The sequence below is a fragment of the Cryptomeria japonica genome, chromosome 2 (assembly GCF_030272615.1).
Source record: "Cryptomeria japonica chromosome 2, Sugi_1.0, whole genome shotgun sequence".
Taxonomy (NCBI): Eukaryota; Viridiplantae; Streptophyta; class Pinopsida; order Cupressales; family Cupressaceae; genus Cryptomeria; species Cryptomeria japonica.
In genome coordinates this window covers 487390145-487534323 of record NC_081406.1, presented here as the reverse complement: position 1 = coordinate 487534323, position 144179 = coordinate 487390145, and the positions used below count along the sequence as shown (strand labels likewise).

Sequence of the window (144179 nt, the reverse complement as noted above, 5' to 3'; positions counted from 1 at the left end):
ATCTTAGGAAAGACTTGAGTCCACTTGTCCTATCATGCCTAAATTTCCTCCAACCATCCCTAGATTCTCTCAGTCAGCAACCCAGTCAAGGTGAGATGAGTGACACTTGTCTTCTCCTTCCCCCTTTCTCTCAACCTTCACCTTTTCTCATATCCATTCAAATCTGCAGATCTGATCATGACCGTTGATCTGAGCCACATCATCTTATCCTCTCAAAGTTTATAAAATCAAGAGTTTTAGTTGAGAGAGTGTCAAACTTCAAGAGACTTCAAGTGAATTTTGCAAGCTAATCATATGCATACGTGAGTTTTTGAAGCAAATAGCAATAGCAATTATCATATAGCATTTTAGCATAATCATGTAGCTTTGCATATCATACTATCAGTTAACTACAAGTTATCAATCCATTCTTCATATACCATCTTGGAAGCCAATAGTGCATTGTCTGAGAGCACACCATCTGCAACCACGAACAATGGAGTTTAGACACAATGAGACATAAGCCATGAAGGTAAAATAATGTTTTATTTTAATATGTATTTCATGCAGTTTCATTGGTTGAATTTGGATTTCCTGTAGCATTTCCATTTGTATTTTGTGATACTAACTTATTACAGGTAATATTCTAAGGATGAAATTCAAGCTCACACAGATGTAACTGACGGTGAGCTACAGGGAAAAGAATTGGACATTACTGTCAAAAAGGCTAGTGAAGAATTCCTAGCTGACAACAATTTTGTCACATCAGGAGCTTTTATGCAGTTTCTATGGAAGCAAAATATTGATCAATTCAAGATCAGATGTGAGCAAAGGGTAAATGAATAGCCTCTCAAGGATTCAGCCCAAGTGGAGGAAGAGGTTAAACAAGAAATGATGGCTGAGTTCAAAGCTATCACTCCTGAGGCTGGAAGAGAGATGGTGGATAAGGCTGGTGTGCTAATCCTCCCTAAATGGGATATAGTTGATGCATTGGTTCTTGAAGCGGTCAAAAAGGAAACTAAGCCAATAAAGGGAGTGGTATTCAGCAAAGATGATGCTTCTCTGGCTATGTGGTCCCTTAAAAGAGATTAAGGTAGAAGAAGGAAAGATACCTCACAATCTAACCTTCTAGGAGCAATGATAGTCAGAAGAGTTCAGGATACAAGGGTAGTGGAAGCAGCTAGTACTATTTTAGAGACTGCTAAGTGCAATGTAGTAGTAGCAGAGAAGGAAGCAAAAGAAAAGGCTGATCTCCAAATTAGGTTGGAAACAATTTTAAAGGCTTATAATGAAGCCAAAAAGGAGGTAGCCAACAAGGACACTATCATTGCCAAACTTCAAAGTCAGCTGATGGGACAATACCAAGGAGGTGAGTCCTCTACCTTGGCAAGTTCTTCTTCTCCAGCAAGGCCCCCACCTATTAGTCCCATCACATAATTCCCTCCTTCTCCTATGCCTTCTGGTTTTCAACCAGCTAAGACTTATCAACATGAATTGGAAAAGTTGAAACAGGCTCAGGCCTTATTTGCAAATAAGTATGAGGAGAAGATAAAGGCTACAATTTTGAGTTTTACTGATACCGTTGATGCTCCCATGGTACATATCAATATGAAGAGAATTTTTTACACTCTTTGTGAGTTAAACGAGGACAAGGCCATTCTAGAGCCTATTCTAAATAAGTGGATCCTGAGGGAAGTAGATTTAGAATTCATGTGTGTATCTTATGATGAAGCTGGATCCAATGCCACTATCAAATCCACATGTGAATTGACCAAAGGTTTGACAAAGTTGGCAGAAGGGAAAGCCAATGTGGAAAAGAAGGCTAATTTATATAGAAAAGAGTATACTGAGCACAAATTTGAACTATTTCCTGGAGGTTTTGTCAACCAAAATCAGATAAAGGACAAACAGGTATGGCTGGATGAGTTAGGAGCTAATTTGTCTCTAAGGGTAAATGAAATAATCAATAAAGATGACACCTCACTATTTGTTAAAACAATTGAGGAAATAGAAAAGATCAAATCACATTATGGTTTCCTGGAGTCAGAAGTGAGGAAAATAAGGAACTCTTGGAAAAAGCTATTAAAGTTGAAGAAAAATATTATTGGCTACTCATGGCCTACCGATGATGTTTTTCAAGAGTGGTCCAAAAAATATGCAGTGCAGGAAGAAGATGCTCCAGAGCAGTTACAAGAGGTTGCAACCGAGCAAAAAGTGCAAGAGGCCGAAGATGCTGAAAAGGACTTGTAACCGTTTCTTGGGGAGTATTTTCAGTTTGTAACAAACTCTTTTTGAAAAGGGGTCTGAAGCTTGTATGCATCCACTATTTTATAAATGGATACCAGGACTAATGAAAAGGGGGGTCGCAAGAATTTGTAAGAAAACTCTGCAGAAATATATCTGGGATTTTCTAGTCTTATGGAGAATACTCTGAGTTTTGTAATACTTTTTAAAATTAATATCAATATACAGACTATGAACTTTCGAGCCTAGATTTTGTGTTGTCTTCTTGTTTACTTTCAATAGTTTATTGGTTTCAATTTTGAGTAATTTTAACATTGCAAGCACCAATGCATTGTTAGTGTTCACCTCCCTTGCTCAACTTGTACATCCAATTCTTGAGCTCAACAAACTCACTAGTTACCAACCATCTAAACAAGTCATCTGTTTAATGTGTACTAACAATAATGGTTATTAACAACCATCATATGATAAATAGCATACACTTGAGCCAACTAACTCACTGGTTTACTAACCAACTATCTAGAGAATTGCTTAATGTCTACTAAGAATAACGGTCATAAATGACCATCATAAGATAATTAACATACACTTGAGTCAGTTGATTCATTGGTTACAAAACTTCTAGGTTTAGCTGATCCAATTCGTTACATAATAGTCTCATGTCTACTGACATTTACGGTTTACAAGGACCTTCATGGGATTGTGACATAACCTAACAAGCTAACTGCTACAAATCCCCTATCTCTAACAAGCTTCAAATGTCATCATGGAATTAAACCTAATACAACATTGGTTCCCTTATTTAGCTAAATTAACACATCATATTATGACTCAACAAAAAATGCGGTTCTAATATATTTTTTTGTCTTTCTATATTCCCAAAAGTATGCATCTAATTGATGATAAGAATCCTTCTTCAGGTCTTGCAACCATGGAGACTGATATAATCTGATTATAACCAATGTGCATTGATTCCAAGATGAACCATATTCGGTTAAACTATGAGTTAAGAGTGGAAAACAAATAAAAATAGAATAGCTGCAAAATATAGCAAGGTATTGTGACTATAAGATAGAAACCATCCTAGGAGCGTCCAATATATCAAAAGTTGAGAAAGTAGCAAGCTTACTGTACAAAGAGAGTGATCACTATAAAGTTGCAGTCAAGTTCAAAGCATTTATTTGTGGGAACAAAGGGTTTCATATGGGGATAGAGAAGTCTCATGAAATATCATGACAGTCATAATCATAATCTAAAGAGTAGTCAAATCTTCAAGATATATTGGTGATAGTGGAGTCATTCTGTTGAGCATCAAATTTGAATTAAGTAAAATATCTTGATTTGAGAAATTAAATCATAGAAGCCATCTCTCTTTGGAAGAAATCATCATTTTCATTGATACCGTAATAACCCATAAGTTATCAAACAAGTCTAAAAGAATTCTATCGAAGTATCTAAGATTCAAACAGTATCGATGAGACCCAACAATGTCTCACCGATATAAAAGGGGTATCGAAGAAAGCAAACGCCGATGAACTTCAAAAAGGACTCATTGAAGACAGTAACTCTATTGATAAAAGATATCGAGGAAAGTGGAGATGGTTCTCATCGACAAGAAAAGGTCTTCGAGGATATAACGCTATCGGTGCAAAAAGACTCACCAAAAGGGATGGTCCCACCAACAAAAGGTATCGAAGAAAGCAGAGGTGACCCCACCAATGAGAAAAGGCTTTCAAAGAAACGATATCATCGATGCAAGATAAAGAAGATTCACCGAAAGAAGCATTCTCATCGAAAAAGTGATATCGATAATACAAAAGCAAACTACATCGATGAATGATATCGATAAGGATATGAGTTTTGATGGGAGGACAAAAGAAGTCACTGAAGTCCAAAGTCTCTTCGACATGAAACCCGACAGACAACAAAAAGATTTCAATGAGAATGAGTTTCGAGGAGACTAAAAGGCATGTCTCCGATACACATGGTTTCATCGATAGAAGCCATCTCTCTTTGGAAGAAATCGTCATTTTCATTGATACTGTAATAACCCATAAGTTATCAAACAAGTCTAAAAGCATTCTATCGTCTAAGATTCAAACAGTATCAATGAGACCCAGCGATGTCTCATCGATATAAAAAGGGCATCGAAGAAAGCAAACGTCGATGAATTTCAGAAAGGACTCATCGAAGACAGTAACTCCATCGATAAAAGATATCGAAGAAAGTGGAGATGGTTCTCATCGACAAGAAAAGGTCTTCGAGGATATAACACTGTGGTGCAAAAAGACTCACCGAAAGGGATGGTCCCACCAACAAAAGGTATCGAAGAAAGCAGAGGTGGCCCCCACCCGATGAGAAAAGGCTTTTGAAGAAACAATATCATCGATGCAAGATAAAGAAGATTCATCGAAAGAAGCATTCTCATCAAAAAAGTGATATCAATAAAACAGAAGAAAACTACATCGAAAACAACTATAGAAGAAATCAGATCAAGATACTTAATCTGCTATAAAAAGAATTAGTCATTGAAAACAACTAGTGAGTAGGTATACCCGCCTAGGTCCTGCAGAGCCTAAAGTGAGAGAGTTAGTAACCAAGTAGGTTCACTCTATAAGTTGGCCAAGTCAATTGGAGGGTTTGATCATAGGAGTTGGCATTTCCTTAGAAACTATCCAATCTGTTGATTTGAGACCCAACACATTCATTAATTGTTTTGGACATTTCAAGCTATGTTTTCCTAATAGATGGTCAAGTATAGAACAACAACACTCAGAAAATACAGTCTAGAGAGATTGCAGTCTACAGTAAAGCTAGTAGGCAGTCATAACTAGTACCAAATAAAATGACAGTAATCAAGTCTACTGAGTGAAAAAGAGTAGGGTATAAGTTTCTAAAAGGTCTTTTCAAACCTTAACAACAAATAATACATTATTGTTGCAGCATTGTCAAAACTTGACAAGAACAACACCTTATTACCTCAAGAGGCATAGCAGTCATAGGGAAACTCATGTCAAATGTGCAACTCAATACAATAAATAATCTTAGTTTGTAGCCCTATAGCATCATAATGCAGTCCTTGACCAAGTATGCATACAAGAAACATTTAGTTCTATTAAGGCACAAGCATCAAAGTCAGAGGTTATGACAACTAGTCAAAAACATCAAGTACAAAAAGTTTAGTCTCAGTCACTAGAACACAATTTGCAACATGCATTAGGAGTTGTCCTCCTTACAAATAGTGCAACATTAAAAAGGTATTATCAAAGCTACAACCACAATTCAAAGAGGAAGCTTACAAAGATAGGACAAAGCTAGGTACAGTCATAAGTCAAGGCAAATACATAGTTGAAACTCAGTCCAAAATAGTGAAGAAGTGCAACAAATGACATGAGAAGTCTAAAGAAGTATTATAGCAATCATGAGTCAAGGATTAATGAAGAGATTTTTTGCATCCATGATACAATCCTTAAAAGCATCCATGATACAATCTCAAACACACTTTTTACCGTTCTCTTGGTGATTGTGCCCAACTGTGTATGTCTTGCTTATGTATGAAAATGGCATTTTGCAGCTTTCCACCAACCATGTATTTGAGATGTCTTTGATTTAGATATGGCATGAGCTTAGTCATAGAGTGAGACTAGGGAATTGGACCATCACAACCATGGTGCGCCTGCATGTGTATATAGTTTTGTGTATTCATTAAAGACTTTCATTTAATTTTAATCAACTAAAGAGCAATATTCATGACTTACAAGTAATAAAAAAACTTACAAGGATGAGGCATATTCAATACAAACAAGTAATAAAAAAACTTACAAGGATGAGGCATATTCATAACTTTTGCAGTCCCACCTTGGATATCAACACTAGAAGCAACTCATATTGTTCGTGTACAGACAAGACAATATGGGAGTTCATTATACCTAGCAACTTGTGGTGTTGTTGTTCGTGTTGGCTCTATTGGACGCTGCAATTAAGGTTCAATATACATTATTCAATAAGATTAACTATGCAACATAATGAAATATTGAAAAGTGTGTTACCTTGTTGAGCTTCGCTTGGTTTCGAGAATAGTTTAATATTCTCTACTTAACAGGGCCAACTGCGTGAAGGTGGAAGCTCATTGGGCCCCTCCCCCCCCCTAACATCACTCTAAATTCCCCGTTAACATCTTATAACATTCATTCATTCATTCTTTCTTTCTACCATTAATAAAATATAGCATTCATTCATTAATATCACATAACGTTCATTAACACATAACATTGATTAACATTAATTAACACGCAACATTCATCAATATTAATTAACACATATCATCCATAACCATCAATTAGCACATAATTACATTCACTAACACATAAAAATCGCTCATTATCAAATAAGTTAGACTACAATCATTTCTTTCTTTGTTTTTTCTTTGAAGCTATGAAAAGACTAAGTGGAACATCGGTTTCTTCATCATTTCCCCCCTCTGCAGATGTTCCGCCAACTGCTCGTGATCTCAATGTATGTCTAGTCCTATACTGAGGACGAGGACGCTGAAGCGAAGGGGGGTCCTCTGCAATAACAAAGAAAAGGGTTAAATTCAAAAAAAAAAAAATTATTGTTACAAGTATTTCATTAATTTAGAGAACATAATTGTTGTGCTCTTTACCTAATGGGGCCACATCATTTTGTGTAGCCTCAACCTCAACACGCTGAACACCCTCTAGATCTATTGGAGTTGAAATACTAAAGGTTACATTAATGTTGAACACCAATTGCAATTATATTCGTTTAAAGCAATAATAGTGGTCCTCTTTACCTGAGTGGGGAACATCACGTTCTTGATGTTGTGTACCCAGATCACGCTCCACTTGCTCACCATCGACTACATGCTCTAAAATATTAACAAAAAAGGTTACATTAATTACTACTCTAATTACAAATTAAGATGTTTAATTGTATTAATAGCTAAATAAATAAATTTGAATAGCAAATGAATACCTCCACTACTAGGATGCACATCCGGACCTTCATGTGCAGGTGGTGTTTCACAATTAGTAGGCTGCATTCCAATGACATGCACATTGTTATCATTGCTTGCTTATTTAAAACAAATATAGTCACTTTATGTTGGAACTCAACATCAATTAGATTATTGGTAAAGTATTCAATTTGAAACAACTTCCATTTAGCATATTTACCTGTGTGACGGATGCACTTGAATGTTGTGTATTCCCACTCAATTCTCGTAGCCGATCAGCCATGACTGAATAGCCTTGCTGGTAGGCAATTCTCTTGTCATCTTCTGTGGGTGCTCTATTGAATTCAGAGCCCTGCATTTTTGCTTGGTACCGTGAATTTTGCTTGCATTGTTTGATAAAAAAAAAAACGTTTGCAATTTATTAATATTTTGATGCAATATTTTGTTTACATGAGATACTTACAATTCGTGCAGCAAGTTTCATGTAACCACCAGAGCCGAGTTTGTGTTGCCCATGATTTTATTGCTTTGCCTTGGTTGCCTTTGACGTGTCACTCAGTCTATAAAATGTTTGAAATATGTTAGATTATATAAATATAAAGAGTAATTAATCAGTACATAATTACATTCTGAATAGTATCCCATACCTTCTTCTGGTGTCTAATGGTGTATTTCCTTTTTTCCTTTCAATTCTCTCCTTGGCATCCAAAATCAAGTCCTTCCACTCCCTCTCTGGAATCATGGGGGGACGCTCATACTTTAGGTTCCTCTCCAAATGGGTCCTGTATTGGTCCCTCACATACTTTAGATATGTGCCAACTTTTTCAAGGAGCTTGGTTTTGTCAAAGGTGTCATTTCCAAACCACTCAACCATTTGGTTTGTCAATTCATCTTTTAACCATTTTTCTTGGTCATTCCACCTTTTAAAGAAAAAACAAACCTGTTAGATTCAGAAATGAATTGAAGCTACATTTATTACACTTCAAGAAATGGATCAAAGGTAAACTATTCCAGCAATGATATGAAATCAAAAGTGGATTAGGGTTAGTTCACATATGATGTGCCACCTTTTACGTATGGTGGGCCCAAACATTTGCAATGCAGTGTCACTAAGATGTTTATAGAAAATATCATTGCCTACAAAAAATTCATGGGATCATTAGTCCAAAACGAGTGATCATAAAGTAAATTACAATTAGAGTATATATAATAATAAGTTTAAAGTACCTGGAACCTTTTGTATCTTTAAGGGAAGCATTTCTTCGTCACTCACCACCAATGTGGCCTGCAACATTCCCGTACTAGCAATACGAGAAGATCCAGGAAATGATGGTATGTTATCAGCAGTAGTCGCCTTTGGCACATCCTCATGTGCATCTCCTCCTGCAAAAAATGAATCCACTATGAAATGGCATAAGAATTCAAGAAAGAACGCTTGAAGGGAAATAAACACATGACATAAGATAGAGCAAAAGAGGGATCTACCAATGGTGGGCGGACCAATATGACGTGCACTAGAGGATGTTTGCATGCTACATGTTGCCGACATTGCAGTCGGCAATACAGGTGAGGGTGACCTTTGATGAGGCAGCGGCGGCATTTACACCGTAACATTGACAACACCTAAAGAATAATACATTAAATATATCAAACATTAAATATATGAAAAGTGCAAGAATTGTAAACAAGGATGAACCTTTATTTTGAAAATTGACAGTATCAAGTATGATGTGTTTTGAGTAGTCAGAGTGATAAGCCAAGCAAGTGATAATACAAGAAAATCGTCATCACCTAAAGATCCTGCAACACCCTGATCGTGGGAATGACTTTCATGAGGGCAGATAAATTGCTGTAAAAACAATACATACATATTTTAGTTAATGACATAAAAGAGAATAAAATATAAACCATTATTGAACTTTTGTTATAATTAAAACTTTCATTACTGCTTACTTGCAAGTTTTCTGTTGTCTTATACAATAATTCCACCCTCGGTCGTATCTCATCAGTGGTAGGATGCACGGTTGCCAAAGAAACAATCTCTTTTCTAATTTTTATAAGAGGCATTTTAAAGAATTTCACAAGGTCTGTGGGATCTTCAGGGTCATCATTGCTTAACCCTAATGATTCCACATCCATAGAAAGGTGCTCAGGTATTGCAACTCCCTTTCCCTTCCCCGAACATCCATCTATGTCAAGAATATCATTAACAATTACAAAATTAGTATAAATCTCTAAAAAAAAGAACATAATAATGTAACAGTTTGCTTCTATCTAATTTGTATAATTACAATGAGGTTTACCTGCTCGGTAGAAGTGTCGCAAGCTACATCTCTGTCTACGATATGTGATGGATCCATGTCGGCTTGTGACAAAGAATAAATATAAAAAACGCTAGCGAAATTACATAGTACACAACATGAACAACATGAACTTTGTAGACAAAAAGAGTATTAAATAATAAAAAGATGTTGTCATCAAAATCATTGTAAATTTTTTAATTCCTTACCTTTACTTTATGTAGACTATGCAGGATCCTCAACTAAATGGTTGACGATGTCTGTAGTCAACGACCTGTTCCCACCAAGGGTGACAGCATCACACAAGGACTATACCTGAAATCAACACCATCAATTGAGCATCATAAGCATTACTACATTTGTAAGTTGATAAACAATAAATACATACGTATCATAAGCATCAGAAGCAGCACATGATGTGTCATCATATATGTAATTGAGCATCACAATTACCATCACATATCATGTGTCATCATAAACATGTAATCCATCACATATGTATCATAAATCACCATCCATCACATAGGTAATAAACAATCCATGTTCTATAAATAAACACAAAGTTCAAAAAATGTCACATGCATCATCATAAACATGTGATCCATCACATATGTATTTTAAATCAACATCCATCACATAGCTAATAAAAATCCAATTTCCATAAATAAACACAGTTTAAAAATTGTCACATAAATAGTCACTCTCCCTATCTCCATCTCCATATTAAAAGGTGCATCATGAATTAATTATGTAATGGCATTAGAATTCAAAACATAATGAATTAATTATGTAAAAAAAATTCTATGAAGAAGTCAATATTAAATAGATAATATACTAATCGCATACCTCATACATTTCATTCTCCATCATCATGAACATCAAGGTCATCATCACCAACACCACCATCATCATCATCATCATCATCATCATCATCATCATCATCATCACCATCACCATCACCATCACCATCACCATCACCATCACCATCACCATCACCGTCGTCATCATCATCATCATCATCATCATCATCATCATCATCATCATCATCATCATCATCATCATCATCATCATCATCATCATCATCATCATCATCATCTTCTTCTTCTTCTTCTTCTTGTTCTTCTTCATCGTCATTGAGAAACTGTCGATCGTGATCATCATCCACTTCATCTTCTACTTCTTCGGTATCTTCTTCTTCCATCACATTATACTTTATCGGCCTTCCTCTTGGATCATGTCTAACAACAAATGACCAACCCGGTTTATGTGGAACCTCTGAGTAAAATACTTGCTCACATTGGCTTGGAAGAACATAGGGCTCATCCCCAACTAGTTCAAATGACCTTGTATTTAGCATTATAAAACCATTTTCATGTTCAATAATAGTTCTATCAGGATCATTTTTATTCAATCGTAGCCTGTACCATTTGACGACGAACAAAACTAATTTGAAGGAATTAAAGTCACATTCAAGTATATCATCCAAAATGCCATAGTATCAATTTTGAGACTGTTGAGGATGAATGCCATTTCTCGATGAAATATTTGTCACCTCAAAGACTGCAGTGATGCTAGAATCACAAGTTTTCTTCGTGTCATCCAACTTTTTAATGCGAAATTTATGACCATTGCAGCACATAGCGTTGTGGTGTTTGACCTGCGATATGTCAAACATGTAAAATTCATTGTATTGTGAGTTGATAAACATATGGATGGTTAATAAATTTATACGTACCTGTTATCTATTAAACCATATGCTAAATCAATTTCCCTTTGCGTAACATTGGAATCTCCATTACTATGTGCTTCTTTAACCAATGAAGCCACACCTTCCCATGTTAACGTGCGTCCAGAATGTTGACAACGTTCAATCCATATCACCATCCAATCAAGATTGTTTGCAATATACAAATGTAGTGCATCTTACTCTCGACCAACTGTACAAAAAATAAATAGACGTCTTAAAATCAATTTATTTTGAAGATTAAGAATTAATTAACTACAATAACATCTTATAATTACCTCTCACTTTCCTCAATCTACTTTTCCCCGTCAAGTACTCCCCTTCGAATTTGTTAATGGTGTTGGGATCCCAAATGCAATCCACGTGGATCTTTGCTGCAAACTTAGGAAGATATTCAGAAATGTACACCATAGTCTGGTATACCATATATCCCTCCACCATAGAACCCTCAGGATGTGCTCTTTGTCGAACCAAAGCCTTCAAAAATTTCAAGTGCCTCTCAACCATCCACATTGACCTAGTGTGTACAGGTCCACACAATTCAATCTCCTCAACTTGGTGTATGAGGTAGTGTTCTTGTGCATTGAAAAAAGCTGGAGGTAGACACTTTTGCATTTCACACATTAAATGAGGAATTTTTCTCTTCCAATATTTTATATCGTCTTTATGGATTTCTTTACATGACAACCACCTACAAGGTATTCAAGACGCAAAAAAAATATATTACATAAGAAGTAAAACAAATCGCAAATATAATATCTATACAATGAACTAAACAAATATCACTACTTACCTCATGTATTTTCCAAGATCATATATGACTTGCTTGACATTATTGTCGAATTCGTCTGGGAGAGATAGAGGTAGAACGCACTGCAACAATTATAAAATTATCTTTTCATTTTTTTGTAACATAATGAAAAGTACACATACGCGCAGTACTTAAATACATACTAAAAACACAAGAACATGAATTACCTTAATGAAGGTATGCCAATCATGCATTTTCATCCATGGCCCAAATTCACTTTTCTTTGATATGAGATTGTTTATGTTCGCAACAAATCCTGTGGGAAATCGTATTTTTCGTATGACTTCTTTTATAGCATTGCTTTGCTGGTCCGTTAATAACCAAGGAAGCTCACTTATATTAATCTGGTCTCCATGGCTATTTGATTGAATGACATTTATCATTGCATGATTGGAATCCTCAATGTCACTACATATTTTGACAATTTTTTCTTTGTCACGCCTTCCATCTAATATTTTCCATACTGTCTCTGTTATATTCTTTCCAATATGCATACTACCAAACAAATGAACAATTTGTAACTGCTCGTAGTAGGGCAACCTACTAAATTGTCGGGGATAACTTTTTATTCCCTTAGGAAGGTGGTCATTTATGCCTTCACGACCTTCATGATCATCAATCACATCATCAGTAAACAAAACAAAATAGAAAAGATGTTTTATGACAAACCAATAGATGGAATGACATTACCTTGACGATTAATTCTATTATATTCCAACTTCCACAGGTGAGGTGTCATTCTTCGTGGCTTTGATGTATTCTCTTCTTTCCCATTGAAAAGATGTTATTCAGTATTTCGATACTTATGATTTTTGTGGAGAAAGTGCCTATACTCATCAAACACCTACTTTCCTAAACTTTTTGAATGACGAGATTTCATCTTTGGACCACAAACAGGACATGCAAATTTTCCCTTTGTTTGAAGACTTACAAGATAATGTATAATTGGATTAAATATGATAATTTTTTGAATTATAATGTTCATGCACAACTTAAACACTATAACATACCACAAAAATGTGTTAGCCCCAAGGCATCGTGTATTGTCCATAGAAGCATCGCATGGAATTGAAATTGTCTTTGTCCTATTGGTCTAGAGACGTTATACATAGTGACACCATTCCATAACTCTAGCAACTCGTCGATAAGAGGCTCGATATATACATTCATATCTTTAACTTGGTACTTACCTAATCAAATGAACAAAAACATTACATAATTATTATGACCATTTTATTGCAATATTTATAATTAAATTTAGACAACTATATTTAAGTGATAAAATACCTAGAACAATCATTGCCAACATTATGTGCTCCCTCTTTATTGACATCCATGGAGGAATGTTATTGTTGATAACAAAAACAAGCCACACTGAGTAAACAAATCTCATCTCTCCAAATGGATTGACACCGTCCGTTGCCAATGAAAGCCTGAGATTACGAGGTTCTTCTTTAAAGTGTGGCCACTTTTCCTCTATTTCCATAAATGTTGAACCATCCGTAGGCATTCAAATAATGTCATCTCGACTTCTATTGCGTGCATGGTAATCCATAAATTGTGCCAAGCTAGTGCACTTGAATAATCGTTGCATACGTGGAATAATGAGAATATAGTGAAGAACCTTGCGAGGAACCCTTTTTGTTATTTGATCTGTTCGATATCTACTGATATGACATTCAGGGCATTCAATTTCAAATTCATGTTGTTTGTGATATATAATATGATCATTAGGACAAGCATTTATTGCTTGATACTCCATTCCAATATCTTTCATAACGGTTGATAATTCTCGGTATGAGCGAGGTAGAATATTTGATAGTGGTAACAAAAACTCACCTATCAATCTACAACAACAAAATATAATTTGTTATAATAAATAATATTAATGGTACAACATGATTCACAGTTTATTATGACATATATGACATGCCTTAACATACGTGACATTGTTATGTTGGATAAACCATTCATAACCTTCAAGTTCACCAACAACAATACATCAGAGAGAAGAGTTGCATGCGAGCCTTCGTAAAGGGCCTCATATGCCTTCTCAAGTAGAGGGACATCATGAACAACATCAAGGTCATCTTCATCATCATGATCAGTTGTACGAGTACTAAATGAGTCATGGATCAATGTATTTGTACCATCATCTTCAATTGTGTTTTCTGGCTCATGATCATCATCTTCCATTGGATCATTATCTTCAGCTTCGATATTCACACCTACATGTTCGTCCACTTCAAAAACCATATTCTTAGGGTTGTGTTGATCCATACCATGTGCTCCAGGGTGCTCGACCTATATAAAATTGATATACATAAATAAACCGTGATCATGATCTCATCATCACGTGATTTATTATGTATATAAATTGTCAAAACGATATAATGAAAAACTTACCAATGGATGATAATCATGTCCACCTTCAATGTGACCATGCAGCCTACAATGTTTCTTCGCTATTTTGATTAGAAGTCTTCTAGTCTTTAACCCCTTACAAATTTTGCACGGACAATAACATTTTCCATCACCTTTTCTTTTCAAGTTAGACCACAATCTAGGAATTGTCTCCTTATTTTGTTGTTCGTTGATATTGTCTGACATGGTCTTTCTTCACAAGCAAGAAAATAGAAATTATTGGCTGACATGGTCTTTCCCTCAGGAGCTGGCAGATCCTGCTTCCATACTTTAATTCTGTTTTTTCAAAGGACAATCCTAAAAATCCATGCATTGCAAACAACTTTTTACACCTTTGTTGGTTGTGGTGGCATCACAGAGAATTTACATCAATAAATGAAGAACATGCCAATGCTTTTAATGCAGCAATAAAAGTCTATCTCTTATTCAATATCTCTAGTGAAACCCCCATGATCTTTTGTTGGAGTAGAATTTGTTATATTCTAGAAAGGGTCTTGTCCTTTGTTGATGGGATATTCATCTACCTCAAGAAATAATTGTTCTTTTCTCCAACAAGAAGTGGAACTAAATGAAGATCTAGCACCATGAAATGAATCCTCAAAAGGATTACTATAGTTAGTTTTGGTAGATAATGATCTGGGTAAAATACTAATGTGGCTTTACGAAACATTATGTACTAGCTTAGCATACTCTAACAACTTTGGTGCGACATACTACATCCAATTAAGTCTCCATCGGTATCTCTATTGTGTTTATGGATTGGGATTCAATGTACTCTTTTTATACACATATTTTACTTTCAACTGAGGAGGTTTGTATGTACTTACTTGTCTTTCGATTGTATCCCTATTTCAAGAATTTCTTCTATCAACAAATCATTTGTTGTAAGTTGTACAAGTGGAAGCTTGAACATGCCTTCCATGCTAGCCTTGTTGATACGTTCAACACCATCTTGTGCAACAAATCTTTAGAACTCCATTTTTCCGAATTGAAGAGTGAGTAGTAGGGACAATCTAGGACACTTACAGAGGTTTTGCAAGAGAGATAAATAGACCTAAATATTATGGCTTAATAATGATCAATAGGTAAACAAATAAGAAACTCTCAATATCAAAATGACTTTCTCAATTGTCTTTACTAGAAATGGATAGATATGCTAATAATGGCTTTATGACTGTATGTCAACTTTAGACTCAATCCAAGAAGAGCTAGAACTAATATGCGATATCTAGATTTATGATCTCTATAATATAACAATCCTATAATTATATTTCCACGCATCTATACCACAACACAAACATCATGCTAGTGTTCAACCATAGCAATTGATATCCTAATTATAGAATGTGAAATATGCACATAACTATGAATAAAGATTAAGAAAAACAAAGAAAGATGCTTATTGCAAACATAAATGACTAATGGACAAGAATTGAATTCATTGTAGATAGTTCTGAATATCAAATTCACTTATTTGTGTGTATTTAGTAACTCATGTACTTGTGGCCAACCATTTATCTCTTTCATAAATTAAACACTTATTAATAACATTAAATGGCTGAGTAATTATGTTTTAGTTGAAATTGAAAAGAAAATATTTTATTTCAGGACAGCTCACACTATTCCCTATCATATTTTAGACTCTTGGTTTTGTTAGTAGTGGTTTGATGTCTTTGGAGTTGATCATTGCATTTCTTTAGTTACGTTTGCCAACCTACTCCCAACCTATGCCAAAATGGGAGCTTTAGAACAGGGTATGGACATCCATCAAAGCATAAAAGATAGAGGGATTTTGTCAGATGTAGTTGCAACTGCACAAAATGGATTTGTTGAGAAGGCTTTAGAAACTTTCAAGCAAATGCAATCGGTAGGTGTAAAGACAAATTCCACGACCATTGCTACTATCCTCCCTGCCTGTGCCAAAATGGGAGATTTGGAACAGGGTATGGACATTCATCGAAGCATAAAGGATAGAGAAATTTTGTCAGATGTTGTAGTTGTAACTGCCCTGGTAGACATGTATGCAAAATGTGGAAGCATAGACAAGGCACGTGAACTGTTTGATAGAATGCCTGAAAGAAATGTTGTCTCGTGGACTGCAACAATTGCTGGATATGCACAAAATGGATTTGTCGAAAAGGCTTTAGACACTTTCAAGCAAATGAAATTGGAAGGCATAAAGCCTGATTCCACAACCTTTGCCAGCATCCTCCCTGCCTGTGCAAAAATGGGAGCTTTGGAACAGGGTATGGACACCCATCAAAGCATAATGGATAGAGGAATTTTGTTAGGTGTTGTACTTGCAAATTCCCTGCTTGACATGAATGCAAAATGTGGAAACATGGACAAGGCTCGTGAATTGTTTGATACGATGCCACAAAGAGATGTGATCTCATGTGAACAATCAACACGCGTGTATACGGGAGGAAGGGATTACTAATACAAAATTGAATGCTCACTCCTCAATCACAGTTCTATGGTTTTACGAGATTAAACTAGGACAATTAACCACCACATGTATATTTTTTGCAACATGAAATAAAAAACTAGGGCAATTTGAATCTACCTCTTGTGTGGGATTGCCTTCGATGCGGGTTTGATGTTCTTGGGGGTTGAAGTCGCGACGGACGCCTACGTGGGATTGCAATTCACAAATGAATTCCCCGCCTCTTTTTTAATTTTGTAATGGCCGTTGTCGTTGGAATTACGACGAACTCGAGCACTTTTTTGAAAAAAAGAAAATTATCATTGCTAATGCCTTCTTCGTCGAAACCAAATGGGTAATTTCCGTCGGAATTACGACGAATGCAGGCATTTTTTCAAAAAAAATCAGATTTGGCCACAATATACCTTCTCCGTCAGAAACCTCAGTCAAAAATCTAGTCCAAATGTATTAGTGTTAGTAGGATCAATAATGAGGAAAGGTAGATTTTCCAAAGTTGGGGCTAGGAATTGAGACTTGTTTAAGTCTTATGATGATTTTGTAGTCCATCTAATGACCTACATAGAATTATTATTTCTCCTTACATATATTTTTTATTTATGGAAGTCCTCCTAGTTCTTCTAGGATCTTCTCCCATGTGTTTACCACCCTTGCTATCCGCATACCCAACTTGTGTGCCTATTGTTCTTTATAAACTAAGATCTTGCATAATCAATTATAGAGACACCTAAGAGACCTTGTGATAGACTGGGTGACATACCCTCCTTTCGACAGGGGTGACACTATCATCTTTTTTTGGGTGCACGAATCTCCAATTTCTGAGAGATTTTCTTCTAGTTTTTCTTTGATGGCATTATTCGTGGATCTTGATAGCATAATGCACTCCTCCTAACTTTTTATCCCATGCTCTTCACTACTTTTCATCTTCCATATAAGATTGGGTTCATATACCCATGTATACCACCTTTCTCTCATTCATCTTGGAACTAAATTGAAAGTGTTATTGTTGAATAACCAATTTGAAGCAACCATTTGAAAGAATCAAAGATAAGTGCAATGAGAAAATTTATAGAGAGAGAAAGATATAGAGTAGAAGGAATTAAGATACATCTATAGGATTTTGGTAGAGTACTTAGTTAATTTTGATTTCCATTGATAGCCAAATCCATGGTAATGTAGTCAAAATCGAGTTTGTGAAAATAGAATCATAATAATTTTAACTTTTCATTGATATAATGTATCATGTCAATTAATATGTTAATTAAATAATATGTATATAGTATTATCATAATAATTATAATACATTGTTGATAATCAAAGAGCCAAGGTGAATTTGATGAAGGTAATACAAAGAGTCAAGTCACTCCTATAAGTGATGCAAGTGTCATTGGTGCAGGATTGTTGGGACAACACATGGACTGAGACTCTTCCTCACCAAACCCTTATCTAACAACTCTTGCACTTGCTTGGCAATTTCTTCAATCTGAGAAGGGGTCATCTTGTAGGCTAGTTTATTTGGCAATGTAGACCCTAGTATGGAGTCAATCTGATGGCTTATGTCCCTAATAGGTGGAAAATTATTGGGCATTTCTTCCACCATTATGCCCTTATACTTGTCCAACAATTGCTGCACTTCCTTGGGAATTTCCTCCTTACAGTGACTAGGTTCATTAGGATTGTTTTTAGGCTTCAAAATCAAAGCATAACCAAAGGTTCCCTCCTCCTTTAGGATGTCTATGAACTCCTTTCCACTCACCACCATAACACTTGACCCAACATTCTTCTTTGTACCCCCATTTGGAAAAGGATCCATCTTATACTTCCTCCCATTTTTGGTTATGAGAAATGAGTTTTTTTTTCCATCATGTTGGGATTGGACATCGTATTTCCATGGATGCCCTAACAATAAATGACAACCATCCATGGGGATTATGTCACACAAAATTCTATCCTTGTACTCTCCTATCTCAAACTCCACCCAAGATTGTTCATCTACTAAGACTTGCTGCCCTTTGTTCAACCATGACACTTTATAGGGGTTAGCATGAGGTAATCTCTTCAATTTCAGTTTGTCTACCATCTCTAAGGAAACCAAATTTTCAGTAGAACCCGAGTCGACTATTACCTTGCATAGCTTACCATAAGACTTGCACATGGTTCTAAACAATGTCTTCCTTTGAGGGGGTTCTTTCACTTGAGGTACCTTCAACATGGTTCTCCTCATCATCAAGCTTTCTCCATCATGGGCTGGTGTTGCACTGCCAATTGGGAGAAGATCCCAGAAGAACTAGGAGGACTTCCATAAATAAAAAATATATGTAAGGAGAAATGATAATTACATGTAGGTCATGAGATGGACTACAAAATCATCATAAGACTTAAAACAAGTCTCAAGTCCTAGCCCCAACTTTGGAAAATCTACATTTCCTCATTATTGACCCTATTAACACTCAAGTAGATACTATGGGTAACTTTCTAAAGAAAAAATGTTTCTCGTCTCCTTTCTAGATTATGAAAAAGACCCCCCAACCCTTTGTTTGACCAATTGGGAAGTTGTGTACTTCTTGCCACTTACTAAATAAAATGCTTGTTGATATCTAAACTTCCTAAGTTGTTTTAAGAGAAGTATTTGAAAAATTGGAAACTAACATGCATAATATTATTGGTAATCAAGATTTTATCATGACTTCTCTCTCTTTTATCACCACATTTAGCAAGCAAATGATGCAAAATTTTACGACGCTCCTTTAGAGCTTGAGGAAACTAAAAATAGACCAGTCTTCTCCTTGTAGTAGCTTCAAAAGAAAAGCTACCCAATGACAACCTAACAAGAGTATGGATAAGGCAAGTACCACTTCTTTGATGGGTAAGGTGAAGCTAATGATGATGATTTTGAGGTGATCTCTAAACTCAAGGATATTAATTCTCTATTGGGTTGTAATTAAGGTCTACACATCTTAGTGTCTTTTGTTGGTGGTTGGGTTATTTTCTATGTTATTTTTGCTATGTTCGATATTATGTGGGTATTACCTTTTGTAAGACTCTATTTTGCTAGCCTTTTGGCATTATGTAATGGGTGGGGGCCTCTATACCCCCTCTTTACTTTACCAAAGACAAAACCTATATGAACAAAAACAATGATAATATTATATATAGAGTATAATATATTATAATTATAGCTATATTTGGTAAATTTCTATTTGTTAAACTCGCTGAGGGGAGAGCAATGCCTCCAATTAGTGGAATATCCAGGTTTTCATATGAATTTATATTCACAAATGGTGGTCATGTTTGGAAGTTACTTGATACTAATAAGCGATGGTAAATGCTAAGAAATAAGTTATAAGCTCAACCCTTTAGAATACTATGAATGTGAATTTAAACTTTAATAGGTTTTATCGATAAGATTTGAATTCCACAACATTCATAACACTATCGTAAAACTAGATTCATAAATTTGAATGTGTTAAAACTAGATAGTGATTTTATTAGGCCAATAATTTTTGAAAAAAATTTGGTATAATATATATCAATTTTAAATTTTAAAATATTATATCAAAAACAATATTTTAAAATAATTTAATAGTTACAAATTATAAACTTATTTATTATGTCGTTAGTGGCATGGTGTGATGGTTAAGTTGCAACGTTGTTGTTCTTGCCAGTTCAAACCCCATTGGGGTGCAATTGTTAAATGTTTAAATAGGGATGAGGTCCCCCATTTGTGACCTCACAGGTCCATAGCTCTAAGTCAAACATGTCTACGCCTTCTTAAACAAAAACTTATTTATTATATTAAATTAAAAAAAAAAAATTATAAACACTATAAAATTTTGAATTCTGATTAAATATGAATATTTATTTTATATTAAAAAAAATAAATAAAAAAAAATCCAACTAATAGAACAACTCTTAGATAAAATAAAGTAAATAATGCAAATAAATAGAATAATTACAACACATATACACTAACATCTACATCAAGATTAAAGGTAAGCATCTTCATATTTAATTTAATCAATTTATACAATAATCACAATAATAATATTAACACTTATATGAATAATTATAAATATCCGTAAACAAAAAATTGTTTTTGAATAAATTTGATGTGTAGATGAGAGGGAAATGCAATGTTTCCGTTTTTTTATAAGTATTATTTTATTACTCTGAATAAAATAGAAGCATTGCCACTTGTTTCTAAGTATGACAACTAACTGGCATATATACCTTAAATTTTAATTTAATCTATATAAAGTATGCCGAGAGATATCCTTCTTGAGGCGCCTATTTGACTTTAGGATGTAAAATTGTTTAAAAATAGGTGCCTTGAGAAGCATATCTCTCGGCGTACTTTATTTAGATTAAATTAAAATTTAAGGTATATATGCTAGTGGTAGTCGCGCGACACAACATGGAAAACATAAAATAAATCATTTTATTATTATATAGTATCTTTTTATTAAAATAAATCATATTATAATATTATTATCTGGAGATCTATGAAATTTTATATATCTATTTAGACTATTTTTAATAATATATATTTGTTGCAAGATCAAAGCGAATACTAAACTCTAAGATATATTAAACTTTTTTTTATGGCAAGTATTATGGTTATGGTTAGTGTTGGTGTTAAGGTTAGTGTTATGGTCGACGATAAGGTTTACATCATGGTTTGGGTTAGGGTTATGACAATGGTTAGGTCTTATATCATGGTTAGGGTTAGGGTTAGCATCAATGTTAACGTTTGGTTTTGATTTAGGATTATGGTAAGGGTTAGGGTTTAGTGTTAGAATTATAATTGGGGGTATGGTTAGGATTAGGATTTGATTTATGGTTATGTTTTGGATCAGAGTTAAGGTTAGTATTATGGTGAAGGTTAAGGTTTACATCATGGTTAAGGTTATGATTAGGGTTAGGGTTATGATAATGGTTAGGGTTTGGTTTTGGTTTAGGATTATGGTTCAGGTTAGGGTTTACGACTATGGTTAGGATTATGATTAGGGTTAGGGTCCAGTGCTAAGGTTGACTTTATTGTTAGGGATACAATTATGCTTAGGGTTAACATAAGTTAGGGTTAGAAGTATTATAATATTATATAGTATCTTTTTATTAAAATAAATTATATTATAATATTATTACATCATTATATAGGAAAGCTTGATTTTAAGGTCAAACTTAAGGTTTAATTAAGTTTATGGTTAGGATAAGGCATGGTGATTGTGAGGGTTAGTATTAAATTAGGATAATAATTCAATAAGGGTTAGGGTTCATATTAGGGTTAGATTAAGGTCGAGGTTGTAGGTAAGGTCTATTTCTATGGTTAGAGTTAACTTTAGGGTTAGGTTAGGGTTAGCATTCAATTAGAGAGATTAGAGTTAAGGGTTAAGGTTATAGTTAATTAGAGTTAGGGTTCAAATATGAGTAGGGTTTGATTATGGTAAGGGTTAGATTAAGATAAGAATTCAATTACGATTAGAGTTTAATTAGGGTTGGGATCAAGCTTAGGCTAGGATTTAGTTATGGTTAGGTTAGGGTTCAAGTTATAGTTAGAGCATAATTGTAGGGTTATATTTAAATTTAGGGTTAGGTTATGGTTAAATGAAGCCTGAAGTTTAGGATTAGGTTATGGTTTAGGGTTCAATTAAGTCTAGATTAGGGATATTGTCAAGGTTAGGGTTTGAATTAGCTTTATGATTCAATTGCATTAGGGTTACAGTTAAATTAGGATTAAAGTTTAATTAGGATTAGGGTTTGGGATAGAATTCAATTTGGACTAGGGTTCAATAATTGTTAGGGTTTGGACTAGGTTAGGGTTTAATTAGGGTTAGATCGAGGTTGAAGTTGTAGGTAGAGTTTCATTCTAGAGCTAGAGTTATACTTAGGGTTAGGTAATGGTTGGAATTCAATTAGGGTTATATTTAAGTTTAGTGTTAGGTAATGGTTTGGGTTAGGGGTTAGTGTTAGGATTATGACTATTGTTTGGGTTTACATCATGTTTAGGGTTTGGGTTAGGGGTTAGAGTTAGGATTAGGATTATGTTTTTGGTTTATGCCATGTTTAGGGTTAGAATTATGGTTAGGTTAGGGTTAGGGTTTAGTTTTATGACAAGGGTTTAAATAATGGTTAGGGTAGGTTTAGGGTATGGATTAGGGTTTAAATAATGGTTAGGTTTAGGTTTTAAATAATGGTTATGTTTAAGTTAGGCTAGGGTTAGTGTTAGGGTGTAGGGTTAGTGTTAGGATTATAGTTAGGGATACAATCAACATCATGGTTAAGGTTAGGAATAGGGTTAGGGTTAGAGATACATTTTGAGTTATGGTTAGGGATAGGTATTGGGGTTAGGACTAAGGATTATTATTAGGGTTAGGGTTTTGGGTTATGGTTAAGTAAGAGTAAGGGTTCAACTTAGTGTTTTATTATGGTAAGGGCTTAATTAGGATCAACATATGGGCTTAAATAATAGTTAGGGTTAGGTTTAGGGTTAGGGCTAGGGTTTAAATAATGGTTATGTTTAGGTTAGGCTAGGGTTAGCGTTACGATGTAGGGTTAGTGTTAAGATTATAGTTAGGGATACGTTCAACATCATGGTTAAGGTTAGGAATAGGGTTAGGGTTAGAGATACATTTTGAGTTATGGTTAGGGCTAGGTATTAGGGATAGGACTATGGATTATTATTAGGGTTAGGGTTTTGGTTAAGTAAGAGTTAGGGTTGAATTATTCTTACTATTTGATTATGGTAAGGGCTTAATTAGGATCAAGGTATGAGGTAGATTAGGGTTAGGATTTAATATGGATTAATGTCCAATTATGATTAAAGTTCAGTTAGGGTTAAGTTTAGGGCTAGATTTCAATTAGTGTTAGGTTTAAATCTAGGGCTATGCTTCAATTATTGTTAGATTATAGTTTAACTTGTAATTAGGGCTTAATTCTAGGGTTGTAGCTAAGTTTAGGGTTAGGTTAGGGTTAGGGTTCAATTGGGTCTAGTTTAGGGATATTGTCAAGGTTAGGGTTTAATTATGATAAGTGGTTGATCATAGTTATGATTAGTATTAGATTTCAATTGGGGTTAGAATTGTGATTATGATTCAATTACTTTAGGCTTAGGGTTAAAATAGGATAAGGGTTTGGGTCACTTTTAATTCTAGTGTTCAAGTAAAGTTTAGGGTTTAATTAGGGTTCACGTTTTAGGTAGTGTTTAATTCTAAGGTTAGAGTTAAGTTTCTAAGGTTTAGGTTTCATTATGGTAAGATTGAGTTTAGGGTTAATATTATGCTACAATTAGGGCTAATATTGTACTATTATGCATTCATAAAACATATTATCTATTTCTTATGAAATATTAATGAAAATATTCTATGTACATTTTTACAATACTTCTATAAAATAAATACCTTTAGACATTGTTCTAATAAAACTAAGACATTTTAAAATAGCTTAAAGTTTTTTTAAATTAAAATTATTTGCTTTAACCTTTCAAATTTTATAATTAACATAAAAATTATTTTTGACCTTTCTAAATTAATAATCGTATGTTATTTTTCAAATATTTTTATAACTCAACTAAAATAGAAAAATCACATCTAAATGATAAATTAGAAACTTTGTTTTTTTTGAATTTAGAAACATTATATTTTTATGATTTGGAATTTAGAAAAATAGATTTTTTTTTTATCTTTTTAAATTGAAAATTAAGATTCTTTCATTCCTTTTTTTTTTGGTAAAGTTATTGCTTTTATTTTCAGTATTCCAATCCTTTTTAATCTTTCTAAATTGAAAATTAGAATCTTTCCTTCCTTTTTAATCTTTCTAAATTGAAAATTAGACTCTTTCCTTCCTTTTTAATATTTTTATAGGAACATTCCATGTAGACATCAATATCTTAACAAATTAACAATAGCAACATTCAAATATAATATATTATAACATATTATATAATATTAATATTGTTATATTGATATTTATATATTTTTATTTTTATTAAAATATATTACTAATTATATAATATTTATATTCAAAGAATATATTATTATTAAATTAATATAATATTATTATATTATATTGGTCAAATGATATTATATTATTATTAGTTATTTCAACGGTACATGGCTAAGACATGAAATATCTCTATAACAAAATTATAAGACTGGATTCTTACCACTGGTCAAAATATAAGAGATAATGATTCTATGTAACAAACATCATAAGAGATGTTAACAAAATAAAATTTAATAATTCAACATTAAGAAGTAAATAATATGAACAGTTATTTATGTAGTCTAATAATGATAAATTAATATTTTAAGTAAAAGTGTGCAAAATCCAAAATACTTAATAAAATATCTTTTGACTGTATTATAAACTTTCTACAAACCACATGTTCTAATTTGTTATTAAAATCTAAATAATAAATATTTATTTATCTAAATTTATTAATATTAATTTGTTTTATTAAATAAAAATCTACAGAAAATTATTTGATTAAAACAAATGAAAAGTGAAAAAATTGTGTCTCTGAGGGCTCCATTAGCATTCATCACTGGAGTCCCATATTCTTCGACGGTTGAAGGAGACCATTGGGAGACTCCATTGGCATACCGGTTCTGTTCTTTCTTTTCCCATTCATTTCTTTCTCACAGCTCTGCATTTCATCAATTTTTTTCATCAGCTTGTTCAAGTTCATTCAAATTCCATATAAATTCTTCACAAATTAAAGGGAAACACAAATCAACAAAAAGGGAAGATCTTGCTGGAGATATAGTAGACACACATACCTGATTTTGGCTAAACTCCAAGGTGTATAGTAGACACGCAACAAATATTCTGAACAAAAAATGCAGAGGATAGAGCGGAAACCCATAACCAATAACGTAGTCTTCTTAAGCAAGATGCCGAGTTTATGGACTGTAACCTGTATTTCAATCTTTGCAAAAAAGTATTTTGAAGACAAATCACCTGTAAAAGAATGCCAAATATCTTCGAATCCAACGACTGGCAAAGAGAATGCAATTTCATTTTAAAAGACCAATAGTGAAGATGAAATAGTTAGTCTTCCACCGCCGCTACAGTTACGAATGAAACAACTGGTCTTCCATTGTTGCTACAGCTATGAAAGCTAAAACAACTGGCCTTTAGTGCCATGACTTCGCTGCAGTTACGAATCTGGCCTTTCACTACCATTGTCCTTTCTTTTTTGTTTCACGGATGTGCTGACATTATATAGGACACCTCTCGACGTAATAAACATGCAAGACAATTATGTGATATCTCATATATTTTTTTTAGAATATAAATATACTAATTGATTATTTATTTATTTAATTATCTTTTATTTTAAAAACATGATAGCTAGAATTTATTATATTTGGGCAAGACATACTAACGTCTTTGAAATCAAATATATATAATACTTGATTTAATAGGTAGGAATAATTATATATGCACCAAACAGACCATCTGCTTTAGTATTTATATTCCATTGCCATGCAAAGGTAGAAAAGGGAAGATGAAGTAATTGCGAGTATTTTAAAACAACAAAAAAATAAAATAAAAATTGCGAGTATTTTGTCGTTAAAGAACACACACACGAGTAAACAGGCGTGAATTTTAAAATGGTCCCGAAGATTTTATTCGTTCCCAAGTCAGTTAACAAAATCAATGTGAACAACAGAAAAACATTCCGCAAATTCAAAAAATAGTAAGTAGTGATCCGTCTGAATTCTAACGGAATTTAAATGAAACGATCGATACCCAACGCTTAACGCGCATCTGAATCTGACCGCCACAGCGCCGCATCTGGCGCCGTTTCTTACGCAGTTATCTGGCCAATAGAAGCGTGTCACGTGGTCAAGTCTCCGTTAATGAAGTAGAATACAGTCTCTAGTGACATACCCGCGTGTACAGTGAGGGGGGCAAGGCGTTAAATAGAAACAGTTGTAATAAAAATAGACCGAACAAGCTCTGGTTCTGTCTATTACAAAGTACTAGTTAGAGAAGTAGTAGTTTTGCAGAGATTTTTTTGTTTGTTGAGGTGTAACAATGGCGGAAGATATGGTTACAAAAGAAGATGAAGTAAGGTCTCTGGCGCTGACGCCCACGTGGTCCGTGGCTGTAGTGCTAACTGTCTTCGTCCTCGTTTCGTTGGTGGTCGAGCGTTCGATTCACCGCCTCAGCCATGTAAGCTTCTCTCTAACTGAAGCTCAATTATGGTCTTGCACTGCACCTCACACTCACTCAAGGAGGGGCAAAGGCCCGATAGGCTTAACGGGCTTTGAACCCTCAAAACAGTACAGATGTGCTTGATTGTACTTCTTGGGTACCGCACGTTAGATCGGGAAAATCATCTCTTTGTTCTTGTTAGTGATTTAGAATTTCTTCATTTTGAAACGTAGTGACTAGAAAACAGAATTTGATGGCATAAGACAAACAGATTTTGTTTTGTTTGAAGGATGACCATTTCCATTGTATGGCTTGCAGTGGGTAATGAAGTGTGTGAGAATTGTAAAACATATTTATGTAAGTGTTGAGGATTGAAGGGTATTCGTTTTATTTTTTTATGATATTAAATGTTAAATTTTTTATATATCAGCTATGAATTGAAATTAAGATCTTCCATTTGCTGTTAGGATAGTCTACCGTTGAGCTATTGTTCTTCTTGGTCATTGATCCATCTTTAATTCCCAACATTCCCCTCAAGCTATACAGCCATACTGCAGGTGCTCAGAAATCTTAGCTCGACCCTGTTGATAAGACCTCCCATTTACAGCTGAGTGCTTCACCAATGAACACCAGACCCTTGATGGCTGGTCCCTGTTGATAAGACCTCCCATTTACAGCTGAGGGCTTCACCAATGAACACCAGACCCTTGATGGCTGGTCCATTTTCAATTAAGATTGACTCATTTTCCAACATTGAACTTTTACACTTGAAAAATTCGTTCACTCTGATAAATCAATGGCCACTCACCGAGCAATTCTCTTTTAGAATAAATAATTTAAATAATAAAAGTGCCAGTTTGTATCTCCTTTAAAACCCATCAGGCATCTTGTACAATGGTCGTATTTTTTTTATTTTTATTTATTTATGCCAAATGACTAAATAACATTGTTTTCTACATCCCAGCCTGACACGCATTTTGGCGGCTTACACGAGCAGGTCTCATTCCCTACTTTTGTATTTCGCTTAGGGTTGACCTGAAAATTGCTTTTATCTTAGATATACTTAAGATATACGAGGCCTAGTATTATTTTTTTAAGCCACGTGTTTCATCATTTCTTCATCTGAGTAATGATGTCTGATCTACATAAGCTTCTTGTTGAAAAAAAGAATGTTTTTACCAATCTTTAATTTTGTTTTCAATTTTAAATGACTGAAATTTCTACATCCCTGGTTGCTCCTATGCATATTGGTGGCTTCCACATGGTCCTATACTAATTTGGCATGTCGTTTAAGAGTGACCTGAAAATGACCTTGATCTTATATACTTAGCCTAGCTGACGCCTGATATTTATTCTTATGGCTACGTGTTTCGTGGCTTCTTGATTTTAGTTATAATGTCAGCTATATAAACTTCCTTGCACAGAATTGTTATTATGACTGCAAATTTGCGTAATTGTGACAAATGTCCTAGCTAAGGTAGTTGAATTGGTGTTTGAGACTCCGGTATGCATTTCAAGGCTATGACGCAGACTGCTTTTGTTCCCTTTTAATACTCAAGCCGGCTTCACGTGATATTTATTTTTATTGCCAGGAGTGTCTCATCTCTGCATCATTTACACTTTAGGTTGCTACTAATACGTGTGCCAGATATACTTGCTGGTGCTAATGGAGTGGTTACTAGGTAGGTTAAGTATAGATCTACAGTTTTTAGTACTTCAATTATCATGAATACTTAATACTCAAATTAACCATGCAATTCGCAATATTCAATTATAACATGCAATTCTTAATACTCAAATTTACCATATATTTTGAAACATATTCTTGAACCGACATCTAAAATTTATGGAGAAGCAGGGGATTTTCAAACCATTGTCAATAATAGGGGGTCCAGCCCTCATGACATTCATTCGTTTGAAAAATTTCTCTGTATTAGACAACATAGCATGCTGAAGTTCTAACTTTCAGGTTTCTCTACTGGACCTATCTCCAGAGAAAAACTTAAAGCCAATGCTTGATTTTTACATACCATTTTGATTACAAAGTCCAGACAAAACAAACCCTGTAGCTTACTGCAGTGTAAAATGAAAATGCTTGATCTAAACTTTGCAGATTTTTTTAAAGGTTGATTTCCATAATCTGATAAGGTAAGGTCATCTATGTTTTGCTGAAGATTGAGGGATTTTAATTTCCAAGTCCTTGTTCATCTCAGCATCTACCTTTAAATTTATTTACCCTTTTTACTGTATACATGACATGAAACAATTTGTAATCAATTCCTCCACTGCTTCCATCTTGCCCTATTCCTACATTAACAGTATTCTCTTTCCCAATGGCCAATTCTACTTCAAAGAGGTTGTAAAATTGCACAATCATATTTTGATTATTCATACATCGAGTCTTTACAGGATATATTCAGCATTGAAATTTATAGGAAATTACAGTTTTTAGTTCAAGAGTATGGAGGCGTCTGATGATATTGCTTTTCTCTCAGCAAAGGACTACTAATCTCATTGTATCTGTTTTTAACACGATCAACTGGTACTGAGTGATGATTTGTTGTAATTGCAGTGGTTGCATGTTACAAAGCGCAAGCCGCTCTTTCATGCATTGGAGAATATGAAATCAGGTTTTGTAGTCTTTAAAGGGTTCAAGCAGTCAAATTACTATATATATGTGCCTCTGTGTGTGTGTATTCATTTCTTTATCTAACCTCTTCATTTTTAAAGGAATCTTGTCATAGATAGTAAGCTAAAAGGATGCAAATTTTGGTTCTATTCCACGATTTTCTGTTGATACTTAATGCTTGTGATGCAGAATTGATGTTACTGGGGTTTATTTCACTGATGTTGGCGGCCACCTCAAGCTTGATTTCAAGCATATGCATTCCATCAAAGTATTATAAAAAATTTTCTCCTTGTGATGACGAAGATACTAAGGGCGAGGCAGGTGTTAGGAAGCTCTTAGGGTTGATTCATGCAGGCAGCTCATCCAGAAGGTTCCTCTCAAGCGGAGATGCCAACAATACCTGCAAAGACGTAAGGCTCTAGAATTCCCATTTATTGTTTTGCTGTTTCTTCAACTGATGAAAAATTTAAATTTTTTTATTAGGACTTAATGGTCATAAAGGTGATCAATAATATAAGTAAACTTCTAGAAAAACCCGTTAGGAATTTTGACATCCAGCAGAATTCTGTAGTTTATAGGATAGAATACATATATGATTGTGATAGATGGGTCTATGAGAGAATTTGAAATGGAAATGGAAAATTCTCGTTATCCAAAGAAAACCTTAAAAGTGAATTTGCAGCAAAATTTAAGAGTAATTTAGAATCTGAAGGCCTCTGAGAAATTGAATTGCTATTCCTGCTAGAAACTACCCTATAGTATCTGATAAGTCTCTAAAAGCAGTGTTTTAACAGATCGCTATTCTCATCAGACACTTTGTTAAACTAAATAAATCACAAAAAATTGCCAAAGATCACTTTTAAGTTTTATAGGTATCTGTAACAGGATTCAGGGCGAATCTGCATATTAGTCCAGTATATTAATTTAATATTGGGCAGTTACAACAAAGTTTATTACATTAATGGATTGTGCTTCCATGGTGCCTTAGAGGGAGCTTTCAGAAAATGGTTTTTTGTCTAATCTGTGAAGGATTGAGTCTTGTAAGTCAAATAGAATTGACTGGTCTCTGTTGTGTAATTTTTTCATTCTACCTGCAATTTCAGACAATGTGCTTAATCATATTTCAGAAGCAAAATCAGATCCTACCAGGTCTTTTGACATATTTTTTATGAATCACTTTTTCATTGTGATTGACTTTGTGTGTAATCTGATTATTTGTTCAATTTCTTTGGTACTGCAGGATTCTGAACCTTTTGTCTCGTTTGAAGGGTTGGAGCAACTTCATCGCTTTATCTTTGTGATGGCAATCACACATGTTTTTTATAGCTGCTTAACCATGCTTCTGGCAATTGTTAAGGTCAGTATTCGTGTTGGAAGAACCCTTTATCCATATGCATTCTTTAGAATTTAAATGTAAATGTAAAAGTAAGCAATGTTTTACTGTGAGTGTGACCAACTGGTTGCATGCAGGTCAACTATTAGTGAAGGTCTTTATCAACAGTTGCATCTCTTGGTTGAGTGTATTTGTACATTTATGGAGAATTTTCATCCAGAACCTGTAGTATATCACATTCATACCTCGAAAAAATATATAATAGAAGAAATGGGTACATTTAGTAATTCATTTAGAGGATTTGAAATTTGAAATGGGCTAATTCTCATTTCTCCTATTGTGGTTGAAATTTCCTGTTAACTTTTTGCACAACTCACCTTTTTTTTTTTTGTCATTTTAACCCAATTTCTCAATTTTTTCCTCTATTCGAGCATAGAATGTTTGATTCAAGCTCGAGACATGAAGCATTGAAGTAGTGACCAAGATGCTAGGTACACAGGAATGTTAAGGAGGGGAAATGTGATGAAAGTCCATATTCATTTATATTTTAGGTCTCTACAACTTTGTATCTTTGAGCTTTCTACATTGTACCATAGCTTGTTGGCTAGGGATTCTAGGCACATTTTTTGTTGAAATTAAGTTGAGAAACATTTAAGGGTATTGTTATATATGGGAATGTATTTTTTTGAGAAGTTCATCTCCCACTCCTTGCCAAGCCATCTCCCCTCCTCTTGACCTAAATTGTGGGAGATTTGACAGTTTAGGCTAAGTTGCCAGTTTTTGTATCAAATCAGATATGGGGTTTTGGTATGCATGTATGTATATATACATATATATATATATGTATGTATGTATGTATACCAAAGAAACGGGACTTGGACTCGGCAAGGCCGACCCGGACTTAGAGTCAGACTCGACTGGACTCGGGAAAGTGAAAAACTCAAGAAATTTAGAGATTTTTAAAGATTTAAAACTTGTTTCATGCACCCTTTATTGAATACACCTTAAAGACACAATAACATAATCAAACTCGGCTCATTTGATTACATACACAAGTATACATCAATCACATAAGCATAAATGCAAATTGTAGCTGAAGGAAATAACAAACATAGATATATAAATATTGTCAAATGTATACAATATTACAAAACTCATGGAATAAAAAATCCATGTCATCATATGATCATCATCAAATGTTCCACACAAATACAACTACAAGCCTATGGCTCAGAGGAGCATGCACCCTCTCGCCTTGACCCCTTGTGAAGGCGTTTAAGGTAGGTCCTGGATGATTCGGCAGCCATAGTCGCTCCCCGTGACACCATGCCATGCTCACCAACATCAGGAACATCTGTGTCACTATCAATATCTTCCTCTGAATCTCCTGTCTCTGCTCATGCTCTCTGCTCCTCCTCTGCCATGGCTACTGACCTCTATATCTACCTGGTTGATCCAATCAGTGTCATCATCACTAAAGACAACCGCAGGATCTGTTTTAGTGGCCCACTCTGCATTAGGATCAACCACATCTAGAATGATAGGAGAGATGTCAACTAATTCATTCTTTCTCATTCTCAGGCAGAGGTTGTAGTGAACAAAGACGAGATCATTCATCTTCTCTACGAATAATCTATTGCGCCTCTTGGAGTGTATGTGCTCAAACATACTCCAATTGTGCTCACAACCAGATGTGTTGCATGGTTGGCTCAAGATGCGAATGACCAACTTCTGAATATTTGGTGTCATTGGGCCAAAAAAGCTCCACCAATTATCTGAGTTTGAAATGAGAAAAATAAATAAAATTAGTCTCACTCATAAACTCATTTAACAATATACAATAAAACTAAAATTAAGCTTTACAATTTTTTTTACTTGGCATCATAGTTGTCCTACTTTCTTTGGCGATAGGACAAGAGAATGTCTCCCCTTGTGCATTTGAGAACAACTGTAGCTCTCGAATAAGCTTTGTCTGAGTAGAACAAACAGGTGCCATCTTCTCCATGATTGAGTATAGCCCATTAAGGACCTCCACATCAGCCTTGAAAGTAGGGCTAAAATGGAATGCCGGATTTAGATAATAGGCTGCTGCATGGATGGGCCTATGAAGCTGATGATGCCATCTCCTATCAATGATCTCCCAAATGGGACCATACTTGCTCTCATCTCCTCCATAGACGGATTTGCTGCCCTCCTTTGCCCTATCCATGCCCTTATATATGTAGCCCATTGCAGGCTTTTCTCCATCCGCAACTCGCAACAAAACCACCAAGGGCTTAACAAACTGCAAAATTGAAAATATTGTGTAATTTAGAAAAATGAGCAAATAAGAGAATATATATAATAAGTTATAAAACAAAAAGTTAAATTGTAGAATTTATAAAAAAATTACCTTCACTATCTCATCACAAGGGACCCAAAAGTCTCGCTCATAAAAAATGCAGTCTGCCATATCTTTCCCTGTAGGGGTGGCAGCATAGGATGAGGAAGACCACTCCTCACCAACAATCACATGTCTCAAGGCCGACTTAGAGCGAAGCATGGACTGCAATGTGATGAAGTTTGTGGTAAATCTTGTGATTCCTGGACAAGCCAATTCCTTCTGCTCTATGTATTGTCTCACAAGAGCCAACACCCATGAATGATTATATACAAATTTGCACACATTTCTCGCCCTTTCTACACATCTCTTGACCCATGGGAGTTTTCCAATATCCTCCAACATGAGGTCAATGCAATGGGTAGCACATGGAGCCCAAACTATATATGGGTGCCTCTCCATCAATAGCCTACCCGCGACAACATAATTTGTTGCATTGTAATTAATGAAGTTACAAAATAGTAATTAATTTGCAAACAAAATTAGTTTGTAATCAAAAGTTTACCCGCATCAACATAATTTGCTGCATTGTCGGTCACCACCTGTACCACGTTCTTCTCACCCACCTCATCAATCACCTCCTCTATCTGCTCACATAGGTAGGTGGCATTGTTGCAATGGGTGGAGGCATCAATGGACTTGATGAAAACGGTGCCCCCTGAAATAAAAAAATAAAGCTAAATCAATGATCATTCAATAAACCATAAAATAAAAAATAAAAAATTAAAGACTAAATTAAACTCAAATTAATCAATCACCTGCAGAAGAAACAAGAAAATTAAGGAGAATTCTATTTCTCCTATCCGTCCAACCATCAGTCATGATGGTGCAACCTTTAGTGCTCCATATCTGGCGTTGTTCACCTAATTCTTTCTTCACATCATTCACCAATTGAGTCAAAATGGGTCCCCTCAAATCACACTCAGAAGGGGCTTTGAACCCTGCCCCGCATATGGTAAGTGCATCAACCATTTCTTGCCAATAAGGAGACCTGTCACAAATAAATTCAATGAGATAAGTTAAGTATGTACTATGTACTATGTAGTATGTATGAGAAAAAATAAAACGAAGAGAATGAAAGTATAAAAATTAAAACAATCAAACATAAAAGTTATAAAACATTCACCTGGCTGTAAAGAATGAAACACTGCCGTTGACCCAAAACTTGCCAATGGCATTTTAGTGGCATCATGGACCTCCTTGTTCCAACCCATGCCCTCAAGCGACTGTTGGGACCCAGGAGTAGTGCGAGGCACAAAGAAGGTATCCAACCTAGATTTACGAATCCTAGGTCCAATGCGAACACTCCCACTACAACTACTAGTTCTAGGAACATGAGAAGTGGCAGTGGCACTGCCACTTACAGAAGTAGAAGCAGAAGCACCAGCACCAACAGTAGCAAACTGAGTGGGACGATATGGAGGTAAGGAAGAAGGGCCTCCAACACAACCTAACTGTGTCCCTCTTCCTAAAGTTGCCTCTCTCCCAATGGCCGCTCGATCCTCCTTTTGTTTCTTTTTCCTTTCAATTTCCTCAACCATTACATAACAATCACGTACGGCCTCAGGGAGTGCTTTTAGGCATGGTTTGTCATCATGTCCACGCACACCAGAAATATGGTATTTCAGTCTATAAATACCTCCATGGAATATTGTTTTGCAAAATGTACATTTTGTTTGCCCCTTTCCTTGCCCTGGAAAATCCTCATGATATTTCCAAGCAGGGTCCTTTCTAATGGGGGGTCTAGAAGCTGAAGTAGACATTGTAGGATAGTTTTGTGAAACTTGAAGTTGAGGCAAATAATAAAGTGAAGTTTGCTGCAATAAAACATAATAAATTTACAAACATACAAAAGATTTTGGAAGAAAATGTAAAACTTTCAAAATAAATGAATAGAAAATGGAATTTTTGCATACAAGAAACAAAAAATCTTCAAAAAAACAATCTTACCTTTTACAACAAGCTTGAAATGAGCTGCAAACTCTTCCTATCCAACTCTTGATGCACCAAATCCAAACACAATGCAGCCCCAATGTGATAAATGAAAGAAATCTTGAACTTCCTCCTTGCTGGTTTTTCTTCAATGCACCCTTGTTTTTCTTCACAACTCACTTTTCTCCTCCTATTTTTCCAAATGAATGAAATGAAGTTCACTTTTAGGGTTGGAGGATAAATAACATAAAAAAAGAAATTAAAAAACTTTAAAAAATGCATTTTTTTGGTCTTTTTTGGGCCTTGCCGCCGACCGAGTCCCAGGCACGGGACTCGCTGAGTTTGGCGAGTTCGCTCCTTGGACTCGGACGTCCGAGTCCGAGTCCGAGCTCGCCAAACTTGGGGGGCATAAATCGTACTCGGATTCGTCGAGTTTGGTGAGTCCCGGGCGAACACACAGACACACACACACATATATATGTACAATTAAAAAAATAAAAATACATTATTGTAAATGTATTTGATAGTATGATACTTCATCATTGATCAATGGTAGTGATAAAGGTAAATGCAAATTGATAGTTCAAATTTTCAATAGTGTCACATTTCATATATGTCTAAGATGATTTAAATCAAAATCATTACAGTTACAAAATTTGAAATAAACAAGATGAAAAAATTGTATAATTATCTTCATTCTTCATCAAAAGGATGTAGACCAATGTCATTGTTTGGTTCAACATCATTTGAACCACAAGCAAATGGAGTGCCACTCCCACTAGGTACATCATGTGTTAGAGTCTCATCTTCATCTATATTGACTCTAGCAAGTTCTACAATAGATGCATCCAAATTGGTACACTTAGGGGCTATATCCCAATGCTTCGTTGCCCCTTCCTTGTAGTCATCTTGCTTATGTGATAGAAGAGTTGGAATGGACATAAACCAAGTCTTCTGCCTTTTTTGCAGCCAACTAGTTATGCTTCACTGAGTGAATAAAGGAGTATGTACTCCAATTCTGTTTAGTCGAAGAAGAACTTGCAACCTATTGAAATTGGAGAGAAAACCAACACAACTGAAAAATAAAAAATGCAAAAGAAATTAAAGAATGGTAAGTACTAAAGTCTACAAATATTAAAAAATAAAAAAAATAAAAAAATAAAAAATGCTTACTTGTGATAGAATCTTGATTGAAAGAGACTAGGAGAACAAATAATCTTGCCCATGGAGGTACCACCATGTATGAGCATCTTCCTTGTATTGGTCTTGAAGAGCACATATATTATGCTCTCGTCTTGAGATGAACCTTCCAAACTCTTTCTTAACATTGTCCACCACTACTAGATCAGAGAAGAGTCTTCAAAATGCCAACTTGTACCCATTAGCAACTTTACCATCTCTATATGATGCAATTTACCTTGGCAAAGAAAGTATCTCTGCAATATCTGGGGGATTATGCATATGCAAGGAGATGCAATGGTGTGTTCATCTTGTTCTAGTGGTGATGAATGATTTTTTCCACACTTCGGAAAAGTGTTTCTTCGGAGTCATTCTCTTTTTGTGCTATCATGGAGTCAATGCCATCATAGATTCCCCCCAAACATGTCCGATTTGTATGAAACTCAATAATGAAGGAAACATCCCAACCAAAACCACATATGCAAATCATTAATGATTTGACTTAAAATCTGAAAAATACGAAGTATAGAAGCCTTATAAGCTTCACTATCACTCCAAAATTTGATACAAAACTGATATAAATTAGCACATAACAAATAAGAACTACTCAGGAAAAAATACGAAGTATGGCAGCCTTATAGGCTTCATTATCACTTCAAAATCTAATACAAAACTGATATAAATCAGCACAAAATAAATAAGAACTACTCAGGAAAAATAATTTCCTTCAAGTATGCATTCTACTACAAACTAACTTCTTAACCTTCAATCTACAATTTCTTCTTCTTCTTCTTCTTCTCCATCTTCAAACCTGCAATTTCTTCAAAGACAAATTTCTTCTTCCCCTCAAACTTTCCCAAAATCTAAAAATGGGGATCCTCAAATTAATGTTGAAACTTGCCTTTTAACCACCATAGCTACCAAAAATCTGTAGTGTCCCACCCCTGGTGGAGTATTGAACTGCAACTTGCTTGTTTATTTTAGATTAAAATACTATGTTTCTTTTAAAGGTGGTCTTTCATAACTAGACAGGAGTTGCAGAAGATGTGTTTTTTAAGAGTTTGCAATGTTTTTTAAGAAACAAATATGACATCATACAAATACCGCATACATCTAGTATTGAATAGAATGATGATATTTTGTAACTATGAAAAAACTTTCAAATTTAATTTAAAGTCTGAATGTTACAATATCCCTGTAGCTTAGTACTTCAAATGACTTTACAAGTCTATTTAGGCATACCCGATTTGCTATCCTTTGAAACTTGAGGTTCGATGAATTAGAAAGGACTACCCCAAGTCTGATTTATAAGCAGTCAGCCAACCAAGTCACTCAGAAAATCTGATTTGCAGCAGCTCTAAATAAGTTCAGTTGCTTTCCAAGATAACTCAGCAGCTAGATCTGATTCTTTGATGGTGCTTACAACTATTCCCTCTTTGGATAACTTCCAAGGGTTTATTTCAGTTCCAAAATAGCTCAAGGAGGGTACGGCTTGTCAAGCAAGCTGCACACTCGGAATTTCACCTTAAAATTTTTCAAGAACTCTACTTCCAATTGATGCAAACTGTCCTAAATTGTTGGTGATGGATTTGACTTGCGTAAACCACTCAAAATCCGGAAATAAGTGATTTTCTTTGTTACAAACCAACCCAAGAGGGTTCGACCTAGCACACAAGCTGCTTGCTCAGCAAATATGTCAAAAATGCTCCAAACCCTACCAAAATTGATGTAATTTTCAACCAATATGCTGATATGAGTAAGACTTATTATCCCAATACTGAAAACGCTTAGTAATGCCTCTCCTTAGCTTCAAACAAGCCAAGAAAGGGGTCGGCCGCACTAGCAAGCACCTCACTCAGAAAGCTGATTCAAAATCTCAAAAATCTTGGAAACTCTAACCAAAATTGTCTCCATCTTTATTGATGGTGAAAAACTAAAACAACCAATACCAAACCGTGAGGGTAATGGCTTTGCCTTGCTCCATATATGCCCAATTGGGGGTTGTCCTGGCAAGAAGGCACGTCACTCAGCCACAACCAGCAAATCACCTCAAAACTGATTTCTTTGAAGCCCAAATGAAATCCCTGTAGATAGGATCTCCTTGCACACTCTTGGTTGGTCTTGTCTTTCACAACTGCAAGAGTGATTACTCGTGAAGGTTTCTGTCTTCACAAGCTCCTCAAACCTGGTACAACAAGCTCCTCTAAGGAGTCATGGTAACATAACAACGATAACATGCCAAATGATTTCCAAATAGCCTTTTTAATAGCCTCCAAGTCATGCACCCTAATTAGGGTTTCATCCCAACACCCACTTTCTGTTTTTAATTTGCGTATTGCTATTCTCACTCCTTTTTAATTTGAGATTATTTAAAACTTTTAATATCACACTCAATTCCTTTTAATAATATTTTTTCTCTCCTCAAGGGCATCCAAGATAAGTCACTTAATTTCACCCTTTTATCATTTTCAATGACTTTATTATAACTTAATAATTTTGGCTTTCCAAGACACCTTTAATATCTTTTATAATATTGCAAATAACCACAAAATGCAATAATCTTTGTTTTCTCTCTCTTGAGGCATCCATACTCTCTCTCTAGAATCATATCATAAAATATACCTTCGAGGAGACATAAATAAGTTAAATATTTATTTAACTTAGCAACGTTTTCTATTATCACAAAATAATGCCTTAAACACCTTTTGAACCACTCGGATATGCTATCTGAAACTTGAGAAATCCAACCCTAAATGGTTCCTCTGTCCATCTTGTTAGTCTTCGAGGACTTGATGACAGGATAACCTTGATTAGCTGATGTTGGCTAAGAAGGGGACATCACAAAATCCTATTTGGTAACCTTCCAAAAGGCTACGCCAAAACCAAGTGGGAAGTATTTTTTCACTTTAGAAGTTGCATTTAATGTCATTAGATGCATTTCCAACTCTACCTCCAAACCTACCAATAATATCAGTCAACTAGGCCACCCACTCTACTCAATAGGACCCTGAAATAGAAACAACTCAATAACTCATTCTTGGGCATCCATTTTTGAATTTTTGACATTAAGGAAAGTATTTTTGAGTCAAAGCAAGTTGTGACTCCTGTTTTTCACGCCCAAAAAGGGATATTCCAAATAAGAGGAAGAATATTCCAAATATAAAGAAGAATCTCATGTTCACCATGGATGCTTTTGCATGACTCAAGACATAGTCCACATGAGCCCACCAATCGTCATCTAGGATCAATGACTTGACCTTCTGGGCTCTCTTTGAATTTGATTGCTTCCAAATACTCCATTGGTGGCTAATAGTAATAACCATGGCACTAGATGTCTTGCACCTTCACAAGTTGTCTCAAAACAATTTTGTATTATGCAAATTGGGTCTCACCAACCTAATAAGTTAATAACACATTAAAATATAAAAGTAAAGATGGAAGTAGCATACCTATCTACAGAGGAACATAGATAAAGTACGTAGAAAGATACCATATTTGTTCATTATTCCACTTAAAATATAATTATTTTATTATATTCTACTTAATGTTAGATCATTATTATATTATGATATTGTAATTAATATTAAATTATTATTAAGATATGATTATATTGTTATGGTTTAATATATTCTTGTTATTGTATTTTTTATATTTCCATCAAATTCTGAATAAAAGAAAAAATCTCATAGTTCCAAATTATTATTATTATTATTATTATATTTTTGTAGTTCTATTAACTCTTGACAAAAACAAAAAATCTAATAAGATTGCATTATTATTATATTATATTTTATATTCTTGTTCTTATCCTTATCCTTGAGAAAAAAATGGATTCTATGTATAGACACTTTCAATCCCATAATTAATAATATGTAATTTTTTTTTTTTTTTTATATATATTTATTAAGAATATCAACATACGAATTTTGTAATAAAATAATAAAATGATTTTGTGATTTTCATGCATTTAAGTGTCACCAAACATGTCAAATTAAATGATTCTATTTTTTATTATCAAAGGTTTTGTATTCATATGTGAGTGTAATACGCCTTCGGTGTAGTAAATTAAAGAATTAAATTAACTTTACCTCCAACAATTCCAAATTTGAGAATGTCTTGAAAATGCCTTGTGATATATGATGGTTTGTCACAAACATTTGGATCTCCTCACCCTTAGTGTATCTAGTTTTCATCCACTCTATTAGAGTATCAATTGCTTGCATCACAAGGTAGGGTATGGTGCATGGTGTTCAAAAAATGTGTGCATACCTTTCCTCAACCAAAGCCCCTGTAGCTTGCAATTTTTTCACATTGTCCGTAATGACTTGGACAACATTTTCAAGACCCACCATTTTGATGGACTCAATGAGGATTTTAGAAATCAATTCTACATCCTTGATTTCCCCTCACAATCAGTTGCATTCAAAAACTGTCCCTTTGGGGGACACTGCAATAAAATTTATTAAAGGTCGATTTTGCAATCTTTCCATCCATTAGAAATAATAGACACTTGTTTTTCAATCCAAGAATCCCTAATTGTTTTGAGTGATGTCTCTACAATTTTTTTTGCCAATAAGGTGGTGTGCACCTTTTCATATCTAGGACTTGCAAAACTAGAAGGTGCATTATTGATTGCTGCTACCATTTCCCACCAATATGGTGATCTCACCAAGTTGAAGGGAAGACTATTGGCTTAAATGCAATTTGCAACTTTTTCCTTTGCAATGTCTCTTGTTTCATTTTGAAATACCTTAACCAATTGGTCTCTTTTGCAAGAAGAAGGAGAGGGATCTTCTTCTTGGATAGAGGGAGTCTTCAAGAAAGGATGTTGGGAGCCCATTATTGAATTTGTAGGTGTTATCATTGATGTTTTCTTGCTAAGGGATGATATTTAATTTTTCTCTTTCACTCACAACATCAACATTATTGAATTTGTAGGTGTTTTCATTGATGTTTTCTTGCTAAAGGATGATATTTAATTTTTCTCTTTCACTCACAATATCAACTTCTTCTTGTTCTTTAATGAATGCCATATTTTTTTTCTTTTGGCAACCTGTTCTTATTTCACTCTTCACATATTCTAATCCCTCACACACTTATAGCACATAAGTGAGCTTTCACTTGACTATATGAGCTGTAATGTCCCCATTTTTACGCAATATGGTTTTGTGAGCTTTTGGGCCAATTCTTGAGTTTCCCATAAGCCTCTAGGTGTTTTGGGAAGAACTCCAATGATCTTGGAGGGCTAGGGTTTTTTTTCTTGGCATTTGATGTTGGCATTGAGCTTAGGTGGTGATTTGGTGTAATGTACCCATTTTTTTTGGAGGCGGAATAATTTAATTAATTAAGTTGTCCCAATTAATGATATTTCTTAAAGGATAGCTTAATTGATTTTTTTTTTTTTGATTGATAAAAGGCCGAGGCCAAAGAATTTTATTAATTTAAAAATAGATAGATTTACATTTACACCTCCATTCAGTGTGGGCACCGGTAGGAAAGAATGGAGGGAAGAAAACCTCCGGTCTAGCCCAGATCCCTCAAGGATTAGAAAAAAAAATTAAGAATGCGATACAAAATGGAGATACAAGATCAGAAAGGGAACATGTCCAAAATAATGAAGATTGTCTGAAGCAATCCTCTGTGTAAAGTTGAGCAGCAGATTGCCCATCTCTTGGGGTGATGCTCCCATTTGTGGGCGACAGTTCTTGCTATTCCTGAAACACAGGGTTAAGCTTGCTCTGCTCCTTATGCTTCACAAAACCTTGAGAAAATCTCTCACCAGAATGTTAGGAAAAGGAAAACCGAACAGGTCAACTGCTTAATTGATTATTTTAATTAAAAGTATTAAGTTAATTATTTATAAAGTTATCAAATAAATAAAATTAAAAGGTAACTTTGTATTTAATTAATTTAATAAAGTGACTTAAATTAATATTATATCATAAAAGTCACTTAAGTGAAATAATATTATTTCTAGAATCTTCTTGAAAGGTTGGAGAAATAGTATAAAAGAAGGTCAAGTTAAGCTTCTAATCATCGAGGATTTGATATTTGATTTGGAGTTCTTCGTGGTGAAGGAACCAGTTAGGGTTTCTACCATTATTGGTCATTGGGAACGATACCTCCATTGATTAGCATAACTGAGGTGGTGAAATATTCCTCCAAAGGGTTGCAGCTGAGAGGAAGTTACTTCAATCTTCCATTGGTGCTTCATTGCTGGAAAGAACAAGGATTTCTAAAGCTTGCAATAGCTGTTGTATTATTGCAAGGGGTTTCTTGTGCAATAGCTGAGGTATTATTACACTTTGATTTTGGATACAATAGCTGATATATTATTGTATCTTATTGGAGAAAATATCATTGCAGCAGCTGAGGTATCATTGCATATAGTATTCTGAGGATTTCAAGATTGTAGCAGCTGGATTATTGTTACAATCATCATTTCATCTGAGGAGGGAGGTCGATTTACATTCATTATCAGCTTGTTGATTGCATTATCAACTTTCATTTGAGAGCAATTTGGGGAAGCTTCAGATCTGATATATTTTCAGACTTCATAACAACACTATTGGAGGAGGTCGATTTTCCTCATAGGGCCCTCACAAAGCAGTGATTTTACTTCCTAGGCTTGGGCGCTCCATTCCCAAGACCCATACTTGGGTTTGCATGCTAGAAAGAGGTTAAAGAAGTGCACATTATTTAAAATCCAACAAATACTTCAGAAAAGGGGCGACTAGTTTTGGAGGTTCGATTGGGCTCATTGAAGGCATATTGTGATCATTATTTGGTGGCTTTTCATCTTCCAAAGGGTTGGCGCTTGATTAGTCCAGGTTTTCCTTGCATTTCATATTCATTTTCAGAGCATACCAATCAGTGGTAGTTACCTGCCATTAATCTTCAGAAATTCCAGTTTGCATTTTCATATTGTAGCCAAGACTCTTGGCCAATGATATTGACATCGTAATCAGATTTTCATTTCAGTCAATAATGAAGGGGGTTATAAGGTTGCATCTAAATATATTTGGTCATTGCTTTAGTTGTTACATTGCATGACAATTGTTTGTCATAATGCCACTTGCTGTAGATGATCTTATTGCATAATTAGATTGCATTGAAAATGTTTGACTAAATGACTAGTAGCTGTAGGTGCTTTTTCAGTCAATATACTCTTTGAGTAGTCTCTTAGAATGCATGCCAAATGTTCGTAGAAATGTCTATGTTGTAGTCCACACCACAATTGACATCATTTTCCCAAGCTAGATCTTATTGCATAATACAATGTTGCAACAAGTTTATTTGTAAACACGATATTGTGTTATTTGAGAAAAATGTGGAATATCTTTCATAACTTTCTTCATGTCTCAAATCCCTTATGGGTACTATCCTCTTAAACAATTTGAATCCTTAAAAAAGGGGCCTTCAACCTCTACATTTCTTGATTCCCTCAAGAATTTGCAATCTCATTTAATTGTTTTGAGCTGAATAAACCACTACAACTTCCACCATTATATTATTTCACCCGAAGAAAATGTTCATGTTCAAAGAGCAAAGGTTTCTGTAATGAAATAAATTGCACAAAGAGGAAGATAATATGAAACATTTTGCAAATACTTGATAATAGTTGAGAATAACAAGCCACTTTGAGGTGGAAAACCTCCAATTCTCTTCAATGAAAACACAATTCACAATCTCCTAGAAATTAGCTGATTTGCAGCATTGTGGGCAAATTTTTTGGAAACCCGAATTCTTCAATAAATCACTTATGCTCCAGTTTCTTTGAAATTTGGACCGTAGATGCTTTATTGTGTTCTTGAACAATCCTCAAAAAATCAAGAAAAAAATCGCAAAATAAGAGAGATGCACTTCCAAAAGTAGTTTAGTAGAAACCCTAATTTTGCAATATGTCACTTAATTTGACTCCAATTTATCTATGGTTTGGACTATTGATGCTTCAATATGTTTTTGAAAAATCCTCCAAAAACTAGGAAAAGATTCGCCAAAATCTGAGAGATGCGCTTTCCAAAATGACCTCCAAAATTGAAAACAATGCCTTGCATTCACGATGCCAAGATTATGTGCTAATACCATTTGTAATGAAATAACTTGCACAAAATAGGAATATAATATGAAATATTTTGCAAATACTTGATAATTATATCCCACTTCGAAGGGGCAACCTAATAATTCACTTTGAGAGGAATACCTCCAATAGTCTTTCACCAAGAACTCAATACCCCACATGATGATAATAACTAGCCTATATACCTCCTATATATGCCATACTTATACCTTGAATATCACCCAGGCTGACTTATTTACCAAAATATAATACCTATGTCAATCTAATTAACTAGTATCATATGACTTAATAAAGAGTTAAGGTAGCCACAAGCCAACTAGTCATAAGTTATAACCCAATACACACCAATACACACTATAGGGTTAGGGTCATAGTGGGTTTCTCTTCCTTTAATACCAATTTTCAAGTGTTTGAATCCATTACAAGAATAGATCATCTTTGACACATAAGAATATATTACTAGCAACTTGTCTTTGATACCATTTGTAGTGTACCCTAGCACCTTAATAGATGGGAGGCATGCCTATATTGCTTATTCATCACCTACTTGTTTCCTAAAAGAAGTGGACAAATCCATATATCATAGAATTGTACTTAATCTTTAAAATTGTTGCAATGACACACTCAATGTTTCAACAAGAATGAAATAGATCCTTCTATGATTTACAATTGCCTGCAACGTAATAGAATGACTCTGGTGCTCTTCCAATTCTTCTTAGTAGAACAACAAAGAATCTTACGCTGAGAATTATTCCAAACATAAATGTCTTGACAAAATAGACAATCGTAAAAATATGAAAGCAACTTGGGAAACCCCTTTTTGAATTTTAATAAGAAAAAGAGAGCATCAAAGAAGTATAAACATGTACCATTGTACACTAAAATTCAATGTGCTTCATTACACACGTTTGTGCAACAACAATAGCAAAAATCTCATGCTTACCATATGTTTGTACACAGAAATCGAATGAGGTAATTTTTTTTTCAAACATACATGTTTAAACTGTATGAAACACATTTTTCCCTAGAGTCATTTGTGAGCAATAAGGGACTGATTTCCCTTTCAAAAAATGCTTTTACAGGCTGATAGAAGTTTCTAAGATGTAGCAGGTTTGGAATCTTGATTGTCACAACTAGGAAACATTTGAGAATGCACTCCAACTTTATTAGAAATGTCTCACCACTGATCAGACCCAAAGTATGCTCTTTCCCCAATGCACAACCCCTTTCAAAGGCAGAAATGAAAGTGAACTCATTTCTGAAACACTCCTCAATTCAAGCACCAGAAAACACAGGGTGTCAGGCTATTTGAGAATCATATTGCTCTAGACAGTCACTAAACTCCACCAAAACACCCTTCAAACACCACTAGAAAGTTACCAGCAGGTCTGCAATGAAATATCCGTCATACCCAACAACAATGGAAATTTGGAACAGGGGCGATTCCAACAAAAAAAATCCAAACTCCTCAGACAATGCCAACACAATACCTTGACACTTGCAAAATGCTCTCAAGAGCTAGACGCTTCTCTCCATGCCTCAAAACGCTTTCAAAACCCATTGCTAGGATCATCAAAAGCTCATGCCAGGACATAAATACATGTATAATTAGGAGAAACTGTATGGCTCTTCAAGAAAAATTAACCAGCAGGAAAACAACTGGAATTAATACCCCAAAATGGTCAGCCAGCAAGGATAGAAGTAACCCAAATGGAACTTTGAGTATTTTGCAACCTTGTCAAGCTCATTCAGCACAAATGATGGTACTGCTGGAAGTAGGGCAGTGGTATGGCCAATAAACTCACAGGGAAAAAGAACACACTAAACCGTAACCAAAAAGCTCTGCTAAACTCTACAAAAACATGCTCCAAATCTGCAATTCGAAAGACCATGAATATTTTCATCTTCTCTTTGAAACCCCAAAATTTGAACTCTATGATAACCAATGTGATTCCTATGTGAAATCACTCTGCTAGCTAGGGAGGATCTTTGACCACCAAAACAAGTGATTTTGATGAGGGTTTTCATCCTCAATCAAACCCTGCAAAACTCTTTGTTCACTTTGACAACATCCTGTTAAGTGTGCACTCCTAAATAATCCAAATGAGAGCCAAAATCCCCTCTATATAGAATTGGAGGGAAAAAAAAGCAATTTTAAATTAAAAAAATAATTCATTTCCCTCAAAGTGCAATATCCCTTGCTGTAATATGACTGAATATATCTAATTTTGACTTCAAGGAATATTCCTTCACCTTAAAACCCATTGTTATTAAAATCTGATTGCTTTCTTGATGTTTATGGCTCAAGGTATTATATCAAACAATTCACATACAAACATTAGACTTGCTGTTCCGAGTTTCAGACTGATAACCTTGAGTGTTATTGACACTGATACACATTTGTAAATGATGTAGAAGATATACAACAAACTAACAAGAAGAGATACACCTCAAATGCAACTTAAATATGAAATGAACATTTTAGCAAACACTTGCCATACATGCTTCAGAATAACAAACTGAATATCCAATATTGTTGTCATTAAGATCTGATTACAATTTCATACTGTTACAAATGACACAATAGCACTGATTTTCTCAGACCTAATTGACTTATGAGGTATTCACATGCTGCCCCTACTTCTCTGAACATAAGGTACTCAGAAAATTAGACATTACGTAGGCAAATAATGATAAAAAACCTGGTTATTTGATGCCACAAGGAAGAGTAGATCCCAACGACCATGTAGGAGCTGTCACATGAATTTTTGAAGGCTTCAATAGTGAAATCACCCCACTAGGAGTATGGTGCCATATAACCTTGAGTTGCAGATATAATAACAAATAAATACAGCATTCTCACCCTTCCAAGTAATGATTGAAATGATTGCCAAGGCCAACCGAGTTTAATGAACAACTGCCCACAAAATTCTGAATAACCAGCAATGAGTAATGAGTGAAAATGTGTGACTCAATAGGTCTGATCGCCCTCCATGGCAAACCACGATTTGGACTGAAAATCACCTTCAAACCCCTCCAAACCACCACCAAAAATATCTCCAAGAAATCGCCTAACTCCTAATTAAAGTGCAGATATCATTTGATCATGAATTTGAAGCATTCTCCCAATTCGATCTCCAATCTGCTATGCAAGATGACCTCAAAAAATTTGGTCTATGGCCACCATGTTGGTTGAAAATTTTGTAGAATTGGGGAAATATACAAAATTGTGGTTTCAACCACAGCGTGTAAGTAACACTCTCCTAATTAAGGGAAGGCTCCCCCTATCTAACTACAACTTTGAAAATAAAAATAGGATGGGACAACAATCTTTCTTCTTCTTTCAAGAAAGACAATATCCTTTTCTCTTCACAGAAAAAGATAGCGATTTGATATAAACAACAGTAATCACTTTCAAAATGAAATGAGAGAAAGGAATTGAAGTTTCCTGAAAGCGCAAAGACTTCCGTCACTTCCTTCGGGACGGGACAACAATATCAAGCTCAAAGACTTGATTATGTGAAGTCCTATCTACCCTTTTCTATACTAATGCTATAAAGAACAAATTATAACAGCTCAAAGATTGGAATATCTTATTCTTTTCTACTAAAAACAATGGGAAGTAGTATAAGCTCAAAGACTCACATCTATTTCTCACAAAATCTACTCCTAAATTCTCCTAAGAACAAGTGAAAGCACAAAGACTTACAACTTCTCTCAACAAAATATTTATTTTAATCTATATTAACCTCAACTACTTGCAGCACAAAGACTGCAAATCAGATGTGATTAAACTCTTTAAGAAACACTTGCAAGAAAGATAATATAGAACACAAACTCAAGTATGTAGCACAAAGATTCAAAGCTTGAGCAATTTCCTTCTATTCCTTTCAATTCTTGAATTCACACATGAAAGCTCAAAGACTTTTTTGCTGTAAATTTGGTAGAGTTTTTGCTTGCTTTCCAAAAAGATAAAAATTACAATAGACCCCTCAAGTATTTATAGAAGAGGAGTCTTGAGAAAAAGGTGGGAGGATCCTAACTAACTTGAGAGATTCTCTCAACCACCAAGACTTATTCAATAACTAACTAAGACTTCAATAACTAACTAAGACTTATTCCAACTACAGTTCTAATTGAACACAACTTGTAGTTGCTTTACATGTAATTACAAAAGTGCAAGTAATGAGTTAACTTGCATTTTACAAAAAGACTTTTACATGTAACTTGTCAAAAGAAAAACCACAACTAAAGATTACAAATGTGGAAAAATTCAACTAAGTGTTGAAAAACACTTAAGTTGTAGCACGTGAAGACACGAATCCTTCAAACTTCTGGATGATCATTTGTAGTTCATCGGGATCCGGTTCATGGGTGTTCTTGGCAACAACCATGGTCTTCACAATAGTATCATGACATCGGAGGAGCACAGAGCTTTTTTCCTCTAGGATGGACTGGATTTCATGCAAAAAGATTTGGTGTTTCATCAACATTTGAATTGAAGCGACCGAGAATTGTTCGCTCCTCCATTCATTATGAATCCTCATCTATAAATTAGCAAGAACTTCTTCTGGAATCAGCTCTCCATCCTGACTTAATATGTTGCAAGAGGCCTTTTCACAATGAGAGACAATATCTCGGAAAACTTCACCCCGTAATCTCATTGTATCACCAATCTCCTCAATGAGGGATTTAAGAACAAGGGCTTTATTTTCCAGAAGCTCTTCAAATTCCAAGTACATGACCCTGGAAGAGATGATGGCATGCTCCTGTAGAACACTCAACTGTTGTTGGGGCATGGTACGCCAGATTGTCAAACTATTTTCAACACTTTCCAGATTCTTTTTGAAAGTATCAGAAGTCTGATCTAGTTTCTCTTCTACGGTTTCCAACTTAGACATCATCTGAAAAATGTCTTTTATCACTTGTGCACATAGATCATGAAGCTGATCGACCCAGGAATCCAATGCTTGTACCTTCTGAGCAGCCCTTTCCACTCTATTCTTGGGAACCAGAAGGACCTATGGAGTTACTCCCTCCAGCAGCAGGTTTTGTGATTTTATGAACAACTGCCATAAGTTGTTGGTTTTCCTCTTCTAGCTTATCTTTCTTTGCTAGAAGTTCATCACACCGCTGTACTAGTGAAGCTACAGAAAACTAAGCATCATGTTTAATCACCTCATGCGTTTGCTTACCCAATTCTATCCTTGTAACTTTGTAATCAGCAATTGACATTTCTTCAAGTGGCTTATCTGCAATGGGTTCAACAATTTCAGCTACCTTCATCTTGTTGTTGTCAATAGTTACTCTAGAGATAGTCTTGGCCTTTTTAGCAACCTTGGATCTAGACTATTTTAGTTGCTGATAATCAAAGGCATTAGGTGAGATTTCTTGCTTCTTCCTTTTTGGAGTAGAAGAACTAAGCCATGGAGGTAAAGCCATCAACTCTCCTTCTGTAGCAGCTGTAGGCAAAGGAGAAGCAGTTTCTGTTTGAATAACCGTGGTCATCCTGGGAGGAATATTTGTTTGGATGGCGACCACGGTTTGCTCAGTAACCAATGGGCATGAAGATTGCCTCATGAATTTTTCAAAACCAGAAGTGGAGGTATCAATTTCTGACAGCTGGATACAAGTAGGAGTATCTTCAGGAACTTCCTGCACATTCTCTTGTTGATGATCAAGAGGTGGCTCGTATGTTGAAATAGGAATGGCATTCTGAGGAGATTGATCCACAAGCAAGTCAGGAGGAGAAAGGGGCGTCTCAATGGAAACTGGGGGAATAATCTCATGAGGCGAGTCCAATGCTGGAGACTTGGGAGCATCATCAGATTGCTGCCCTTCTTCTGGATTGTCCAGATCGATCACCTAAACATGAAACCGTGACTTTTTTTCCTTCCCACGAACTGTCGCTTGCTCAGGAGGAAGCACTACTGCCCGACGAACTCGCAATTTGATCCTTGTACCCGAAGATGATGCACCTTCCTTGTTGTCAACCTGAATCTCAGACTTACGTCCAAGAGGTCCTGTAGAATCATTTTCTTTTCCAATCTTGTTTTTTATGAGTCTAACAACATTACTTTTCAACCAAGCGTTGGTGTTAGCTATGATAGGTTGAAATCTCTCAAGAATGGATATGCACTCCTTGTGTGACCATTGGATTAAAGGAAGTGGAGCTTCTTCAACCCTTTGTGAAATATATTCAGAATCAAGTACGTACCCATCGTCAATCATCCCTTGTGAATATCCACCAAGTTCAAATCAACAACATGCTCAACAGTGAGCCTACAGTAATCCATCTTCAGAACCTCGACCTCTGTATGAAGATCTACCCAGATATTCTCAATGCGATGCACGTGCATGAAGGATTTTTTGATCTTCTCCTTCATACCCCGGTAATCAAAATCAGCTCTGGACTTAAACTTTTTGAGCTTAATTTCCTGCATTTCGGTTTCCATGGCCTTGGCTTTAACGGATGTGACAAGAGAATATCGACCAATTTTTAATGGGTTTGTTGTAGAGATCCCCATTCCAACCTTATGTCTGGCAGACTGATGAGTGTGGACAGCCATGATTTGTCTTCCCAAATCCATAAGAATGATCTTATCAGTTGGGTATCTAGGAAGCATGTATGGCTGCCCACTATAACATCCGATTCTCATATAGGTGAAGGTCGGGAACTGTAGAAACAAGCATCCATACTCACTCACCCTTTCCCATGCCTCATCTGATATCCTTTTGTTCTTCAGAGTTCTGTCAAACTGACACATGAAGTAACCGAAGAATGCATCTTGGACTCTTCTGAAATGCAATCTGCTGTGTCTCAAAGGCAATTGATCATAATATTCCCATACCGGTATAAGCAAGCAATCACCCTTGGTAGAAAGACTTGGAAAATGTCTAAGCGATGCTGCCAAGTACACCAAATATGAGTTCATGTAGAAAGTCATGGTGGAAGAGACTGCTGAAAGTTGTTCACACAAAGCATCGCTGATGACTTCTCCCCATGATATATGATGGGATTGCCTTATGAACATGATGAACTGGTACATCCAGGGCTCAAAAACATGAGAATGTTCAAGGCCCATTATCCTGCTGAGGAGGGTTACGATGTCTCCTATTTCCCATTTGGAGTCACAGCGGTACAACTTTGCCCACCTTGAGAAGGCGGCTCGTGGCTCATGGATCCACCTGTTGATATGTTGTTTACAGTCTTTTTCCCTTTTCACATAATACTCAGCTGCACTCTCTTTGGAGATTTCCATGTAAACAAGTGTGGGAGGTATCTGAAGACTTTCTCAATTGTGTCTGCATCAAGGCAGATTATTGCTTCGCCATCATCATTTTTAATGATTCTTGTCTCTTTGTCAAAGTGATGGGCGCAAGCAAGAACAAATTCAGGTTCTAGGGCAGCCACCGGGAAAGAAGATACGTGATGGATATGGCTGTCCAACAGCCGCTGCATATTGCTATCTTGTGGATCCTCAACCCTCTTGACAAATTCTGACATGTCTACATGCCCTATCTCTGTATCTCTGATACGATCCAAAGGAGAGGAAACTTGGGAAGGTGCAACTTCGTTTTGGTACTTGTCATATTTGTACTTCATCTTTTTTGGAATTGGTGATGACAATAAATCTGACATTGATGGACAACCTGGAATACTGTGATGAAGACTTAAAAGCATTAAGGCAACATCATATTCAACTGCAAATAACATTTTTCCTTCTTCAAATGGGAAAAAATTCAACTTTTGAACTTCACGACTTTGTGAGAGAGAGTGGAAATAAATGGAAATGGGGGAATCTTGACTTTGACCAATTTCGGATCTTGGGGAAATTTTCGCAAGTATACAAGTTGGAAAGGGCATACATGCAATCGGATTTTTAAAACCCGAATGCAAGTACACTTGTAAATTTGCAAATGGAGAAATGGATGGAAAATGAGAATTAGACTTGCGGAAAATGACAAAAATGGAAAGTAAGACTATGGGTGACATGAATGGATAAAAATGGGAAAATCTGGGAATGTCATTTTCATGAAAATGGGAAAAACTTTTCAACATGTAATTGGGTTCTTAAAACTCGATTTTGAAAGGAAGGGTATTTCACATCTTTTCAACTTGGAATTTTAACCAAAAATGGTTAAATTCTTTAACTGTAAGAGAAGAACAAAGATTTCCAGCCAACTTATAATTGGGATTTAAAATCCCAAATACAAGTAAAGAGGAAAAATGGGGAAGAACAATGCAATCAAAAAATTGTATATCAAGGGGGAAAAACTCTCTCACAAAACTGATTTTTGGGGCAAGAACAACATATTTACAAATTTACAACTAGAAAGGAAAAATAAGAAAACAAGAAAATAAGAAAATGAAACAAGAAAAGAAAATAAATCATACCTTGCTTCAAACTGAAAATGCCTCTCCAAAAGATGCAACAATCTTGGAATGAAGAAGACAATCCAATAAATAAAAACAATCCGCAATGCCAAACCCATGCCATGTTTTTACAAAAACGTCATAAACTGAAAAACGTGGCAGCAAATCCAAGGGAAATGGCGTGGAAAGTGGCAAAAACCCTTTCTAACCTCAACGTCTTAGCATACCAAGCCAAAACGATTTAGGAGATTGCTGATTCGTGGCATCCTTGAAGGAGAAAAACGTGGGTTTTGGTAAAAATGTGTTTGCATTTTTGACACCAAGAAACCAGCAATAAATCTAACTCCCAAAACCCTAGAATGGCGTGAAAGATGTTTGCAAATGCACAAGAATAGGGAAGAATCCCAAACGCCTCTCCTTCCTAAAAAATCTCCACAAAAATTTGCTTGAAATCTTCAACAAAAACGTTTCTCCTTGCTGGTCGGGTTTTTTGAAGGAAATAGCAAGTTCGAATTTGCATGTATTGTTGAAAATCGGGTTTTTTGGAGGAAATAGCAAGTTTAAAATGCACTTTATCTCATTCCTAGGCAAAATCGGGTTTTTTGGGCAACATGACAAGTTTTAAAATTGCACTTTTTCATCAATAAGGCAAAAATCGGGTTTTTAAAATGCAATTAGATGTTTAAAATCCTCAAAAATGCACTTTATAGGCAAAATCGGGTTTTTTGGAAAAATAGCAAGTTTAAAATGCACTTTATCTCATTCCTAGGCAAAATCGGGTTTTGGAGAGAGATGTGCAAGTTTTAAAATCACTTGTAAAGGGAAAATAAAATCCCTACAACAAGTTATAATTCACTTGCACACATGTAATAGGGGTTTAAAATCCCTATTACAAGCAAAAACCATTAAAGTAGGGGTTTTAGAAAAGAATTACAAGTTTACTTGTAACTTAACCAAAAAATCCCTATTTTAACTGAAAAAGCCAAAAAGCATCAAGGGGGAAATAAAAAGCAAATTACAAGTTTTTTATTTTTCAATAAAGTGCACTTGTAATTAGCTAAAAATTTCCCTACAAAGACCAAAACAATGGAAATCATTAAAACTTGCAGTTCAAGGAAAATTCTCCACCTGCAGTCAGGGAGAAAAAACCCGAAATTGAAGGAAAGACATAACAAATGAATCCAGAATGTGATGAAATTTGAAACGTAGTTCGAAGATGGACTGAGGATTAAGCCAGTCCAAGGATTAGTCGAAATTCTGCCTCAAGAAGTGTGCCATAGAGTAAAATTTTCATTTTTTCACAAAAAATTAATGTAACGGTCCTTCATTTTTGAAAACAAAAATGAGGACAACACACCAATGGAGCTCAATTAGAAAGATTGAAATGTCTTCCTCTCAGCTGCAAAACACAATAAGCTCCAAGTTGAACTCCTAAGGTAGAGCTCACAACCAATGATAATTTGGAAGATCTTTCACACCCTCAAAATCGCATTACCAATTGAGAGTTCCCGTTCCCAATGGCTGAAGATTAACTGCAAAAACCCTTGGCTCCACAAGCTATCAAACAAAGAAATATTCAACAACTGGATATCCAACAATGAAGCTGCCCCCTCTATTTATTCTTTTCCTTCAAGAGGTCGGCATCCTAGAAGAAATAAAATAATATTTAATTGAACTTTCTAGAAGTTTCCCTTTAAAATAATAATATTATTTAAGTGACTTTATTATTTAATTGCACTTTAGATAATTAAAATATCATTATAATATAAAGTACAATTGTCAACATACGTGACACCATACGTGAGAACACGTTATCTCACCAAAAAATCATATAGAAATAGAATGTGAAGTCACAAGCAATTGCCCAAGCGACCCTCTTATCAACTCCTTGGCCTACGAGGGTCAAGTAATAGGCTAAACCCCTCTGCGAACTGATCCTCATGAAAATGGGGACATTACACAAAGACCTTTTTACAATTTAAAATTAACTCATGTCCCATTCGCTTTTCCCCTAGGTGTCCAATTGAGGGGACATAACACCACTTTCTAAAAATTAAAACATTGAAGTAACTAGTATAACATTAATTTTATAATGTTAGTGTAATAATTAAATAACCTGACCACATTGTGGAAAGCATTGCCAAGGCGTTGACTACTGAAACTGATTGCACTAAGAAGCAACCAATGCTAAAGAGTGATGCCAAGTGCTAAAATGAGCACTTACTAAAAATAGCCGTGTTCTCCAAGAATTGTGGAGAACAACCCAAAAGGCCAAAAATGCTACAAAGCGTGTTGCAACAAACTAGAACATCAACTGATCACCAAAGTGCTGTCAAAAGCCAAGAAAAAATGAACCCTAGCTCCCCAAGATATTTGGAGTTCTCCCATAGAAACTTATGGAAACCGCAAAAATTGGCCAATCCACATGGAACGATATCGCATAAAAATGGGGACATTACACCAAGATACAAAATTCTAATTATAATGATGCGAGTTCTAGTGATGCCACAAGTTGAAAACTGATAGGCCCCAATTCAAGTTTACCATCTAACATTAACATCCTCCCTTACGCTTGACTTGGGGGTTGTTGACCAAAGAAAGCACATACTTTACTATTGTGCTATATTCTTTGTTAATGTTGTATTTACTTGATGTTTTCTCTGCTCTTCTTACAAGTGCTATAGAATTCACCTCCATACATTTATTCCAATACTTTTCACTGCTTGATCTTTTTCTAGATGTTTTCCTCCTCAAAGGTGGCCAATTCTCTCAATAATAAGGCTCCTTTTCAAAGTTGATTCTTTGTAATAGTCCTATTTATCTTTTTCTTCTATAATAACCCTATTAGCCTTCTCTACCACAAGATCATGTCCTCCTTTTGTGGCGAATTCCTCGCCCTCTTTTGAATCCTCCATCACTATTTTCCCCTATGAGATATTTTCTCCTCTAGTAAATATAACCACTTAATGTTTTTCTCACATGCTTTGCAATGGCTTTCTTTCATAGCTGTTCTTTTCTTTCCACATATTCCTTCTCAAACTATTCTTCTTTTGTCAAAGAATTCTCTTTCACTTCTTCCTTATCTTCCATTTCCATTCTTTGACATCTTTGCGTGTTAGGGGGTTTTCTTTAGGTTATCTCATTAAATTTTTTGTCCCTTTCATCACATTCGGCTCAAATATTTAATCACTTTTAGTTAGTACTTGGCCATTCTTGTAACTGTGTTGCCCTTGGATAGCTGAAAGAATTGTGTGTAACATCGTTGCAAAATTCATGTGCCTTATTTTCCTCTTCCTCACATTCATTTCAATAGTGCTCCGTTTCTTTGCACTTATAGCATCTTACTTCTCTTCTCCTTTGGCCTCAGTTTCTACCTTTGCCATGCCCTCTAACATCATTGCGGTGACTTTTGTTGTCATAATAATTTTTGTAACTAGTGGATGGTCTATCATGTTGAATCTGGGGTGTTGCTTGTATTTGATTTATTACTTGTGGGCTATTCCTCTATTGTGGTTGTGTATAACCATGATCTTGCATGTTATATGCTCTTTTTTCTAAACCATTGGCTTTTGTCATCCTCTATGGATGGACTCATTACCCTCACGCCCATAACTACATTGGTGCTCATGCTCAAACTCATCACCAATTTGATGACCATCTTACTCTTTGCATATTCCTTATAGAACACATTTCGACCTCCTTGGAGGTTTTGCAAAGTGTATCCTCATTGGTACAACTCCTCTTCCCTTCTAGGATTGGGCTTTTATTTCTTACATGGCCTTTGGAAAGTACTAGGTGCACCATATTTTATTTCTCTAGATGGGTGACACCGCTCTCTAGTTCTTTGCTTTAGATGAAATCTCTTGTTTCAATTGATCCAACTATAATTTCAACTTATTTGTTTCTACACTGTCTTCCCTTTCAGTTTTTCTTCTCTAGGGTTGTGCTTCAATTTTGGAAGCCAAATTCCATTGCCTTCCCATATGTATTGAAAATTCTATTATCCAAGGATGCCCTAATTCAAGGTGATAACCTAGAGACAAAGCATTTCGAAGAGCTATCTCACCACCTCTTTGAATCTTTGATCAAACTCCTCTATGGTTTCTCCTTTATTTTGTCCCATATCCCTCACTTTTCTCACACTTATTGAAGGGACTTATGGGGATTGAAAATTATTTTAAAATTCCTCTTTTCGTATGCCCACATATTATTATTTTAAGGACATACTTTCATAAATCACTTTAAGGTCTCATCCCTCAATGTTTCTACAAAATCATACAACTCAGTTTGATTCTCTTGCACTTATTTCCTCATAGATTTCAGAACAAATCTATGTTAGGAATCTTCTTTAGTGTCCTTACCAAATATTGGTAGATTGATGTGGTTTTGTTCCATTGCTTTAGTGATACACACCTCTGTTTTGTCATTGTTTGGTGAGGTTGCTTCTTCATTTTCTTTCCAACCTTTGTGGTTTGTCCTTTAAGTTTCATTTCTTTGAAATTCTTGCCATTCCTTCCATTATTTAATAACTTTCTTACTCTGACCTCTTTCCCTTGGTAGTTCAAAGTCAAAGAATTCTTTGTGCAATAACTCTTCACACAAAACTACAAAATCCTATTCTCTTTTCCTCTTCCTTGCTTTAGAATAATATATCCTTAGATGAAACTCTTCCGGACTAAATGATATGGGGGATGACTCTTGGTCCAAGGGATCATCTCTTCAAGGTGTCACTTCATTTTAGGAGACATGCTCTCTTTGGTCTTATATTAAGGTCAATAGGAGTGAAAATAACCTGCCCACATTTATACCAAGTCCACCTCATGTATGGCCCATCTGCTGAAATAATTTTGAATGCTCCTCTATCTTTATACAAATGTGACTATGAATAATTGGGCCATAGAAACCAATCTTATATCTTGGATATTGGATTTCATTCCTCACTTTGTTAGGCAACATCAAATTTGAGTAGAGGTACAAGTGAAACCTAAAATTGGGGAGAACCATGGTTTTGGAATAGCTTCAAACTCCAAGCTATTGATTTAGATCTTTACTTCTGTTCAATGGTAGGAGGAGTTGAGCCTAAGAAGTAATAAGACAACTTGTTACTTTGTAAAGTTATTTGTATTAGATCCTCATATTGAAGAAGATTGTTTTTTTTTAAGAGTAGGTGCCTTTGTCTTGAATCTTGTAATACATTATACTTAGAAATATAAATTTTAATATTCTTCCATCCTTCAATGAATAAAATTTATATTCTAATTGTTGAAGAATTGATGGCCATAGTGTGTATTTGGAAGAGAAAAGTATAATTGGTCTCAGTGGGCTTGCAGCATATGGAGTCAGTTGCGTTGAAGGTATCCATGGTGATGGAGGATGAAGCCTGTCCTAAATTCAGTATAGAAAGGATAGTTGAGTTATAAGTACCTTAAGTAGCTTAGTAGAGTGATCTATGTGGCACCTGTTTGTCTTGACATCCTCTATAATTATGCATTAGTCATCTTCCTCATTGGAAGGAGATTGGGCAGAGTGTTTAAAGAGAGTTTGAGTTGGGATAGCCTATCCAGAATGATAGTCAAAGCCCTCCAAACCATATGAGGATCAAATTGAAAGATAAGGTTACTAGTCTCTGCCTATATTTGGATCAACCTTTTAACGGATATTGGATATATGTTGGTAGGACGTTAACTTTGAACATTTTGTTCCAGAAATTTTTGTACATCAAACTTAACCTGTGCAATGCACTATAAAAAGAGAAAATGTGACAGAGGCACTGATTATTGTTTATATTCTTCTCAAGATGATATCTCTTGATTGGAATAGGTTTCCTTTATGAAGATAATCTTGTATCTTCGGATAGAGAATGCTTAGTATAAAATTCCACCATCCAAAGCCCTTGTTTTACTGTCCCCTTCCTAATTTGACCTAGAATCGCAATTGCAACAAATTAGGGTTAGGATTACATCTTACCAAGTAAAATATCTCTTTAAATAATGCGATTTTGAATTTGAATCCCGCAATCACAACATGACAACATATGCATATATGCACTTAATTGTTAGGGTTAGGCAAATCAATCCTAATCATAGATTACTAATAATACTATTAAGCTGTTATGTCCCCATTTTCATGAGGATCAATTCGTAGAGGGTTTAGCCTATTCCTAGCTCTCCTAGGCTAATACGGTTTGTTTAGAGGGTCGCTTGGGCAATTGCTTGTGGCTTCACATTCTATTTTTATATGAATTTTTGTGAGATAATGTATTCTCACGTATGAAGTCAATTGTACTTTATATTTTAATGATAGTTTAATATTATTTAAAGTGCAATTAAATATTATTTTATAAAAGAGAATTTTCTAGAAGGAGGCCGACCCATGTGAGGAAAAGAATAAATAGAGGGTGAGGCTCATTATTTTGGCAACGATTACTTGACATCTATATTGTGTTATTGAGTTGTGGAGCCTAAGGTTTCTGTAGTTGATCTACTTGTCTTTGGGAACGATAACTCCCATAGATAGCATAACTGAGGGAGTGAAACATCTCTTGAAGGGTTGCATTTGTGGAGGTGATGATTCAGTCATCTAATTGGTGCCTTATTTGTTGCCCAAGGCCAATTTGCTTAAGTTCGATTTTGAGAAGTTGATAGAGACATTGTGAATGCTTGAGGATTTTCAAGGAGCTGTTAGCATCTGCTTATTCCTGAGTTTAATCTCAAACATCTTCAGATTACCATCAGCCTGGGAAATACCACGATTTTTGCTCATAAGGGCCAAATGGTGCATCGATTCTACCCTTTGACTGAAGCGCTCTCATCTTGAGGAGAAATCGATGGTCTTTAGTGTGGAAAGGAGATCGTGGCTGCTGCTGTTATTTAATTGAGGACTGAGACACTTCAGAAACATGGGCGATTTTGGGAAAAGCCACGATTTGGTCTCGAGAAGGACTCCATCTTCCAGATATTGCTTTCTTCTTCAGCTACCATTTGGAGTGATCATATAACAGGTTCTTTTCTTAGTTTCCATGTCAATTCGGGGTCAGTAATGTTGTTGTAGATGATACGATTTGAGTAGATATATATATAAAATTCAAATCTGAGTTTGTATAAAGAATTGCATTCAATAGGGAGTCGGTTTGGAGTCACATCTTGTTGCATATTTAATGAAAAATAAGTTGCAGGTCTCTATTTAGTATTATGTCTATAATGATATCAGTTGTATGTCAAGTGTTTGTAGAAATGTCTCTTGGCCATAAGTACACATTGTCATTTGAAAATTCATAATTATGCATTGGAAATAGAAAAAGAATCATTATGCATTGAGTTTGTAATGTTAGATATCATTGGAATCTTTTGCAAATACATTCCATGTGTATCAGTGTCAATAACACGCAATGTTATGCAAAGCCTTTTCTTGTGTCAATAACATGCAAGGTTATCAGACTGAAACTCAGACCAACAAGCTAAATGTTTGTATGATAATATTCCTTGGGCTATAAACATCAAGAGAGCAATCAGATTTTAGTAATAACAGTAGGTTAAAGGGTTGAAGGACAACTGTTTGACAAAATTCCTTGAGTCCAAATTCAACATATTCAGTCATACAACAGCAAGGGATATTACATAAGCACATTAAAGTTTGGAGGAAGAGACATGATGGGTCTGCCCGAAGCCATTTCTATACCAAGCCCAAGGGGATGTCTACCACAACCCTCTTGCTTGCTTGGCGGCCTGTACCTGCTTTCCCCATTTATGTCTCATCTTCCTGAAGATACGTGCCCTCTTGCAGGACTGGGGGGAGGTTGTAAGGGGGTTACTTGACTTTGTAAGTGCCCTCTTTTTCCTAGGCCGCAATGGTCCTACTAGGATGGCCTCCTTACGAGCCTGCTCGCCACCCACATCTTCCTCCTCAGGCTTTCTCCCACAAGAGGGATTTCAGACAATCAAGCATATCTTATATTCTATCATATAATCATACACTTAAGCATTATCTATTATGCATAAACAACATGTATATATATACCACCGGTGGCTGTGAGAGTATATAGTGCTGAGAAGGGCAGATCTGAAAATAATATCAGACTGCTGTTTTAAACCTGATCTGAAGATTAATTCCTTTGATGTATTTTCAATTATATGACTAGAGGTTTGATCTAAAATTCCTTTATTTCCTTTATCAGAATTATTTCTTCTTTGATCTTCTTTGGTGTGATTGTACTTTTGTGTTTTTTTGTACCTTCATATCTCATTGAGGAGACACATCTCTTTGGAAAGAGATATCCATTAAAATGGGTCATGTCTCCTCATTGCCGTCTTATTATTCAAATCAGATCTTCACTTTTGATTTATTCATTACAATGCTTATTTTCTATCCCCCAAGTTGATCTCCCATGGATGTATTCCTCAGATGAAATCTTCTCCCCTTTATATCTTCCCATGTGAGGGAGAGTCACGCCTCTTCATCATATCTTCCCTTTGCAAGGGTCACAACCTTTAATAATTATCACCCTTTGAATGAGTTACAACCCTTCATAAGTTTTGCCCATTCCTTTCTACTTCCATTAATCCCTTTTTGTTTCACATGCTCCCTTCTTTCTTCTTCCAGCCCTCTACCCCCTTTCAAATGAGGTTCTCTTCTCCCTTTTCTATCTCATGTTTTAGGGAGTCACAACTTTTCATTTCTTGCCTTTTGACCATTCATTAAACCTAATTAAATTTTAATTTTATTCCTTTATATTTTAATTTTAATCTTATTTTTATTCTTTTGTATTTTAATTTTATTATTATTATAAATAATAAAATCCCATTCAAAGAGGGGACATTACACTTGTACTCATGCAGTCTTAATTATTATGACCTATTTGAATAAGATATGCATAAGTATTCTTAAATGAACTTTGTTGCACAGACTCAATGTTTCCACACTTTTTTTATATGAGCTAGATGTATGATGACTATGATGTTCCCAAATTGATATAGCTTCTCCAATAGAAAGCTTAAACAGATTGCCTCTTTCTACATAGATAATTAGAACAAGTACAAAAAATCATGGAATAAAGTGCCTGTACAGGTGTTGTCACCATTATTACTAATAATTTTGTTAATGCATTCCTAATTAGTAATTATCAATACACACTCTTCTATAATCTGTGGGTAATAGGACAAGTACAACACATACACAATTTAATACAACTTCCCATGTAACATATATCTTAGATTGTTTTATATCACTATAAAACCTATTCAGCGAATGCCTGGATGTACTTTATAATCCCTTCAAAAACAGAAGTACAGTATTGAGGTTGGAATATATGTCTGATACGTGCCTAATTAGTATTTATCAATAAACACTGTTCTATAATCAGTGGATAATATGATGGCATGTACACGATTTAAGACAACTGCCCATACTACATATATCTTAGATTGTTTGTTATCATTATAGCCGTATTCACTGGATAGCTGGATGTATTTTATAATCTCTTCAAAAACAGAAGTACAGTATTGAGGTTGGAATTTATGGCTGATGTTATACTTTGATAGTTTTGCAACTATTGATGTGTAGTAACTGGTCAAAGAGTCCAGTAGTTGTAGCTTGTATTTAGAATATTTTTAAGGTATGGCTTTCTGTTTCTCAGTTTTAATGTAGGTTTTTGGTACGTGACATAGATAATATTCTCTTTAGGGGAGTTGGGATGTTCATGTGAACTATTGTCTTAAAGGAACAAAGATTAATAGTAGATATTTCTGCCATATCATTTCATTGTAAGTTTTAGCCAAGCTCAAAGGAAGGATCATTTGACTCATATATGTAACTTAAATACAATAAAATCATATGCATAGTATTATAAAGTAAAACTCAATTCTGGAAAGATGATTCATATAACTGGAAGGTACCAGATGTTCTACCTTTGCAAATCTCAATCCAAGTACTTGAACTGCAAATCTTATCCTTGGCTATTGTGAGTGTTCAAAGCCCTTGAAGTAACAGTAGATAAAACCTTTTAAGTGATCATTTATCTTGTTCACTGTTAATTTACATCAATTGTTGAATATGCCACATTAAGTATAAAATGGAATTAACTTATGCAGAAAGATTTTGACAATGAATCATATATTTATCTAAAAATATGTTTATAATTTATGACTGGTTTACAGCTAAATTGTACACCTGTAAGGGGATTGACATTATCCAGATTCTATATTCAGGGCTCGATCTTTCAAAGACAATGTTCTTTTAGGGTACTAATATGTGATATAATTATTTTTTGCAGATTTATACATGGAGCAAATGGGAAACTCAGGCACAGTCAGATACTCATGAAAATATAACAGGCAAGATTGATCGGAAGAGTTGGCTTTGCATATTTCTAGCAATTAATGTGTCATAAAAATATGTGCATTTTGTTAATGATAACTGAAAATATATATTTCTCCCTGCTTATACTACAAAGATGTCTGCATGTCATGTGTGTGTGAGTGATTGGCACAAAGGCAAGACTCTAGTTAAATTAGAAGTGCATCTGTTTGTTTGCTTTCTTTTGTATGTACAATATTTGTTAATACTCAAAAGGTAACACCTCTTCCATTTGGTATTGACGTAATCATTCTAGTAACTATGAGGAATAGTTATTTTTTGAGAGTTCTAAACTCCTGAAGCTATTTGACATTGTTTCACTCAACTACACCTTAGTAGTATCTTAAAGGCATCGAAAAGTAAAAGTTCAAACAAAATGGATCTGAATTTGAAATCTTTATCCCAAACATCATGATCAAAATAGTCAACTTATTATCATTGGTTGACTTACTACCATTAACATCATACAATCAGATGAAACATGATGAGAAGAAAACATATTTTTCTCCATGCCTTCCCTGCTCTAATTCTTCATCACCGAAACTCCTTTAAACCCATAAATTTTAAGCAAAATATAGTTACAAAATGTATCAAATGGTTCGCATTTTGAACATAAATGAATAGCATTAGTAATTGAAGCAAAATAATACACTTTTGATTTTTCAAATAATATCATGGAGAATGTTTTGTCATGCATGGCAAAGGAAAGAGCTTGCACAATCAAAGGATTCCGGGTGTGGCAAGGAGAGTGCTTCCATAACCGATGGAATACCGATACTTGCACAACAAAGACATTTACTTTGCACAACAAATTGGTCTCTTACACAGCCACTTGAAACCCTTGCATAGCAGCAAAGAATATCTTGAATAGCGGCTAGGATCTCTTGTGCATCAATAGGAATGTCTAGTGAAACCTCTAGGAATGTCTTGTACAACAACTAGGATCTCATAGTGTGTAATGTCCCCCTTTCTAACCAGTCGACATGGTGAACCATTAGCCTAGTCAATTGAGTTCCTTCAGGTTAATAATTTAGTGAATAAGGAACTCTGGGGTGTTCTACTTGGGTGTAATTTTTTATTTTATGTGGTCTAGGACTTTATAATTAAATAACATAAGGTCTTAAGTGAAAATTAAAATATTTGACCTATGTTATTTAGCTATTATAAAGTTAAATCATTTGGGGGTCCCATCATCATAAGTTGTTTTTAAAAGGGGAACACACCTAGGGAGTCATAAGGTGACTTAATAAATTAAAAATAAAAAGGACGTAGGTTGGCATCCAACTTAGGGATACATAAGGTGATTTTAAAAATTAAATTAAAAGGTTGCACAAACCTAATTAGGGCGTTGATTTTGAGTTTATAAAAAGACTTTTGGAGCCCTTGTTCATTCATTCATGTTATTATCTGTTTGGAGCTTTGGCTGTAGCTTCTTCTGGAGGCAATCTTCTAGTTAATGAGGATGAAACCCCTCATTGATGATATTTCCTATATTGTTGAAAGATATAGTATGGGAGATTTGTGACTATTACCCTACAGGCAATAGGTGGACCATCAGATAAAATATTTCAGTCATTACAGGGCTGTTGCAGACTTGTGGAGACTGATTATACAGGTTTTGAAAGGTTTTATCAGACCAAATTGGGCAGTTAGAGGCTGCATGCAACCTTTCATCACTTCATTGGCATTTGGCTCTCAAAATTGAAGGTGTGACGCCCAGATTTGAAGAATTGCAGGTCTGATTTTATGACAGCAGTAGTTACTAGCCAGCCACTTTTTTTGGGTATGTTTAGTTTCGATTTGTAAGGGTTTATTATGAATTGGGTTGTTGTTACATTGTCAAAAAATTCAATAATTTGATCAGCTTTTAGATCTAGAAATTTTGGCTCCTAAATTGCATGTTCATGGTATTATTTTCAGAATTATTATTTGCTGCTATTTATCGTTGTACTCAGCAGATTTATCAAAGACAAGAAAATACAAAAAACAAAACAACAAACCCTTCTGCATCCTCTGTGTGAATTTTTTGCCCTAGATCAGTAATCAGGTTGATGTCTTTTCATTATGCCCTTGGTTTGTTAATCAGATTTGTGATATTTTAATACACCATAATTCAGTAAACTCAGAAATGAAACAAGTAAACAAGAGACAAACACAAATACCCTGGGAAAACCTCCAAGGAGGAAAAACCCAACATTAAAGACCCACAGGTCAGATTATATATTCTCTCTTAATTGCACAAATACAATACTTAGCTGAACTCTTCAGATCTGATCCCTTTTATCATATCAGATTTGCCCTTCTAAATACATCAAGTCTTCATCAAGGGATACTAAATGCCTTCTATCTTCTTGAACAGGTTCGCCCAATCTTCTCCTTTATTTCGCACCTTCAATTGTAGAGCTATTTCGCTGATTGCATGAATTGATTGATATTGAATTGCATGGTGTCTTATCTTTATATGCATCTTTAACTTTGTTTTATTGCAAGTCGGCCTCCTTTAATTTGGGCGCCAATATTTGTTGTAGCGTGGGGTATTTAGGATAGGGCTGGGCTTATCCTTGGGGCACGTTGCCTTATGGATAGGACCCAGTCCTATGTGGGGGGTACGTTGCCTTATGGATAGGACCCAGTCCTATGAGGGTTCGGATGTTGCCTTGAGGCAATCCGAACCCTCTTACCTAGTTATAAACAACACTCCCTCTTAACTAGGGAAGAAGAGAATACATAATTTGAACCTTTAGAGTTCCATCTAGCACACAAGCATAGAATGGATCTAGCACACAAGCATAGAATTACATCTTCCACCTAGCACATGAGCATAGGATGTTTCTAGCACACAAGCATAGAAAGTGTAATACACAAGTGGGTCTTTACATAATTACAATTTTCCATCTAGCATACAAGCATAGACTGGATACTTCTCATTCTTGCACACAAGCAAAGAATGATCAAAACGCTGCAGGTAGAGTCACTGAGATTGAAACTCCCTCTCAACCAGGGTTTCACTTTCCACAATACCAAGTCTGTCTCTTGAAGTATTCGAACTTCATTCTGGATAAGGGTTTGGTAAGAATATCTGCAACCTGTTCATCTGTGCTAATATAATTTAGCTGAATGGTGCCTCTTTGCACCATATCCCGAATGAAGTGATAATCTTACAACCAGGTTACAAGATTAGGGCCCAGCCCTAAGTAATACATACAATGTTTAAGTTGTAATCCGAACTTAGCTGACAACTTCAAATACTCCTGAGAGAGTATCAGAGCAAGTGTTCCATAATATCCACCTTGTACTGCCTTAGTCTTCTCTCAAAGAAGAATCTAACACCATAATCTTCCATCTTGCATAAAACAATGCGAGACACGCAATGGATTTCAAAGAATTGATGTTGTTCGATTAATCAAGGAGACAAAGCTCCTTTAAATAGAGTTACAAAGACGATGTTTCTAAAAGAAACAATCGTTCACTAGAGGCGAAATTAGAAACAACTTAAATGACCATTAATAACACAAAGAGAAAGATATTATTCTAATACCCTCCCTTAATGGTCATCATTCTAATTACCAAGAGAAATAACAGAGAAGGCTGCCCCCTTCTTCTCAGAACATGCTGCAACAGAAGACAAGAGCCTGCCACTAACTCTGCCACTTGAGATGAGTTTGCCACCAACCCTCCCAGAAATTGCAGAACTTCTAGAGATACCCAAAACAACACCAACCGTCCAACCTGATGTTGGAGAACTGTTCCTCCCTGTAACTAGAGACACACTAAGAACAGTTGTCACGATTTTGAGGAAAAAATCGGCAAACCCTCCAAACTATTGCAGATGAGCAAGATGCCCGAAAAATAGACTGCAAACAAGAGACTAGTGTAGATGTTCGCACAACAACTCCAGGTGCGACTAAAAACAGACTGCAGCAAAGTACAATTTTTGAGGAAAAAATCATAAACCCTCATGATTTTTTTTTTACAGGGACAAAAAATATTTAAAAACCCACAGATAATTTTTAGGACAAAATTATTAAAACCCACAGATTTTTTAAGGGAAAAAATATTGAAACCCATCAGAATTTTTTTTTTAGGTAAAAAAGTATTAAAAACTGAAACAAACATCGATGCCCATAAGCCATCTTCACATTTTTCGAGGCACGAAAAACGAGGTACTGAGAAGATGCTAAGCGCACAAAACCTGACTGCTTGATGGTCAATGATGCCATCTTGCACGTTTCCCAATGCACAGAAAACGAAAAAACTGAGAAGAGGCGTTGGCACAGAATTCAATAAATTCGAATCCCAATGCAGAAACAGAGGCAGATGCAGGTACAGACTTCAAAAAAAATGAAGTACGACAGGCACGAATTTCAAGAAAATTTTTTTGGCTGACCCAGAAAAATCCGAAGACAACCCAAAAATCCTTGCGAAAAACCCAAAACGAATCTGTTGTCGGAATCTGGATCCGCTGGCTCGAAAATCGAGGCACCCAAAAAATTCTGATGACGACCCAGTTGAGGTCTCGAAAAACCCACCACGAATCTGTACTCAGAAATTTTTTTTCGACCGAATCTGGAGGGTCAAAACCCTAGCCGAAAATGCAGATTTCCGTACAAAAATGGCAGAAAAAAATCTGCAGGCGGGAAAAAAATGTGTCGCGTGGTTGCGTGAAATGCAGGAGAGACGGGTCGCGGGAGAGGGCAGAAAATAGCCAGAAAACCCTTGTAGCAATTTCGAATAAACAAATAAATTTTTCAAAAAAACTGTTAAAAATTCATGACGAATTTTTAATTGAAAAATTATTTCAAAAATAACCAAGGCACTGATACCATAAAACAATGCGAGACACGCAATGGATTTCAAAGAATTGATGTTGTTCGATTAATCAAGGAGACAAAGCTCCTTTAAATAGAGTTACAAAGACGATGTTTCTAAAAGAAACAATCGTTCACTAGAGGCGAAATTAGAAACAACTTAAATGACCATTAATAACACAAAGAGAAAGATATTATTCTAATATTGCACACAAGCAAGAAATGGAATAGACATAATCAGAATATTGTAGTCTTCCATCTTGCACACAAGCATAGAATGGAACTACATAACATAGTCTTCCAGCTCGCACACAAGTATAGACTGGATCCACTTTTCATCACTCGCAGAGGATGATACAACACAATGTATCACAGAGGTTGAGACTCCCTCTCAACCAAGGCGGTGTTCTTCACAACTCCAAGTCTATCTCAAGCTTCAAGAGAACATCTGCAACACAGGATTGACCTGCCATAAAACATTGAATTGTCAGGTATCAATATATAACCCTGATAATAAATCAAAATAGCACAACAAGAATTTTGAGAAACCACACTGCTTCTCTTGATGCAACACTTGCAACAATGTATTTATCTACTTAATGCCATTGAAGACTGTCCCTGTAGGTCCAAGAGGTCACAGTGGGTGAATGCTTGAAGAGTTTTCCTTGTCCGTAACACTTCTTGACTAATCTGAACTTAAGCAGCTTCAGTCCATAATCAACTGTGCCTTGCAAGTATCTTGGGATGTGCTTGGCTGCAACACGATAAACATGTTTGGGCAAGCTCATAAACTGACTGAGAGCATTCATTGCAAGACATATGACTGGTTTAGTGTTAACTAGATACATCAGTGATCCAATCAACTGCCTGTACTCTGATGGATCTGCAAAATCAAAGTTAGCTGCAAAAACACTTAACTTCTTTAAGTTAGATTCCATAGGAGTAGACATGGGTTTACAATCCATCATTCTAAATCTTTTCAAAATATCAATAGTATACTTTCCTTGACTTAGAAATTTCGTTAGACCTTTGCCATACTTCTAGACCTAGAAAATAATGCATTCAACCTAAGTCCTTCATTTCAAATTCTGAAGCTAGTTCTTTCTTACATCTAATGATAAGTTCATCTTTACACATATCGAACTATAATTAGCATTTCATCATTGGATGACTTAAGGTAGAGTCAACATCATTTTACAAAATTCTAAACTTAACCAGTATTCTTTCATACCAAGCACGAGAGTCCTGTTAGAGGCCATACATGGCCTTCTTCAATCTGCACACCTGAATCTCATAACCCCTTAAGATATACCAAAATAGCTGGAACCCCCTCTCAGCAGCAGCTGTGTCTAATCACAACTTCCATGGTACTTGAACTTCCTTTGAGTGTATGCTCATCCCAATAATTTCTCTTGAAGATTTAGTATGCCTTGTTTCAGAAGCATTCCAAGCCATTGAAAGATCCAATTAATTTCCTGTACTCCCGGATAGGAAATCATACTCTATGATGAAATTGAAAATGCTTGATTCAAGAACCGAATTACATGCTCAAACTCATAATAAAAGGTAATCAATCAACATGGGTTAGAGTATACCATCACAGAAGGAGGTGCTCCTCCTGCACAATCAATCTTTCATATTAATCTCAAGGATCCTGTCCATCTATCTTTCAATAAGGTGGACCCATAGCACAATTGTTGAGATAAGATGGGGATAAATTCCATCAAGAGATTATACAACAAGATTGCCAATAAATGTTATCGAAAATCCTAGGAAATCAACAATACATTCTAACTTTTACTATGTAGGAAAGAGCATCATCATAACCATTTAACTGAAAGAAACTTGTCATGCAGTTATTTTAACAGATAACTGACACTGCATTTGTCACAACATTTAATGAGCTTAAATGCAACAGGGATGATATAAGGATGCTAACTCGGGATAACATAGGCAAAAACTTGCTTGCAGACCTACAAGGATAAACACCTGTCACAGGGAACCTCAAGACATGATTGGCCCAACACGGGTTAATTCAAAGAGAATATCATTTTCCTTTCACACAAACCAACAAGGGTTTTACAAAACTAAGTAAACACAAACCCAAATGAAACCCTTATTATTACTGTTAAATTTATGGATCAGAATTAACATCTATCTTGTTTTATATATTACTGATTAAAATATAAATCTGACTATCTTCTTTTGTATGGCAGGTGAGAGGGGCATTTATTATATTTCTATATGGGAACATTTGTTCATTGCATATATTGTCTGTCATAGACCTCCTTCAAATGTTCTTGTTGTCTTTTTCCTCTCATGCTCATGGTCAAAGACAACAACCTCATCAACTTGCTGTTGATTTTGTGATCAGACGGAGGAATATAGTTTTCTTTAATTTTATCAGTGGAGTATACAGTTTATGCTGTTTTACTATTCCAACGTTCCCACGAAAGTGACTAGAAAGCAAGCAGAGAATAGTCAATGTTCACTTTCCCTTGAATGTATACCACCGATGATGAATGTGGTTCAATCTATCATGGATGTATGCGCAAATAATTATTTGATTTATTTATCCTTCCGTGTGTTACAGACTCTCTTAATCCTAGACGTATTCTGATTGAACTGCAGATTTGGTTGAACCACGACTCTATCTTTATTGCTGTAGGAACTTGATTGAATTCCTATTACATTCGCTGCATCTATTAATTAATGATCAATCTTTGTTCAAATGACATCGTATCATATTGATATATAATACTAAACGACTTCCTGAGAAGTTGTGACTCTTTACTCTCAAGAATCCAGATAGTTTCTAATAAACCGATTCACTTATAATCGGTTTATGACTTAACTAATATATAATTAAATGTTGAAGACCTTAAGGCCAATTTAACATTTAATTTTATCAACAATTACAACTTGACAAAGAAACCCCATGCAAACAAATTGATAAAGTTATAAAGTCTCTCATCACAAAGTTAATAAAGAATTAAGGAAAATGCACCTGTTGACGTTTAGATAACTTTGACACTAGAACCGAAGGCTTCCCAAAAAGAAACTATCTTTGCAATCTCCTCTTGATGTGCCTTAGCACAGTCAGCAATCTAGGGTTTAGACCAATTCTGAAAGTCAACAACTCTGAAGGTCTGAATAAGGTAATAACTCCACAGTATGCACTAGAGATCTGAAAATCTGAAAGGAGGTTCTTCACTCGAATCTCCACAATGAATTAAAGAATGTCTCCTTGATGAGAACCCGATGATGTCCTCTAACTTCTTCCCTGTCATTTAATAAAGGATGAACAGAAACTTGAAGGTAAGAGCTTACTGAAATCTGAGGGTTAGTATAACCTAGCTCTGATACCATGTGAATTTTGTGCCCTAGATCAGTAATCAGGTTGATGTCTTTTCATTATGCCCTTGGTTTGTTAATCAGATTTGTGATATTTTATTACACCATAATTCAGTAAACTCAGAAATGAAACAAGTAAACAAGAGACAAACACAAATACCTTGGGAAAACCTCCAAGGAGGAAAAACCCAGCATTAAAGACCCACAGGTCAGATTATATATTCTCTCTTAATTGCACAAATGCAATACTTAGCTAGACTCTTCAGATCTGATCCCTTTTATCATATCAGATTTGCCCTTCTAAATACATCAAGTCTTCATCAAGGGATACTAAATGCCTTCTATCTTCTTGAACAGGTTCGCCCAATCTTCTTCTTTATTTCGCACCTTCAATTGCAGAGCTATTTCGCTGATTGCATGAATTGATTGATATTGAATTGCAAGGTGTCTTATCTTTATATGCATCTTTAACTTTGTTTTATTGCAAGTCGGCCTCCTTTAATTTGGGCGCCAATATTTGTTGTAGCGTGGGGTATTTAGGATAGGGCTGGGCTTATCCTTGGGGCACGTTACCTTTTAGGATAGGACCCAGTCCTATGTGGGGGGGCACGTTGCCTTATGGATAGGACCCAGTCCTATGTGGGGGGCACATTGCCTTATGGATAGGACCCAGTCCTATGAGGGTTCGGATGTTGCCTTGAGGCAATCCGAACCCTCTTACCTAGTTATAAACAACACTTTGTCTAGTGACTCTAGTCTGAAAGAACACAAAAAAAAATAATATAGTATTTTTAATTTAAAAAGAACAGCATGGATAAGACAATACATAGTGTCATGTGATTATAAATTTCATATCCATATTATACAAATTTGATCCGTGGAAAACACTGGCCCAAACCGATTTCTATTTGTATTCGAGACCACATGGACCTTCATGGTGCATTCCATTTTTCAAATGTAGCTAAAAAAACTTTAGAATTGCGCAAATACGATTGCATCGGTCTGATTTATATTAAAAAACAAAAAATGTATTTTACTGCATTTTTGTCATGTTTTCATGTTTACTTGTGGGTTTGACAAGTTTGCATGGATGGATTGATGAGATTCAGTCCTAAAAATTCTCACTTTATGCAAGCACTTGTGAGTTAAATCCATGGATAGAATGTCTCCTTCTTGTCCCCATTCTACAAAAAATGGAGCATGTCCTCAATACACCTCTGAATTTACTTATACAACTCTCCTTTGTAGTAGGGTTTTGGGGACATCATATCACCCTCAATTCCATAGTTGTTGTTACAATCCTCAATGCCACAAGTAATGACAAAGCAATTGAATTTTTATTCAAATCATATTTTCCTCGGAAATATTGAAAATCCTTAGTTCACCATACTCATTTTTACTCTAGGTCTTTTTACAAAGATTGTGAAAAATTAAAAATGATAGCTGTCATGAAACCCAAGCTAAGGAAAACAATGATTTTAAAAATAATTGAGATGAAGAAACAAGAATGTATCTTGTTAACTCAAAGGAAACAACAAAGAGGAGAGAGAAACTAGAATAGTTTTGTGGAGGACTATATAGAGAATTGAGTTAACGGCATAAGGAGTAATTTTAATATCGTAGAGGATTTGGGAACAAGAACACACAAGTAAACAAATCTTAAAAACTTTGTGAAAGAGATTGTTAGGGATTCTAGTATTCTTAGTAATTCTTAATAAGCTCATTGAAGAATTTACTTCTTATCTTTGGGGACTTGTTAGGAAGGTTTCTATGATCAAAATTACTAAATGGACAAGCCCAATGATGAGAGGAGATCTTCTTTCATACACTTTGAGTTCTGCAAGGGTCTTGAGGCTATTCCTATAAGGCCTCATAGTGATAGTTACAATTAATGCCCATAATGCGATGGTTGAATCGAGTTGTTTTTAGAAGAAACTATCAACTAAGTTTAAGAAGAAACTAGAAAAATTTAAGGAACCAAGAAATATTTGCTTCAACTTCAAGAAATATCTATTGATGAACTAAGTCTTTCAAGAAACAAAGCAATCACAATTTGTCTATCACTAACTCTCAATTTGTTGTTGGTCCATAGAATTATTGATGAGATCTTGAAATGTGTAGAGAAATTTTCATGGATAGTTGAGTTGAGGTTTACAGAATAAGATCATCACACATAGTTCCCTTGCACCTTAAGTCATAGACAAATAAACAATACAAATTACACATCAAGGATATTTCATTTAAGATGTAGATTTAGTGGTTACAAAAAATAATAGATCGGTGCCTTTGTCCTATGCAATAGAGTAAAAAAGCACAACTCATCAAAGCAAATGCACATGTAACTTATAGTTTTAGAAAAGCTTGATATATAAGTTTAGATGGCACCCCCATTCATCAAAATTCAAATCATACTGTGTTATCCTCTTTTCATACTAATTATCCCAAATATTGCATTTAAAAATATTTACAATAGTCCTTGATGGCAGACTAATGAAATTCCAACACAAGCACAATAATTGTGCACGTAGAAGTCAAAGAACACTTCCTAAGATAACCAACCATACAATGGAGACAATTTACAATAAGAATTATAGAAGCATGTCTTTATATTGATTTACTAAAGAAAGCTTACATGTCCACTTATAATGAATTGCCCACAAAATAACTTTGATTGCTGCTTTCATGGGGAATGTCTTTTGGATTTCTTGCACTACAATGGATATACAATTGTTTCAATCCCTATCACATTGCCAATAATATTTGTTTATAGCTAAATGAAAAGGCTCATCTCATGTAGAGGATTGACATTTCTCATTTACATTATAGAATGAAAGAACAACAGCTTATGTCAACATGTGGGTTGTGAGTTTCAAAATAACCTTTTGCTTTTTCATCAACGAGGCTGATTGCCTTGTGAAGACCAAGTCCCCATCTATCTTTGTCTACCATGCTATCAAAAATATTTCTATCAGACCACATAGAGACAATTTGTGATTAGTTGGAACTAGTCACTTGCCAAATATTTGTTTTCTCTAGACTAATAATTGTTCTCAGTGAGACTCTTGCACCTGTATTGGCTGATCCATGAGACATCTTTCAAAATGCTCCCTGAAGTTGAATCCATTGTATTTTGGTAACCACATCCTTTAAATTGAATGATCCTCCGAGGTCTAATTTTTAGATAGGCTTACACAAATTGATCCTGAATGAAACTTGGTCACATGCCTACAAGAAAATCCAAAACTTCACATCCATATATAACATAGGAATACCCATTGACAACCTTATATTATACTCTCCGCATGATTTACCCTACAACATTTATACATAGCCAATTCAATCCTGCCACATTATTTGAATTGATAGTACCTGAACATCCATGTGATACTATTCGATATATATCAGAGTGTTGTTATATATGCCTTCGTTTTTCATTGTTGTAAAGTTTTATTCAATTGCAATAAAAGAACAAATTATATATGTGAGAATTTTATATGATTATATTGTCTGATAATCTGATTGTTTTGTTGCAGGCTGAAGGAGAGAGATCATTAATATTTTTATATGTCTTCTCCAAATGATTCATGTCGGGCTTTATATGTTTTAGAAGACCAGTCAATAGATGTCTTGACCGGTCATGTCTTTTAGACATGACCGATCAAGGCACCTATTGATCGGTGTCTTTCCATATTGCACATCCCAATTTCGGTTATGTTTGGTAACTAACATTTAATACTTAAACACTCGGTTGAAACAGTGTTAATTATGATGCTTTGTTAATGGCTCGATTATAAATGTTTATCAGTATGAACTAAACCCGATAGCAAATAGCATTACATATGCTATTGGGTTAATACCCTGATAGCATATTAATGCCGATTCATAAATGAATCGACATTAATATGCTATCGGGTTATTAGCCCGATAGCATTTAGATCGACGCTTAGACATGACCGATCAAGGCACCTATTGATCGGTGTCTTTCCATATTGCACATCCCAATTTCGGTTATGTTTGGTAACTAACATTTAATACTTAAACACTCGGTTGAAACAGTGTTAATTATGATGCTTTGTTAATGGCTCGATTATAAATGTTTATCGGTATGAACTAAACCCGATAACAAATAGCATTACATATGCTATTGGGTTAATACCCTGATAGCATATTAATGCCGATTCATAAATGAATCGACATTAATATGCTATCGGGTTATTAGCCCGATAGCATTTAGATCAACGCTTAACTATGTTAAGCAAGTCGTCGATCTAATCCATCTTTATCCAATGCCAATATCATAATCATGATCAATGTTACAATCTGATAAACATATTCAGTTCAGAAAGCATAAATCAGATAATCTAATATCATAGATGAATAAACCATAACAAAATAAAGGAGATTAACGGGTTAGAGAAGTCTTATCTTGCAGAAGCTACTAATGCATTAACACTCCCTCTTAGCTTTGGAAGATAGATAAAGTAACCTGCATCACATTTCTCTTTCATAACCAGAATAATGTCAGTCTCCAAGAATATATATCATCTATACATATGATATGAAGTACCATCAGGACACAAGATACAAATATAAAACATCACTCTAAGTATGTGACATAGAGTATCACCTAACCATGTGATATAGAAGATTCATCATTTCATTATGACAAGATATCACCTGAACACGTGATATCAGTATTGCCTAAACACGCAATACTACGGATAAACATATGAGGATGGTTAAATTCTCATCTTATCCAGGTTGTGATATGTGCACAAACATTTTATACAAATGTTTTACCACAACACCATCATGGCATATCCATGACATACCAGAGATCCAACATGATAACTGGTTTAGAGAATCATAAGATCGTCACCTTATGATGTCTGCATACAAGTGTTCATAATTTGAGAGATCGTTACCTCTTAGATATGAACACAGGGGGTGAAACCCAAAATGTCCCAACATGACAAAAGAAGTTTACACATTAAACATCCTATTTACAAAGCAGATTACCTTTCTATCATACCTAAACCTTTTCTGAAGTGATCAATCTTCACTCTGGAAAGAGGTTTGGTCAGAATGTCTGCAGTTTGATCTCCTGTACAAACATATTCTAATTGAATTACATTCCTGTCAAACATATCTCGTACATAGTGGTATGGGATCTCAATATGTTTGGACCTGTCATGGAATACTGGATTTACTGAAAGTTTTATGCAGCTCTGATTGTCACAATGAATAATAGTAGGTTTCATAAGTTCTCCAAACAATCCCACAAGCAACTTCCTAAGCCATACTGCCTCTCGGGCAGCCATAGAAGCTGCAATATATTCAGCCTCGGTGGAACTTTGAGCTACAGAAGACTGCTTTCTACTGATCCAAGATATCATGGTTGAACCTAAACTGAAACAACACCCTGAAGTGCTTTTTTCTGTCAGTCACGTTGCTAGCCCAATCTGAATCTGTAAATCCGTGTAGATCTATATCAACTTTCTCATATTTAAGACCAAGGTTTAGTGTACCTTGTAAGTATCTCATAATATGTTTTACTGCCACCAGGTGTATCTCCTTAGGTTCACACATAAACTGACTTAGAGCATTAACAACATAACAGATATCTGGCCTTGTATTTAATAGATACATTAGGGACCCAATCATCTGCCTGTACTGAGTAGGATCAGTGGATTGTGATTCTGCTGCTGCTTCTTTAAGTTTATGTAAGTTGGTTTCCATAGGAGAGGTCATGGGCCTACAGTTTAGCATTCCGAATCTCGTCAAAATGTCCAAGGTGTACTTTCCTTGGTTTAGTACAATATTATTGGAATTCTACCATACTTCTAACCCTAGGAAGTAATGAAGTAGTCCCAAGTCCTTCATATCAAATTCTGTGGATAGATCTTTCTTGCATTGATCTATAAGGTGATCATCTCCTGTGATTAATAGGTCATCAACATATAAAATCAATATTAGCATATCACCTTTATTTCTTTTGTAGTAGAGATTAGGATCTGCATCATTTTTAGTGAAACCTAGTTTTGAGAGATAGGTGTCAATTCTTTCATGCCAAGCCCTGGGAGCCTGTTTGAGCCCATAGAGAGCTTTCTTAAGTCTACATACATGAGACTCTGCATTATGAATTTCAAAATCTTCAGGTTGCTCTAGGTAGACTTCTTCTGAGATCTCACCATTTAAAAATGCTGTCTTAACATCCATCTGGTGTACCTTCCATCCCTTTGCTACTGTAATGGCTAGTACAACTCTTACCGATGTATATCTGGCAACAGGTGCAAATGTTTTTTCATAATCTATTCCTTCCCTTTGTGAGAACCCTCTAGCTACAAATCTGGCCTTGTGTTTTTCAATACTGCCATCTGCAGCATGTTTGATCTTGAAAAGCCATTTAGATGAAACAACAGATTTCTTAGTTGGCCTAGGAACAATCTCCCAAACATCATTCTTCATAATGGATTGATACTCTTCAGACATGGCATCCTTCCATACTTGATGTTCAAGTGCATCTGATACATTATTTGGTTCAACTTTAGAGAGATCATTCATAAGGGCAACATAGCTAGTGAATTTATTAGGCCTTTTACTTTCCCTGAAGGTTCTTGAAGGAGCAACAAAGTTCTGAGCTTCTGTTACAGTCTTTGTCGTGTCCCCTCTTTAGCTCTGTCTAGCAGAGACATGTGAGTTAGCCTATTATGGAGTCTTGTAGGTTGGCAATGGTGGATAGAGACTCAGTCATGATATTCAGTGTTTGGATTTGGTGTTTCTGGCAGTAGTAGACCAGTTTGGAGCAGTTCCTTGATTTTAGGAGGCAGTTCCTACATTTTAGGAGGTAGTTCCTACTTTTTAGGAGGTTGTGACAGTGTCCAGGGTTGGGGTTCCATGAGACCATTCCTTGGTTTCAGTTTTAGGAGATTTGGGTGTGTTTCCTAGTTTCTAGGAGTATCCCTAGATTTTAGGGATGAGACTGCCAGTTGATCCATGATTTCCGACATCAATCACAGACAAGTGACAGGTTCCGTTTCAGACTTTTGGAGTCATTTGAGCCTTCTGCAGCTATTTGGGTTATATTTTTAATATATTTAAATATTTCCTAAGTTAGCGTTTAATTAATTAAATAAGGCTATGTTTATAGCCATTTTGGAGTAATAAGGGGTTTTTGGCTTCATCTGGATGCATATGCCCATGTGTTATAGCTCGTTGGAAAGGTCTTGAACTTTTCTAAATGTTTCCCATTTGTTAGGGACACTTTTGATGAACGGAATTCTTTTATATTAAAAAAGTGGCATTTTCTCTATACTTGGCGACTAAAAATGAGAAATAAGACTTTATAAGCCTAAGCGCACTTTTCATACACTTTTAGAGTTCGAGCTAGAGGGAAGGAGTTATAAGGAGATGGTAACCTAATTATCAAGTATCTTTTACACATTTCATCTTTGATTTGGAGAATTTGCTCTGGAGAGCGATTCAGCATCTGGGACGAAAACCCCAGGGTCTTGCCTGTCTGGGACGTAGCCCCTAGCACAGTGGTTATTTGGTTCTTGCATTCAGTTTTCAGTGCCTTAGAGTTGGTACGACATCTTTTCTGGAGGATTCAGTGAACAGAGTTAGGGTTCAGCGTGGAGATTGGGGTTTTTAGCTTGGCATCACCTAACAACCGTACGGCTGTACTTTGCAGTCATTTCTCTTCCCACGTGGAGCTATGTAAGAGCTTTGGATGTTTGCCGCAGCTTCCTTCTTGATTTCAGTATTCACTCTTCATTCAGGTTGGACTCATTGCTTATTGTAATCTTCCTGGAATTGTTTGGAATCACTATCTGGACAATTATTTGATTTAAATAAATCAGAAATCTGCTTGGTACGATTCCGATTTGGCTGTGTATGAACATTTATTTCTAGTACTCTTTTCATGTACATGTTCTTCAATTATTACTTGCTGAAAAACTATCAAAAACACAAAAATAAACAAACCTTCTGCAACTTCTGTCTATTCTCTAAAACCATCAAAGGAAACACAGGAAAATATAGTTTATTAATTTAAAAACTACAGCAGATCAGCAAGGGGATCCATCAGGGATCTTTCAGTCTTGGTGGCCCATAGTGGTCTTTTCTTGAGTTTTTCTCTAGGTGGGTTTTGAGTTTCACCTATAGTCTCCTCAGGATTCTCCCTCTGAAGCTCAGGAGTAGGATCTTCTTCTATGTTAGGAGTAGGGATATAGATTTCAAGTTCTATTGTACTTTGGGCTCTTTTGAAGGCTAAGTCTTCTTCAAAGATTACATCCCTACTAAGTTCAATATTTCTTTGACCTTGTATATAAATTCTATAGGCCTTGGATGTTTCACTATATCCTACAAGTATTCCCCTTTTTCCAGAAGGTTCTAGTTTTAGTCTTTTCTCTTTAGGTACATGTATATAGACAGGACACCCAAATATCCTAAGGTGGCTGATATCTAGCTTTATTTTGGTAAAGACTTCCTCAGGAGTTTTATCTTCAAGGTGGGAGTGAGGACATCTGTTTTGTATATATACCGCAGTGCTAGTTGCTTCTGCCCAAAGTTTGATATTTAGATTTTGATCAAGGATCATGGCTTTGGCAGCTTCTACAATAGTCCTATTTTTCCTCTCAGCTACCCCATTTTGTTGAGGATTATAAGGTATTGTTAACTCCCTCTTAATCCCTGAATTTTTACAAAAATCTTTAAATAATTTTGAAGTATATTCCCCCCCATTGTCAGTTCTTAGGGTTTTAATTTTATTTCCTGAGTAGTTCTCCATTAGTGATTTGAATTCTTTAAACCTATTGAGGATCTCTTCTGATTCTTTACATTTTAGAAAGTAGATCCAAGTTTTCCTAGAGTAGTCATCAACAAATATTACATAATACAAAAATCCCCCTAGAGAGGGTTCAGACATAGGTCCACATACATCAGAATGAACTAATTCTAATATTTTGCTTGTCTTCCTAGTACTATTTTGGAAGGCACCCTTGGTTTTTTTACCTAGGGCACATCCCTTGCACGCCTCTGAATGATATTGCTTCAACTTAGGTAGACCTGTGACAAGATTTCCCATAGATGATAAAGCCCTATAATTCAGGTGGCCTAGTCTTCTATGCCACACCTCATTTGCATTTGTGGCTTCATGAATTAAGGCTAAGTTGGGCTCTGTGCATAGCTCATACAAATAGCCTTATCTTTGTCCAATGACTTTAGCTTTCTTGATGGTAGAATTTCTCGGCCAAGCCAACACCTTGTTTTCCATGAAGGTCACTCTGTATCCATTATCCTCTAGTGCTGATATGGAGACTAGATTTCTTTTGATGCCGTGGACATATAGTACTCCTTCAAGTTGCAATGACATGCCTGTCTTTAATTTGATGATGCAGGTTCCAATTCCTCTGACTGGATGTGAGGAATCATCTTCGATGGTCACTTCCTCATCATTCTCCTCTATCATGGAGTCTAGCACTTCTCTAAAACCAGTAATGTGTCTGGATGAACCACTGTCGATCACCCATGAGTTAGACTTGTTTGTTGTATGGCTTGTGAGTGCTGAGTAGAGAACATAGTTCTCAAAGTCATCTTCCCTTTTGGATTTTCCTACTTTGACAAATGTGGCTTGTTTGGCTCTCTCCGGACATTTCGCAACATAGTGTCCGAATTTGTCACACCTATAACATTGAATATGTGATAGGTCTTTCTTTGGAGTGTTCTTGCCTTGATGACTTTTTCTTTTCCTAAATTGCTTCTTCTTACTTTTCTTATTTGCGTTAGTATTTAGGACTTGAAGGTCTTCGTCTATGTTCTTTTGTTTTATTCCAATTTTGTTCAATCTCGACTCTTCTTGGAGACAATCATCTCTTAACCTTTCAAACTTAGGATATTTGGACCTTGCACTGATGCCTTGGACAAATGTATTCCATCCACTGGGCAACCCATCTAGAGCAATGAGTGTTAATTCTTTACTCTGGATCTCATAATCAAGGGTTGCAAGTTCATCTCTTAGGGTTGATATTCGCATGAAGTAGGAGTTGATTGTCTCCCCTTTGTTCATCGTGATATGATTTATCTCTCGTTTCAATGCCAGAGTACGACTTGCATTTGATATCTCAAATGTCCTTTCAAGTGCTTTGAACATTTTGTAAGCCGTCTCTTGTTTCTTTATGATGGGCATTATGTTGTTTCTTACCCCATCAACTATTATTTTAATAGCCTTTTCATTTCCCTCAATCCATGCTGTTTTGTCGGGTTCATTCTCGGGTGCTGCACTTTCAGTTTGAATATATGAATCAACTTTGTTTTCTCTCAAAATCATTTTGATTCTAAACTTCCAAGCTGAGAAATCATCGCTACCTCCGAGTCTATCTTCGAATCTAATAGCGCTGGCCATTTTGGAAATGTGATGTAATATATAATTTTGTTCTTGAATTATTCAGAAATTGAATAGCCTCAGATTCGATTAGCCTCGCTCTGATACCATGTAAAGTTTTATTCGATTGCAATAAAAGAACAAATTATATATGTGAGAATTTTATATGATTATATTGTCTGATAATCTGATTTTTTTGTTGCAGGCTGAAGGAGAGAGATCATTAATATTTTTATATGTCTTCTCCAAATGATTCATGTCGGGCTTTATATGCTTTAGAAGACCGGTCAATAGATGTCTTGACCGGTCATGTCTTAAACATGACTGATCAAGGCACCTATTGATCGGTGTCTTTCCATATTGCACATCCCGATTTCGGTTATGTTTGGTAACTAACATTTAATACTTAAACACTCGGTTGAAACGGTGTTAGTTATGATGCTTTGTTAATGGTCCGATTATAAATGTTTATCGGTATGAACTAAACCTGATAACAAATAGCATTACATATGCTATTGGGTTAATACCCCGATAGCATATTAATGCCGATTCATAAATGAATTGACATTAATATGCTATCGGGTTATTAGCTCAATAGCATTTAGATTGACCCTTAACTATGTTAAGCAAGTCGTCGATCTAATCCATCTTTATCCAATGCCAATATCATAATCATGATCAATGTTACAATCTGATAAACATATTCAGTTCGGAAAGCATAAATCAGATAATCTAATATCATAGATGAATAAACCATAACAAAATAAAGGAGATTAACGGGTTAGAGAAGTTTTATCTTGCAGAAGCTACTAATGCATTAACAATTGTAACCTCTTGTTCTTCAATAATGTTCTCAAATTGAAATAATAGAGCACACTGTTTGAGGGTGAACTCTTCTTGATTTATATAGAATAAAAGAATTCAAAAATTCAGTAATTGTCCTTGAGTTTTTGATAGTATGTTTGGTTATATAAAAAAGAGAAAGGTGATAGTGTTGATTGATACTAAAGAAACGGGACTCAGACTCATCTCGGACTCAGCAAGGCCAACTCGGACTCGAGACTCAGCTGGATTCGGGAAAGTGAAAAACTCAAGAAATTTAGAGATTTTTAAAGATTTAAAACTTGTTTCATGCACCCTTTATTGAATACACCTTAAAGACACAATAACATCATCAAACTCAGCTCATTTGATTACATATACAAGTATACATCAATCGCATAAGCATAAACGCAAATTGTAGCTGAAGGAAATAACAAACATAGATATATAAATATTGTTAAATGTATACAATATTACAAAACTCATGGAATAAAAAATCCATGTCATCAAATGATCATCATCAAATGTTCCATACAAATACCAAAGGTAAATACAACTACAAGCCTATGGCTTAGAGGAGCGTGCACCCTCTGGCCCTGGCCCCCTGCGAAGGCCTCTAAGGTAGGTCTTGGATGATTCGGCAGCCATAGCCCCTCCTCGTGACACCATGCCATGCTCACCAACATCAGGGACATATGTGTCACTATCAGTATCTGCCTTTGGATCTCCTATCTCTGCTCGTGCTCTCTGCTCCTCCTCTGCCATGGCTACAACCTCAACCTCTATATTGACCTGGTCGATCCAATCAGTGTCATCATCACTAAAGACAGCTGCAGGATTTGTCTTAGTGGCTCACTCTGCATCAGGATCACCCTCATCTAGAATGATAGGAGAGATGTTAGCTAATGCATTCTTTCTCATTCTCAGGCAGAGGTTGTAGTGAACAAAGACAAGATCATCTTCTCTACAAATAATCTATTGCGCCTCTTGGAGTGTATGTGCTCAAACATACTCCAATTGTGCTCACAACCAGATGTGCTGCATGGTTGGCTCAAGATGCGAATGACCAACTTCTGAATATTTGGTGTCATTGGGCCAAAAAAGCTCCACCAATTATCTGAGTTTGAAATGAGAAAAATAAATAAAATTAGTCTCACTCATAAACTCATTTAACAATATACAATAAAACTAAAATTAAGCTTTACAATTTTTTTTACTTGGCATCATAGTTGTCCTACTTTCTTTGGCGATAGGACGAGAGAATGTCTCCCCTTGTGCATTTGAGAACAACTGTAGCTCTTGAATAAGCTTTGTCTGAGTAGAACAAACAGGTGCCATCTTCTCCATGATTGAGTATAGCCCATTAAGGACCTCCACATCAGCCTTGAAAGTAGGGCTAAAATGGAATGCCGGATTTAGATAATAGGCTGCTTCATGGATGGGCCTATGAAGCTGATGATGCCATCTCCTATCAATGATCTCCCAAATTGGACCATACTTTCTCTCATCTCCTTCATAGACGGGTTTGATGCCCTCCTTCGCCCTATCCATGCCCTCATATATGTAGCCCATTGCGGGCTTTTGTCCATCCGCAACTCGCAACAGAACCACCAAGGGCTTAACAAACTGCAAAATTGAAAATATTGTGTAATTTAGAAAAATGAGCAAATAAGACAATATGATGAATAAGTTATAAAACAAAAAGTTAAACTGTAGAATTTATAAAAAATTTACCTTCACTATCTCATCACAAGGGATCCAAAAGTCTGTCTCATAAAAAATGCAGTTTGCCATATCTTTCCCTGCAAGGGTGGCAACATAGGATGAGGAAGACCACTCCTCACCAACAACCATACGTCTCAAGGCCGACTTACAGTGAAGCATGGACTGCAATGTGATGAAGTTTGTGGCAAAACTTGTGATTTCTGGACGAGCTAACTCCTTCTCTGTGTATTGTCTCATAAGAGCCAACACCCATGAATGATTATATATAAATTTGCACACATTTCTCGCCCTTTCTACACATCTCTTGACCCATGGGATTTTTCCAATATCATCCAACATGAGGTCAATGCAATGGGCGGCACATGGAGTCCAAGCTATAGATGGGTGCCTCTCCATCAATAGTCTACCTGCAGCAACATAACTTGTTGCATTGTAATTAATGAAGTTACAAAATAGTAATTAATTTGCAAACAAAATTAGTTTGTAATCAAAAGTTTACCTGCAGCAACATAATTTGCTGCATTGTTGGTCACCACCTGTACCACATTCTCTTCACCCACCTCATCAATCACCTCCTCTATCTGCTCACATAGGTAGGTGGCATTCTTGCAATGGGTGGAGGCATCAATGGACTTGATGAAAACGGTGCCCCCTGAAATAAAAAATAAAGCAAGATCAATGATCATTCAATAAATCATTAAATAAAAAAAAAAAAAATTAATGACTAAATGAAACTGAAATTAATCAATCACCTACGGAAGAAACAAGAAAATTAAGGAGAGTTCTACTTCTCCTATCCGTCCAACCATCAATCATGATGGTGCAACCTTTAGTGATCCATACTTGGCGTTGATCAGCCAATTCCTTCTTCACATCACTCACCAATTCAGTCAAAATGGATCCCCTCAGATTAGACTCAGAAGGGGCTTTGAACCCCGCCCCGCATATGGTAAGGGCATCAACCATTTCTTGCCAATAAGGAGACCTGTCACAAATAATTTAAATGAGATAATTATGTAGTAATGAACTATGTAGTATGTAGTATGTACGGAAAAAAATAAAACGAACAATCAAAGTATAAAAATTAAAACAATCAAACATAAAACATTAACCTGGCTGTGAAGAATGGAATATTGCCGTAGACCCAAAACCTGCCAACTGCCATTTTAGCGGCATCATGGACCTCCTTGTTCCAACCCATGCTCTCAAGCGATTGTTGGGACCCAGGAGTAGTGCGAGGCGCAAAGAAGGTATCCAACCTAGATTTACGAATACTAGGTCCAATGCTAACACTCCCACTTCCACTGGCAGTGCTAGGAACATGAGAAGTGGCACTTGCAGAAGTAGAAGCGGAAGCACCAGCAGTAGCAAAGTGAGTGGGACGATATGGAGGTAAGGAAGAAGGCCCTCCAACACAACCTAACTGTGTCCCTCTTCCTAAAGTTGCCTCTCTCCCAATGGCCGCGAGATCCTCCTTTTGCTTCTTTTTCCTTTCAATTTCCTCAACCATTACATAACAATCACATACGGCCTCAGTGAGTGCTTTTTTGCATGGGTCGACATCATGTCCACACACACCAGCAATATGGTATTTCAGTCTATATATACCTCCATGGAATATTGTTTTGCAAAATGTACATTTTGTTTGCCCCTTTCCTTGCCCTGGAAAATCCTCATGATATTTCCAAACAGGGTGCTTTCTAGTGGGGGGTCTAGAAGCTGAAGTAGACATTGTAGGATAGTTTTGTGAAACTTGAAGTTGAGGCAAATAAGAAAGTGAAGTTTGCTGCAATAAAACATTACAAATACAAAATGAAATTAATACATACATTCAAAAAAACTAAGGTAGGGTTTTGTTGACGTGTATTTTGTACACAATCATACACAGAATAAAATACCAATAGGCATCTTATCCTCTCTTGAGAAAAAGTCTCTAACTGCTGAAGATTCGCATAAAGGATCAGTTAGGATGACTCCAAGGTTCTGGTTAGTAGGGTCTCTACGTGTGGACAAGCTTCCAGCGGTATGATGTGATTTGCTGTTTCCTTCAAGGGGTCTTACGCATTCCGAAAGTTCAAGATTTTACTAAACTAAAGAAACTATTCAAAAATAACAAAAGAGTAGGGTTTGAAAGAGGTCTAGTCTAATCTAACCCTAAGAATGACTTCGTGTGAACAAGACTTGGCAAGATTCAACCAACTTCAATTTTGCCATAAGATAACAACTCAATTGAAATTGATGCGATCTTCTAAGGTAACAAAATGATATTCAATGCATCAAAGATCAAAGACACTACCACGAAGGTACATATCCAAGATACAATAATGATTGAAGATTAAGGGACTCAAAGTATTCTCCAGTCGACCACGCAAGGCGTTCCTACAATCAGCAAGAAGCTAGTGGTATGGAAAGCGAATCCTACCAAAAATCAAGTCTCACACTATATCCTTCAAATTAACACACTACTTTGATTGAGCATGATTCAAGTAGATTAAACAACCATGAAGATAACCAAGAAAGTTGCAACAAAACACCATAACTTCAATATTTTATTGATTTCCAAGTCATCATGTACAACAATTGCTTGAATTCCTCTCTTCAAAACTCAATCTTGCTACAAAATAAAATTGCTTCTAACTCTAATCTCTCTAATACAATAAACTCTCTGATATCTAACCATTACCAAATGAAATGAAAAATGGGGGTATAAATAGCATCCCCAATTACAATGAAAGGTCCAGATCGAAAGTAGATCAACGGTCAAGATCATGACACCTAAACCCTAATTAGGGTTTGTTACAAATGGCCTCCTTTTTACTGAACAATATTAAATACATAGCCAAATATTAAATTTGGCACAAAAATCTAGGAGACATAAACCAATGACAAATAAGATGCCATGTCATCTATAACAACCTTTCATCTAGAATCTTATTCCCTTTCCAATGTTCTTTTTTGGCATATGCAATGAATCTTGTCACGATTCCTTCGATTTCTGCAATTGGAATCTCGGGAAGATTCTTCATACTCTCTTCCAAGTGGATGACCTGATCGAATGCATCTAGAAGAGCTGCGTCCCAAGTAGATTCAAGTTCCTTTGTTCTTTCAATCAGGAGCATGGTGGCAAACATTTGATCATATTGCTCATCTGTAACATTTGCGTCCTTGCAAAAGATGACCTTGATTCTATCCTCTAATTCCTGCATATCCACATCTGTCTCGACCTCGATCCTTCTGCCAAGAATGGTACGAAGTACCTCAAATACTCTGTCCTGGATCGGATTGATCACCTCCTCAACTTGGCCACATCTAACACTGATGTCCTCGAAGAAAACACTCTTCATATGGAGTAAGGTTGACCACTGAAACAAACTATGAGATTCTCCATCCAAGATCTTCTCTTGTGCTAAAACTTTCCTTGATTGCGACTCCCTTTTCTGGAAGAGTCTGATTAGTAGCGATGCCTTCCTTGATGGTAGGCTGAGTCTTCTTAGTTTCGCCCCTTTTGAGTAATACTTTTCCTTCCAACATATCTTCCTTTTTAGCTGGGAAGGTTATGGTCTGGACCATGCATTCATTCTGTTCGGACTGCCCTTGGTCAGCGGCTTCCTCTTGGGTCACATTAATAGCGGCTTGAACATTTGACCTAGATTCACTCAAACTGTTGATTACTGCATCTTTGATTTCTGACACTTTTAGTAACTCATAGAGTGGTAGACTCACTTTGACCTTCTTAAGTTCATCCAACACCAATGCGGCCAATCTTTTCATTTCATTACCTGCGGGAGGTGCAATATTTCTTTGTCTGTATTCTTGTGTGTTCTGCGGGTACTCCGGAATGTTGCTGGCTTGGGGATCCGGCGGAGTAGAGAAATTGTTTGGAGGGATGGACGTAGTTAGAGGTTCTTGATTCCTTTGATTTCTATGATAAACTCTTTGATTCATACCTCGTGATGATTGATGAAATACTTCCTTTATTCCTTCTACTAAGACACTGTCGTTCAATGGTGGAAAATAATACTCTGAATCTTCTACAGGTCCATTTGCAGATGCTGGTGGAAACTGGGATCCTGGTGGTATCATTGGTCCATTAGCTGACTCTGGTGGAAATCTTCCATTTTGTGCTTGACTAATCTCTTCTTGTGAATACTTGCAAGTTTCCACAATCATGGCTTGACCATATTGCGTGGTTGGAACAATTTCGTATCCTGTCGTGGGAGGATTTTCAGGTGGATTAGTGGTGCGCATCTCTTGTTGGAAAATGTCAGCCGCGATCTTGAACTCAGGACACTGCAACTCGGAATGTTGGTTCGTATTGTGGAGTCTGCACCAACTGGACAAGGCTGCTTCGGCTAAAAACACTTTGCTTGTAGAAGGATTTTCTTGATTTTGCGAGTTTGGTGGGTTATCCAATGGTGTCACCACATTTCCATTGTTGGGAGCCGTATTCCATGGTCTCCTCTGGAAACCTTGGTTATTATTTCCTTGATAATTATTTCTGAAACCTTGATTATTATTTCCTTGGAAATTTTGATTGTGATTGATCCTTTGCATGCTTTGGAGTTGATTGTTCTGGTTCCTCAGGTGAGTCACCTCAGTTGATAGCCTTTTGACTTGTTCAATCAACTCTTTCATTTCGTCCTTTTCTTCTTGTGTCCTTGACGCACTTGTGGCATTTTGCAGGTACACAAGTTGTGCGGGTGGAGCTTGAGAAATTGGAGCTCCAGGGTGAAGGACCAACTGATTTGTCGGCTGTACGGTTGGATATGTCGCTTGCGGAATTGGATTCATGACTGGAGTTTGGTTGGCCAAGGCCGTACCAACTGCCTGCATCTGGTTTGGTGCTGCGACAGGTCCCATGTGAAGTAGAGGTCCAGTGATATTCTGTCCCATGTGCTTACTTACTTCAATAGCTTTCGCATAGGCCGCATTTAGATCATTCGGAGTCGGATGCGTCCTTACGAACATAGCAGTGAGATGATCTAAAGCTCCATAGTAAATTTCTCTTGGATCTGCAATAAGATAAGGAGGACGTAGCATTGTGTATGCGCGGTGAAATCTGTTGTTGAAGGAAGTAATAGGTTCATGTTCTCTCCTTCGAACCTCTACAAATTGTCTATATAACTCAGCTGGTGTAGTTGGGATACCAAATTTGGCAATGAATGCATCTTTCATCGCGTCCCAAGTCCTGATGGACCCTGTAGGCAAATGAATGAACCAAAAGTATGCCTCTTCTCCCAATGAGTAGGGAAAAAGCCTACATGCCACATCTCCATATTCAATTTGTCTGTTGCGAAGAAGGTCCTCGAACATCTTGATATGATCTTCTGCCGTGCGATGGAAATCACTGACATTGAACTTGGAACAAAAGTGCTCTGGATTCTTCGGCATATCATGATAAACTGCAAATTCCAATGGTGATGGATTGTTGACTAGCCAAGTCGCACCATTGAGTATATGAGGAGGAGGAGGTGGAGGTGGAGCATGTTGAGCCATCGTACTTTTTGAAGCTGAACTTGATGAACTAGCTTGGCCTTTTGTTTGAGAAATTGCCTGGATACTGGATTGGATCGCCGCTTGTACTTGTTCTTGAAGAATTTGTGATGACTCAGGAGATCCTTCCAATCTTAATTCAAACTCTTTGGGAGTGTCTTCTCTCTTAGCTCGCTTTGCTTTGGAAGTAAATTGAAGTTCGCTTAGATTCTTGATGCCTGGTGTGGACCTCAACAACCTTTGATGTTTCTCGGGCGAGAATAAACCAATGCGATCCAGCGTGAAGTCTTGTGAAGATTATTGTGGGTTCCTTTGATTGCGAAGTTCTCTAGCTATGACCCTTCGATGTTCTTCAGCTCTATCTTCCTCTTGTTCCAAGATAATTCTGACTCTGTTATACTCAACTTCACTTCTCCTTGCGTTCCACGCTACTTGATTCAATCCTGAAATGATATCTTCCTGGGTATTGCCTATATGCAAATTCGGTTGTACTGCTTGATTCAATCCTTCATGTGGCAACACCATCGTACTTCATGATCACTTTTGCAATGTATTCCTCTTCAAAATCTTTGCTTTCAGAAATTCGGAAAACTGCCCTCCTTCTAGCGCCAATTCTGTTGACGTGTATTTTGTACACAATCATACACAGAATAAAATACCAATAGGCATCTTATCCTCTCTTGAGAAAAAGTCTCTAACTGCTGAAGATTCGCATAAAGGATCAGTTAGGATGACTCCAAGGTTCTGGTTAGTAGGGTCTCTACGTGTGGACAAGCTTCCAGCGGTATGATGTGATTTGCTGTTTCCTTCAAGGGGTCTTACGCATTCCGAAAGTTCAAGATTTTACTAAACTAAAGAAACTATTCAAAAATAACAAAAGAGTAGGGTTTGAAAGAGGTCTAGTCTAATCTAACCCTAAGAATGACTTCGTGTGAACAAGACTTGGCAAGATTCAACCAACTTCAATTTTGCCATAAGATAACAACTCAATTGAAATTGATGCGATCTTCTAAGGTAACAAAATGATATTCAATGCATCAAAGATCAAAGACACTACCACGAAGGTACATATCCAAGATACAATAATGATTGAAGATTAAGGGACTCAAAGTATTCTCCAGTCGACCACGCAAGACGTTCCTACAATCAGCAAGAAGCTAGTGGTATGGAAAGCGAATCCTACCAAAAATCAAGTCTCACACTATATCCTTCAAATTAACACACTACTTTGATTGAGCATGATTCAAGTAGATTAAACAACCATGAAGATAACCAAGAAAGTTGCAACAAAACACCATAACTTCAATATTTTATTGATTTCCAAGTCATCATGTACAACAATTGCTTGAATTCCTCTCTTCAAAACTCAATCTTGCTACAAAATAAAATTGCTTCTAACTCTAATCTCTCTAATACAATAAACTCTCTGATATCTAACCATTACCAAATGAAATGAAAAATGGGGGTATAAATAGCATCCCCAATTACAATGAAAGGTCCAGATCGAAAGTAGATCAACGGTCAAGATCATGACACCTAAACCCTAATTAGGGTTTGTTACAAATGGCCTCCTTTTTACTGAACAATATTAAATACATAGCCAAATATTAAATTTGGCACAAAAATCTAGGAGACATAAACCAATGACAAATAAGATGCCATGTCATCTATAACAACCTTTCATCTAGAATCTTATTCCCTTTCCAATGTTCTTTTTTGGCATATGCAATGAATCTTGTCACGATTCCTTCGATTTCTGCAATTGGAATCTCGGGAAGATTCTTCATACTCTCTTCCAAGTGGATGACCTGATCGAATGCATCTAGAAGAGCTGCGTCCCAAGTAGATTCAAGTTCCTTTGTTCTTTCAATCAGGAGCATGGTGGCAAACATTTGATCATATTGCTCATCTGTAAGATTTGCGTCCTTGCAAAAGATGACCTTGATTCTATCCTCTAATTCCTGCATATCCACATCTGTCTCGACCTCGATCCTTCTGCCAAGAATGGTACGAAGTACCTCAAATACTCTGTCCTGGATCGGATTGATCACCTCCTCAACTTGGCCACATCTAACACTGATGTCCTCGAAGAAAACACTCTTCATATGGAGTAAGGTTGACCACTGAAACAAACTGTGAGATTCTCCATCCAAGATCTTCTCTTGCGCTAAAACTTTCCTTGATGTGTGTCTAATTACCTTCAAGACATGAATGATGACATCTTTGGTATGGGCAAATGCAGCTACTGTTATCATCAAATTGTGGATTATCTCAAGAACCTGGATAGCTTGATGAATAATCTTCATCATCCTTGTTACAAACTCTATGGCCACTGTATGAGATTTATCCATCCAAGTACTTGTACGTTGGACCATGTTCCTGAATCTTTCTGCCTCATTGATTAATTGAAGTGGAAGTGCCTGCACTGGTGATCTAGCTGGATCCTAACGTCCCAAAGGTTCATTGATGTGACTGAAATATGTCCTCCATGCACCTCTCTCTCTCTCAAGCTTTCTATTCTTCTCCATTTCTTCTCTAAGCTTGTCTTTTAATGCTTCAAATGAGTCGGTAGCATCATCTAGTGTCTGCTCTGCTGTAGAGGGTCCTAGCTCAAATGTCTGTATATCATATTCCTCTGCTAGGATCTCACCTTCATATTTGTCTACTGCCGGTGTAGCTATCTGTAGTTTTCTGGATCCAGTCTCATCTCGAATCATCTTGGACATCTTGGTAGCCTTCCTCTTTTCTGTTACTTCATGTGAGCGTCCAACAAGGCTCTCTAAATCAATTGCATTATCTTCGTCCTCTACTACAATCACCTTGGTTAATCTTTCCTTCAACCAATCTGGGATAATCGATCTTGTCTCTTGAACTTGTATTTCTTTATGCACTATTTCTTCTTGTCTGGGAGGAGATGTCATTTCATTGTCTTCTTTATCTTCATCTAACTCATAGTCCTGGAGAGATCCATCTGGTGAACCATGCTGTGCCTGTCCTCCTTCCTGCCTGTCATTCTGTACCATAGACTCCATGGATTCTTCCACTTGAATTGTTCTCTTCTCAGGTCTAGAAGAAGTACCGGATGATCGATCTCTGTTAGCCTCTTGTTTCTTCTTGGAAGATTCTCTCTTTCCAGGTCTCTCTTTCCTCTTCGAACTTCTTGGATGGAGATTGCCCTCACTGGCACATCGAAGGTTACCTTCACCTGAATTTCTAGGATTAGGATTGCCTTCACTCACACTAGCTCCACCTTCGGCTGGTTTCTCTTCCAAAGTGAAAGTCATAGCTATGCCTTGTTCTCTCAACTTCTGATGTTGTATGTCAACCCATCTGCGAGTACAAGACAAGACTGGTGCCATCAAAGTATCTAGATCCATGACCTCGGGCTCATTCCAATCTAACCTTATTGTTTTGCTTTCTCGATCATAGGAAGACTGGATATGTCTGCCACTGTCCTGAGCTTGGTCGGCCACTCTGTAAATCCTGCATTTCCTGATGAAATCCAAAGGCAATCTAGAATGCATTTTTCGTTTCACTTCAAGATCATCTAAGAGATTCATCATAAAATCTTCTATTTGGTACTCATGCCTAAACTTTCTGCCGACTGTCTCCTCTAAATGCCCATGTGGATCAAAGCTTTCTCTCAAAGCAAAAGATAGAAAAGAATACAAGGCTAACTCCTTCTCTGCGTCATCCATGGCTAAAGCATTAGGACATACCTCAACTGAATTGCTCAAAATGATAGGTACTGGAACTCCATTCTGATGTCTGTGTCTGAATGCCTTCGCATATGCTGCCAACTGCCTTGTTACTTCAAGTAACACAATTCTGTCTGTCGGATATCTCGGCAACATGTATGGAGGTAAAGGACATCCATGCACCCTAATATAAGTGAACTTGGGAAACTGAATGAACCAAGCACCGTACCTCTTCACCAATTCTTGTGCATCCTGAGATAATCTGTTGTGAATCCCACCTTGCAACGTCCTTGTGATGTGCATCGTGAAGGTATCATTAACTAGCTTGTAGTTGCTCCCTGGCGGATGATGCAAGTAGGCATAGGAATCACAAGCTCTGACCTCGCCGGGTCCTCTTCCAATCACTCTTCTGTGAGGTAGTCCTGCGTATTCAACACTCCTGATCAAGGCATAGATGACGTATGAGCTCATGTGGAAGGTCTTGGTAGCCTTGAGTCTTCTCAACTGTACGTCCAACCAATGGCTAATTATCCTAGCCCAATGTATGGTACCTTTCCCTTGAACGATCACCTGGATGAAGAAAAACATCCACTTCTCAAAATAGAAGGCATGAGGGGCTCCTGTAACTCGGTTGAGCATAGTAATCAAATCTCTGTACTCCTCCTGGAAATCAATCCTGTGCGGTGTGTTCGGGATCTTGCTTAGACGGGGACGACTCTTGAGTAACCAGTTCTTATTGATTATGCTTAGACAAGCATCTGGATCATCTTCGTACATTGACCTGGCTCCTTCTAAGCTCTTATATATCATGTCCCTGTGCTCTGGAAGATGGAAAGCTTCACTTATAGCTTCCTCTGAAAGGTACGCCAAAGTGTTTCCCTCATTGGACACGATCGTTCTGGACTGTGGATCATAGTGACGAGCACACTCGATCATCAACTCATGGCACTGAACAGCTGGAGGAAAGCCGGCCGCCTTAATGATACCACTCTCGATTATTCTCCGGGCGACAGGTGATGGTTTGCCAATGTAAGGGACCTCTCGAAATTTCTTCGTGCTAAAGTTGCCTAAGTTTGTATCTCCAATGTTGCTCCACTTGGACACGATCTTAGTCTCCACTTCTTCGGTCTTCTGATCTTCTTTCATGAGAGTTGAACGACTGGTGGATGCTCCCGCCTTCGGGGTCACCATACCTACACAACATTTCATAATGAGAAGCTAGATTTTGCAATAAATAACATAGATTAGAGAATATTTTAGGAAACTTCATGATAAGTCTTTGAGTTATCATTTCCTAAAATAAAACGATTGAGCTAGGAATTCAAAATTCAAAATTTCAAAATTCAAAATTTAAGCTATGACGATTTAAAACTTAAAACAATAAAACCAAATCGCCATACCTCACGAAAGAGCTAACTCTAGAATGCAAAATGAACAAAATTCGCCTAGGCAAAATTGACGTTACAAGGCCTTCAACGTGATCTCTCTTCAAATAGCAATTTCGCCACCTTTGGAGATGCCCTTGACGTGATCTCCTTTAAATGATCGATCCTTTATCAATTCGCTCAAGTGAAAACCAAGTTCGCACCTCCTTGGATGATGTTTGCGCCTTCCTTTGGATATGAATTCGCACCCCCTAACTTGAAATGAAATTCGCACTTGAACTCAATTTCGCACTTCTCCCTTTGTCTTCCAAATCGCATGTGAAATGGCAAAAAATGATAATGTGAAAATGAAGATTTTCACCCTCCTTTTATAGCGCTTACCTCTCACCTCCATATAGGCCGACTTGGTAAATAATAAGGCAATTTAAACGATTTTTTAAACAAATAACAAAGCCGACCTTTATATACCAAGCGCAATATTTAATTTTTATTAATAATTTAACAATTAATTATTAAATGCCTTCATTTTTAATTAATAGACTTCGATTTTTACAAGGCAAAATATTAAAATAATACCAAGCGCAATATTTAAATGCCATTTAATTGAATTTTCAAAACATATCGAATTTTAGCATTTAAAATAAATTCAAAAATATTTGTTTTGGGCGCCAAAATTTGAAAATGAAATATACATACCTCATCGCCCTGGTCCCTGACTGAGGGACAGGAGCGATCCATCAATTTGGTCTTGATCTTTGCATTTTTGACGTCCAAAGTCTTCATCTCCACGTTCAAATCGACATTTTAGCTGGGTCCTTCGAGTTTGATTGACTTGTTTGTGCGAAGGAATGTCTTTAAATGTGATATCGCCCTGGTCCCTTGGAGAGGGACAGGAGCGATCCTTGTCTTCTAGCTTGAAATTCATCGTTTTTGATTCTAACTCTTCGTTCATTGCCTTCCAAATGGCATTTTAGACCCTTTGCAACTTGTTTTGTTATGATCTTCGAAGGATAATAGGTGTTTTGGCAAATATCGCCCTGGTCCCTTGGAGAGGGACAGGAGCGATCCTCATAATTTCTCCTTGACCTTTGTAAATTCAAGCCTCAATCATCTTTGTGAAGGACAAACAATGCTATTCTTTCATTCCATGCTCATTTCGCTTGAATTCACAAGACATTTAAACGTTGGAAGGATCATCGCCCTTGTCCCTTGGAGAGGGACAGGAGCGATCCATGTGTCTTGGCTCAAATTTGCAAACTTTTGATCTTGGTTCTTTGTTCATTGCCTTCGAAATAGCGTCCTTGATATTGCCTATCCTTGCCTTGTCTTGGTTTTGACGGGACATGAGTGTTTTAGTAAAAATCGCTTTGGTCCTTGTCCAAAGGACAGGAGCGATATAGACCTTTTGTACAAATTGGTAGCATTTTAACGTTCAACACCTTGGTATATGACCTTCAAAGGACGCCTTGAACCTTTTACGACCTTGTAAAGTCTTGACTTAACGTGATTTTTGCATGAATTGGCCAATATATTCAATATCGCTCTGGTCCCTTCCTGAGGGACAGGAGCGAACTGGGGGTCTTGATGTAATTCGTTCAATGTTGACGACCCTTGATGCTTTGTGCTTGATGGAGATGCCTTAAGACGTCCTTGCCACCTTGTTCTCCGTCTTAGAAAGTCTTGAATTTGGAGGAACGATAGTATAATCATTATATCGCCCTGGTCCCTTGGAGAGGGACAGGAGCGATCCTGGCCTTGTGGGCTTCATTTCACTTTATCATCTTCGAAAACTATCTTCAACGGATTCGTAATGTTCCATTCCATTCACCCATGCCTTGGGGTCCATTCAAATTGAGCAAGAAAATCATCTAAAGTAAAAATCGCTCTGGTCCCTCCCTGAGGGACAGGAGCGAACTTAGGTATTTAGGTCCCTTGTTGACGTTTCATAATCTTCAATTTATCTTCAACGGGTTCAACTCACCTCCTTTCTTGCCTTCAAACTTATAACTTGCTTGATTTCTGCCGGAATTTTCCCTTATGAAGAACTTCGCTCTGGTCCCTGGGAGAGGGACGGGAGCTACAAAGAATTTCGCCCTGGTCCCTGAGAGAGGGACAGGAGCGATTTTGGCATTTTGGGTCATTCTCCTTCATGTCGGCACTTCAAGTTATATTCATTTGATAAAATGCATCTCCTTGGATCTCCTCAAGACGTCAAGTCGTTAAAATCCTGCAAGGACAGAATAATATTTGATTTTGAGCTCCGGTCCTTCACTGAGGGACAAGAGCGATTTTGACTCCTGGAGGCACTTCCGTGTTCGTGAAATTCTTCAATTTATATTCAACGGAAAGATCACGCCTTTCTTCACCACTTGCAATTCGAAATTCATCTTGACTCTGCAGGGACAGTAAGATATTTGAAAACGAGCTCCGGTCCTTCACTGAGGGACAGGAGCGATTTTGGTCCTACAGGCCAAAATAACATGATTTCACAAGTTTAATCAATTCACGAGGCAAAAACGAATCATTCCCAATGCCCGGGATCAAAAATAAAAAAAAGTCAAAATTTGGTCAAAATTACTCAATTGGGCAAAATTTACATTTCATCATCAACACTTAGACAAATTTAAGCTCTGCACTCAAAATTCCAATTGAAAATAGACCATTTTGGCGAAATCATTGCATTCAAAATTTGCATTCTTACAAAAGAAGCTCAAAAGCTCTCAAAACTGACTGGATTCTGGCCTGAAAAGACGGCAATTAAAACCTTAAGGCTTGACCCTAAATCCAGACAATTGACTGACTAACAAAACCCTAAAAGCGAAGCGAAAAGCGAGCGAAAAACGAGCAAAAAAGAGGGGGTCCCCATTTCAAATGGGGCGATGTGTGAAATGGTCACAACATCTGGCGACACCACTGAGAAATGTTGAAAAACATTTGGGAATCAATCTTTCTAGAAGAAAACTCAGAAAATCTCCCTCAACAAAACCAGGAGTTAAGAAACACTTACAAGAAGAGACCATCATATTGAGACAAAGAATCAAGTCCGCAGTTACCCATGTGTGTGCAAATGCGTTAATTCCCCTCAACAAGACAATCATGATCTTCAGGTTCCCCTGTGATAAGCTACGTAGTTCGTCTAAACTCCAAAAGCATCCTGGATAGAGCCTCGCTGCCAGTCAGACGTCCATAGTCCCGACGAGGTTATCGCCGCAAGCTCACGAATATTGCTCCATTGCCAGCCAGGCGTCTATAGCCCCGATGGAGTTATTCGTAAATTCCCTTTAGCCAATTTGATATTTCTTTTAGCTCATCTTTTTCCTTTTGATTTTTTTTTTTTTTTTTTTTCATCTTTTCTTTTGATACTGCTTTTCAGTTCCGTCAATTCTTTGGCTCGTGAGTAGTGAAACTCACTAGGGTTTGAGGATTGCGGTGGCGCTGAAGTTAGACTTTAGATTTTTCACTGATCACAGCTTCGCCTGGAAACCATGATGACTCGGAGATTATAAGTGTGTAAAAATATAATAACTGGAGGACAAAAATACGTGAGTCCAATAAGTTAATCTACTTCAATGCAAATACGTCCTGACTCAAAGCTTTATTAAAAGAAACTCTCTTTGTATTTCCAAAAGACCTCATGATTTTCCAAATGCAACCAACAACCTAGTGGGAAGTCAGAGCGTTACATGACAAAATCACCCAATGTCAAATGGATACCCCTCAGGACAAAACAACCAACCTAAAACAAAACACCTAAACTAAGAACGAAAACAAAAGGCAAACCAAAGCGAAACGAAAAACAAACAAACGGAAAACAACGAAAGCAAACTAAACTAACTATGTACAAGGGAAGGCCTTGGGCATTTCAGGACTGGAAATAATGTTTGAGATACCTCCCATTGACAGGCAACGGGATGTCTTCTCCAGTTAAAGTCTGCAACCTAAATGCATTTTCTCCCAATATCTCTGAAATTTGATAAGGGCCTTTCCAAAGCTTATCAAACTTATCATGTTCCCCTCTTTTCTCATGTGCTTTGTCCCAATACAGGACGAGATCTGAGATTCGGAATGCCTTAACTCTTGCTTGTCGATCAAACCATCTCTTCACCACTCCTTGGTGTTTCGCAAAGTTTTCTAACGCTTGATCTCTCTTTTCTTCCAGGTTCATTAACTGCGTTAGTCGGGCTTGTATTGCATCAGTGTCTTCCATGTACTCCTGAATGAATCTTAAAGTCGGGATCCTGAGTTGCATGGGGAAGACTGGGTCTTGGCCATAAACCAGAAAATAAGGCGAAATGCCTAATGCGTTCTTTGTTCTGATTCTGTCCGCCCATAAGGCGAATCTTAACTGGGTGTGCCATTCTCTCGGACTTCTCTCTAGCAATTTCTTGATAACACTGAGCAAATTCTTGTTGGTGGATTCTGCTAACCCATTACCCTGAGGATAATAATTTGATGAGAACTTGAGGGTTATTCCGTATTCAAAAGCCCAATTTGAGAATCTCAATGAGGTGAAAGCCGATCCATTGTCGCAAACCAACGCATAAGGACATCCAAACCTTGTGATTATATTTTCCTCCAGAAATTTGATTACAACTTCAGTAGAGCAAACTTTAAGTGCCTGTGCCTCTGACCATCTGGTACAATAATCTGTAGCTGTAATGATGTACTTGTGTTGTGCTGAGGATGCGGGGTTAATGACACCAATAAAATCCATTCCCCATTTGGCAAATGGTCTAGCTTCAATCACTGGATTCAATGGCATGGCAGGATTCCTTTCTCTAAAAGCTGCGACTTGGCATGTGTGGCAAGTCCTAATATGATTAAATGTATCTTTGAAAAGCGTAGGCCAGTAATATCCTGCTCTCAGGATCTGATGAGCTGTAGCAAGGTTGGCTCCATGTCCGGTCCCAAACTTGGAATGGAAATGTTCGATTATCTGTTTTGCTTCATCTTTACCAACACACCTCAAATATACCCCTTCATGATTTCTGCGATATAAAACAGATCCTTGAAGCATGTAGTGCTGACACTTCATTCTTAGTGCTCTCTTTTGTGTGGGTGTCATGTGAGCAGGACATCTGTGATTAAGTAAGTATGTCACAATATCTTTGTACCATTCATCATGTGTGACGTCTTCTAATTCATAAACTTGCTGGACTAATCCTGGTCCATCAATTGCCAATGTCTGCGCCAAAGCTTGTCCTCGGACAAGTTTCATGGGCTGAATTTCAATATCAAATTCTTGGATAATGGCGACCCACTTACCTCTTCTTTCTCCTAATTCATTTTGCATGAGAAGAGTCTTGACTGCCGCATCAGGTACTATTGCATAAATCTTGGCCCTCAGGAGGTAATGTCTGAATTTCTTAACTGCCTTTACTAATGCGTATGCTTGTTTTTCAATGTTAGGATATCTGAGTTCTGCATCTTTCAGCGGGGTGCTCATAAATGCAATCGGATTTTCATCCCTTTCTTCACTTCTTTGGGTGAGAATGGCGGCACAAGTGTAATCAGAAGCGAAGGAATATAGATAGAAAGGCTTGAGGTAATCTGGACTAATCAATACTGGTGCTTCCGTGATTGCGGTTTTTATTTCTTCAAACGCCCTTTTGGCTTGTGGACTCCATTCAATCTTTGCGTCCTTCTTTAACATTTCATTCAAAGGTCTGACAATCTCGGCAAATCCGGTGATGAATTTTCGGACGAAGTTGATCTTGCCGAAAAATGACTTGAGTTCTTTCTTGCTTGCTGGCAAATTGATAGTGGATATAGCCTTCACTCTTTCAGGATCAATGGATATTCCCTTTTCTGAAATGACATGTCCTAAAAGCTTTCCTTCTGTGACTCCAAATATGCATTTCTTTGGATTAAGGGAGACACCGTATCTTTTGCACCTTTGGAAGACTCTTCTCAAGTCGTCCACATGATCTTCTCTTTGCCTAGAGAAAACTGTGATGTCATCCATATATATAATAATGCATTTACCAATTAAATCTTTGAAAGCGATATCCATAGCTCTCTGGAATGTGGCCCCGGCATTTATAAGTCCAAAAGGCATCCTCTTGTAAGCAAACGTCCCCCATTTGGTGGTGAAAGCAGTCTTTAGTCGATCTTCAGGTTCGACTAGAACTTGGTTGTATCCTGAATATCCATCTAGAAAGGACATCATCTGCGATCCATTGACAATCTGCAACACTTCATCTAATGATGGTAGTGGATAATTATCTTTCTCTGATGCTCGGTTGAGATTTCTGAAATCAACACACAATCTGATTTCTCCACTTTTCTTTCTAACAGGTACCAGGTTGGCGACCCACGTCGAATGTCTTACTGGGAAGATGATCTTGGCTGTGAGTAACTTCTTCACTTCTTGGTATATCAGTGGTTCCAATAGAGGATTAACCGGTCTTTGTCTTTGCCTGAATGGCTTGCTTCTTGGCTTCAACGGGATTGTGTGAGTGATAATTGCAGTGTCATAAGTCTTGAGATCTTCATAGCTCCATGCAATGACATTTGGGAAGTCCCTCATGTTTTTCAGGATTCCATCTCTTTCAGTCGCTGTGCAGGACTTACCAATGAATACGTTCTTGGTTTGTATCTCATCACCTAGATTGATCGTGTCGCACATGTTTCCTTCCGAACTGTGGTTCTTCTTTTCTTTTAACTTGTCAGGATCAAAAATCCTTTCTAATTCAACCATTCCTTTTGGAATAGTGTTCGTCTTTAAATTCAGGACACCTTCAGCATCGAATTCTGCTTCTCCCACTTCATCTTCATCAATGATCTGTGTTAAGAAGACGTCCGTGTTGGTTAGAAAGTCTAGAATATGTTTGTCATCTTCGAAAACTTGGAAGTTGGTGATGTTGTCTGGGACTGAGGGAATTGATACTAACTCGACTGTGAACTTCTTCAATCCTTCCATTGCTAATGGTATCAAAGAACTGGCGGCCTGTGCAAGGGAATTAGCCACTTGATTCTGATGTCTATAAATAGAATTGATATTGAAAGCTTCAAAACTTTCAATGAGATCCCAGACTCGATTTCTGTATTTGGTCAATCTTTTATCATGGCAAACATACTGCTTCCTGATTTGCCTTACAGCAATTTCCGAGTCTCCATATACTTGCAGTACTTTCGCCCCCTTTTGGATGGCTAATAATAATCCATGAATCAAAGATTCATATTCAGCTACGTTGTTGGTACAAGGGAACTGCAATCTGTGAGCGGCAAGATAAGTTTCTCCTGTTGGACTAATTAATTCGTAACCAGCTCCAGATCCTTGTTTAGATTTAGATCCGTCGAACCTTAATGTCCATATTTGATTTTCTTGTTTTTCTGTTTCTGGGCCTTCTTGACTTTCAGATGATGTATCGGATAAAACTTTATCTTCCATAGAACTCTCGGTCTCTGTAGAGCTTTCATTCTCTGAATCTTGAATTTCTTCCAGGATTAGTGTCTGCGGGGCTCTTTTGTATACTTGCTCCAATGCGGTCTGGCATAAAGCACAAGATAATTCTGAGTGGACGGCATTGTGTATTCTACACCAATTTGGAAGAAGCAAATCTCGGACGGACGCCAAATTGCCAAGTTGCACACTTTGCTGGATGTTTCTATGTACGAACCTCCTGAAATTTTCAAACATTCCTTCATCTTCTTGATCGGATCCTTGATCGCTTTCAATAACTATCTCTGTCGATTCTATCACCTCTTGCTGGGTATCTTCATCTTGCACGTTTTGTATCATTAAAACTTCCTCCACTTTGGGCTTGTACGTCCCCAGGTCGGACTCTAAAAACAGGACTTCATTGTCTTCCCCATATTCGGTTATCATCAATCTCAACCTTGGAGTGCTATCAATTTTGATCTGGTTCGGGACTCCTCTCCATGGTAGCCACATGTGTGCGAAATCAGTTGACACATACCCATTCAATTTTCGTGACCAATCTCGACTTAGGAGCATCCCATATGAATCTGGAATATCCACCACTGAAATATCTATGAAATTTTGAACTCTCGGGTCCGCGGCCAATTGCATATGTATGTTGTTCAATTCGCCCATGACTGGAACTTCTGTCTTATCAAGTTGAGTGACCTTTCTCTTGGTAGGGGCGGGGGTTATACCTAGTCTTTGACAAACAGCCAGGGGCATCACGTTACTGGAAGCTCCTGAATCATAGAGGCATACATTGCAAAAGTGATCATGAAGACAAGGATCGCTCCTGTCCCTCTCCAAGGGACCAGGGCGATATCACATTTAAAGACATTCCTTCGCACAAACAAGTCAATCAAACTCGAAGGACCCAGCTAAAATGTCGATTTGAACGTGGAGATGAAGACTTTGGACGTCAAAAATGCAAAGATCAAGACCAAATTGATGGATCGCTCCTGTCCCTCAGTCAGGGACCAGGGCGATGAGGTATGTATATTTCATTTTCAAATTTTGGCGCCCAAAACAAATATTTTTGAATTTATTTTAAATGCTAAAATTCGATATGTTTTGAAAATTCAATTAAATGGCATTTAAATATTGCGCTTGGTATTATTTTATTATTTTGCCTTGTAAAAATCGAAGTCTATTAATTAAAAATGAAGGCATTTAATAATTAATTGTTAAATTATTAATAAAAATTCAATATTGCGCTTGGTACATAAAGGTCGGCTTTGTTATTTGTTTAAAAAATCGTTTAAATTGCCTTATTATTTACCAAGTCGGCCTATATGGAGGTGAGAGTTAAAGGGACTAGGGCGATGATCCTTCAAACATCCATACGCCTTGTGGAAGACAAGTAGGACAAGCGTGGAATGAAAGAATAGCATTGTTTATCCTTTACAATGAAGATTGAAGTTCGAAGTTACAAAGGCCAAGGAGAAAACACTAGGATCGCTCCTGTCCCTCTCCAAGGGACCAGGGCGATAATGGTCATAAAAGGCATTTGTTCACATAAGCAAGACACTCAAGCTCGAAGGACCCAACGAAAGTGGCAAATTCAACGTGGAGATGAAGACTTTGAACGTTAAAATTGCAAGAATCAAGACCAAGATGATGGATCGCTCCTGTCCCTCAGTCAGGGACCAGGGCGATGAGGTTTGTATTTTTTCATCTTCCCATTTTGGCTCCAAAACAAACAATTGAATTTATTTTAAATGCTAAATTCGATAGGTTTTGAAAATTTAATTAAGTGGCATTTAAAAATAACGCATATCATTTATTAATTAATTTTGCCTATTAAAAATAAAAAAAATTAATTATAAAGGCATAAAGTTAATTAATTATAAAATCAAGTTGAGCGCTTGGGTTTATTTTGTCAAGGTCGGCCATTATTATTTATTTAAAATCATTTTAATTGCCTCATTTTATCAAAGTCGGCCTAGAGGTAATTGTGAGAGGTGAGCGCTTATAAAAGGAGGTGTTTATTTCATTTTCACATCATCATTTATCATCTCTCATATGCGACTTGGAGAAGGCAAAAGAGGAGCGAATTTCATACAAAGGAGGGGCGAAATTATCATTCAAGAGAAGGTGCGAATTGTGTTCAAGGTGCGAGTCTTATCAATAGGAAGGCACAAGCATTATCAAAGGAGTTCGAGTTTCAAGTTAGGCGAACTTGCCAAGGACATTGAAGAACACATCAAAGATATCCCCAAGGGTAGCGAATTAATAAAGAGGACGTTCATTATCCTTCAAGATCAAGTCAAAGGCTTCAAATTTTGATTTTTGCCTGGGCAAATTCCTTTATTTTGCATTCTAGAGTTAAGCTCTCAAGTAAGGTATGGCAAGATCCCTTGTTTTAATTTCGAATTTTGATCGTCATAGCCTTAAATTTTGAATTTTTGAAATTTTGAATTTCAATAAGCTCAATCGTTTTTTAGGAAATAATAACTCAAGGATTTATTATGAAGTTTCCTAAAAATTAATCTAATCTATGTTATATATTGCAAAATCATGTTTCTAATTTTGAAATGTTGTGTAGGCATCAAATGGAGATCTCATCAAGAAAAATCAAGCCGAATCAAGGACGATCTTCGCCGGGACGATCAAGCCAGGACAGGGGCGACCTCTTTCAATCCAGCGTTCCAAGGCGAGGTACATCATCATCTTGCAAATCAAGGACAAAAGGAGTTAGGACAAGAGTTAATTAAAGATAGCCTCTCAACGACATCAAATTGAATATCTAGCAAGCTACAAGTGTCAGATGAGGTGGCATCCTAGTCATCACTCCTCCAGTCAGTGTGGTCCACCTCAGCATGTCCAGATTCAATGTACCTAACTCATGGAAGGTGGCACAAACTCCGATGTACCTACCCCAGCTATCCATTGGTCGATTTTTCTAGAAGGGACATGTGTCCAAGCAATACAATTTTATCATTGGTCAAGCATTAAATGTTATGTAATGGTTGTAACAAACCCTAATTAGGGTTTTCATTGTTGAATCTTGGCCATTGATCTTGAATTGATCTAAGCCATCAAATTGTATTGTGGGCACTATATAAGCCCAGGCATTTCATTTGTAAAGGTTAATTAGCAATAAATTAGAGAGGGTTGTAAATAATAGAAAGCAGTTAGTAGATAGAGAGTAGTTAGAAATTGATAGAATAGTAATTAGAGTAGAATAGGAGGACAAGGCAAGAAATTGTTGCCATTGATTGTAAACAAACTCCATTTTCATTGAAGTAATGGTGAAGTGTGTCGTTTCTTGCAATTTGCATGGTTTCTTGTTGAGTCTTCAATCCTAGATGGTAGACGATTAGATGAATGGAAGAAATGTGATTGATTGATGGTGGAATTCGTATATCCATACTACTAGCAGTTTGTTGATTGCAGACTTGCCTTGTGTAGTCAACTGGAATCATTCAGCTTAAGCTCAATTTCAATTTGTCGCTTCTTCATTGATATGCATCAACTTGATGGTGTCTATGCCTGCGGTGATGATTTGAACATCATAAAGCTTCCCTTAGAAGATCGCACTAGCCTTGTGGAGATGGTTCATTGATGTCAAAACAAGACCTAGTTAGAGTTTCATCAAAAATCAATCATTGCTCCTACATTCTTAGTATTAGGATTAGATCTTCTCTTCGCCCTTATCCTTCTTCCATTTTTTTTCAAATCTAAGTTAGTCAGAGCCTGTGTTCCAGCAAAGCAGATCGGAAGTTCAATCATCAAATGTAAGTCCCCTTGTGATTCCAGCAAATCACATCATACCACGGCGAGCTTATCCACACGTAGAGACCCTACATCAAAGAACCTTGGAGTCATCTTGATTGATCCTTTTTCGCGATATCTTCAGCAATCAGAGGCTTTATTCAAGAGAGGATAAGATGCCTTTAGGTATTTTATTCTGTGTATGATGGTGTACAAAATACACGTCATTCTTAGGGTTAGATTAGACTAGACCTCTTTCAAACCCTACTCTTTTGTTATTTTTGAATAGTTTCTTTAGTTTAGTAAAATCTTGAACTTTCGGAATGCGTAAGACCCCTTGAAGGAAACAGCAAATCACATCATACCGCTGGAAGCTTGTCCACACGTAGAGACCCTACTAACCAGAACCTTGGAGTCATCCTAACTGATCCTTTATGCGAATCTTCAGCAGTTAGAGACTTTTTCTCAAGAGAGGATAAGATGCCTATTGGTATTTTATTCTGTGTATGATTGTGTACAAAATACACGTCAACAGGTTTGTAAATTTAAAAAAAAATAAAATTGTAGGGTTTGTCAAACCCTACTTTAAAAATAAATAAATTTACAAACCCTACATACAACCCTACATAGTACATAGTACATACAAACATACAAAAGATTTTGGAAGAAAATGTAAAACTTTCAAAATAAATGAATAGAAAATGGAATTTTTGCATACAAGAAACAAAAAAACTCCAAAAAAACAATCTTACCTCTTACAACAAGCTTGAAATGAGCTGCAAACTCTTCCTATCCAACTCTTGATGCACCAAATCCAAATACAATGCAGCCCCAATGTGATAAATTGAAGAAAACTTGAGCTTCCTCCTTGCTGGTTTTTCTTCTATGCACCCTTGTTTTTCTTCCCAACTCACTTTACTCCTATTTTTGCAAGTGAATGAAATGAAGTTCACTTTTAGGGGTAGGAGATAATTAACCAAAAAAAAACGGATTTGAAAAAGCTCTTAAAACTATTTTTTTTTGGTCCTTTTTTTTAACTTAATGCCGGCCAAGTTCCAGGCATGGGACTCGCCGTTTTTGCCAAACTCGCCAACTCGGCAAGTCCTGGCGAGTTTGCTCACCAAACTCAGGCGAGTCTGAGTCCGAGCTCCAAAGACTCGGTGAGCATGTCTCAGACTCGGACTCGTCGAGTTTGGCGAGTTTGTGGCAAGTCCCGTTTCTAATTTGATACAAGTATTACCCTTAACTTTATTGATAAAAGATTAGCTCACGAGATTAATTGTTTTGTGTAGTGCCATCATATAAAAATTTCAATGGGAATTTACCATCCAGATTTAGAAATTTCTGCTATTCCAATAGGAGGAGCAGATGTAGTTTTAGGAGTACAATGGCTTAAATAGTTGAGAACAATGTCCTTCAATTTTCAAGAATTATTTATGAATTTCAACTTTAATGGACAAAAGTATAAACTTATAGGAGTAAAATCATCACGAAGTCAAATTATTAGCTCCCATAGGATGGGAAAATTACTGAAGAAGGGTTGTTATGTTCTCGTGGCACAATTAAATTTTGTAGAAGCACAAGATGTGAAAACTCAACATCCACTAGAACTTCAAAAGATCATTCAAAACCACCAACAAATTTTTCAAGAACCCAAAGATCTACGCCCAATGAGAGATCATGATTGTGCCATTGAATTAATGCCTGGAAGCATTCCTCCTAACATTAGACCTTATTGTTATCATTACGAACAAAAGGCTGAAATTGAAAAATTAGTCAAGGAAATGTTAGATTCAGAAACTATTTATCCTAGTAAAAATTCCTATTCATTTCCAGTGGTTATGGTTAAAAAGAAGGATGAGTCACAGAGAATGTGTCTATATTATAGGGAACTCATTAAGCTCACTCTTAAGGATAAGATTCCTATTCCCATTATTGATGAATTATTAGATGAACATAATGGGGCAATTTTCTTTACTATGTTAGATTTATGTTCTGGCTGTCATCAAATCCAAATAAAGGATGAGGATATACATAAAACTGCATATAGAATGCATGAGGGACATTATGAATTCTTAGTAATGTCCTTTGGTCTAACTAATGCCCTATCAAATTTTCAAAGCCTCATGAACTCAGTGTTCCACACATTTCTTTGTAAACTTGTGTTGGTAATCTTTGATGATATCCTATAGTAAATCACGGGAAGAACATTTGCAACATGTAGAGAAGATATTACAAGTATTGAAAGATGATCAACTCTATGCCAAGCAATCCAAATGTGTCTTTGGGGTGAAAGAAGTAGAATAATTGGGATGTGGTGTCACATGAAGGTGTTAAGGTAGACCCCAAGTAGATTGCTGCAGTAAAATATTGGCAAAAACCTAAAAATCTCAAAGGTTTGAGAGGATTTTGTGATGGCCCTTGACTAATAGTAAACATAATGATCACAATTGTAAACGATATACATAATGATTAAACATTAGCATATTTAATAATATACTATATTTCATTAAAACATTACACAATGATATAATTATGTAATGCAAGCATTGTTAGGATTGGGCATATTAGGACGTAACTTGAAGTGTTGCGGACTGTTGTTAAAGGCGGGCATGTTAGTAAAGGTGTAACCCTTCGATGAGAAGGGAGCATGTATATAGATGGAGGAGGGGATCAATTAGGAGGGGGAGGATAGATATATCATCGGCAGTGAAAGAGGAATCAATACAAAAAGTTCAGCTTTTGCAAGGAAGAGACTACGTTCATCTCCAGACCGTATACAGATGTAAACATTCAAATTACTTCTAGCAAACCGAGTAAGGAAGCTGTTTAAACACACTCAGCATTCTAGTTTCCATTCATGGTCTTCATCTTAGATTAAGGAAGACATAGACTCCAGAAGACACACAGTCAGATCCAATCCTTCAGGCGTTCAAGTTCGAACCGCCCTGGGGGAGGGACTGTAAATAACATTTGATCAGAAAAGCATCAAATCCGATTAGAACACAGATCTGGCAATTTAGTAGAATAGTCCCCATTGGTCAGTAGTGATTTGCACTTGCTAGCAATTGGGGATTAGGACAAGATCATTCTCAGTGAATGATAATAATAGATCAAGGACATTCTTAGTGAGTGTTAAGACTTGGTCAGGGACATTCTCAGTGAATGTTGGGGCATTATTAGTGAATGTTGAGACTCCTAGGAAGGAGTTAAGATAGGAATCTTATACCTCTAAAGGAATTCTTCAACAAAGAGCTGAACCGGAAGAGGGAACATCATAGATTTTTGGGTTTAACTAGATACTATAGAATACTTTTTTGTAATTATGCTTGTATCACAGCACCCTCAACAATATTATTAAAGAAAGATTCCTTTTCATGGCTAGAGCTAGCCACCCATGCCTTCAAACAACTAAAATAAGCTCTCACTTCAACTCTAGTGCTAGCTACCCCGGACTTCTCTAAGACATTTGTGGTAGAATGTGATGATTTTGGACATGGAATTGGAGTAGTACTAATGCAAGAAGGGTGCCCATTAGCATTTGAGAGTCGACAACTAAAGGAACTAAGACCCACATATGAGAAGGAAATGTTAACCATTATTCATGCAATTAAACAATGGCGTCAATATTTAATGGGCAGGTATTTCAAAGTAAAGATGGATCATGAGAATCTTAAAATATTTTTTGGAACAAGGACTATCCTTAGCAGAACAACAAAAATGGGTTACCAAGATGCTAGAGTATGACTTTGAAATCATTTATAAAAAGAGAAAATAAAATATTGTAGCTGATGTCCTTTCTTGACAAGAAGTAGAGGAAGCAAACATTTGTGCTATTTCCTTATTAAAACCTAAATGGTTAGAAGTTGCCAGAGAAGAGTGGCAACATTATCCTCAAATACATAATCTCATTCTAAAACTTCAACATGACCCATGTTCTTCTAATAAGCATGTTCAGAAAGAATACTCATTGATACAAAGATAGATTATCTTTATGTAAATATTATCAACTAAAAGAAGACATACTATCTCAAATGCATGATTTACCAATAAGAGGCATTCAAGGTTTCTAAAGACATCATTATATAAAGAAAGATTTATTTGGGGGAGCTCTAAAAGAAGATGCCAACAAATTTGCTGTTGAACATTAATATGCCAAAGAAATAAAGGTGAAACAATAAAGATTCCAGGCCTCTTACAACCATTAAGCATTCCAGCTCAACGCTGGGAGGAAATATCAATGGACTTGTTGGTGTCTGTTTTTTCATCTACCAAACATTAGAATAAAGTACCCAAAGATAATTTACCCTCTCTTGAAAAATCACCGCTTATGCGAAGATTGCTAGAAGATCATATGGTGACTCCAAGGTTTCTTTTGTCAGGTCTTGACATGTGGATAAGCTCAATGGGCGTTGTGATTTGATGGTAATACACAAAGGGACTTACGCTTGAATGAATTGTCAACAACTCTGGGACTTACATGGATTTGTCAATTAAAGATTTCTCTCTTTCTTTCTTTTTTGGGATTTTTGGGGTTTAAGACTTTCAAAAAAAGGGTAAAGGGATAAGGGTTGAGAGATCTACTCTAATCCTATGAATTCCAGAGACGGTATTGATTCGGTGAACTCAATATACCACACTTTGTTCTGCTTCACTTAAGACAACTTACACAAAGTGGATGCAATCTTCAAGGGATGTGATGATCGGAAGTTTAAGCATACACAAAATGGAAAGCTCGGACTAACTTTGCACAGTGAATGAAAATCATCCATTCACCAAAAGTATGAGCAGAGATACACCATAAATCAATACTTATTAAATCTTTCATTCATCTAACAATGTAAAATAAATTCTAACTAATGTGTTGAAGAAATTGAAAACTTTGCTTAATCACTCAAACAATAGGGATTACAAAGCCTTAAGAGAAAACACACATGTAATATATTATCTGAAAAATGACCTTCATGCAACAATATTTCAAAAACATCACACTCTCCAAATGAGAGGAGGCAACCTTATATAGTAGTCTAGAAATTATGAACGATTGAGATCAAACAATGATCAAGAGCTCAGATTAAAAGTTCGAAACCCTAATTAGGGTTTGTTACAACTAATTACCCCTCAACCAATGAGAAAATTACATTTGGGGACACTTGTCCTTCTTGCTAAATATGAACCAACAATAAAAATAGAACGTTGTTGCATTGTGAAGTGTGCCCTCTAGAAGCTTTTGTGGATAAGTTAGGTTCTTTGAACTTGGACTTGTCGATGTTGAGACATGGACCAGCTAGGACTCGAACCTAGGACCTTCCATACGCTGCTGGAGTGCTCTACCACTGAGCTACTGGCCCCTCTTGGACCAGTCCATCGTCGGTTTGGGTGTGGCTTATTTCCAACACCAACACCCCCCCTTAAGCCACACCTCTCGTGTGCTTGGGCCTCCTAGCTTGGACCTGGCTCTGATATGATGTTGAGACATGGACTAGCTAGGATTCGAACCTAGGACCTTCCATATGCTGCTGGAGTGCTCTATCATTGAGCTACTAGCCCCTCTTGGACCAGTCCATCGTCAGTCCAGGTGTGGCTTATTTCCAACACCAACAGTCGACTTGGAACAATCTGATTGGTTGGAAGATGACAAGGCACCACCTCAACGTGTTGGATGTCTTCCCGGAATTCTCCAATTTGTGTGAAGAAATTGTCTAAGTATGGAAATTTGATTCTTCTTGTCATCATCTGATTTTGATTGGGAGCTTGTTTTTGACTCTTCAGGAGATGAAATCCTTCAAGAAGTTGTTTTGATTGCCTCCATAGGTCTGGGATTGTAGATGAAATTCCCTCAAGATGTCTGAAATTCTTTCCTATATTTTCACCAAGTTTGAGAACTTTTCTTTTCTGATGCTTTGAGATTCTTTCAAGTGCCTTGAATTTGGAGAAGAACTCCTCTATGCCTTCGCATAATGGAGGAATTTGGAATTTCTTTCTATGAAATAATTTTTCCCATACAGCCAAATTTTGGCCATCTTTATGCTCGGACGAACCTTGCTCGTGGTCCTGTCTTCAATTCTGAACTCCATTTGTGTTTTCTACGATGATCCTGCCTCAACTGTCATCGATGATCTGCAAAACCAAAAGAAAATTAAGTTAGGATTCTATCTTTGAGTGTAAATTTTGAAGGTTAGCAGCCAAGTGTATCACAATTTTACTCTTTCTCCAACACTTAGCACTTTAAAGGGGATTTTTCAGCACTTGGATATTCTGAAAATCTCAAGAAAAACCTTTGAATATAACCAAACTCAAGAAGTTCATGTCTGATTTCAATCCAAAATCAGATTTTGGGAATAAACTGGGTCCAAGAAAATTCAATTAAGTTCATTCTGACTTATTGGGCAGAAAATGAGAAAGAAGAGAAGGAAAATCCGTTGTATTTGTTCTTTCTCCTTGAAAACTTTCGAAAAAATCAGGTTAGAAACCCAATATTCTGCTCACATGACCCATTTTCACCTTCGAAAGAATGAGAAAGAAGGGGAAAGATGCTGCTTAGGATGGGAAATCAGAGGTCTGTCTCTGAAAATCTGTGAATTTGCTCTTCAAACAGTCAAGAATCTTCTCCAATCTGTGTGTAAACTTGTTGAAAATCTCAGACCTGCACAAAATCTCTCTCAAAAACCCTTTCAATCTGCACAAAACCTCATAGAAACTCTCTCCTCTTGCTATCCAAAACTTGAATTTCATGTGAGAAAATGAAAGAATGAAGTGTATTTGTATTGAAGTTCAAATTCTTCATTTAGAAACTCAGAAATCTTCCAAAAATTTGTTTCCATTCAGTCTTTAGTCTTCTGAGTTTGCAAAGAAAGTTTCTAAATTGAATTTGAGTTGAGTTGTCATCTCCCTGCCAAGTGCGAATTGTGAATCTCAGTCTGAATGGAAGTTTCTATTTTGGTTTTCAGTTTATGATTCAAACTTAATCTTCTTTCTTTCCATGTCAAAAACTTTCTAAATCTGCACCCAGTTCGAATATCTTGCTGACATCCCAAATGAATATTCTCCTTCTTTCTATTTAGCATGTTTCTTAACCATGAAGGCAGACTTTACTTGTTTTGTTTCCCTTTTGCAAATGTTGCTGGGCGGACTTGATGTGATGTCCTCCATTCTAGGGAGGACTTTGCTCTAGTTGTTACACTTAAGTTTATATGTTGAGGGCGGACTTTGACACATTCATGCACCTTATGGGCGGACTTCAAGACACATGTGCACCTCATTTATGTCTCAGGAGGACTTTATCAACCTGTTGCACTTCAGCTTGTAGGGGAAGGGCTTACTTGAAGAAACTTAAGAACCTTTGCCTATTATCATTCCTTACTTCAAGTTGGACTTCATTAGCATTCTTCCCATTGTGTTGACTAGTCCTAGGGGGACTTCCTTCAGCTCATGCACTTGAATTTGTAGGAGGGTGGACTTGGTGAATTTCATGCACCATGGGATCAAAACTTCTAATCTTCATAACTTGAACAATACCCCTCGGATTGCCTTGAAATTTGAAAACTAGACTTCAATCATCCCTTGAATTCCTCACGATCCCTAAAATTTAGGAATTTGGCTTTTTCGAACAAAACTTGAATTTCAGAGGAATTTGTTGATCATTTCCAGTGTAATTTAGAGTCAACAGTGAAAACCCTAGATCCCCTTTTCCAATAATATAAAAAGCAAGGTTCCCTAAAAAATAGGAAAAAATTTCTAAAAATAGCCACTTCGGGGATTGTGCTCAAAATGCCAAGAACGAAACTTCCTAAAAAGTAGGAAAAAGCAAAACTTTCCAAAAATAGAAAGTTGTCCAAATCGACTCAAATCAATTGCGATCTTCGTCCTTCGGCCTTTCTAGGCACTCTGACGGTGTCTAGACTCTGTTCTAACCATGGCTTGCACTGATTCATGACTTTCAAAATTCAAACCATTCAAAACTGACAAACTTGGCAATACTGATGCCGGAAGGTCACAAGGCTCTAACAAAAACCATAGAAAGTAGGAAAAAGGGAGGGTCCTTATTCTCAATGGGGCGATGTGTGAAAAAGGTCACAATAGGACTTCATATGGGGCTGCCAAAGTATAATAAAATTGATGTAATTTTGGTTGTTGTGGATATATTCACTAAGTATGCACATTTTTGTGGACTTTCTCATCCATTTCATGCTAGTATAGTGGCTGAAGTATTCATGGAAAATGTACAAAAACTTCATGGAATTCCCAAAATCATAGTGAGTGATCGTGGCCCTACCTTCACTAGCATATTTTGGACAAACTTATTTACAACATGGGAGACAAAAATAGCACATAGTTCCTCTTATCATCCACAATCAAATGGCCAAACAGATTTTGTGAATAGATGTTTGGAAGCATATTTATGTTGTTTTGCCTCTGATAAACAAACACAATGGTCCAAATGGCTGCCAGTAACAGAGTGGTGGTACAACATCATTTCACACATCCACTAAAATGACTCCATTTGAGGCTCCTTATGCCTACCCCCCACCATCTGCTGCTTATTGATAATCTCATCCTAAAGCTCATGCAGTAGAGGATCATATTCAACACCGACAAGAAATACTACAAATCCTTAAGGATAATTTAGTTATGGCTCAAAATAGAATGAAACAAGAAGCTGATCAATATCGTAGTGAGAGGAATTTTGAAGAGGGAGATTGGGTATTTCTTCGATTACAATTTTATAAACAAATTTGCCTTAAGAAACATAAGAAAATGATGCTTGCACCTAATTTACAGTCCCTATATAGTTCTCCATCAAATAGGAAGTGTAGCTTACAAGTTAGAACTTCCACCCTCTTCTGAAATTCATCCTATCTTCCATGTCTCTTGCTTAAAGAAATTAATAGGTAACAATATTCCAATTCAAGTAGAATTGACAGAGTTAGATGAAGAAGGCAATTTTTTTTAAGAACTTGAGGAGATTATCGAGAAAAGATTGGAATAGTTGCAAAATAGAGCTATCTTTGAGTTCCTAATCAAGTGGAAGAATATGCCAATTGAAGATGCAACATGGGAAGATGAACAATTTATATTAAAACAATATTCCATTTCAATTAGAATTGCCAGAATTAGATGAAGAAGGCAAGTTTATTTTATAACTTGAGGATATAATCGAGAAAAGATTGAGACAGTTGCAAAAAAAAGCAATCTCTTGAGTTCCTAATCAAGTGGAAGAATATGCCAATTGAAGATGCAAAATGGGAAGATGAACAATTTATACTAAAACATCCAAAATTACTGAGCATTGAGAACAATGCTTTTTTGAAGGGTAGGGGCATCTTAGGTCTTTAATATTCTAGTTAATTATATGACCCTAATATCATATATTCCTAAGTATATATTATATATTCTTAAGTATAATAAGCTGAGTACTTGTGGCATGCTTAACCTTAACATAGATTACAGTTAGTATCGTAAATGCTCTTAATTAGGATGAAGGGGTGCACACATAGTTAAGCTTCTAAATAAAGGTGGAAATGTTTCTCCCAAAGCATCATATTATCAAATATTGAATTCGTATATTATAATCTGATTATTGAAGGTCACTCCCTCAAAGTGGCCTACTATATTTCTGATCTTTACAAATATTTCCAAGAAATATCATAACAATTGGTAAGACAAGGGTCTAAACATGATTTCCACTTATTTGACAATCCACTTTTCGGATTGGGAGGTGATTTGACACATGCCAATCCTTCTTTGAAATGGAATATGGAGACATCAATTGCTCCTAGACCCTTAGTTGGTGATGCTTTCATGGTTGAGTTGCAAGAAGTCAAAGATGTCACAATCCTCCATGGAAGCAAGACGATGAGTTCAAGATGGATGTAGTATTATATGATGGTTACAAAGATCCTAGTGCCTTGGAGGTGCAATTTATTGATGGCACTTGAATGATTTGCATGACACATTCTTTTTGGAAAAGACACCTTTAGTTTTACCAAGAGGTTTTCTGGAGAGGAACATATGAATAGCAGAGTTGGCAGCATAAGGTTGGTGGAGTTCCTTCATTCCTTTGAATTCATGATAAAGGTCACCAACAAAGTAAGTTAGAAGGTTATGGTGACCCAAGAGATGCTTCTTGGCAAAAAATAATTCAACTTTTAAGTTTTGACTGTGTTGTTTTGTTTCAGATCAGCCACCTCATACTTTGGTTTGCTCACATTCGTGAAAAATGGCAAGATTTTTGTTAAGGGGTGGAGGAACTATGTAATATCTCGGATAATTTTGTTTGGTTTTTAAGTGCAATAAGAATTACAAACAAACACATAACCCGTTAAGGTTAGAAAATATAATCTCAAAGCTTGCTGAAATTGCAACCCTTCCACTTTCTGATCACCAAGTGCCCAATGTGGGAAGGTGAGAGCATACGGTGATAAGGGGTTTGTTAGCTCACTAATCTGCTGGAAATTATAAAGTAAATACAATACTGGGCGGCAAGCCAGCCCCTTTCGGTTATTCAGCAGGAAAGCAAGGAACTTGGCGATGAACCAGCCAAGAGAACAATAGTGTAGACACAAATCACTCTACCACAATATTTCAGTGGGAGGACTGAATTACAAATTACTCAACTCAATTGCTTATGCAGCAGGAGGATCATTACAACCAACATCACTCGACCGCTTATGCAGCAGAAGGACTGAATTACAAATTATCAGATATAGGCAGCAAGCCAGCCTCTTCCACTTTTCAGCGGGATATGAGATTACAAGCCAGAATGGGTTAGTACTACTACTACTTAACCTTACAATAAAGAGGAAAGTGAGAGTAGAAGAATATTGCTGAATATAAGAGATAATGATCATGAAACTCATTCAACATCAAAACAGCAGGCTGGAAATGCATAACCAGCAACCCATAAACTCACTAAATTACTCATCTCACTCAAATATCACTCAATTCACTCCAAATCACTCCCAAACCAACACTAGACAAGCAGCAACTAAGACAAACCAAAAGGGAGCTACAAAAACACTTTAAAATACCTTGCATGCATCCCAATGCACTCTCTAAAACCCACGCCTAGCTAGGATATTTCGATTTGCATTATTAAATTCAAAACTCAGAGAAAAGTGCCACAAAATTACAAGATGTATCGCCAACAGCAAGAAGGAAGATTGAACCAGTACCCAGAATGGTCAGTCGCTTAGGCAGAGAGGTATGATCAAAAACTTGCTTCAACCACAGGGAAACCAGCAACTCCAGAAATCACTCCAAACTCCAAAAACACTGAAATATGCAATGAAAATATCATAGATTACAGCACACAACTAGGTACTATATCTCAAGTACGAAACTGGAAACACTAGGGAGCCGGACTCCAAAGCTTCAAAGTTCATACGCCAATCTGGCAGCATAACAATGCAAATTTTCAAGATGCCAAAATGAGAGCCCAAGGCTCATATTTATAACTTCACGCCTCCCCAAATGCAAATGCAAATGGCGCCCAAACTCCACTCAAATTCCCTTTTATTTTGCTTCATGTCTCCACCAACATGGCGCCCACTTTCCTCTTCCTAGGCAAGTTCGAACTTTGCCTTATGGTGGCGTTTTTTGCAATATAAAAAACATAAAACAAGAGATGTTTTATCCTCCCCATTTGCCACCAAAAAATACGCCTTTTGACTTAGGAAATAATACATGGATATCAATTAATTATTTTTCCATAAGTCATCCTCAATACATTTAATCAGTAAATGCAAATATTTAAATGTTAAACCTTTGATAAAGAAATGATATTTAATTAAATTAATTATGACTCCCATACTGATCATTAACCAAAACCAAGATGAAGCGGAGTAAAGAAGACCATAAAACTGCTGCAGAATCAGGACCCTATCCACTACCAAAAATAGAAATGCTCCATACTGCCACTTACTAAAAATAGTAAGTTATGAATTACTACTCTGGAAAGCATGATCTTCACACCCAGTGACAGAGCATGGAAAGCTCAGTAAGACAACATCATCCAAACAGCCAACCCTTAACTTACTAAAAATAGCAAGTTCTCGCTTCACCAATGTTTGAAACCCTACTTCTTCATTCCACATAGCCTACGGGTCTCAAGAATAGGCCAATGGACCACTGAAAGCACATCATCGAGAAGGGGACATTACAAACTATTAGTTGGAGTTTGTTTGGGAGCCTTTTTCAACCTCTTCCAATGTGATTTTGAGAATTTCAATGCTCATCATCCATGCCCTTGCAAGGAGATTGCATTTATGCAGCTGTTGTCCTACTTCAAGGTTGCTGATTTTGATAAAATCAGATTAGAAGTTGCTATTTATATGTTTTATCAGCTGCAAAATTGAGTATTTGGGACCACTAGACTATTGGAGTGTGTTGGAAAGTGCTTTCTATTATTGATAATAGCTATGGTCGGACTCCTTCAGGGCCGACATAGCAAATGTAAATGTGCAATTGGCCTATCGGCCTTACACATTTAACTTGTTCAATTTATGTACATTGCCGACTTTTATATTGAATCGGTTTGTTAACATAAGATAACTAAATGTATAAGGAGCCGACCCTTGGAAGACATGTTGATTATAATCATTAATGAAGTGTCATGTTGCTTAATAAAGAAGCCGACTCTTGGATGGACGTGTTGGTTGAATGCACACATAATTGGGTATATATGTAGATTGTATCCCTCCCCCAAATGGTATCGAATCAACAAGCAAGCAGATCGTATCTTTTTTTGCAATTCGTTTTCTTCTACAGCAGATCAGCATCTCTCCTTCACATTTAGGCAGATCGTACAGATATCATCTTCTTCAAGGTTGGGTTCTATCTCCAGTAGTTTGATATCTCCTACAGCTAATTGTGATTCTGATATAAGGCAGATCGAACCTATATTTATTACTTGATTCTAGAGTGAATCTTCTTGTTGTATAGCTTCAAAGAGTGAAGCATTTGTAAAAAGTTTTTGTTAATACATTACAAGACATTTGTTGTTGGGTTTTTCACCTTCAAGAGGAAGGTTTTCCCATGGTACATTTTGTGTTATTGTGCTGATCCTAAAACTGAACATGGTATCAGAGCCACGGTGAAAGAAAGATCGTGATCATATTTTCTACAACTTCTAAGTATTCTCTCCTCTCTCTCTCCTTCAAGAAGTATCTACTAAGCCTTGAAAATGGTGAAAGGTCTTAAAGTCGAGGATAGACTTGAAGGCGCATCTAACTTCACGTCATGGAAGTTTAGAGTGCTCATTGCACTTGAAGAAAATGATCTTCAATTTGTGGAGGAAAAGGATTTATCCGAACCTGAAGATCATGAGAAGCTTCAATTTAAGAAAAATGTCGTCAAAGCAAAGAATATATTAATTGACATCTTTGAGAGATATGTTCAAGTCTCAAGACCTTGGAAGGTTTATATGAGATTAACAACACAAGTAGGGCTCTTGCTTTGAGGCAACAACTCCACCAAGTAAAGATGGCAAAAGGAGAATCAGTTATGTCATTCTTCATGAAAATTTCAGAATTGAGAGATCAACTAAGCGCAATTGGAGATCAAGTGATTGATAAAGACCTTGTCATGCTGGCTTTGAATGGCTTTCCTCATTCATAGGATCCATTTATGCAAAGCATAAGTGGAAGATCCAAATTACCTAAGTTTGATCGACTTTGTGCGGATTGCATTCAAGAAGAATCAAGATTGGTGACTAGGGGAATTATCAAAAGTTCTCAAAACGAAGATACTCATGTTCTTGCCACTCAATCTACCAAGAAAGGAAAGAATTGGAAGAAGGGCAACTTCAAAAGGAATAGAGATTAGAAATCAGATTCTGCACCTGATCCAAAGAAGAAGAATGATCTCTCTCGCATCTAGTGCTTTAGATGTGACAAGTTTGGTCACTATGCAAGGGATTGTTTGACAAGACCTAAGCATCAAGGGGCAAATGTCAATGAAGTTTCATCTTAGAAGGAGGCAGAAGATAACTTCAATGGTTTTCTTTTCATATTAGCATTGTCCAGCAATGTTCCTACAGACAATGATACTTGGTTGATTGATAGTGGAGCCTCTAGACACATCACCGACTATCGAGAGAATCTTTCAGATTTGGTGGAGAAGGAGTCTAATCTTCAAGTGATCATTGGAGATGATACACGCTATTCAGTAAGAGGATTTGGTGCTATATCTCTAAACCTAGAATCTGGAGTCTCACTTCACCTAAGTAATGTTTTGTTTGTGTCGGGGATCAAGAGAAACCTTGTGTCTATTTCAGCCTTGGAGGATAAGGGCTATCAAATTGCATTTTCTGAAGGAAGAGTTCTAGCATGGCCAAAGAACTCCAGCATCAAGACTTCTCGTGTGATCGGAAATCAACATGAGAGTTTGTATCGGAAATCAACATGAGAGTTTGTATAAGCTTTCCACTCTTCTAGTCCAAGCTCTTCTTCATGATTCTTCCAGTTCCAGCGAACTTTGGCATAGAAGACTTGGGCATCTTCATTTCGGGGCTCTTCCATCACTAGAAAAGATGGTGAAAGGTATTCCTAAACTTAATCATGTACATGATGGTACTTGTAAAGGTTGTGCTATGGGTAAAAATACTAAGAGTCCTTTTCATTGTAGTGAAAGTAGGTCTAAAAAAATTCTAGATCTTGTACATTTAGATTTATGTGGTCCAATGTCAAATTCATTGCTAAGTGGATTTTTGTATTATGTAACTTTCATAGATGACTACTCTAGGAAAACTTGGATTTATTTCTTAAGGTCTAAAGAGTCTGATGAAGTCCTAGGTAGGTTTAAAGGGTTTAAAGCTCAAGTAGAAAATTTATCCGGAAAGAGAATTAAAGTTTTAAGGTCTGATAATGGAGGTGAGTACACCTCGGGTAGCTTTCGTAATTTCTGTATTGAGGCAGGGATCAAGAGGGAGTTTTGTGTCCCTTACAACCCTCAATAAAATGGGGTTACAGAAAGAAAGAACAAATCCATTGTTGAAGCTGAAAAAGCTATGATTCATGATCAAGACCTTCAAACTTTTCTATGGGTAGAAGCATCTAGAACAACAGTATATGTTCAGAACAGATGTCCTCACCAAATACTACAAAATATGACTTCTGAAGAAGCCTTTTCAGGGACTAAGCCTGATATCAGTCACCTGAGAATCTTTGGTTGCCCTGTGTATGTTCATATTCCCAAGGACAAGAGGACCAAGTTGGAACCCTCTGGCAAGAGAGGGATATTTGTGGGCTACAGTGAAACCTCCAAAGCCTACCGCATTTACATTCTTGGTCAGAAGCAAATAGAAGTAAGCAGGGATGTCACATTTGAAGAAGATGTTGCATTCAGAAAATCAAAGGGTTCTTGCATGGAGCTAGATGATGAAAATCATGAGACTCCTGAAGACATGAATGTTGATCATGCTCCTGAGATTTAGAGGGAGTCTACAAAACCTGAAGTGAATGATGATCCAATTGAACCTCGAGATATTGTTGTGACTCGAAAGAGACCTCTTTGGGCAAGAAACACTATGCAGGAGGCATAACAGTCTGCAGTTCCTAGAAGCAAATTCAGAGAAAGTAAAAGACCACAAAGATTCTCTAGCTATGTTGCATTGATGTGTAATCTTATTGAGATTGAACCTTCCAGCGTTGATGAAGCCTCAAAACAGCAAGTATGGAAAGATGCAATGGATGAAGAGTATCAATCCATTATCAAGAATGATGTGTGGGATATTGTTTCTAGACTTGAGGGGAAGTTCGTTGTATCTTCCAAGTGGCTGTACAAGATTAAGCATGCAGCTGATGGAAGAATTGAAAAGTACAAGGCTAGATTTGTGGCTTGTGGGTTCTCTCAGAAAGAGGGAATAGACTATGAAGAAACCTCCTATTGCTCACTATACTTCCATCAGGACCATCATTGCCATTGCAGCAACTAAGGGATGGAAGTTACATCAGATGGATGTGAAGACAACTTTTCTCAATGGTGTGATTGAGGAAGAGGTGTACATCGAGCAACCTGAGGGGTTCGTGATTCATGGGAAAGAGTCTCAGATATGTAAATTGAAGAAAGCTTTATATGGTCTTAAGCAGACACCTTGTGCTTGGTATGAGAGAATTGACAGATACTTAGTGGGTTTGGATTTCTGCAAGAATGATGCTGATCCGAACCTCTACTTCAAGGTATTCAATGGTGATATGTTGATCTTGGTACTTTATGTTGATGACCTATTTGTTACTGGAAAAGATCATCTCATTCATAGATGTAAGAAGGAGTTGACTTCAGAATTCGAGATGGACTTAGGACTCATGCACTTCTTTCTAGGTTTGGAAGTTTGGCAGAGGGTCAATGAGATTATCCCAAGTCAAGGAAAATACACCATTGATAGCTTGAAGAGATTTGGAATGATAGATTGCAAATCTATGTCCACACCGATGGAAACTAACTTGAAGAAATTGAGTGAAGCTGTAGCTAGTTCAGATCTTGTGGATCCTACTATGTACACACAGTTGATTGGATCCTTGATGTATCTTGTCAACACTAGACCAGATATTTGTTATGCCGTGAGTGCACTGAGTCAATTCATGTGTGAACCGAGATAGATACATCTAGTTGCTTCCAAGCATATTTTGAGATACTTGCATGGCAAAATTGGATATGGCTTGAAATACTCTTCCAGTGTGGACTTGAATTTAGAAGGCTATTCTGATTCTGATTGGGTAGGGAGTGTTACTGATCAGAAGAGCACCTCTGGTTGTTGCTTCAGTTTGGGATCTGCTATGATTTCCTAGTGTAGCAGGAAGCAGTCTCCAGTGGCATTGAGCACCGCAGAGGCAAAATACATTGCAGCATGTGTGGCTACTCGTGAAGTAGTGTGGCTTCGAAAGCTCCTTGCAGGATTGTTTGGACAATTGTTGGAGCCTACTACCATTCATTTTGATAACCAAAGCTGTGTGAAGCTTTCAGTCAATCCAGTGTTCCATGACAGAACAAAGCATGTTGAGATATGGTACAAAGGAATGCTGTTCAATTGAGATACATTTGTACTGAGAAGCAGATGGTTGACATTCTCACCAAGCCTCTTGTAAAAGTGAAGTTTGTGCATTTTCGAGACAAGCTTGGAGTTGTGGAGAATGAAGCCCTTGCTGAGAGGGAGTCTCAGCATCAGTGATTACTTGATATGTATTATAATGCATTCTTCTCCGTGAGAGAGAAGTTTGAGGTGCAAGCCCTTGTTAATGCATTCTTCTCTGTGAGAGAAGTTTGAGGTGTAAGCCCTTGTTCCACCCTCTGCGAGTAGGTATGGTGGATGTCATGTGAGAGACTCCATGACTTGGCACTTGTGTTTATTCACCCTCTGGGAGTAGCCATGGTGAATGTCATGCTAAGATGACGACATCGCATTTCAATGATGGGCACTTGTGTTTATTTGATTTCCTTTCATGGGAGTAGCCATGATGGACCCACCCTCTGGGAGTAGCCATGGTGGTTGTGTCCATTCGTATTTCCATTCATGGGTGTAGCCATGATGGATCTACCCTTTGGGAGTAGCCATGGTGGATGTCACTATGTGACTTAGATATCGAGAAGGATTCCTCCCTAGCTAAGAGGGAGTGTTAATGATAATAGCTATGGTCGGACTCCTTCAGGTTCGACATAGCAAATGTAAATGTGCAATTGGCCTATCGGCCTTACACATTTAACTTGTTCGATTTATGTACATTGCCGACTTTTATATTGAATTGGTTTGTTAACATAAGATAACTAATTGAATAAGGAGCCGACCCTTGGAAGATGTGTTGATTATAATCATTAATGAAGAGTCATGTTGCTTAATAAAGAATCCGACTCTTGGATGGACGTGTTGGTTGAATGCACACATAATTGGGTATATATGTAGATTGTATCCCTCCTCCAAATGGTATCGAATCAACAAGCAATCAGATCGTATCTCTTCTGCAGTTCGTTTTCTTCTACAGCAGATTGGCATCTCTCCTTCACATTCAGGCAGATCGTATAGATATCATCTTCTTCAAGATTGGGTTCTATCTCCAGCAGTTTGATATCTCCTACAGCTAATTGTGATTCTGATATATGGCAGATCGAACCTATAATTATTACTTGATTCTAGAGTGAATCTTCTTGTTGTATAGCTTCAAAGAGTGAAGCATTTGTAAAGACATTTTGTTAATACATTACAAGACATTTGTTGCTGGGTTTTTCACCTTCAGGAGGAAGGTTTTCCCAGGGTACATTCTGTGTTATTGTGCTTGAATTATTGCTTATCTAATCTGATCCTAAAACTTAACACTTTCAGTCAGAAAAATTGAATACTACAGTCTTCATAAGTTTGTTTGGGGTTCAAAATCAAGTGACTTATGACTGTAATAATTTGTTTTCATCTTGCATACAAGCTGATTTGTGCTCTTTCACGGAGGAACAATTCAGATTTATTCCTATGACATTAATTTTGAGATGGATGACTTGTTGAGTTATGCTCATTCTCTCACCTCCAAATAATTTGATGATAAAATGATTTGGGATCCAAAAATTTGTGAGATTAGTAGATTGCTTCATAGAGAAACCGATAATGCTAGTTTAGAAATATTCAGTTGCATCAATGTAGAGCTGCGAAATCACAAGGAAACATTCTTCAAACTTATTTGGAATCTTGGAATTTCTTTGGGTCTATCCGAGATCAATCAAGATTTAGTTGTGATTGCTTGAGGACAATCAATCTTGGGGAGGGAGGACTCTAATGTCCCCTTTTGGCACTTAGCCAATTTCCAAGTTTTCTGGAGGCTAATTGGTTAGCTAGGGATAACTCCAACATTCTTGGAGAAGCATTTGATTAGTCTTGTAGATAAATTGTTCTTGGGTTTGAGTTTAGTTGGTTAGATGGAGCCGTTTGATGCTTTTGGAATTGATTTCTGACATTTTGGATGCTCTCCAAACTTCTTGGAGGAGCAGGATATTTTTAGAACGTCACCCCAGTTGCTTGCGATCATCGTCCCTAGTCTTCAATATCACTTTGGTATGATAAAAAATTGCAAAATTATATCATTTGGGTGCTTTCTGCAATTTCAATATACTATTGAGTTAAATAATTAACATTTCACTTAAGTTGTCTAATTTTGGAAATATTAAAAGGGACAACTAAGTGTAATAGCTCATTTTAAAGATGTTGAAAATCTATTTCTAATGGACACCTTGAAAAAGTGACTTTATTCATAAGAAAATATTATTCCTCAAAAAGGTGAAAAGTGCTTCGTAAAGTTAATTATTTATTTTTTAAAAAGAGTTTTGGAGCAAATAAGGAAAAAAAGTAATATCTTGTTGCTTCAAAAAGTTATAAAAGGAGGTTGAGAGCTCACTATTGGGGTGGTTGATAAATATGATTTTGCTTTTGCATTTTGGAGAGAACTTGTGTTCTTCTGCAAAAACCTTGAGGACGAAACCTTCTTGAGTTTGCTAGTTTCAGTGGTGAAAGATCCCCCTTGGCTGGTTGATGGTGGATTCACTTTAGAAAAATCACATTGGAATTCAATGGAGTTTGTTGTTATCTACAGAGACTTTGAAGTTTGCTGATATATGTTGAAGTTTTGGTTTGATTAATGCGTTGAGGCTTTGACAGACATTTTGAATGTTCCTTGGAAGGTGCATGGAAAAGTTGTTCAATTAAAAGTAGTTGCTTCCAATTATTGTTGAGCTTGTTGTTTGGGCAATTGAAGGTGTTCATTGTTTCCGACTCGTACCTGTACCTTGCATGTGGGAGTGATTTATGCCTTGCTTGGCCATTGAGTTTGAAGATGTTGATTAATTTCATAATTTGTCCTAGCTGCCAATATTGATAACCATTCTAGTATGGACATGGAGGTTCTGCATAGTTTTTCATTGACTTGTTGCTGGTATTATATGGCCAGGTACAGGCTGTACCACCTGTTGACTAGGTGTGAGCTTTTGGGCTTACCCCTTCTTACTTGGGTTTTGGTTGCTGATAGGTGGCGATATGAGTGTATGTTTCTGACGGACATGGTTAGGAGGTGTTATTTGATAGTTTGGAGGGTGTTTGATGGTTCATCATGGCTGTTCTGACCATCAACAACTGTATATCAGACCCTGCAACAACATTTCTTGTCATTACTGTCATGTCAATACACATAAAACAGTCAATCTGGTAAGTTTCAAACCTGGATTTTGTCATTTCAGTCCACCTGGGTATGTTTGGCAAGTTGCTGGAGACGATAATGCTTTTAACAGCTTGGGAAGAAGTTCTGGATCAGTTTGGGATGGTCACTTGGTGTTTTTAGAGGCTGTCTTGACTTGCAAAACACGAATACTAGAACTGCAACAGTTATATTCCTGACCTTCTATCACTCAGGGAAACATATGGGACTTGCCTACTTCCATATCAGAGAGTCTTGAAAGGCATGGAGTTGATATATTTGGAGGGATCCATTTTAAATTCTTTGGGGGTGAGTTATCAAATTTGGAGGCTCGCTTGGTGAATTCAATCACTATTCTGCTTGTGGCAGCATACCTTTTGTTCATTTCAGATTTGCAAGATTCGTTGTTAACACACCCAAGGTATTTCCTTGTTGGACATTGGCTGTGTTGACTTATTTTGCATTTTGACAACAGTTTGGGATTGTAATAGCAGATTGCTCAATGTCAATTCTTATTAACAGTTAATATGCATTGATGGCATGTTTATATTGATCTGTCAATCTTTATAACATCAAAGATATTGTTGTGTCATGTTTCAATGTTCAGATTCATCGTGTTTGGCAAAATTAAAAAAAAATTGGGGTGGTTATTACAGGGGATGACAAGTGGAAAGATCTTGTGAACTTAGGAGATTTGAAGGAAAATGGACAACCTCTTAACTTCCTAGGATTGACATAATTCTATCTTTAACTAAGATACAAACTAATCGACTCAAGCTTATGTGTACCACATAATATGTGTCTTCTCACGAGCTTGCGTCCTTTCATGGTGTTGCCCATATTTGGGTTTGATGGTGCCTTGGCTTGTATTCCTTTCCCAAATTTCTATTGAATGGATATCATATGCTACAGCCTACAACATATAGAACAAGTACTAACAATCTTCAAGCCCTATTTGTGTTGAAGGTTCCAAAGACAAAGCTATGAACATGGTAAAAAACAGTTCCTTATGGGAGATTTTGGTTATTCCATGTAAAATTTGAGTGTGGAATTGTCAATTTTTTATGTGTAGAACAAGCTACAAATGATATGCAGGTATGCGTATATGTATTGTTAAACATACATATAGATAGAGACAATGTGTCTATGCAAAAAATTCTAGTCTTTAAGATTTCTTTTAAACTTTTCCTAAGGCTCTAGGGGCTGTAGTATGGTTCTAAGAAGCCTCTGTTTGATCTACATATTTTTTCTTTTTCTGTATCTACAATATATGAAGTTAAAATAACATTTCTGCATTGAAGCTCATATAATTGAGCAGTTTATACAAAATGCATTGGAAGTTGAACAAATTAGCTGGTGGATCTGGTGTGTTCTGTGATCTTCTCTGAATTGCATCTAACAGTCTGACGAGGATTTGGAGGAGCTTCATTCTCTTGTCCATATCAATTACTTGTTGATAATTGCATTAAAATACATAACTTTTTAAAATTTCACAATCAGGATTTACTATCATGCACCTATATCTAATCTTACTTGTATAACTATAAATATCCTTGCTTCTACAATTGGTTTCATTCATTAGCCTTTAGACATTACCTGATCCAGGGCTTCTAAATTTGTATTTTTCCAAAATTTGATGCAGAACTTTCAAGAACCTTGACCATGAGAAGGCAGTCAACCTTTGTAAAATACCATACAGAAGGTTCTTGGAGTAGAAACCGATTCTTTGTCTGGATGGTATGCTATCAATCATTGTATTCTTGCAAACTCATTTCACTCTTCAGTTTGTAATATTTATGTTCTTGTTTCTGAAAGGTATAAGGTATCTATAGTATTTCATTCCGGAAGATGTTGACTGACATTACAAAATGTGCAACACATTTTCTTCTCTTCATGAAAAGTACTTATGCTATGGCCCTACAGTATCTTTTGACTACCATATTGCTTTGGAGATATTTCAAACTATGTCTTTACCGATTATCCTTTTTTTACATTAATTTGAACTTGAACGTGAGCCGAGATGGTGAAATCAATCTAAGGTAGAAAATCAAAAGAAATATGTCACTCTAGTGAACAACTCTGCTTCTATTGGCCTAGATGAGCTTGACGTTTTTGTTCTATAATGGAGCCTAACATTTATGTGGCTGCTTAACACCTAAGCTTGATAAGGCTAGCTAAGGCGAATAATTTTGCTTGTTAATAAGAGTTGGGCTTCCCATCCCTTCCCATCTTAATCAGTAATGGTTATTCAAATGGTCCAAACTTTAAGAGCCTATAACATTTAATCGTACTTGGTGTTGTGGAGATTACAACAGTGCTCTAATTTAGTATTATTTAGCTAGATGTATTGTTCTTTGACTCTCCCTTCTAACTGAATTGCTTATCTAATGCAACTTATGTAATCGCATCTATATCTACACTATAGAGGTTGGTAAGGGTAGTTATATTTCATATAATACAACATAATTTCTCTCACATTTTAATGACTGATTATCATACTCGTGTTTATATGTGGCATTGTAGGTGTGTTTTGTTCGACAATTTGGTGAATCTGTTTCAAAGGCTGATTACTTAGCTTTGAGAATGGGGTTTGTTACAGTGAGTACTTTTATAAGCTAAATTTTAACCACCATAAATTTAGGCTATTTCCTTCATAACTAATTGAGAAATCATTGATTTTGGAAGGTTTGATTAGATATTCATTATTTTTCTCATTGACTATTTTAATCTTTAAAGGTGTTAAATATCCTGAAAATTTTCTGTGTTGTTTAGAACAATCTAAGGTCTCTAACAGTATGTGAAGACCATTTTTAGTCCAGGAAATTAGATTACTTGTTTTTACATTTCTAGTCATATGTTGTACATAATGTATCTCTATTTTAGGGCCTCAAAATACAGAGAAATGTAGTTGGTAACTAGGAATCTAAATATTCCCCCTTCCTTAAAATGGCCGTTTTGTAAGGTGGCAAATGCATAGTGGATATATCTATTATAAAGAGTATCCCACCATTCGTGCATCTATCATGTTGGGTTGCTCCCAATAACACAAAACTAACCTATTCTGCACAATATGTACTTGCTACTCATAATCTTTATAGTGTATTTTTTTGGGATGATTTAAAGTATGCAATACGAACAAACTAAACAAAGCCTTTTTTCTTCTTCTTAATCTAGAGCACAAGACAATTTAGCATAGACGAGATTTTTGTGTTCTTTGATTGAAAGAAATCCTTACAACTACATGCTGGCATTGTTTAGCTAAATGCAAAGACTAAACAATGCGGGTACACATATAGATTGAATAAGTGAAAACACAAATGCTTGGAATGGTGCAAACCCACGATCTCCAATTTTGATTTACTTACAAACTAAACTTGAAATTTTGATAGAAGCTATTTAATTTAGTGAAACATAATGAATTTCATTGAGTGAATAATTTTTTTTGGGTAACAATAACAGTCAATGAATGTTAATTTTAGCATAGATATGAGAATTACCATTACCCAACTAAGTGCAAAAATACACTTACTTAGACTGTTTATAGAGCAATGCATGAAATAAATTTACTGAACTTCAACTCTAGCTACAACTACTTGGGTGACATGCAAGCTTTATCACGAATTATCTTGTCCCCTAAAATTAAAATTTTACTTATGCAACTAGTTAAATTGATGACTTCCAGTTCCTTAAGCTTGAATGGTCCAGCCTATAATAGTGCCAACTTTACACACTTTTAATATTTCAAACACTAAATATTGGCACCTTTCCTTGCATGATTGTCTCAACCTTTGTAATTATTAGAAGGTCAAAGTGAAGTTTAGATAGTAAGTCGGCCACCTTGCAAGAAGAAAAATTTCCTTTATATATGCTAACTTTCTTCTGCACTATTTTAACTTTTATGTCTCCTATCTATATTTATCCATTTCCACATAAGTGCTCTTTTAAAAAATTTCTGTAGCTGCCACCATACATAGCAATTCTCACATAGGTGCAATATTTGTATTCTGGTCACCACTTTTAAATACTTATGAAAAGTGCACTCGCTTTGTCTTATGTAGCTCTTTAAATCTTTTTTCTTTTTATTAAATGAAAAAAGAAATTTTTTTCTCTCCATGGTGCTTATGAAAAGTGCACTCGCTTTGTCTTATATAGCTCTTTAAATCTTTTTTCTTTTTATTAAATAAAAAAAGAAAAACTTTTCTCTCCATGGTGCGATTATCCTTATGCTATCTGCCAATATGAATTCATTTTATTTCTTTACAAATATAAAATATTTTTCCTTACCCTAGAAACTATTTTCAGAGAAGATGATTCTTCCTGCTCTCTAACCATTCGATGTTTAGGAGCTACCCAACCTATACCATTTTATTTTATTATTTTTCATGTTTTTCTTAACTGTTATAGTATTACTTAGTCTAGACTCTAACATGACTACTTGTGTGGTAACCTGATACGACTATATTTGTTGGGTGTGATTCTTAGTGAATATACGAGGGAAGCCTATACATACATTGTAAAAATCCTTACAATGTTATTTAATGTTCCCACTATCTAACTATTTTCATTTGGTTAATTTCTATCTACCTTTTGTAGTTGTTATAACTTTCCATCTACTTTTTAATTCAGTGTCATCTACCCATTTTAGCTGTTCTAACTTTTAGCTGTCATGTGCTTTATATCTAGCTACCCATACATATGTTTTTTTATTTATTTCTATAAGTCCATTTGCAAGTGAACTATAGTTAGCTTTCTAAATACTTTGTATGCCCTCATCAAACCCCATTGCAACTTTCCACAGCATTAGCACTTGCAAGTGTTCTGTGATTTAAATGCACCTTTCTGTTGTTTGGCAATGCTTTTCCTTCGTTGCTTGTTGCAAAGGAATGCAGATAGATCCTACCTTCATTGAACATCTTGTTATTTTACTCATCCTGCAAGAGCAATCCCAACCTATCTAATTTTAAGAGGTAGAGCTCTTGAATATAAGTTGAAAACTGTTATGGATGCTTGAGAAGACCAAGGATATTATCATATCCATGGAAAAGAACTATTTATGCATGAATTAAATGTAAATCAATCATATCCTGTATACAACTAAATTTCCTTAAGTAGCACAACTTGTTCGACCTGAACAGTTGCTATTATACTTAACCATCCTGCAATATTTACAGCACGTGCTAGATGATTACTTAGCAATGCTGATATGTCTGTGAATGTGGAACCAATATACAAAATGGGGATTAATTTTTAACAAAGCAACATATGATTCAGTATTACTGATTTATGTATACTAAACAGTCAACACTACCAAGGTTTAATGGGGATTAACTTTTAACAAAACAACATATGGGTTCAGTATTACTAATTTATGTATACTCAGCAGTCAACACTACCAAGGTTCAGAAGCATATAATACCTGTTCACTTTGTTCAACGGTCTTTGAACCTACACTGTTAGTAAGGGTGAAATTTTAGTCTCAAAAGGTGTCACTAGTGGAGATTTATGTTGTAAATTTGAAATATCTTCAATCACTAGATTTGACAGTGGTTAAAATCATTAAACAATCATTGAAATGCCCAAGGGAGCAGCTGATGTTATGCCTTGACAATCTAGTGTGCATTTAGATATACAACTCCATTTACTAGGTTGGAATGAGCTTCTTGCACTATCATTCAACTCTTGAAATGAACATTTCGGCTTACAAAGATGAACAATTGGCTAATCATTCTGTCTAGCACATTATTTTTTGCTTTGCATCAAGATCCAGATTACATATTTTAGGCTACTTTCAATAGCTTAACTGAGAGCTTACTGGCTGAAATGCATTATAAGATCTTCCCAAGCTTTGGCAGGTGAAATTGTTAGTTATTATTCTTACTGTAGAGTGACTACGATGTTAAAATTTATCAGCTAGTGTCCATGATGTGCCCCAAATTTAGTTCTTTCTTCCTGTCAAGTAATCATTTTTTTTTTGGTGCAGAATCACAACTTGCCATTTAAATATGATTTCCATAGCTATATGATACGTTCTGTGGAAGATGAATTCAAGCAGATTGTTGGTATCAGGTACCCTATTGAATATCTCTTTCAATATTGGAGAAGCTCCAAACTATCTTGATGTTTACTTAATTGAGTGATATAGAACAATAGCTACCCTGAATGAACTTTATTTCAAAGTGTATTCTGTAACTTTAAAAATAAATCTTTTGGATTAAATAAGTCATTCCTTACAAGTGAATGCCTATTCTTACATATTTATAAATATATCTTCTATATTAGAATGTTGATTCCCTGTAAATGAATGAATGAATTTCCAAATATGGAAACACTATCTGCACCTAAATATTCATCGACTTGACAGCATTTTGTTGATCTCAATTTGACAGCGCACCTCTCTGGGGTTTTGTGATTGCTTTTATGCTATTTAATGTAAAGGGTGAGTCTTTCTATGTTTTCAAATTTAAAATTTAGGCTTTCAATCCAATACTAAGGAATTTGTATATACATATTTATTGCTATGATACTTTAGGTGAGTGCCAAATATATATAGTGGCACAAATATGATTCCAAGCTGTCCCAGAATAAATAGATAAACAAAAATTGACTATTGCATTTAAATTATTCTTCTCATTATCGTTTGAATATAGTTTGATATGACCTTTTATATGTGCAGGAACCAATCTATACTTTTGGATAGCCTTTATCCCTATTGTTGTAAGTTTGCATGCTATACCTGCAGTCTGTTCTCCGGCTATCACTAATAAATTTCAATCTGAAAAGTGTTTTAATTTGATTGTTATATGAATAATGGAAAATTAGTAATGGAAAAATTATATCTAAATATCAAGAGTTAGAATAGTAGCATTAAATGAGAATTTTGACCATCTTGCTCCTGCTTTATGCACTCAGTTTTTGAGGCTTATCAAATATAGCATATCTTTCAGAAGTACAAGGAAGCAGGTTGTTTTATATTGCTTCTTGATGGCATTTCTTTTTTTCCCACATATTCTGTGTCTATTGTAGCTTGTCCTTATTGTGGGGGCAAAGCTGCAGCATGTTATTGCAACGCTTGCACTAGAGAATGTTACTGGAAGTGGACATTTAACTGGTTCGAAGATCAAGCCACGGGATGAATTGTTTTGGTTTAACAAGCCAGAGTTGCTTCTTTCTCTGATACATTTCATCCTTTTCCAGGTATACAATACTACAAAATGTTTTTGTCTGTTCTCTTAGTACTTGAAATTAAGTGGCATTGAATTGGGTTGGGATAACAGTGTGTGCTCTTTGGTGTATGATTTTGCAGAATGCATTTGAGCTGGCTTCATTCTTTTGGTTTTGGGTATGGACTAGAATATACATTTCTATAGTAGTTCTTGGTTTTATATTATATATTTCCATAGATTTTTCTACACCATCTATTGAAAAATTCTTTTAAGGTATCCATGTAGTCGCTTTTAATTTTTAATGTCTTTAACCAATGCAGTGGCAATTTGGATATAATTCTTGTTATCTTAAGAATCACAAGCTTGTCTATGTACGTCTGGTTTTGGGGTATGAAATTAATTATTTAAATGCTTCTTTCCAAGATTTGCTTTGGGTCCTTTGAACTTAGCTTACATCTATTGTTTTAATGAACAGCTTTGCAGGGCAGTTCCTTTGTAGCTTCAGTACTCTACCACTTCATGCACTTGTTTCTCAGGTAATCTACACACGCTAGTTGCCCTTTTAGGTTTTTCAAGAGGCCTTCAGGTTGCTTTTGCAGACATACAAATGAAAAGAAATTCCTTTTTTGGGGGGAACATTTATTGGTTTCCTCTACTAAAAATGTAATCGGTAGGTGTATTGAATCGGTTCTGGAGGAGTTGAGGTAGAAAAGAAACCTAGGAAGAAAATAAGTGATGCATGCATGTCTTAGGCACATCTCCAAAATGATGAAAATTGTAATTACCCTTTCCATGACCCATTGGAAGGGGTCAAGAAACAGTTCTAAATTCTGATAGTTTACTTTCTGTGCAGTCAAGCACATAATTTGCTGCAGTAAATTGGATATGATAATTTCTAGTTATAGTATAACTAATCATTTCAATTATAATGATGAATTACATTTATTTATTAGAAGTTACTTCTTTTAGGGTTTCCTAACACACACAGTTTGTAACAGATGGGAACAAATTTCAAAGCAGCATTGCTACCACCAAGAGTAAGAGAAACTATACATGGTTGGGGTAAAGAGGCAAAGAGAAGACGAAGACGAGGCACTGTAACAGATGAATCGTATACAAGAACTACTGTTGGTTCAAGTGAAGATACTTATACAGTAAATCATGATGAAATCTATGGAGATAGGTTTAGTCTGAGTCACAATAGCCACCAGAATGGCCATATTGGTACCAACAATTCAATCGAGATTGAACTACAAACTGAGACTCATACTTCTGTTAGCCCTTATTCAGATTCACATATCCACACAGTGACTCAACAAAGGAGTTTGTCTCTATTACCTTCTCAATCACATGAACCAAGATATGATGCTATCAACTTAGCAAGATCATTCACACAGCCAGTATCAAGGCAATAGATGTGCTCAAACTTCAATTGTCTGTACAGTAGAGATCAAACATTAAAGAATTGAAGGCTTCTGTTGATGTCTTGATATATGCTTACAATATTGTCTGAAAGAGGAAAAGATTGCACAGAAGTTTCATATAGATGGATTTCTCTTGTGAATGAGATATGGAATAACATATTCTTGTGTATATTAGTAATACCAATTTGTCTATTCACACCAGGAAGACAAAGCAGAATGTTGCATTACTATTATTCAAATATAATTGCATCAAAGCATTCGTTACTGAAAGGTTGAAGGTAAGCTTAGTCAAAACCATGTATGTGTAATCTCCACATGTTATTTGAAATATCATTTTTGCAGTGGAGGATCTTGTTTAACTTCCCTATATAAAAAGGAGGGTTCCTGGTTCTGTTAATATGTAATGCCATTTTGTGGAAAGGAATTTGTTATCGTATCGTTTTCATAACTGAAACATTTAATGCAAGGCAGTCATCAAGGTCATGTGCCAATTTACAAGCATCAATAATCCATTGCTTTGAATTCTCTTGTTTTTGCTAGGATGCATTCTGAATTTTTGCTTATTGTCATACAAAAAATCATAATTGGCATGCCTATTTTTGTTTATACATGAAATCATGTCTAGGATTATCTGTGCACCTATACAGATCCAATTATGGGATCAGATACTTTGATTCTACGTGCTCAATTCTTCTATGGACAAAGGCCGTCAGCTTCTAAGATCTTTAAAAATTGGTATAAGAGTCCTTAATGTCCTAAAAGAGCATGGAAATGCACTCGGTGATGAGCAGTCTTAGTTTGGCTTCAAATATAACTTTAAATTAAGGTCAGCTCAAATCAATAGTTTCAGGATTTGCATGAGACTCTTGTTATGCATCGTATTAGGGATACAATTACATTGAAGGCATGAAACATTCGTCATGTAAGCATATGATTGAAATGGTTACGGGTAAATTATATTTTACCTGCAAATTTTGTTGCCACTCTGAATCAGAAAATGGTGAATGTCATTTAAAAATCAGAACTTATGCTGGACTAGGTGAAAATGGTAAAATAGGTTAACCGGCTGGCCTTTGGATAGTTTCTTTTGTTTCCAGTAGTCAAGGAATACGATCAGCTTTTTACTACACGGGTGAAATGCAAAGTGGTATATGTTTGTGAGTGCCTAAATGACAGATCCTGTTGGTGGTAGTGTACAATCTGGAAGTTGATTGATGCCGCCCACAATTCATGTTTGTATTTCATCTTGTTGATTTTGGATAAAGATGGGAAGAATTAGAATGGATCAAGTAGCGATTTACAGGAAGGTGGGATGGTGATGTAGGATCTTAGTGATTTTGCGTGTGATGTGTAAAGTGGAATTCGATTGCCATTGACACTGATGCATTTTAACACGTGCAAATCAACCTAGTCATTTAGGATGTTATATGAACAAAACAATGAGATGAGAGAATGAATGAATAAATTTTAATGACGGTCATAAGACCAAGTGGGGGCCAAAAGCTACAGAATTAACACATTTTCAGATTTTTTTGTCATCTCAGCTTTTCTATTATGAATCTTGACCAGAAGGGCTGACTTCCTAGGCTTTATATTTTTGAGGAATGTTGAAGAATAGACAATAATTACAAGAGGTATAATGATGATAGTTATAGAGGCTGACTTCCTAGGCTTTATATTTTTGAAGAATGTTGAAGAATAGACAATAATTACAAGAGGTATAATGATGATAGTTATAGAGGACTACTAAATATAAGAAAATAAACAAGGATAAAACACACAGATTCTAATGTAATTATGAAACCTTTACCTTGTTTTATTCTTTTCTCCTTGATTGAGTTAAAATAGAGTGCACCCAATGTTTTCTTTGATTTGCTTTTTGTGATGTGTTGATGGTGGAATGTGGTTGCTTAGTAAACTAGTAGGATGATGTTTGGATTAGGATGAATGGATCAAGACAATGGTAGCATTAGGATACAATGAAGGTGGATTGTTAGAAAATGGAACATGTAGTTAGGATATGGAGAGATGATCAAATGGAAGTGAAATACTCCAATTTATGTATTTTTCATGAGGAAAATCAAGGGCCAAGTCACAAGATACATTGGTTAAAGGGCTAGGATTCAATGAAGATGGAAACATAGATTGAAGGCTTAGCCATGTGACAAGTGTCACAATAAGAATAGAGGTGTAAGACCTAGGTGTGTGAGCATACCATGAGTAAGAAATAGGGTGGCTTATGAAAAATAAGTTGAAAAGGTCGGGTGGCTACTTTATGATGTGCAATAGGTAGGGTGACTATATGCGTGAGGAGTATTCTCACTTGTGTGAGCGAAGGTTAGGGTATGTAGGTGTTGTTTTGTAAACACACACACCCCATTACAAATGGGGACCCCAACTTTTCACTTCTTAGCTTAGTCGTTTTTGTTTAGTTGTCCTAGGTTCGTAGCCCTAGGTTTGCTCAAGATTAACCTTGACCGTGATTGAGAGACTGATGGAAACACGAAGTTTCAAACCTCAGTTATATCGCTCCATCCTAAGAATTACAATCTCCCAATGAGGCTGACCTAGGCAATAATAATATGCTTGCATTTGCAATTTGAAATTTAAAATGACATTTGTCAAGTCTGTCGGGCATGATGTCCTTTGGAGGTTTTTTTTTATTGTTTCATAATTCAAGTCGGCCTCTCTCTCACCCTTACATGCTAGCATTTGCAAATATATTTAAACAAGTTGAGCGCTCCACATTTTACAACAATGTTGAAATCAGACCTCTGATTGCATTGTTGAGTGGATTTTTTTTGCCTTGGACCTGCATTGTCCAACGAGTATTTAGGGTATGCTTTCATTCTAGGGTGGGAATTAGACCCGCCTCTTCACAAATTCAGAGATTTTGGGTGATTTGGAACAGAGCTCTTATAGTAATTCGGAATTTTCAGGTGGTCAAGAACATAACTCTTACATTAATTTAGAATTTTTTGGTGGTCAAGAACAAAATTTTCATCAATTTTGATTCAACATTCTAATTTTTTTTTTTTTTTAGCACACAAAAAATTCACACTAAGGGGCTCTGAATCTGATTTTTGGAGTGAATAACTTTTCAAAGTGAAAATCTAAGTTATTTAAAAACAATGTACCCCCCCTCCTTGGTGGAAATTCCAAGTGTGAATGCACTGCATACGCATTGCTTGGGTAGAAAGTGTGTGAAAGAACAAAGCACCAAAGTGCTGGACGAAGACTTGGCTAGTGTAAGAACTCAAGGACCCTATGCAAGTGGAAAATTATATTGTGAGAGAACTCAGGGACCCAATGCCTAGCAGATTTTTCACTTGTGCAAGAATTCATGAACGACTTGCGTAAAGATTTCAATTTGAAATTCATTCATAAAACCTCTCACCCAATTTGGAACTCCTCATCTTTTCTTGATATTTTCTTACATTTTTCAAGATTTTAATCCATACTACTTGTGAAGAACAAATTTCCTCAATTTTCTCTCCTGTCAAGGTCGGAGAATCCAACCTTGACAAAAAAATTTCCCTGTCTTGATGTTGGATTTCCATTATTTTTCCTAGACAACATTGACAACTTTTATTGCACTTTGATAACTTTGACAACATTTTACAACTTTTTGCACTCTATGCCTTGACAACTATTTTGACAACATTTCTTGTTTTGTCTAGTGAAATTTTGTGAATTTCCTCATGATTTTGCTCTACATTCTCAAACTTGAAGTTCACTCCTGGATTTTGAACTTGATGAATTCCTGACTTGATCACAACCTAAGGATAAGACATTGCACTTTAAGAAATTTCAAGGGTTAATCAACTTTTCTCTCACAAACTAACAACACATCACTACCTTCCCCAAAAGGCTAAAAGATCAAAAATATTGCCAAGCTAAAGATGTGGGTGCATTGAATGATGTGCCATCATCTATTCCTTGTAAATTGTGCTATTGAGGCTGTATGTTACATTTCATTGGTCATTTTCCTCAAAAGGATGTGTATTTGAGGACTTGCAATTTTCTCATTGGAGGATATTAAATGTAAGGAGGTGGATGTTGTAACTACCTCACTTTAGGGTTTCATTGAATTAACTTGGCCATTGATTTAGAATGAATACGGGCCCTTCATTTGTAATTGAAAGCCCTATATAAGGCTTGCTCCTATCATTTGTAAAGGTTAATAGTTGATAGCATTAGGAAGCAAGAAGCAGTACTAGTAGGAGGAGGAGATTAGAGATTGTTGCCAAGATTATGTCGAAATAAATTCATAATTTTCAATCAAGATATGGTGGATCTTTGTGTGTTGTTTCAACATTTTGCATGGTTTCTACTTCTCAGATTTTAGTTAAAGTTCATCGATTGTAATGGAGAAATGTGAAGATGTTTGATTGAATTCCCATTCATACCATTTGTAGTTTGTTAATTGCAAATTGTAGTGCATTGTTTTGAACCTAATTTAGCACTAATTCGATTGTGGATGATCATTTGAATGTGCTAGTATTGGGTATTTGGATGAATGCTTACAATATAAAAATCCTTCATTAACTTTGGAGATTGCATCAGTTTTGTGTAGTTGTTTCCTCATGCTGAAGCAAAGCTTGATTTATGGAATTTGTCTATCTAAGCACTATTGATTATCTTCATTGTCCTTAGGTTTAAATTATATTTCTTTATCATTATCCTTTTTGTGCTTTATTTGAAGTTCAAATTAGTTTAGTATTTCAATTCTAGCAAAATGTAAGTCCCTTTGTGCTATCAACAAATCCCATCATTCACCGAGCCTTTCCATCGTAAAGTCAAATTGTAAACCTTGGGGTTGCCTTATTTGATCATGTAGTTTAGCATATGAGGTTTCCTTGTTCAAGAGAGGATAAAATACTTGGTATTTTATTTTGTGTTGGGGAGTGTCACAAAACACACATCAATGGTAGGTATGCTTACACATATAGTAACATGAGGGACACAGGGACACTTGTTAAGTGATGCCAAGTTTATATTTTGTTTCATGAAAATCAATTTAATCACTTAGATTAATTGGATGAAGATTAAAGGTGATGTGGATTTAAATATTAGAGGAAATTGAAGGGAGATTAAGTGGCTTAAATCAATTAATTAAATAGGTATTAATTAATTTACTTGGTGCTTATTTATTTAATTAATGACTAGGATAGGGTAAAGTCAAACGTTGATGTAGGAGAATCCATGGCAAATAGGAGATTCAAATTTAAAATTGGCATATTCAAGCTTAAATCTATGATATTACATTTTGGGCTTGGTAAATGGGAGTTACTAATTTCCTTGACACAGATACTTTCCTTAATGCTAAATATTCATAAATAGGCACCTAAGAATAACTTATTAAGTAGTTTCTATTTTGTAGGTCTTGTTGAGTGAAGTTGATAGCATAGTGGACTGATATTCTTGGTAGGTTTGAAGGTAGAGGCACTGACAAAGCATCCAAAAGATTTGATGGCAATTTCTACGTTTGGAAGATGTCTTTCCCTTGTTTGGGCATGAATTTTGGGGGTTTAAGTTTGGTAACCATGGTGGCTAAAAGGCAAGTTTCAGCATTCATTTTAGTATTCCTATTTTTAGATTTTTGAGAAGTTTGAGGGGAAGAATAAATTAGTCTTTGAAGAAATTGCAAGTTTGAAGATGGAGAAATATGATTATGGGTAGATTTTAGGCTTAAATATTTGAAGCCATGTTGATTCTTGTTGTAGGTTGAAGGTTTGAGAACTAGTTTTTCAACATGATGCATGAGATGAAGAAGTGATTTTGGCTTGTAGTTCTTTCTTGTTATGTGCTGATTTATGTTAGTTTTAATCAAATTTTGGAGTGTCATTTGAAGCTTATAAGGTTGTCATGTAATGTATTTGAAGATTTTCTATGTAATTTGTTCATTTCCTAAATATTTGGGCTGAATTATTGAGAAGTAGTTTGCTGATTTTATAGATTTACTTGCATATTTGAGTTGCAAATACATGTAATTTGGGTTAAGAGAATACCCTATATTAGATTTTATGTCAAATCAATAGTGATTTGCATGTGTGGTTTTGATTGGGAGTTTTTACCCCTTCACCAGTGGTATTAGAGAAAGAGTTCCTAAGAGTGTAAGTTGATCACCAAACTAGAGATAGTTTGCAACAAGACTTGAGGGTTGGATTGCGTGAGATTTGTTGCATGTGCACATGCACAACTTGTAAGAAATTTTTTTAAAGGGTTTGATGAGATAAAGTTCCTATGATTGTAAATAGATTGTCGAATGTGTGAGGTAGTTTGCATGTGTTGTAAGAGAGTTTAGTAGATAGATCACCAAATGCGAGGTAGTTTACATGTGCACCTGATGCTAGAGTGTACATATATTCATCCTCGTGTATAGATAATGCAATGCTGACAACCCAATTGTAGGGCATGTCCTTAGAGCAAGAGGCCAAAACTTCTCTTGATCAGGCACTTTTTTATTGGATGAAAGAAGAGGATGCCATGTTCACAAATGAGGCTTCCACACCAAAGACTACAAGTCCAATTTGATTACAACACTTACTCAAAGTGAAGGTTAATTAGAGAACTTGTTCCCAAAACACAATATTCCAAGGTCACTTTTGAAAAATCGCCTGCCCTGGCTCCAATAGTCAACCATTTCAAAAGTCAAAGGAGAACTTCTCATATAACAAAAAATAGCCTAAAGCTCTGCCTCTTGCCTCAATAAATATGGTGGAGTAGTTGAAGAAAGCTCCTACGAATGTGTCCCTTTGGGATATTCTATCCCAAAACAAAAGACTAAAAGAAGCACTAGAGGGCCAAGAAAAGAAAGCATGAGTTGAAGAAGTTGCGAAATGTACTTGCGAAAAGGGAAAAAAACCAATAGGTCTTTCACAGGGACAACAACCTACTGCATTGTGAACTCAGCTAATGACCAGGAGAAAGAGTAAACAAGTAAGTTAAAGCCTATGCCCTTCTTCTTAACACTCCTTGTTGGAGATAAGCTATTACATAATTCAATGAAAGACTCTAGGGTTAGTAATAGAGTTATGCCTAAAGAAATAACAGTGGCCCTTAGAATAGAATATGAGCCTTTAGATAGAGGTATTATACAATTAGATGGTAAAAGGGTTCAAGCCATGGGAATAATCAAAGACCTTTTGCTTACCCTGTATTCTTGCCTAACCATCACAGTTCACAAGAAAATCATTGTGATCGATAATCCTCCTATTTTTGGCCTTTGCTTGTCTCGAGATTTCATAGCTAAAATTGGTGGCTACCATTGATCAGGAAATTGAGAATCAATCAAAGCATGAAGTTCATAAGCAATCATGAAAACTGAATCCTAATCTAACCAACAAAGCTATCAAAATGAAACATTAATAAAACAACAAGAGTCAAACCATCCTCTTCTATGTTCCTTTGATGGCGCTTCATTGCTTCTTCTTTCTTCTCTAATGGAAATATGTTGCTAGTCTAGATGCGAGGTACATGAAATGAAAGCAAGTGATTTCACAACAAGAAATACTAGAAGCGTGATTATCAAATTGACATAATGACAAAAGTAATGTGATGACATGATTATGACAACTAAATTGACAAATTAAAAATGCTTAAAGTAAATTGCTAAACTATTTCGATAGAGTAAGGATGCTAAAACTAGACGATTTGAAAGGAGAAAGAGGTCTCAATTTATAGAAAATTTGAGACTCAGCGGACAACTAGGATCAAATTGATTTTCGGTTAATCGGATGGACCTGATCGAACACACAACAAAGTTGTCATTAGAAGGATGAAAAATGGAAGAAAGCGGAGGAGAAGATATCCAAGAATTTAATAAATAAAATGCTTAATTATCTTCTCATGAAAACCAAACTAGCAGGTTGAAAATATCAAGGAGATTTTAATAATTAAAATTTATTTAAAAATCTCCACACAAGAGGATAAATAGAGGAATAAAAAATTTAAAAAGCGAGGATTATCCCCACATGAGAGGATAAAATGGAGACAATTAATAAAGAAAAATTTATTAAATATCTCCTCATAAAAAACAAATAAAGATAAATTAATAAATAAAATTATTTTATCTTTATTTTAGAAGAATATAAACTTGACAAATTAATAAATATTATTTATTAATTTATTAATCATATTTATGGTTTAAATAAAATGGATTTATTTAATTAATATACAAAATGGATAAAATAAATAATTATTAAATTTATTTATTTGATTTTCAGAGGAAGGGTTAGTAGGAAAGGGGGTTTAAAAAATCGAGGATTATCTCCACATGAGAGGATAAAATAGAGATAATTAATAAATTAGAATTTATTAAATATCTACTCATAAAAAGCAAATAAAGATAAATTAATAAATCAAATTTGTTAATAATCTTTATTTTAGAAGAATATAAACATGATAAATTAATAAATAATATTTATTAATTTATTACTCAAATTTATGGGTTAGGAAATTAAATAAAATGAATTTATTTAATTAATAGACAAAATGGAAAAAATAAATAAATATTAAAACTATTTATTTGATTTTCAGAAGAAGGGTTAGTAGGAAAGGGGGTTTAATTAATTAAACCGAAAAGACAAAATAAGTCAAATTGATGTCCAGAGACCTCGACTTGATCAAATTAAGTCAAATTGAGTCAAAATGTGAAAATGGGAAGAATTGAGTCAAAATGGGAAAATTAGGTTAAAATGGGTAAGATGGGTCAAAGGACACAAAATGGGATTGAATCGACACCATGGGATAGGAAAAGAGGTCAAAATGATGTTGTAGAGCCAACATTGGGAGAAAATGATGCCATCGAGGAAGGTTTTGGGATAAAATGATGTTGCAGGATCAAAATGGGAGCAAATTGACATCATCGAGATAGGTTTAGGGATGAATTGATGTCATAGGATCGAAATGGGGATGAAATGACATCAATGGGATGGATTTTGGGACAAATTCATATCATATAATTGAAATGGGGAGAAAATGATATCAACTGGATAGAAAATGGGAAAGGAGAAGCGAGATAAGATCGATGAATAGTAAAGACTATATATGCGATAGGTTAAAAATAGGAGACACGAGAGTTGACATTTTTTTAGTGTCTACATTTTCCCCTCTTTGAGACAATTGTATTTAGAGCGTTGTTTCAAAGAAAAAAAAAATCACATTAAAACATGCCTTAGGCATGACAGGTTATAAGGGTGCCCCCTCGAGAAATTGACTGAAAAATTTGGAGAATAGGTTAATTTGTTGACACCGATGCCAAGATCTCAAATCGTGA

At 36.2% G+C, this 144179-nt stretch overlaps 1 protein-coding gene across 4 annotated transcripts; it reads left to right on the top strand.

Annotated features, from left to right (window-relative positions):
- The first annotated feature begins 26589 nt into the window (after positions 1–26589).
- On the top strand, positions 26590–135290 carry LOC131047987 (MLO-like protein 11). 4 transcript variants are annotated; one of them, XM_057981970.2, is made up of 15 exons: positions 26590–27099; positions 29654–29711; positions 29900–30120; positions 30951–31067; positions 63259–63319; positions 127955–128049; positions 128836–128910; positions 132293–132378; positions 132699–132748; positions 132986–133026; positions 133336–133506; positions 133616–133651; positions 133796–133846; positions 133951–134011; positions 134474–134561. In XM_057981970.2, exons 1-14 carry the CDS (start codon positions 26962–26964, stop codon positions 133972–133974), a joined length of 1224 nt encoding a protein of 407 aa, XP_057837953.2. In that variant the 5' UTR covers positions 26590–26961; the 3' UTR covers positions 133975–134011; positions 134474–134561. The 4 variants fall into 4 exon arrangements, with proteins under 4 accessions (XP_057837953.2, XP_057838024.2, XP_057837883.2 ...); XM_057981836.2 differs by having other exon boundaries at positions 26597–27099; positions 133796–133863; positions 134474–135290; XM_057982041.2 differs by lacking the exon at positions 133796–133846 and having other exon boundaries at positions 26592–27099.
- The last annotated feature ends 8889 nt before the right edge of the window (positions 135291–144179 follow it).

Excerpts from the sequence above, each read along its gene's own strand:
- LOC131047987 (XM_057981836.2), top strand. The coding sequence starts at position 26,962 with ATGGCGGAAGATATGGTTACAAAAGAAGATGAAGTAAGGTCTCTGGCG. Across the intron at positions 27,100-29,653 it reads CGATTCACCGCCTCAGCCAT|TGGTTGCATGTTACAAAGCG; the intron begins GTAAGCTTCTCT and ends TTGTAATTGCAG. Across the intron at positions 30,121-30,950 it reads CCAACAATACCTGCAAAGAC|GATTCTGAACCTTTTGTCTC; the intron begins GTAAGGCTCTAG and ends TTGGTACTGCAG.